We start from the raw sequence: 144,179 nt of genomic DNA, 5'->3' as shown, positions 1-144,179 counted from the left end.
AAAGTAATTAAAAATAATGACGGATTAAAGAATTAAAATGAATCGTATAAAAATGAGTAAATAATTAAAAGTAATGACGTATTAGTTAAAATAATAAAGGAAATAAATGCATAATAAATAAATGAAAATAATAAGTTAAAAGTGATGTCATTTCAAACACGTGGTTCAAGAGCTCGTTGCCACAAACATAAAAAATAGTGTCATTGCCACAAAAATAAAAAAAAACTTTGAAAACATAAAATCGTTGCCACAGAATCAAAACGAAACTCGACATGATTACGTCATTCCATCACGTGATACAAGATGGCGCTGGTGTCATCACTTCGGGAGAAATTTAAAATGGTGGAGGCCACGCCCCCTGTTACGTCACTTCCGCCGCAAGAGTACGGGGGGTTACTACTAGTGTCTTGCGATTTTCTCTATTTTATCAAGGGCTATTCTGTTTTTGAGTATGTTAGACGTCCACATGGCGCAGGTAAAATCCGCTGGTTTCTTCAAGTGCCAGGTTCTTGTATGTAAACAATGGAAGTAGTAATGGTCTGTGTCGCCTTCCTCTCCGCATTCGCAGGAAGGAGTATCCCTAAGTCTGAACCTGTTCAAGTATACTGGGAATGGTCCATGACCTGTCAAGAACTGTGTTAAGCTAACATAGTGGGTCTTTATTTCCCTGTTAACTTTTGGCAGTAAGCAAAATGTCCTCCGTTCTGTCCATCTACTTTGCCAATTTTCTATCAGACTTGTCAAAGTTGTTCCCTTAATATGAGACCAAGGAAGTTTAGTTGGTCTTTCTAATATATCCGTGCTTTAAGTATGCTAAAATCATAAAGTGGTTGGTTTTTCCCATGCAATACTGCCTTGTAGGATACTTTAATGAGCTCCAATCCTGGCATATGAAAAAGACGCAAACCTTTCAAATCTTTTCCAAAGAAACCTGTTATTGTTTTCAAAAAACGCCTTTCAGTGTAACGTCGTTTCAATAAATCAAAAGTATCGAAAGACAAAGTATCGACGTGACGAGATTACAATTTAATGAGGATACATCGTCTTTACAGCACGGTGCATAAAAGGTGCTTTCCCTTCCTGTTTTCATGGTTCCAATGAATCTTTATTTCAATAAACGGAACTACTGAATAATTATGGTATCGGCGGCGAGCAGCGGCCACAAAAAGAAAGAAAGCATCTGACATTTAAGATCAATGCAAGTAAATTCCCTAGACATCCTGGTTTTCCTGAAAGCTCTACTGTATAATAATTTTATTATATTTATTAAGTCAATAAATGTGGTATGACAGTCAACACTACCACAGGAAACTTGAGATTGTTACATTGTGAAAAGCCTGCACTCTCATCCTTAGGGCGACTCATATACACCTAGCACAAAAAAAGGGAGCGGCAGTTCTATAGCTCCCATTCTATGAGGCCGATTGAAGAGATTAAACTTGCGTTTTTCATGTCCCGAAAGAGTAATTAGGATATATATTAAATTTATATATATATAGCACTGTTCTGACACAAAATCGGACTTTTTCCATCTCTTTTTCTTTTATGAAACGTTCAATCCAAATAAAATTCGCAGCTATTACTTCATTTGTTCTTTTAATTTGTAATTTTTATAAATTTTTCGAAAAACATTTTCAATTATTACCTATAAAATTCTTGCCATCATTTTAATGTAGATGTATTTTTAAGCATCTCCTGGAAAAAAATTAGATCTTTTTTATTCAAAATTTCCTAATATATACATAAATTTATATTTTGGCGCGTTTTGAAATTTGGCATAAACGATAATAACGCTAAGTATGGTTTATGCTTTTTGTCAATTCACTTGAAAGAGTAAACAACGCATTCTTACGTTTGTGCATAAAGAAAGGGAAAAGCAAATAGGTTAATAAATTAAGAATTTCGTTAAGTGAATTAATCTTGGTACAAACTGAAAAAAAAATGCGCTAAGGTAAATTTCTTGGTATAGGTTTCTCACCAAATTTTACAAAATTTAATACTTACGCATAATTTGAGTTAGAGAATCGAAATATGGAAAACAATCGGTATGTCATTTCCGAAAAAAAAACGATTTTATGTCAAAATACCTGTTAGAACAATGCTATATATACATAATATGTATCCTAAATCGCACTTTCGAGTTATGAAAAACGCATGTTAAATTTCGTCAACTGGCACAGTAGAAAGTAAAATAGAAAACTGTCCCATCCCTCCTTTTTTGTGTGTGCACCTGGTTTTCATTAGAAGGCCTATTAAGGAAACTTCAATAAATGAAGCTAGTTCTATATATGTAATATTGGCGGCAACATTCAAGAGTACGTGTCGTCTCCAAGTGAACATACGCAAAAATTTTGGAAGATTCCGAAGTTTTTTTAACATTTCGAAAAAAATGTTACTGTTTCCATTTTGCGATTAAATTGAGTTCACGACAAATAAATGGTGCACAAGATCTTTGATTTATCTTTCAATTATAACAGTATATTAATTACTCAATACAGCATTGTCTACTTGGAGTTCTTAACAATATTTTACAAGTATTGTTAAGAACTCCAAGTACTTTTTTTATCTTATATCATGAATATCATAAATAAGGGAAACTTCCAACACCCGTACATATACAGATTGCAAAACTTCGAACTCTGCTTTCACATACTATCGTCCACATCTAAAATACTAAAATCCAGCGGTGATAATGAAATTTTGTTATATAAATTGCCAAGCTCTCATATTTCTTTAATTTTATTTAAATGGTAATAAAGTCTTTTAATAATTTGATATTTTTCTGTTTCCATCATTTTGAGTTCAGAGAAAACTTGCAGAAACAAACACCAGAAGTTGAAATTTTTTCAGAATTTTATTCCTCAGCAAGTTACTTTTAGGTAAGCGAAATATTTGTATAATTTTTCATATTTTTAAATATTTAAAATATTTTAATTTCAAACCTTTCTCCGAGGTGTTAAGCTGTTAACTGATTATTCAGATTGTTCATTTTATTCAATTATAAGACATTAAGATATGAAAAGATTTATTTTTAAGAGAAAATTATAAGATATCTTATTAAAAATTTATTATTCTACAGACAAAAAACTACGTATAACCAAAAAATATGAACTCAAGTTCAATATATAATATAAAAATACTGCCAAAGGTCTCAGAATATGAAACATCTGAAAGTCTTTTTACAGCATTTTTAAAGAAACAGTTTATATTTTCATCGAAGGCCTTCTAATGCATCTTTTAATTCCAACAAATGAAATCAATCCGATACGGAAAAATTTCAGCTACCATTTTGATATAACGTATTCAACTCACCTTTCGAATTCTATAGAACTAAATTTGATATAGGAGTATCACTCTGCATCACTGCTATTCTGGTTTGCATATATTTCATGCACGACGGAGTAAATGCACTCAACTGTATCTTCCAAACTTCCTCCCTACAATTTGCATACCGAATACTGATAAAAAAACACCGATGTTCACAATAAAATAGATAAAATTAGATTACTTTCTCAGCCTTTAAAATACTTTTCTCGTCATTTGCTTCATTTTTAACTTATTCTAAAGAAAATGGTAAAACCAAATAGAGGAACAAATATATTTAGAATGCGGCCATACACCCCATACACCGTGGACTATTCTTCTTTGTTTTTCTTAAATAGAAGATTGTTTTATTTGTACTTGTTATAAATATGAAACATCCAAACTAAAATTCAACATTAACTACAGTCAGGTGCAAGTTTCGAGGTTTGAGACAGTCGAAATATTTATTGATAAAAGCAGTTAACAAACCTATTGTAAGAGAAAAAACATCTGTCACAAAAACAATTTGCTTCTGATGAAAACTAAAACCACATTTACCACATAAAGCTTTTTGCACTAAAATAGAAAAGAGCAATTAATTTTTAAATTTTCTCTGACTTAATGACATTCAATACTTTTTACACAGACTGCACAGTTTTATAAAACCAAGTGGTACTTATATATTATTCCGTCGACCACAAAACTGTCGCCAAGCACAACAATTTAGCATAAATTACAGATAAGCATGACATCACATTACACGCATAACACCTGCGCTGTCGTTGGATGTAATCCCGACTGATTCTTGATAAGGCACATAGAATCACTTTTGTATCTGCACTGCGGCTCATTTACAACTGGACGAAGGAATTAACATCTATTAGATGCCGAAAAGAACAGCTGGATATGGCCGGAAAAACATTAATAGATTGTAACAATTACCTGCAGGAAGTTTCTACTCATAGCCTTCTAAACAGAGCTTCCGATAAAATCAGAAAGCCTAAGTAGTAGAAATCGACGTAAAGAAAGTAGTAGAAATCGACGAAAGCTTTTTTACGAAGCACACAAACGTCGCAGTTGTGTTTAAAAATATGTCGCAGCAATGGCTGTTTGGTGAAGACTGGCAAATGTTTTATTGTAAGAGCTGTAAATATGAATGCGGCTCAGAATTCTGCAGAAAATATTGGTGTTCCGCAATATATTTCCGCCAGCTTTCATAGTTCAATGTAGGCACCTTTCACAATCTGCAGAATAATATATATGTACCAATCCAGTGAAACATAGCCACTGAATCCTAAGTTACATGCATTGTAAAAAAAATTCGAAAATATAAAAGCGTTACATGTAAATTACGTATATAATCCATAATTTCTAACACTTAACTTTAAATGTTCATTAGTCTTCAGAATAAACAAAATTAATTCGTTCAGTATTTTCGTCCAAGACTTGCAGTATATTGCAAACTTGCATATTCTTTAGTAGTAGTGCTCCTAATTCTTATTTGGAGTTCAACTAACAGTGTTTGGCAAGATATTTATTGATTTATTGTAAAGATAATCAAACTTCTATGAGAGTTTTTTACATTTGATCTTCGAATTAAAGGAAGGACATTTTTATTATAAATATTACTTTTTACATATAAATAGTAAAAATGCAAGGATTAGAAAATTTGTCTTAACTAGAAAAAAAAACTGAGCGCATAGAAAATGTTTTAAACTTTCTTACCAAAAATACTGGAAACTATGGCATATCAAGGTTTAATTTTTCACTAACCGTAATATAAAAGTACACTGCGAAGGAAAAAAAAAAAAAAAAAAAAAGAGGACAGTTCTATACCTCCCGTTCTACTGTGCCGATTGACAAAATTTTTCAAGTCACGAAAGCGCGACTTAGGATATATATTCTATTTATATATAACATTGTTCTAACATAAGTATTTTGGCACGAAATCGGAATTTTCTGAAATAACATACCAATTTTCTTTTTTTATATATTTCAATTCTACGACTCAATTTATGCCTACATATTAAATTATGTAAAATTTGGTGCGAAATTTACGGAAAATTTCAAAAATTTATCTTGGCACAATTTTTTTCAGTTTGAGCCAAGAATAATTCACTTGGCGAACTTCTTAATATATGGCAACCAATTTTACTTTCCCTTCCATTATGCCGAAGAGGGAAAAAAAAGGCACCTTGTTCCTATCTTTTTACATTGTGTATGAGCGGAAAAAAAGTCACTTCGTTCATACTTTCAAATAATTTTAGCAAAGTGTCTAAGCCACATTTGATGTTTTATCGCTTTCAACAAATATACCAAATTTCAAAATGCGCCAATATCACGTATATAATCGGAAATTTTGATAAAACAACTGTAATTTTTTGCAGGTATACTTAGAAATACGTCTACTTTAAGGTGATGGTAAAAATTGTATAGATTACAATTAATTCTTTTTGGAAAAATTTATAAAATTACTTTAAAATACAAATTTTAAAAATAAATCATAAAAAATGGGCGAATTTTATTTGGAATGAACCTGAATTTCGAGATGTGAAAAGAAGAATCTAATAAGTTTAATAAAAAAAAGAGTGATTAATAAATAGTATATACCAAACTTAATTAACATTGAGAAGCTAAAATCTTGACAGCTAATTTTTTAAAAACTACTCCTGCGATTTTAACAAAACTTGGTAGTTTAGCGTAATTTGAGTCGTAGAATCGAAATAGGAAAAACAATTGACATGTCATTTCAGAAAAAGTCCGGTTTTTGTGCCAAATTATCTATATTAGAACAATGCTATATATGTATCTAATACCTATCCTAAGTCACGCTTTCGAGACATAAAAAACACAAATTTCGTCAATCGGCTCAGTAGAACGGGAGATGTCTCATTTTTATTCCCAGTAGAACTGTCCCTTTTTTATTTATTTTTTACTTATTTACACTCTTGGACAAAAAAAAAAAAAAAAAAAAAAAAAAACTACGCACCGAGAAGATATAAAGCAAACTGGACACAAACTGATATGCATACAGGTTTCGATGGAAAATGCAAAAGTTTACATTTTGGCTGCTAATGAATGAACGGTTGTCGCTACAGCACATCTGATCTATGTAACTGGCAGGATATTTAAGAGGAGAAATTACGATTCCAGATCATAAATTCTTCAAGAATTTCATTCCGTGTACTCTGGTAGACAGTAAATATGCCTCGCATACGGGTGCGCGAACGATATGCGCAGATGTTAGAATTTGAGAGAGGTCATGAAGTTGGGCTCAAAGAAGCCGGTTGGTCTTATCGGCGAATAGCTCGACATTTAAGCAGGAGCAATGCCACTATTAAACGATGTTGGCAGGAACGGGTGAACCATTGCCGCACACAGCGTCAAGAAGGAAGCGGTAGGCCTAGAGAAACGACAGAACGTGAAGGCTGAGCAATCGTCAGAGCGGCAGTCACAGCCCCAGATGCATCATTATCATCGATTGTACGTGCAGCTAGTGCTTCAGTGACGGAAGGACCATTCATAGACGGCTCACAAAAAGGGGGCTGAGGTCACGGCGACCCTTGCGCCGACTACCGTTGACCTCTGTACAATGTCAAGCCCGTTCGCAGTGGTGTCGGGCTCATTTGCACTAGAATGTCACTGACTGGAGTAGAATAGTCTTCAGTGATGAGCTCCGCTTTGCACTGAGCCCTGATGACCAGCGAAAGCGAGTCTGGAGACTCCCCGGACGCGTATTTCCAAACCCTACCCCACTTTTCGAATTTTTGACGTCACGGAAATATCGACTAGTTTCACCTGGCAAGACGCCTACCCCACTTTTGACTACTACAGCGCGCTTTCGAAAGAATTGTGCTGCTGAATAGTGTATTTAGGTGCTAATTGTGAGATTTTCGCAATTTAAATTATTATGAGTGGTAATTTACGCAAAATCTTTAGTGAATGGTTATTGTTTATCGCCGTAGTGTATTTGAGGAAAGAGAAGAATAATTCACTGCTGATGTATACATTAAGAATATGAAAAATCTGGAAGGTGACACTCGGCAATAAATGTGCTGCATTTCATCGCAAAATTCAGCGACGCCAGTAAAACAAACGAAAGTGTTCGAAAAACTTATCCACATCTGAAGCCACTATACAAAAATTGTATGTGTGCCAATACAGCAATTTAAATAAAAAAAAACAATTGCAGAAAACTTCAGATCAAGGAATAATAAAGAATTGCAGTGCCTCTATGTGCTTAAAAACTACGAAGCATTCTGCAGACTTTCGTGCCAAAATCAAGGTTGACAAATAGATTAATACTTTTTATTGTTTCTTTTAGTGTATGTATTTCAAAATTATTAAAATAACTTGAACAGTTGTTTAATTGCTTAAAACAGCAATAAAGTTCATTTATAAAGATATACAAGGAACTTCATAATTCATTGCTTTGGTGAGCAACTGAAATTTACTAAATTACCTAACTTTATAACATTAAATATCTTCGTAACTGTTGTATTATGCTCTGTTTTATAAAAGCTTAACTACTTTATTCATTTGTTATACATTAAAATATTTTCTGATTTATTTACTAAATGCGTAATCAATTATCAGGATTACTAAATGTATTAAGAATTTCGATACATTCTTGTGCAGTGTGAATGCATTTTTGTGTAATGAACTTTGATTTTCATGAACGAAAAAGAAATACAATCTCCGAATACGTACTTTTTTGTTTTCCAGTTCCTGTGTTTAGCTGTAAAAGTAAATTCACTTCAAGTATGTGTCTGTGCAATTGTGACGATGTAAATGCTGAAATGTATGTATAAGAAAAACTCAACAAAAAAAATATCCGGAAAGCTCTTGAAATTTTGGATAGGCGAGCATATAAAAAATGAAATATTGTAATAAGTGAATGGAAGAATAAACTACTAGTCTGAAATCATAAAAACAGTTCATCTTATTTGTATCAACTTGACTATCAAAAGCCAATATTTAATATTATGCACGATTTTGAAAAAAATGTATGCTGCTGATCTTTGGAATATGATAACGGGTGATTTTTACAATGGTTGTTATGTGGATTAAGACTGCAAGTTGAGACTTTAAATATGAACAATAGTAATCTGAAAATGTGAAATAGTAATTTTATATCCAACAATCTCTGCCAAATAACTTCCATGTTTTAAGTAATTAAAAAATATATTTTAACCACTTATTATTAATTTTATGAAGTACATTCTATAATTTAAATTTTATTTACTTTCATCTATTTTTAATGTTTGCCATTATAAATTTCATACTATGTACTTTTTTAAGATTTCATAGTTGCTAATTAAACTTCCTTTACAATTTATTTAGTTATTCTATACATACATTTATATTTTATGTAAGAAAGGGATTTATGTGCAACAGATATACAGTGAAAATCATTTAACACAAAACTGAGGGGACTGAAATATTTTTTGTGTTAAAGAATATTAAAAATAAAAAAAGCATATATTCAACAAAATTAAGCTTATTAGAATACATTTTATTTACATAGATATGTATATATGCATGTATTTAATAAAAACCAATGAAGCTAAAACATCCACAAAAACTTAATGGAATTTAATACAAAATTTTCAAAAAACATTTATTGAGTTTTGGGAAAATAATCTGATATTTTTCTTTGCATTGTCTTTTTTAGCATCAAATTGTTCAATGTCAAACATTTTGTTATTTATTTCACTATTGGAATGTGCGTCTAAGTAACTGTCCATACTTTTTATGATATTCATCATTTCAGATGACGTGGGAACAGGAACTGCATTCATTTTATTTTCGTCATCAGAATCTGCATCAATGATATCTTTTTAGCTTTGAACAAACTCCAAAATAACTTTGTCTGCCATAATTGGGGCTGTACACACATTATCATAAACTATTGCAACGAATTCTTCCGATAGTACAGTAGGACAGTTCATTAATACAGAAACTTTCTCAAACATTTCATTAAGTGTCAGCTCAGCGTCAATATCCTACTTCTCTATTTCTTTCGGCGCCGAAGAATATGATACTTTTGAGAATCGTATGTAATGAAAATAATTTTCATTCATCCTTGAAGTCGCTGAATTCCATGCAGTGCAACATATGAGCCAAACTCACTAATTTTTACTCACAATGCCATGTACTCATCACTGAATTTCAAAGCTAACTGATGAGAGATGAGATGTTTGTGTGGCGTTTGTAGACGTGGAAGGCGAAAGTACCGTAGATAAACAAAACTAGGTCGTGTCGCAGGTTATTCCGAGGGTATTTCTAAGCCAAATTAGCCTTTTTTGACGATATTTCGCCTTAAGCGTTTTCACGTTAAACGTATTCCACTGTATACAGATGTGTTTGGACTATGTATATACAAATAATTTTTTAAAAGGAAAACTTATAATCCTTCGAAAAATTTTTGTGCATTATGCTGGTAAAAATTGATCAGTAAATATATAAAGAAAGAAATTTAGAACCAATTTTTCAGAAAGAATAAAAATTGAAATTCAAATTAACTTGATAAAATCCTGTTTAGACTAGTAAAATCTTTTTAAATTGGAAGATATTTTTAATGATTTTACTTCCCCCACTCCATTTTCCTTTGCTACTGCTGTTTGATAACAGGTTCTAGTAAAGTTTTGTCTTAAAATTATTTTGAACTTTCAAAGATTTTCCACTGCAGGATTTTAATTTTTTCTACATTTTTAAGGGCATGTTTTCTTTCTTTCTTTCTTTCTTTCTTTTTTTTTTTTTTTTTTTTAGATTCTTTTTAGATTAGAAAAATATTTTTAAATCGGAAGATATTTTCAATGATTTTTCTTCGCTTTGAGGAGGACTAGAATTTTTTGGTGAACTATTAAGATAAAAAATATATTGAAATGCTTCATCAGCTGATTCTGGATACAGAAAAGCAGGGATTTTGTTTTAGAAGGGGAAATGTAATTAAATTAGACATACCTCCTCTTGACGATATTATGTTAAAGAATACCCTCATATGCGGTCAGGTTGTAAATTTACAATCCCTTTTTTCAGAGGGAGAGCTGACAAGGAGCGGGCAATCTCGCTTGGGATCTTGAGAAAATGTGGGGGTTGTTTAAACATCTAACTTCTCTACATTCAGTTTTATACAGTGTGTGTGTGTATTGAGAATACGGCAAAGCACACTAGGGCTATCTGCCTAAGGGGGAGGGATGCCTTCGTGGAAGACTTTCTAAGGGAAACTGGCTCGTATACACGTTACACATGTGGAAAACCACGAAAACGCCCATGCAGCCAGCCCGTTCGCGGGATCCGAACCTCGGGCCGAACTACCAGTGTTCAGCGATTTTACCGCTCGGCCGCTGGTGGGCACCAGTTTTATACAGAGGAAAATACAAATTGAATTCTGTGAATGAATGCAATTTTGTACAATGAAAATATATTACCGATAAACTGTAAGATAAATAACATCTTTTTTTAAAGCAAGACAGATATTTGTTACACGGATGAATTTGTAGTAAATATTGAGTTTTTCATTTCGAATGCTATGTTGCATGTATGCGAAGTAGCTGAGTATGTGAGATAATAGTTATAACCGAATGGCTTTCAACCTTTTCACGGCTAAGGACTGTTTCTCAATTACATTGTGGTCGCTGATTTTTGGTTAATTTTCTAATGGCATAATTTGGTTAATTTTCTATTGGCATAATGATAGATGTCCAGCAAGAAACATCCGGTCTTTAATAGGGGATATGATCTCCCCTGACTGCTAGGCAGGTTTCACAGCGTCTGCCCATGCTGAGAATGAGGGTGTCAATGAGTTGTTGAGGCATTGCTGCCCATTCGTCTTGCAGCGCCAATCGAAGCTCTGGAATCGTTACTGGTGGTAAGGCACGAGCTGCCAAGCGTCTGCCTAGAAAATCCCATACATGCTCGATGGGATTGATATCCGGAGATCGTGCCGGCCAATCCATACGCCCAATATCCTCACTCTCTAAGAGCTGTTCGGCAGCTACTGTGCGATGACATGGTGCATTGTCGTCCATGAAAAGGAACTGCGGACCCATAGCGCCTCTAAAAAGACGCACATATGGAAGAAGAATCTGGTTACAATAACGGGTCCCGTTGACTGAACCTGCGTCGAAGATGTGAAGGTCTGTACGACTACCAAGCAGGATGCCTCCCCAAACGAGAACACCGCCACCTCCATACCTGTCCCTTTCAATGATGTTCGAGGGATGATTGCGGCTTCCTCGCTCTCTCCAGATGAGTATGCGATAAGCATCGCAACTCAGACTGAATCTGCTCTCATCTGTAAAGAGTACTCGTCCCCATTCCCTGTCTCTCCAATTCCGGTGTTCCTGGCACCACAGAGAACGCCTTCTCCGATGGGCAGGCGTTAGAGGTACACACCGTACAGGGCGTCGTGCAAACAGATCACCACCGTGCAGTCTTCTGGCCACGGCAAAACGCGATATCGGTCGTCCAGTCGGCTGTGTCGTGTGTCTAGCGATTTCTCCCGCTGTTTGCCTCCTGTTTCTTCTGGCCTGTAAGGCAATATACCGGTCATCTGCGGGTGTGGTTCCTCGTGGACGACCACTACTAAACCCCCGGATAGCTGTTCCTGTAGTTTGAAATTGTCTCCAAAGTCGTGAAACGATGCTGTGAGCAATTCCGAACTCTGCAGCCACACTTGTCACACTGCGGCCTTCCTCCAACTTCCCAATGATTCGACCTCGGGTAAAAGCATCCAGATGTCGTCTAACAGATTGATTATTCGCCATTTCTCCCTGAGGCAGCAACTGGGTGTGATTTTAACTGCTATACGGCGTGCAATCTCTTTGCCAGAAATATACTGATCTTACACCGACAACATGCTTTATACTACTCAGACACTCCCCCATTACGTCTACCTGCATATCTGCGCATGTGCTACCGTACATCACCTTACTTAATCTCCTGATTGGTCTTTCTGTCCGCTCTGCCTCTTCGTTCAGCTGATATGCTAATTTTTCGACTTCGTCCTTAATTTTTGCACACCAGTGTAAGTAGTTAATTAGGTTTCGTACATATATAATTTATTTTTATATTTTGTATTTTTTGTATTAGATTCAGTATTGTATACGTATCTGAAGTTTAATTTTACTTGTTCTCTTTTTGGGTTACGACTTTAAGTGAGAAAGAATTGTTAGGGCCTTCATAGGGATTACATTATATACAATGAGTTAGGATCCGACTTTTCCTTTCTTTTAATCATTATATATATTTAAATACTACTTGATAAGTATACATAAAATATAGCAGTTTTTTAAGCTACTTATTTATATATCTATTGTTTGGTCTGGTTTGTTTCATTATAGCAAAGCATTCGACGGTTATTTGCCTAAGGGTAAGGGTGCCTCGTGGAGAACTTTCTAAGCGAAACTGACTCTTACGCAAACCTCGAAACCTCGAAAACGCAAATATAGCCATCCCCGTCGATCCGGATTCGAACCCCGGATCGACCTGCCAGAGTTCAACGGCTTTACAGCTCAGCCGCTAGTGAGTCCCGCCCCCACACACATCCACACATATACATTAAATAGTATTTAATGTCGTTTATAAAGTATAATTGAGTGCAATTTAATCATAAAGAGTTAGAAAATATTCTACGGAATTACTTCACTTCGTAGACTTTTTGTTAAGCTTCACCATATTTCTTAAAGGGAATCTCAATGCTAGTTGCATTTCCAAGCTGTTTATGTACCTTATTTTTTATGCTTTGAATTATATTTAGAAAATTATTTCACTTGGTTATAGCTGAAAATGCGTTTTTTTATTGAAGAATTTAAGGATAAGAAGAGAATTATGCCCTTTTCTAATTATTCTTGAAGCATTTAAATTTTTTTAAAAAAAGCGCACATTAATACGGATCACTGAACTAAAGTGCTCGATACAAGACAGATTAATTAGCTACTAAATTTTGATTTCCATTGAGTAAAAATGAATTCATCTGCATTCTATAAGAAAGTAAATATTCAAAAAATGTTTTTTTTTTTTTTTTTTTTTCCTCTCTATTTTCGCAGTCATAATATTTTTCTTAAATATTCAGCTAATTCATATTCAAATATTCCAATCCATTAACAATTAGTAATAAATCGATACAGTAAATAAATAATTAAAATCAATTAAATGGAATTTTAATTGATTTTAATTGCCATTTTCCCTCTGATAAACCCCTCTTTAGAGTTCAATAGCAGTCGATCAGCTTTTGTTGGGGTTCAATTTTCTTTATGGTATTCTTACGTTATATATGTATGTATTATGCATTGCTCATACTCGTCAATTGCAGCTTTTAATATCTTTTGGAAAAAAATCAATATGAGAATCCAGAAAATGATTCTTAGCGACGCTAAAACTATTATTACTAGGCACTGTCATGCCACAGTGTTTAAAAAAAAAATCCCATTGTTTAAAGGTAGATTCTATGCTCATATCCTAGTCTAAAATTAAAAGCTGCGAGTCAAAATTAAGGGGGTTGCTCTTAGAAAGCCTCAATTAGAAGTAGTTATAGGAAATGTTAATCAATACTTATAATCTTACGGATTAAACACTTATTCCCTATTTGATCACGTGTATGGCAAACAGATATTCGTCATTCATAAAGAGAAGAAAGGTGAATCAAAATGAGTTTTCAAGCCCTATTGCATACATTAGCAATACTTATTCTCGTAATATGGTTTTTATATTTACGAAAGATACTTCCCGTTTACTCAGGCTCACTGTATTCAAGTCGATAGGACCAATTGAATGGAAAGATCGATTTGTTAATTCATTTCCAAGTTTCAAATCGGATGAATGGACTCGCGAATAAAATGGTACATTAAAATACGGTCACTGAACTACAGTGAGCTATGAAAATTTTAACAAAGGTTTCGAACTTTATCTTATGAAAACAAAATATCAGAATCTAATTAAGTGTTTCACTTATTAGAAAAATAGAAAATATAAATATTTGTGAATAAAAAGAAATTATCTTTAAAAAAATTAATTTAAATGAAAAAAAATAAAAGAATTACAAAATATTGCAGAAATTACATAAAATAGCAAATAAACTTATTCGGCACAAGCTCGCTAAATGTAAAACAGATTGTACAGTCAGAAAGCTCGCCTTGTCACAGAAATATACTGTTCGTCGGGTTTAAAGGTTATTCAGACTAACGTGCGAAGTTCAGTGAGTAACTTGTATTTTCCTTTGAATGTATATAAAGTAGCCAAAAAAAATTGAGCACTTGACAATTAGATGCAAATTTAACAGATGGATTGAAGGAACCCTACTGCAACGTAACACTTTGTGTAAGCATTTTCGTGGATTTCCTTAAAGTATGTAAATATGAGCCCATTTTCCTTAGAAAATTCTCCATGAAATCATACCTAGCCAACCCTCATTTTTTTGCCATATTCAACACAAAATAATTCTTAAGATGATTAATTAATTTTATGTTAGATGATACGAAGCTTTTCAAAAACTAGGATGCTTTCCGTAAACAATTAGTATTAATAAGCGCTGTTCAACTGGAATTGGGTTGGATTATTTGTTTATAGCAGTGCTTTTCAGCCGACTTACATGTACCTGTATGTATTGCTCAGAGGGGGGTGGAAGGAAATTCCTGAACGAAAACAATGTAATAATGAAATGTTAATAAACAAATAAATATAACTTTTCGTATCTTATGTAATTTGTCTCCATTCTGATACCATGTGCATCATTTATTTCTGATATACTGATACTGAATGAGACCTAAAAACACTTTTTTTAAAATATATCTCCTCTTATGATCCCTGACACAGCCGTTTACATTCCCCTTCCGTAATTAACGTCAGTCTCCTGCTCTTGACCGCATTTGCCAAGCCACCGGATTCCTCACCTTTCTTGTTCTTTTATACTACTTTTTGGTTTTTCTTGTGATGGTTTATTTTAACATGTTGACTGCCGTGGGGGTCACCGGTAACCTGCACTCGACTTGGCTACAACGCCGTGGGTGCACTGGCAACGCGACCAATAGTAAAATACATAATTAGAATAAATATTGATACTGATAAATTTTTAAATAGTACCATTGTTACTATAATGGTTTGAAGAATAATAAATCGTAAAAATCTAAATTATAAATCACAAAAATGGTCTACAGATGTCTGGAGGTCGCTGGTGACCCCCAGCATGAAGCACAATTATATAACATTATGTTCTGTAGATAATATTTCAACATAATATATATCGCATAATAAAAATTTCAAGTTGGCGTCATGCGCAAATCACGTAAATTGGACGCGGCAGTTATCGTGTTAATTTTTACATTCTAAATTATTCTTGTTCCACATTTATAGAATTTTATGAAGATCATTTGAACTTCAATTTTTTAGTCTTTGTGTAAAGTTGTTTCTAAATTTCTTTATATACTATATATAAGAACTCCTACACTCCTAGAAAAAACTAATTTATATACTTATTTATCCCAAATTTTCATTTTGAAACATTTTAGTACATGCTTTTCCTCAATATTTTAAAAGTTGATTTTTTGTTGAACTGAAATATGTAATATGGAAAAATTCTATCCAAAACATAACTCAGAATCAAAACAGGAGATAAATAGAGATAATAATAATGTGGGATATTTGATTCTCTTCCCCTAATAGCCATTTGAAACATTTTAGCGCGTTTTTCCATTCAAAATATAGAAAAATTCCCACAGAAATATAATTCGGCTGAGAAACAAAACAGGCAAAAAAATGGTTTGGCGTCTGGAAACTGATTGATCTAAAACAGGGCTTCTTAAACTTAACGCGAGTGAAACTGTCAATTTTTTCTTTTGTATTGTAAGATAGTATTGCAGTTTTAGGTCATTATCTTTAATTTCTCATTTTAAGACATAGAACAATGTGAACATTTTAATTAATTAACAGACGAAATGACAGCGTCATGTGCAAAGCAAGTAAAATGAACATTTATATCATAAAAAGAATGCGTTGAAACATTTTTGTTTTTCTCTTTGTCTGTATTGTCTTATCTTTATCTATTTTCAGATACATTGTGTAAAAATATTGGGTAATTGTAAAATTATTATATTAAGTTTAAGAAATACCAAAACTACTAAAATTTTTTGCGACCCCCCTGCTGTAGATGGGGGTTGCGATCTAAAGTTTAAGAAAGTCTGGTCTAAAATAACGTTACAATACGTATTTGATTTTGTTGGAACATTGGATAACTGAAGCCACAGCCAGTGCAGTTATGGCAGGTGTGCAAATTTTGGAATTTACAGAAATATCAAGTAGCAAAATTTTTGGAATTTAGGAGTGGAAAAGTTTTTAGAATTTAGGACCCACAGAGATTGCGTAGCACAACAAAATGTACCAGCTGAAGCTGGGACTCCAGTGCATGGTTATATTCTTATAAGGAGTGTATGCCTGAATGCAAAGATGCATTTTGAGTCATCATCGCTAGGTCAGCAGCCTACACAGCATTGTGTGATACATCATTCATGTAAATAAGAAATAAAATTGACTACACTTTAGTTAAATAACCAATTTCATTCCTTGTAAGTATTATGCAAGAGTATTGTAATTGTTGAATAAGAATACAACACTTGCTTTCTGTTCATCTGAAATGGGATAGATATTCTAGCAATTATTCCAGCAGAAGTTTGCAAGAACGGATCATTCTGTATTTAGTTAGATAATCAAAATACACAAGCTATGAACATAACATATTAAACCATAATTCACTTATCACATTGAACAGCCAATGTTTATCAATTTTCACATAAGTCGTACTTTCCCGTAAATTTGAAAATACTCTATTGTATGTTGTTCTGTTGAAGACAAGCCAGAAATCATTTTTTTTAATGCAATTGATAACTTGTTTTTTTACAAAATCTTAACCTGGGAGTCATGAACAAATTTGCGGGGGGTCACCAAATTCAAAGAAATTTATTTGACAATAAAAGGTATACATAATTTGAAGAGAATTTTGGATGTTTTTTAACATTTCCATATTTTAATTTTAATTTTATTGCTTTCCGCTTGATTTGTGTGTTATGTTTGATGATTTCCAAACAGCTCGAATCGAATTTCAAAGCAACTGCACACGCGCAGCTAAGATTTAGTTTTCTTTTGGCTATCTTAGTAGTGTCTTGCATGCAATTTGTAATTGTAATACGCAACATTTATAAACTATGTTTCTTATTTCTAATCAAATTTGTTGTCAAGTAAGCACATAACATTTCCTAAGCATTGGAAAATTCAGTAGTGTCTCAAAGGATAATAAAAACAATTTTGTTTTCGTTTCAATTTTGTTCATGATGGTTAAATGGCCCAAAATCTCTTGTAAGAGAAATGGGATGCATGCACCAACATCAAATAAACGTAGAGAAAAACTATTAATGAAAATGCAAACAAAAATGTAAACATTGGCTCTCTTTTTACTTCTAAAAAAAATTGAGTAAATATCAAGAAGAGTTTATTTTATACTGTTTTACATGTTGCAATATCAATGGAAAAAGAATATCCATTGTGTGTTAAATGCAGTGAAAACTTGGCAAATGGAAAGCATGAAACCTGCGAAATTAAAAATACATTTAGAAAGGTACTTTTCTCGTTTTGCCACCGCAAACAATAAAGTCGCCAACAACGGTACTACTGATGCCAAACGGAATATCTTCGCTGCCAACGTTTTCCGCCTCATTTTCGAAACAAGTCGCAGCCATTTCTTATCAGATTGTTTCTTTCAATACTGGCATACAACTACATAGAATTTTTAAAAGATAATTAAAATTTATGCCCCAAGACCATTCGCGGTAATTAAGACAATTAGACTGCAATCACACCACTCACCCGAAGGCAAAATGAAGGGTTAAATTCATCAATTCTAATGAGAATGCAGTAGCGAAGTAAAGCACTGCGGTTTTACATAATTTCTGAGTAAGCTATTTGTACGAATTGAAATAATTCTTGCATTTAAACTTTTATTCCAAATCAAGATTTAACTTGAAATTAATGTAGATAATTACTGAGACAATTAGATTTTTGTAGCGTAGTTTACGTGAACTGAGATCACGTGGTGTTACATGATACGAACCGGCGAATCAGGATGTTGAACCATGAAAACATAGTAAATTCTTAATGTCTTTTTACAAATTTATTATCTTTATTTATTGGCTTTTTACAAAATTTTAAAAGATATTAAAATGTTTGTGCCTTCAAAATAAAAAATTCTTAGAACTAACGTTTGCTAACATCTTTTATGTGCATATTGTATGTTGTCGTCAACAAAGTCTGCTTGGCGAGATTTGCGCCAGTGAAACTGAAAAGTACCTCAGAAACTAAACATAAAGATTAAGTAAATAAATCTGAAGAATTTTTTTAAGGAATGAGCTGAGAGCATGAAAAATTAAAATGTATTTTTGAAAAAATATACAACAGTTCCTGAGAAGGATTTACAGGCATCCTTAAAAGTTCATATTTAATTGCAAAAAATTTAAAACCTCATACAATTGGCTCATTCTTCCTTCAGCAATTAAAATGACATCATTTATGCATGCAGAAAAATATAATAACGATTTAAAAACAATAGCATTAAAAAAAGATACCGTTTCTCACCAAATTTTTGTCATATCAGACACTATAGAATAGAAAATCCAGTCTTTACTATAAAACTTGATGAAACTACCGACATTACTAAAATGTTTCATTTCATCGTTTATGTGAGATATGTTTTTGAAAACGACGCAGTAGAATATTTTTTATGTTGTAATATTTGGGAAGGAAAAGCAACTGGAGAGAAAATATTTGAAATTATTAACAGACATTTTGAAACAAATAATCTTACCTAGACACACTGTGTTGCAGTTTGTACTAATGTAAGCTTTTAAAACTAAGCCAATACTTTGGCAAGGAAAATTGAACAAACAAAAAAAAAAAAAAAAAAAAACAGAAACATGCTTTTTTTTACAATTTACTAAAAATAATACAGATTTCTTGTTTAAAACAACATATGATAAAATTGACAGAAATTTTTTTGAAAAATTTCCAAATAAGGAATTAGATTGGATCTCTGATCCATTTTGCCTTTGGTATTTTCAATTCCAATGTATCTCTAAATGAAAAAGAACAATTAATTGATATTTTAAGTGACGGAATACTGTGTTAAGTTAAGTCTCTAACTTGCCAAAAATTTTAGTTGATTGGAAACTAAGATGCCGATTTAAAAGGAATGAAAGTAAATTATTACGTTTCTTACATAAAATTGTACAGTAAACCTTTAGCTTATACACTGACTACTAATAAGTATTTAGACACCTGTGATAGAAAAGAAAAACTAACTTTATTCAAAATCAATAGTTGGTAGAGCCTCTACGAGAGGTAATTACAGCGTGGACCCTCCAGGGCATACTTTCCACAAGTCTTTGTATGACAGCTAGTGGTATTTTCTTCCACTCGGCTTAGAGAAGACACAGAAGTTCCCTCCCCGATTCCTTCCCCCCTGAATTCGGCGATGCAACTCGTTCCAGAGGTTCTCGATAGGGTTCAGGTCTGGACTCTGTGCAGGCCAGTCCATTCGATGAACTCCACTATGACCATACCAAGCCTTGGTTAACGTCGAAACATGACAACTGGCATTGTCGTCCTGAAAGTAACAGGGCTCCAATCCGTAAAACTGCCACAACGTAGGAAGCACATTGTCATCCAAAATAGTGCAGTAGGCATCGGAGTATGCCCTGGAGTCCAGACCTGAACCCTATCGAGAACCTCTGGAACGAGTTGCATTGCCGAATTCAGGGGGGAAGGAATCGGGGAGGGAACTTCTGTGTCTTCTCTAAGCCGAGTGGAAGAAAATACCACTAGCTGTCATACAAAGACTTGTGGAAAGTATGCCCTGGAGGGTCCACGCTGTAATTATCTCTCGTAGGGGCTCTACCAACTATTGATTTTGAATAAAGTTAGTTTTTCTTTTCTATCACAGGTGTCCAAATACTTTACCATGAATGGGGACCAAGTGTCCCAGCCCATACCAGGAGAAACACCCCCAGACCATAATTCCACCTCCGCCGAACTTGACTGTTGGCACAATGCATTCTGGCAGGAGACGTTCTCCAGGTAGACGCCAGACCCAGACCCTGCCATCCGAACGGCAAATGTTGAACCTTGATTCGTCAGTCCAAAGAACCCGTTTCCACTGATCCACGGTCCAATTTCGATGTGATTTGCACCACATTAACCGAGCAGCGAAGTTGGACTTTGTGATCAAAGGCTTATGGACAGCAGCACGACCATGAAAAACAAGCAGATGTGCTTCCTTACGAATGGTATTCATTGAAACAATACTCCCGGATGCCTGTTGAAACTCCTCCCGGATGAGGGCCATCGGTTGGGTGCGGTTCTTCCGAATTTCTCTGGACAGCACTCCTTGGTCTCTATCTCCCAGTTTCGTTGGTCTGCCGACTAGAGGCACATTCCGTCAATCACCGCTCACCTTCCATTTCTTAATCACATAGGCCACTGTCGATTTTGGGTACTTCAGCTCGCTAGATACGTCCCTTAAGGATCGGCCACATTTGTGATACCCGATAATTATACCTTTCTCGAAATCAGAGAGCTCCGAACTGCGAGGCATCTTGCATGCAACTAAAGCCGATGCTGTTTCCTACACGATATATACCGGCGGAGTCCGTGATATACCTTAGGACCGCAGATATCGTCATTTGCATAGGTGTCCAAATACTTATTGGTAGTTGGTGTATTTAAAACTTCTAAAATGCTTATGTTACATTTTTCTGTTATATAAGCATTGAAAGTGGATTTCTCACTGAAATAGAAATAATTTTGCTATTGAATTAACATGGAGAACTTTTTTATTGAAATATTTTTTCTCTGTGACATTAGTTGCATCTACTACAAAATAAAGATTAAAGAACTGTTTTTAAAACATTTTGAATTCGTTGTCGTATTGATCTATGAAGCACTAGATTAGTGAGTTTTTATTACATTATTGACAAATATAGTTTTTAAACAATGAAAAAATTTTCAGCGGAGATAATTATTTGTCAAATATGAATGTGTTTTCAAAGAGGAAATAAATAATAAGTGATAAAAAGAAAATTCAGTTAGAACATTCACATCTCTAACAAAGTAATTTGCTTTGATTTAATCTTTATAATACAATATATTTTAAAATGATAAGGCAAAATCCAATGTGAAAGGTTATGCGAAGATTACGATAGTACCTAGAGTATTCAGCATTTCGTATAATCCTATAACCAGATAATAATAATATTAAAATAAATTTTATCTGAATGAAGTTTTCTTATTACAGAAACAGTAAAATTATTAAAATTATGCAATTACATAAACGAATACACTTTCAGACAATATACTTAATACTGTTCACAAGCGCAAGCCAAAGTTCTGTTTATGTTACTTCTCGCCCTTCAGCGCATGCTCAAGAATTACCATCCAGGTGAAACTAGTCGATTTGTCCATGACGTCAAAAATTCGAAAAGTGGGGTAGGGTTTAGAAATACGCTCCCCGGACAGCGGTGTGATACCAACCTGACTGTCTTCCGGCAAACAGGCTGACAACCAGGAGTGATGGTCTGAGGTGCCATTTCATTTCATAGTAGGATCCCTTTGGTTGTCATCCGTCGCAACCTTACAGCACAGCAGTACATCGACGAAGTTCTAAGGCCCGTTGTGTTGCCCTTAATGTCACGCCACACTGAGCTTACATTTCAGCAAGATAATGGCCGCCCCCACACTGCACATGTTTCTACTGCTTACCTCAGTGCTTGCCGAACATTACGTTGGCCAGCAAGGTCGCCGGATCTCTCTCCTACCGAGCACGTTTGGAGCATTATGGGCAGGGCCCTCCAACCAGCTCGGGATGTTGACGATCTAACGGGCCAGTTGGACGGAATTTGGCACAATATCCCTCAGGAGGACATCCGCAACCTCTATCAATCGATGCCAAGCCCAATAACTGCTTGCATAAGGGCCAGAAGTGGGCAAATGCGTTACTGACTTTTTCACTTTGTAAGCTCTATCACTTCAATAAATCATCCAATTTTTCTCAAACTGTAATCATTTGTTTTTCTGTACATGTACATCACTTCTACCGATTTTCGTCCCATTCGAATAACTCCTTCTTGGTGCGTTTTTTTTTTTTTTTTTTTTTTTTTGTGTGTGTGTGTGTGTGTCTAAGAGTGTATTTTTTGCGCAGCTTACATTTTAGAAACATTAAAAAACGCTAATTTAAATAATACAGCACATTGATTGTTAACAGGCACATAAATCCTATTACGTTCTGGCAAAGCTCAAAATTTTATCGAAAAAATTTCAGTATAAATTTTTTGTAGCATACTATACATATCAAGAACAATGATGTATTCTTCTCAATATATCAAAAACATACACAACTATTTTCGCATGGCAACAAAACAATTTAACTAAAATGATAATACCTCAGCATATCAGAGCACAAGTCGAACCTATTACAGCCCAAGTCCTATGACTTAATATCCCGACCATTGCCTCTGGAAACAACTACGAGCCCAGGAACTCTTATCTCGATTGCCACCCAGGTCAAAAAAAAAAAAAAAAAAAAAAAAAAAAAAAAAACTCGCACATCACGTCACCACCAATAAATTTAGCATCTCTACACTCGTATCATTTAGCTTTCATGAATGGTTCTAAAACGAAAGAAAATACAAACTGTGCTTGTGTGCTCAAAAGGCACAAGAAAATTATTATAGCAAGGAAAGGACACCTAGTAAGCAAAAACAGTATATTCCAAGCAGAATGAACTACAGTACAGAAGGTCCTAGTGTATGCAAGAAAAACCAACATCAACAAACACCTCCAACAGATTGCTTCAAGGAGGGACATGCCTAGCGCATTCTATGTATTATGCATTCAGTCATATAAAATGAATCATTTAAATTGTCAGTCTTCAATTTCTGTAGATGCTTGTCCGTGTTATAAGATTAGAAACATTTTTTATATTTTTCATGCTTGCATCGAGAGAAAATAAAGAGAAGATAAGCATGTTAAGAAAAAGACTTCTAGTATCTAATGTAAAATATTCAAATATTGTTTTCATTGGTCTTCCAAAAAGTGAGAATTTCATCACAAACTTCCGGTAAAATACACCCATTACGTGTTAAGACCATGAAGATATTTTTCGTTTTATCGCATTTTTCTGGAATCTCCTAGAATCCTGAGTCTATAGATCTTACCTTCAAATTCTTCTAAACTTTCCACGTTGCAATGTCTAAAACCCGAAAGAAAAATTACCCCTACCAATTCTTTAACAGCAAAAAGCCAGAAATATTTTTGGAAAAAAAAAAAAAAAATATGAGAAGGGGGAAAGTATTAAATTAATTTTAAAGAGAAAAGTGACGCATATTCTGAGAATTCTGAATATTCTAAGAATTCTTTAATTTACGTGGGAAAACTGTTACTATAAAAAAATTTAAATGAAAACATTTTTCATTAATTACATAGCTATTTTTTGTTAAAAATTGTTTCGTAAATTGTGTTTTATAGCATTCATTAATTAATCGTAAATTGTGTTTTATGGCATAATGTAATAAATAATAAGACACCGTAATATTTGGCGCAAGTAGAAATATCACATTACACACTACGCGACACTGAAAATGCGACACCAAGAAGGAGTGGCCAGAAAGCGATAAAGCTTGGCAAACAGAGAGAGGCAGCAACGAACAATAAGAGACCTTTATTTCAAAATGATATGCATAATATAGAGCTAGAAAAAAAACATGTCTAGGTAAAGAGTCAATGAGACTACGGATGGTGTCCTGAAGGTCACAGCCGAAAACATCCCGGAGAAAACAACGCAAGGTGAAAATGGCTTGGTAAAAAACATCGTGGGAGAAAATAAAAGCAAAGAGAAAACATCGCGGTACAAAATGTCGTCGTTGAAAATAAAGCGGTTCAAAAACTTCGCAGTTTAAAAACGCCGTCGTAGAAAATATCATGGTAAAAAATAAAATACCTACGAATCATCGCAGACATGCGTTTTTCAGGACTAATAATTGTAAATCGATATTCGCATAATTGCGAGTGCAAGATGGAAAGAAGGATAATTTTTATTTTCATATTTTTAATAATTAAATTTTCAAAAAATCAGAACAAGAAATTTACACAACACAAGAATTAATTTTCATTATAAAAGTATCAAATTAACAAAAGTGAAGAAAATAATCTCATAATTATCATTTTTTTTTATAGATAAGGTCACGCAAATACTTAACTTCCTTTTTCTAATCTTTTTTAGATTATACTTTTCATGAAAAATTACCAGTAAAACTTTATTAAAAAAATAATTTATTGATGACCTTTGTTAGTTAACTATGTTAGTTTAAAATTCTTATTAAATACTATAAGTTGCGTTAATTCTTTACGCTTAAGTTTCCATTTTACATTTTCAGTAAATATTTAGTAGTTAATAAAACAATATGGAAGTAAAAATTATCCTTCTTTCCATCTTGCACTCACAAACCATTACGCGAGTATACTTTTACAATTATTAAAGCCTGAAAAACACATGTCTGAGATGTTATCGTCATGCGATTATTTTGTAGGCACTTTTATTTTTACCACGATATTTTCGACGACAATATTTTTAAACTGTGAAGCTTTTGAACCGCTTTATTTTCGACAACAACATTTTGTACCACGATGTTTTAGAACTGCGATATTTTGTCTTTGCTTTATTTTCTCCGACGAGGTTTTGTACCACAACGTTTCCACCTTCCTTTGTTTTCTCCGCGACGCTTTCGGCGGATACTGTCCTGAAGAATAGCTTTCCATTCCCTGTCAACCATTTGCAACAGTTCGTCTTCTGAACGCAACAATCAAGGATCAAGGATCAAGGAAGTTCGTGTTACGGAGTTCTTAGGCATAAACGCCTTTACCTCCACATCATCTGAAGAATAAAATGTCATCATCAAAAGAGGGAATATTCTAATAAGGTAAAAATTTTTGTTAAGCCGAAAAAAGCTTTTAAGAATAAGTGCCTTCACACTGAAAACAAATAAAAAACTCAGAAGGTCTAATTTTGCGCCAAAATAAGAGCCAGAATAAATTAGATAGGGGCAGTCATCTTAAACAAAATTTTTGCTAAAGACTAGAAAATAAAAGCAGGTGTTTCCTTGATACTTGATCTTTCTTTGCGAACGTCAACTTCGCGGAGGGGAAAGGACGGGGGGGAACGCTCTTACGCGTCAAAAAAGTTGCTGTGTCAGTTGGTCAGCTGGTGTCTACAAATGGCGTCCAATCACATCCCAAATGTGTCCGATTGGTAAGAAAGACCAGTGGCCAGGGAAGCATCTGTACACTTTGAAGAGCACGTTCGCTGAAGCCAGAAGTGTATGGTCGGGCGTTTCCCTGCGGACAGGGGATTCCGAGTATGGACGCGGACGAGGACGGTCGCTCGCTTTGCGAGCTCCCGCCGACACAGCCTTCATCCATGGAATTTTGTGATTCTTCGCAAACAAATGCTTTACCTTTGGATACTCCAAACGTGCAATCATGTACAGAGAGCAATCCATCTGATGATAATACCCAAGACGACCGATCTAATCTTATCACTGAATTTTACGGACTCAAAACTCAGTTTGAAGCCATTCAACAGCAGAAAATGTTCCTAAAACGAACTGGAGCCCCCCTGGATACTTCTGGATACCAACAACTAGACCTAGCGGGTAAGACACTCTTTAATAAGATCAACGACATTGCAAACCGATTTAATGTACAGATATTCCAACTCCCTGCCACCTTACAAGAATTTCAGCAACTATTAGAAAACGAGAAAATTGCCAAAATGGCCGCCGAAAAAGAAGCTCTTCTCCGCAAGGAGAAACTCAAGGACAATTTGAAACCTGTTTCTCGCACGCATAGCGTAAAGAAGCAAAGAGATAGACCAGTTTCGACTCCCTCGGCCCAAGATACCATTACTGCCTCCAGCAGAAAAAGAAAGACTGCGAGCGTAGATTCGGAGGGCTTTATTACCCCCGCATCACGCAAACAGGGAAAAACTCCAGAAATCATTACAATTGATGATAGTAACCCCACTGAAGTAATTGCAAATTCCAAAAATATTGTTTCTAAAAACAAATATGAAAGAATTAAAGAAAGCCTCTTGGACAGCGGTCGCAGTCCTGCCAAGGGAAGCTCGATAATCACCCCCCCTGTTAACGGGGAAACTTCAGGAGAAGAAACTAGTACGGCGCAGTCACAGAGCGCCCCCCCCCTCCACAGCAACCCTCCATTCCGGTTATTCACGTTAAGAGCAGCAAACAGTGGAGAACGCAGATGACTTTCCTGCGAGAAATTGCCCCTAATATCAAGTGCATTCTCACTGGACCTTTTTTAAAATTATTTGTTCAAACAGAACTAGAATTTAGGGAGGTTACACGATGGATGCGGCAGGCCGGCATCCAATTCAAGACTTTTGATCTAAAGCAGGACAGGCCTATCAAAATTGTTATCAAAGGCCTCCCTAAAGAAACTGAAATCGAGGACGTCAAAAATGAAGTGGAATCATGGGATTTCCAAGTGCATAGGTGCGCCCGGCTGACTAAACCGCGCACTAGACACCCACTTGTTTACATACAAGTCCGACCTCATCCCTTCATAGACCAACTGTACAGTGTCACCGATATGTGGGGCGCTGAGGTCAAATTTGAGGCTTACAGAGGCCGTAAAGGCCCTACTCAATGCTTTAGGTGCCAAGGATTTTTTCATTCCTCTGAAACTTGCACCCTTAACATCCGTTGTGTGAGATGCGCTGGCCCGCACTGGGCAAAAGATTGCACATTAAGCGACGATCAACCTGCTTGCTGCTGCAACTGTGGAGGTAGTCACCCAGCGTCCTTTAAATCTTGTCCTCGTTACCCAGGTAATAACAAAAAGAGCTCAAAAAAGAATGCCCCTAGGGCAGCTGCTCCTGCAGCCCCCCCCTCAGGGAACTACAAACACCCCAGCAAAAGCTGTACAACCAGTAACTGTGACTGCACCTAAAACCACAAGCTCGCTGTCTTATGCAGCGACCCTAGGTAAAGGACCTACAGAGCCCCGACCCAAAAATCAGGGTCCAAATCCGGCGGCTATGGCGAATGTGCCTCAAATAGCTCCCCCGGTTACCCAAGTAGAAAGTGGAGACTCAGAGGATGTTTTCTCCTCTACTTTAAAATGCCTAATTGTAATCTCCCGCGATCCTGCGGTAGATAGGCATATTCTACTACAAGCCTTCCAAAGGGCCCTGCCAAAGCTTAGGCAGGCAGACGCTCTTACGAGGGCCTTCCTAATTTATGAAAGCTATATTATGCTTTCAAATTAGGATTTCTCGGCTATTTTAGACCCGTGTCTTAAGTTTTTCAGAGCTGTAACCTTTTACCACGGCCTTAAATTCAACTGTTTAAGACAAAGTTCAGTTACCAACAGAGAACTTACCATGTGCACATGGAATGCAAACGGCCTCATCAATAAGATCGATGAAGTCAAAGATTTTATTGTAGTGCACGATCTTGACGTGTTATTAGTCCAAGAGACTCATCTCACCCCAGGGAGAACTCCCAAAATTGGGAATTATGACATGTACTCGACTGACAGGGTGTCATTAGCCAGGCGTGCAAGTGGTGGCACCTGTATCTACGTGAAGCGTTCGATTAAGCATCACATGATACCCCCTCCTGATTTAAGTATTTTGGAAGCGACAATTATCAAAATTTTCCTCCAAAATTCTCCCCCACTAACAGTCATCTCGGCGTACCTGCCTCCACTATCAACTGCACGTGGAAGAGGTACTTTTCCTGTCAGTGATTTTGATAAACTTTTATCATTATCAAATCACCTAATTATTGCTGGTGACCTAAATTCACGTCATACCGCATGGTTTTGCCCTAACAGGAACAGGTATGGCATTAGTCTAAATCCATGGTGCCAGAGAAACCATATACAGATCATAGCTCCTACCCTCCCGACTTACTACCCTGTTAGAGGGACCCCTGCAGTTCTTGATCTGGCTGCCTTTTATAATGTCAATTTTAGACACGAAATAAAAGTGATTCAAGACCTTGACTCTGATCACTATCCAGTTTTGATCACCCTAGATATCCAAAATCGTTACTCAAAATTACAGGAGCAAGTCTCTACAAATTGGGACGATTTTAGATTTATTTTGGAACGTACTGCTACCCCCCCTATCAAAATTACCAGCAATTCGGATTTTGACAGGTGTTTACTAAATTTGGAGTCCATTCTCAAAGAAGCGAGAGCTGCGGCTTCAAAACCAATTTTCTATCCGGGTGTCAGACTCCCACCTGAGACTAAATCCAAAATTAAGCAGCGGAACTTTTTGCGAAAACTTTGGCAAAGGTCGCGTGATCCCAATATCCGCGCCCAATTTCGCAAAATACAGAACGAGATAAGGACTGAAACCCGTCTCTTCAAACAGACGGAGTGGAAACACTACATTGAGTCCCTAACGACTGAAGACAATTCGATTTGGCGGGCTGCCGCTCGAATACGCAAACAATCCAGACACATTCCGCCGCTCCAAACGGCCGATGACGCACAGATGGCTTACACAGACACTGAAAAGGCAGAAGTCTTAGCCGACAGCCTTGCTACTCAATTCGCTCCTAATAACGACGCCTACTGTAACCGCCCGGTTACTCAAGGGCGCATACATTCACGTGTTGAAGAGTTTTTAACACAACCTTTCACGCCTGAACTTAGGCCCACTGATCCTAAAGAGGTGATGGAATACATCAATAGACTGAAACCCAACAAGGCTCCAGGCATGGATTCTATTTCTAATCGCATGATTAAAAATTTCCCTGTAATGTTTATTGTTTGGATTACGGTCCTTATTAATTTTATGCTAAGGAGAAGCTACTTCCCCGACCGCTGGAAAATTGCAACGGTCGTCCCCATTCCAAAACCGGGGCAAAATCTAAACTTACCCGTCAACTACAGACCAATTAGTCTGCTTTCCTCACTCTCAAAAGTATATGAATATGTCTTACTTAATCGCTTGAATGAATTCTGTCGAGATCAAAACTTAATCATCCCGGAACAATTCGGCTTCCGACCTAAACACTCCACGGTACACCAGTTACTACGTGTAGTGGAATTCATTCATGAAGGCTTTCGTAAGCGAGAGAATACTGGAATTGTCTATCTTGACATAGCTAAAGCCTTTGACAGGGTTTGGCATGACGGACTTATTTACAAGCTCATGCGACTTGGATTTCCGGCTCACATCATTAAAATTATTAGCTCGTACTTAGCCGGACGAAGCTTCCGCGTACGAGTTAACCACGAACTCTCCTCTCCCCGCCCGATCCATGCTGGATGTCCTCAGGGCAGTCTTGTCTCACCTCTGCTCTTCAATATCTATATCAACGACGTGCCTAAGGCACCTAGTATCGATTTAGCTTTATATGCAGACGATACGGCCATCCTAACTCAACATACCAACATCACCACAGTAATCTCTACATTACAGAGTTACCTTTCAGCCTTAGAACTCTGGCTCGGACTGTATAAAATCAAAATTAATGTCGCTAAATGTGCTGCCACTTTATTCATCCGAAGAAACATCCCTCGTTTAGATAATCTAATTTTCTTCGGTGAACCTATTCCCTGGGTTACTACTTACAAATACCTTGGTGTTCTACTAGACTCAAAATTAACTTGGCAACTCCACATTCAAAAAATTATTGCGAATGCGGAAGCTGTCAAAGCCAACCTGCGCCCCTTTTTCGCTAAAAATAGCGACCTGTCACTTGATAACAAGATCTTGCTTTATAAATCTATCATAAGGCCTATTCTCACTTACGCGAGTCCCATCTGGGGCTCAGCTGCTCTGACTAACCGTAAACACGTCCAAATTTTTCAATCAAAATTTTTACGGCAGATATTAAACGCTCCATGGTTCATAAGGAACGATGACATTCATAACGACCTCAAAATTATGCCCATTAATCGCTTTATACAGCGACTTTCGGAAAGATTTTTCAAAAACATCCATCTTGTTGGAAATCCAGTATTACATACCCTGCCGGTATATGATCCTGCGGTTGCCTCTTCTAAAAAGCGACCCAGAGCAATCTTACAACCTGATTATGCTCAACTACCTTTTAAACGGCGTCGGTATTGGAATACAGATGCCCAAGTGGATGCTTACCTCTCGTTCCTAAACCCCAACCGCCCCCGCGTTAACAATGCGTAAGGGCATTGACCGGAGGAATCCTGTTCTTTAACTCTTTAAGAAGAGCCTTCTAACGTTTCTTTAACAAGGGACAACCTATCTCCGCAGCCGCACGCGACTGCACTTAATTTCTCAATAGCTTCTTTTCCACCCGCTAAACGGGTTGCTTTCGACCCCCTAAGGGGACCTTTTAACGTCGCACTAAATAGCGACCAATAATTTTCTTCTCCTCCACACTGAACTGCTACTACAACCCGCCCAACGGGTTTCGCCCCCAGCCTTTTTTGCCCAACTCTCCGGATTGCTTGTCCTAAGGATTTTATTTTGCTGTTGATATCAAGAATCAAGGAAATGTATTGCACCTTTTTATTCTTTTCAAAACTTTTTGAATGTTGACTCCTCTCTCAAAATTTATTCCTGGCCCTTTTTAAACACAAAATTTAATTTAAAGACTTTCTAAGAGTTTTCCTTTTTTCTCATGCGGAAGGCATTATCTGAAAAGCTTTTATTTTTATAATTAGGCTTCAAAATCTTCCCTTATTAGATGAACCCCTCTTTTGATGTAATTATTCTATCTCTGATGATGTGGAGTTAAAGGCCTAGCCTAGCGCACTCCGTAAATTAACTTCCTTGATCCTTGATCCCTGCGGACAAAGGACATTGGCACATCACCCACGTATCGTTGGGCCGTGAGAATGCCAGAATACGAAGTAGATGTAACCTGGAATCGTACGCAATTGCGCCCCAAATCATGATACCGCGTTGTCGCGTAGTGGGGCATTCCACAACTGCTGCCGGATATCACCTGTCTCCACGTCTACGGCACACTCGTACGCGGCGACTATCATTGGAGGAACAAAAGCGTGACTCATCTGAGAACACGACCCTGTGCCATTCCGTCGTCGACATCGCTCGAGCCCGGCACCATTGCAGACGTTGCGTCTATGATGTGGGGTCAATGTCAGTCTTCTTAACGGACGTCACGAGTGCCGTCCACTAACCACCAATCGATGGCAAATGTTTCTGGTCGATATGGTAACATCCAGTGTGTCTTGAACATGCTGTAGAATGGAGGAAGAAGTGGCTTGTGGGTGCGCCACCGTCGGCGGATGCGTCGATCCACGGGTGCTGATGTCACTCTGACACCCCTCGAACTTACCACATTTCCTTCCACCAACCATCTTGTCACAGCCAGTGCACTGTGGAAGCGTCTATTATTTTATTAGGTGTGTGTCAGCTGAGATTTGCCGTATGGATCAACCTGCTCTTCTCAGTCCGATCATCATGCCCCTCGTAAAATCGTCTGTATGCTCGAACTCCCTCCGTTGATGACGGCCTGACATTCTCTGCTATTACACGCGTCCTCTGAGAAAAGATCAAATTTTCTACGATGATTTTTCTAGCAGAAATAATGGCACGAAAATCGAACATTCTGCAGGTTCTTTCCCTTCTTTCATCTTCAACGTGCGCTGGAGAGCTGCGTATTTCGCATAATTCGGTGACGTGCGTTTACTCGGAAATTTACATAATTTTGCGGACCACTCCTTCTCGGTGTAACATTTTCAATGTCGGTAGTGTAATATGACAGGAAAAAATAAAAATATTTTATTTGGTTATTTATTAAATATAATTCCAATGTATTACCATAACTTTAATGAAATTTATCAAAGTTATAATGTTTAAAAAAATCATCGAAAAATTCCCAGACCTCCAAGTTAAAAATTTTCTACGAAAATTGATCTTAAAATTAGAACCGTTTAATAAAAGAATTTACATCACTAAAAATCGAAAAATTGTTTAAGAGGGAATAAACTAGAAAAAATTAAATAATTTCGAAATGTTTACGTTCCACTTTTTGCCCAGAAACTCGACTATCGCACTGTTTGTGTTAGAAACAGGAACAAATAACCCATTCAAAAGATAACCATATTTTTCAGTGAATTGCCAAAAATATTCCTCTTAAAGGCTTATTCACACTGAATGGCAAAAAATGGCAATCGTAAAAACAGGCAGAAATTTCATATGAATAAAATTAAGAACTTTTAAGGACGATAAATAGATTTAAAAAAAAAAAAAAAAAACCTAAGGACTTTTAAGGACCGTACAAACCCTGTTTATTAGATACAAACATCAGAGAAAAAGTGTTTATAATAAAGCTTACGTTTCTATTTCATTTGTTTCGTTACTAGTGCAACATTTGTTTCGTGGTCATTTCTTTCGTAACGTTGAAAACTGGTTACAGATCTTACATCTGAATTGTTTATTGCTACCTTAAAAATATCCTTTTTTAGACGTGGTAAAAAGAGTAAATTATTAATAATGCTAAAACATTTATTGATGCTCACAATGGAATAAAGATGAATAACATGAAAATAGCGACTTAAGTTATCATTAAGGAAGGTAACATGCAAGTTTGTAGATTGTTACTGAGAAGATTGGCACATGTTTTTCCAGGAAATAACAACAAAAAAAAAAAAAAAAAAAAAAAAAACTGAAATGTTTCAGATTTTAAATTACGTCCAAAGGGGCGTTTTTTAACATTTTGTGTGTTACCTTTCTTTATTAAATATCATGTTCCTCGCACTTAAACCATTAAGATCCAGTGCAACAGCAATATCGCAAAATAGTTTTAAAACGAGCATATCTTTAGAATTTCCGATACAGAGACTCACGCGCTGGAGATAAAAATGTTTTTTCTGCACAACGTTGCCACTGCTCGCTTTGAAATCATTGAGTTTGTTAATCAAAAATTCGTCAAAGTTTTAAAAAATAGGAAATCGATCATAAAACAAATTTCAAATTTCAAATTTGGTCTTCCACATGCTCATATTCGTTGGAGGATTACGTTATTCAAAATTCGATGACTCTATGTACCGTTGTTTTATCACAATACGAGAAATATACATACATTTATGCAGATTTTTCATTATTTAATTTCTTCAAATATAATGCAGGACTCTAACATTTTGTGGCAACAGTTTGAAAAGTGAACCGACATTTATGAGTCCGACGCAAAATGCCAAAACGAAACTAATAGTCCTTCGGGATTCAAATCCCTTTGGACTAAAAAAAAAAAAAAAAAAAAAAAAAAGGAACTAAATGCGACCACAAAACATGCCATGTTAAAAAAAAAAAAAAGGAGGGTTTCAAAGATTTGCATTTCCCTATTTGAGAATAATGCTGGAACATTTCAGTTACAACTGTTGACAGCATACGCTTACATGGAAGATGTAAACTGTGCTGTGATTCATTGTTAACTGACTCCCTTTTCTTTTTATTGAACCTATTAAGTTAAAAGGAGGGTGTATGTTGCGTCTCAAGCAGTGACGTCAGGAGATTTTCTGTTATATGTGGTTGCAAAGAAGTAGTGATTAGTGGGGCGGAGAAAGCTTGCAGTGAAGGAGCACCTGCTAAGAATAACGGCTATTTTGGATCATTGCAGAAAACGGTAGTAGATAGCTTTTAAGAGAAATGAAAAGCTGAGGAAGCTACCCCATATGACCTGGAGTATACTAATAGAAATAAAAGGATTAGAGTTTTCCTCAGTGTGATACAATTTCATTTTTTCGAACTAGCAAACGAGACAACAAAGATGAATGCCAAGACAAAAGCCGGATTTCATACATATGTTGTAATGAATGTATTACAGGTTTTTAAAAAGTGGTTAATACGCAAAAAGTGATCCATATATCAAAATCACAAATACTACCACGTTAAACTTAATGAACAACTTTGCAAAGCAATTAACAGAAAAAGGCTGGGATTTTAATACTTCTGGAGCAGAAATTTCAGAGGTTGAGGGAAACAAATGTTAAAGCTGAAACCTATGCCAAACTACAGATCCGAAAATCTCAACCAGGACATCAATTAAAACACTTCAGTTGGATTTACCAGTATTATAAAAAGATGGTTTTGGAATAATTTTCATCTTGGAGTAACCAAATTTTAAGGAAATAAAAAAATGGTAACTTTTAAGAACTTAGGTGAAACATGTTCTCACACCTCAAATTTTAATGAAATATGTCGCCGATATAATGTATTTCCTTCAGATATTTTTAGGTATAATTGCTCTGCCGTGAGAGATGAATACAGTAAATATTTTCTCGACCGTAAATACAGTAAATATTACAGTAATACAGTAAATATTCAGTCAGTATATAGTAAATATTCCGTCGACCGTTGGTGGAAATTTCGGAAGCGATCGCCAGTCGTTGCTACGGAATTCTAAAAAAAGACAGTCATCCACATTTGGCGCTAAATCTCTGTACTTGGCCGGTCGATTGGAAAATACTTTTTCTTTTATCAAGAGAAGCCGACGATAATCACCATGAAACTTTTATTGATGATTGAGGTACAAAGTTTAACATTTCACAATCACCCGAAATCCCCAAAACAAGGCGTATAAAGTGCACGTGCTCTCGTTATATTTGCAGCCACGAACTGGCAAATATAATAAATGTGCGAATTATGAGATCGGTGGATAATACGCCATATTCCTGGCAACAGGCATGCGTTTCGTACGGTGGTTACTTTTGTTTGAGTAGTGTAATAGAGAGCAAGCAGTATGTTCGACCTACACGCAGTACTGTAGAGTAATGAATATGTTGTATGAATAGCCAGATGTTATGATACAAATACTATCAGCAACGGAGATGACGTAGCAGTACTCAAAAGACGACATGGACGATATTACAAAGCATACTAACAAGTGCTTTGTAAGGCATCTGCATACTCTGTCAAAGCAACTACATTCCTGCAAATTAGCCGAAAAGGCAAGACGACAAATAAAATAAGGCAAACTGTCACAGCTCTTAAGTCAAATAGCACACAAAATGGCACGAATTTGTCGCTATATATTCAACAAATACGAGAAAGCGCATAATATAGATCTCTAAATTCACTATGGCTGGAACACTTGTCAGAAACAGTACATAAGCGACTTTGAAAATGACGTCTGTAATAATTAACAGCAGTGATATTATTATTTGCCATAATATTTAACGCATTAAAATGACAATTTGAAGACTAGAAATAACCAGTCTCTTAACTTCATCACCAACAGTATCTCAACACTAGAATTCCCATAAAAATATGTGTTCAATATCAAAGACACAACAACGAAGTGTTACTCAATATTATTACATTATGACTTTTAATAGATAGATATATAGGATATTAAAATTACCAGTTATTCTACCGAACCAACAGGTGAATAACACACGAAATTAGCATGCATGCCCCCATCTAAAATAATTATTTATTTGTACAATATAACATTTACAAAAAGAATATACTTTCTTTAATATTAACTTCTATGTTTATTGTTCTTTCTTGAGTAATTCAAAGCCAAATATTATTTATATATAATATTCCATACATCACTTTATGACAACAGAATTAAAATTTAATCTCTACATAATTAAAAGTGAAACCAAAATGAGTACAAACAATTAGCACTACACAAAACAAAAGCGCACTCTCTCTAGAAATACACACATTTTTTCTTCACAGTTTCATAATACAGAAATATACTGAATTTTAAAGATTTGATAATGAAAGTATAAATAGAATATATACACTGGAATACATATTTAAATACCTGGAATATAAATTACATCACAGTCGCAGAGAAAGAAAGACTTTACCTCCTACTAGTAGAATATTGATTTTACACTTCCATAACAGATTTCATCAATAAAAAAAATGATTTTTTTAATTTAACAACTACCTATAAATACATATAATCTATGAAGAGCATTAGCAATGAACAAAAATTTTCTTTTAGAAAATCTATTTTAAAAAGAAATTGCAATTACAACCATAATTTTTAAGACTATAATTATATTACTAAGATCCATACGAGCAATCTTAAATGACAGTGATGTGAATATGCAGAATGCACCAGAGATCTATTAAAACATTTATTCACTTAACCAATGGTATGCACACTACAATATTATATCCAATAACTTCTTGGTCATTATATACAGAGACTAGAATGCATTTTAAAAATGTTGCTAAAGAAATCTTAATACTGTATTCATAAAAAGTTTTTTTTTTTTTAAATGTTTCTAAGCAATCGTGATAAATAATAGTTAAAGCAATAAAAATAAAAATTATAAGTTGTTATGTTTCTGAATATATGAAGAAATTATTATAATTTTTAAAAAAAAGTTAAACTGGCATTCCAGTTTATAAAAAAGAGTATATTACAGTTTATGTCAGTAAAGCTCACTAACTGTTCAGAACAACAGGACTGCAAAAAATTCTGTTAATCTTAACGGAATATTTTTGTTCCTGAAGAACAGAGGCATGTATCTGATCGCCCTCGAAATCGATAGAGTTTTATGTATACCATACGCCAATGTAAAGTTACTGTTTGGCCCAATTTTCAAGTTTCATTCTTACAACAGAATTAATTAATAATAGTGATACAGAATAAATCAAAATTCTTCATTCAGAAGTTCTCTTCGGGTTTTAAGAATTTGATATAGTAAATTTTTACGAAAAATAAATAAATAGCTTCTAAGAAAAAGTGCCCTTTTAAGGTTTCAATAAATTTGTAATTTTTTAAAAAAATTTTAATACTTTTAAATTTTTTTGCTCAAAAAGCCAAGATGATCATTGTTAACCTACTAGTGTCAGCAGTTTTAGTCCTTGGAAATTAGCATAAAATAGTTACTTTCTTTCAGAATAAAATAATTTTGCGCATTTATATTACATTTAAAAAACAATATCAATAAAACTTATTACCTTAACTCTAAGTTCACTTAAAACTTCAAAATTTAATCAGAAAAACGCAATTTTTCACGTCCCCATATTCACAGTTCACAGCCACATAAAAATGTAGTAATAATTTTAAAACACCGTGATAAGGAATAGACTATAATCTTGAGAAATAATGCACCGTAAATATACCTAGTATTGTTGTTCCACAGAAATTAATCTTAAAAGAAAAATTATGCATAAAAGTATCTGATCGATGTTTCCTTGCAATTGCAGTAATCTTGATTTAGTTTCTTGAAATTGCATGCGACATTACATACTGTATGTCACATGCAATTTCATTACATACTGTATGTATAGTATTCTTTTATTCCTTACTTTTTTTAGGATTAAGCTAAAATACCAGAATCACTTAATTTTACACAGAAGAGAAAGGAAATATAGCGCGCAAAATATTTTATTATTTTATTTAATTTGGTTAACTGCACGCAATTTATGTGTTAAATTTCACCGTATTTATTTATGCTGGACGAATATCCTATTACATACAGCATTCTTATTACTGGCGGTTCATATAACCAAGGTAATTGCTGATATGTATCACCAGCTGATATAGAGGCACTACTCTTATTTATTACAGCAATAGTAATTCACTATATTTCCATTTCTTAATCTATATTAGCTTACGTGTAATCTATAACTTTCACTGTGTAGTGTACCATTCAATAAATCTCCTTCAGTTCTAGTAAGCATAGTAAAGAAAAAAAGCAATAATTTATGTACCTAAAAAAATACTTTCACAAAAAAAATTATATATTAATTAATTTATGTCTCAAAATACTAGGGATAAATCTTCAAAACGTAAACTAAACTGGTTTTACTTTTTGCAAAAATAAAATCTTTCCTATTACGAAAATAAAACGATTTGAGCCTAATCTGTTTGGTGGAAACATAAACATCACATCCGAAATGGTAAATGCCAAAAACAGGCATCTTTATCAGCCTAGGCTGAAATTTAAACAAAAATGAAAGGCAATGAAAAAAATTGAATGCAAGAGAATTAAGTTCATAATTTAATATAAATGATGAATCAGTATTATTTGTCTAGTCAATCTTCATTCGTTGATTTGTCATTCTGTATATGATGGAGTCTCGACCAGGATCCATATTCCAGAGGGCTAAGCTGATTCCAAGAATAGATAACGTAAGTAAAATGCCGATGAAAGCTAGCATAGCAAAAGTCACAGGAAACATCGGATCCCACTTTGGTGCTAGATTATAGTCGTTAGTAGGTTGTGGTGCCTGCAAAAAAAAATATCAACAGTTTATTATGAGACAAATATATATTACACACACAGAAGAGCCATTACATTAACCCTTCTTCTAGAGCAATGAACTCGCCCGGAGACAAAACCAAAGCGTACGCGTGGCTGGTCCTGAACTGTATAAAGTGTTCATGCACTATTTTTCCATACGCAGAATAATAAGTGATATAATAAGGAAAGACACATCTTTATCGAAATCTGATAAATGATTTCGATAAAGGTCAAAACGTCATGGGTCGGCGCCTGGGAACATCAATCTCAAACTACAAAACAAAACATGCCGATTTTGGTGATTTATGACAGGAAAAACAGCATTCATCGGCTCATTAATACCATAAAAATATTAATTACGAATATATCGATGAATTTTTCATGTCAAGCTAAGAAACTATCAGTATTATACTTATTACATAATGAATATTTTACTAAATAGAATTTTTACTCTAAATTTTCAGAGTTAACAGAATTCTATGATCCATAGTGTTTTCTATTTATCCACAAATTGTTTTCATAAAATACTTTTCTTTATTTTGGGAAACACAGTTATTAAAAGTACACATCTAAGATCAATATTTAAGAAAACAAAACCTGTAGTAATCTTTCTCCACCTCTTTGTAAAATCAAAATGCATTATACAGAGTACAATATCACAAAAAGCAGAATTTAGATTTAAACTGAAGACTTTATTTTCCGATGAATTTACACTTTCGAATCACTGAAAAACATAAAAGAGAAACTCTACAGCAATAATACTAATAAATGATGGTAACCTTGCCGCAGCTAGCCTTCTTTATTTTGCATCACAAAATATTACTAACTTGTCATATTTACTCGCGTATTTTTCAGCTTTTTCTTAATTTTATCGTGCGAAAATTGAGAGGGGAAAATTATGCATATAATTTAATTCCGAATGGTAAGGGTACCATAAGACCACAACAAATGAAAAGTAGTCATATATAAACTATAGCTAACTATCACAATATTATTTCTTTAAAGAAAAACTACGTTCCAAGGGAAAGAATCAACGCCACCTTCCAGTAGTTTGCAATGGTCTATCCTTGTTAGTAAGCGAAATCAATCACTACGTGGACATGTCCATTTTAAATTTTAGAGCAGCCCGTTCTCAAAACGCACTGAAGAAGGGGAAAAATAAGCAAACACTTTAAAATTTTCAGGACCTGGCGCTAAAAAGTTAAGAGGGGAATACGTGTGGAAATAAAGTACATAAAAATAATAAAATACAAATTGCTTGCTTGATTAATTATAAATCAAGCAAACAATTTCAAAGGAAATTGCAACAATGACAAAGAACAATTCGTTTTAAGAAAACAACGTAAATTCGCAAAGACTTCAGATATACAGCATAACAGAAAGTTTTACTTTATGGGAGGCTGAGAAAAGAGAAAAAGCTGAATCACTTCTGTTACCGGCACATCGCAAACAATATAATAATAGCAATAAAAAGATGCGCTTCACTGTCCATTATGAAAATGGAACGACAGGCACTCGGCAGGGGGATTGACATCATTCGCGACGTCCGAGGCGTCACCTCTCGTGACATCCACAGATTTCCCCCGAGGAATCTCTGCGCAAAGCAAGTTGCCTCTCTCTCCTTCCTACTCGTTGGTTTTCGAAAATCAGAAAGCATATCAACAGCGATCGCGCCTGTAAAAGCATCTTTTCCGCAACACCTATGATTCCTCTCCCCCTTGGACATCCATCATGTCCCATCCTCATCCCATCATTTGTCCTCCAGAGACTTCCTTCACACCCCTCTACCGCACAAAGCACGTACGGCGCACGTCCAGTAGCATCCTCCCCAAAGGCCCTCTTCAAGACTCTCCACGGAGACAGTGATAGATAGCGAAGTGGCAATAGGGAAGCGAGCGATTGTTTTGAGTGTCCCTCTTTCCTCCTCTCATAATTACTCGCCAAAAATCACGCCAATCGAATTACGCGGTTGGCACCCCCCTCCGAAAACGTATCACTCACTTTGGGGTCATCCATTTTGCGAGAGATGCTGGATGTTTTTATGGCTCATTGGCGTTTAAGTGGGGGGGGAGGGGGAATAACATTATAATGCTCCGCCATTTCAGTAAGTGGTGTGGTGATGAGTATGTTGCAACACATATTTGATTCTGGCAGCTGAAACCGAATGCAATATTAACGCGAGATTGCTAGATCCATGCGGAGAAGAGTAAATCATATAAAAGAGAGAATTTTGTTCATAAAAAAAGAAAGAGATTTCCTTCCAAAATATGGATAAATATCCATCTTTCTTTCAACTGACGAAAAAGGAATTAGAGAATCATCACCTCGGCATTGATAACAACTTTAAATAAATCAAATCATTTCACTTCAGTTAATATCTATTGGAGGCAGATGAATCAACTATATACACTATATACACTGAATTGAGGGATTTAATTGTCGACAAAATGTTGTTGAACTTTAAAAGAAATTTATATGAAAACGTCTTTTTTTAAGCATAAATAATAAAATTATTCACTATAAAATGCATAAATGTATCAGAAAATTCTTTCTTAAATCAAAGATTTCAGACATAATAAATAAAATAAAGCAATGAGAAAATAAACAATATAAGAAAAAAAAATATCTCACACTAACATATATTACACATATTCTATATGTGTAATATATATGTGTATATGTATGTGTCTATATATATGTGTATATATATGTGTCTATATATTATGATACCTACAAAGTCACTTACAGGCTATTATGTACCAAAATACACATATAGTTATTTGACATGAAGTAACGATCACAATCGTATGAAAACATGACCCAGTAGCTTTAAAAACCACAGGAAAAGTTGAGACAAAAGGGAGGAACTGAAATGAGGCGGAAAATTAAAATATAACAAATTAAACATTTAAATATTAGTGTTAAAGTGATAAAATATATTTAAGGACGAATCATGACATTTGGCCCAGGTTATAGAAACCTCTCGGCATTATTCAATCACGAAATTCTTGGTACAATTCTATTATTGAGATCGTATGAAACCCCGCCGAAATTATGTGCGCAAAAGCGCTACATCTACACTGACGAACCAAAACATTATAATCACTATTCAATAACGCATTGCCGAACTTTGGCCTACAAAACAGCTGCAGCTCGCCTTGACATGTATGCCACAAGTTCTTGATAGACGACTGGAGACAGGTTGTACCAAATGTCTAAACTTCTATCACGTAAAGTTGAGATATTCCGACGTGGTGGTGTTTGAGTTCTGAGCTGCCTATCTATGACATCCCAAATGTGCTCTACAGGGTTCACATCTGGCGAGTTAGGTGGCCAGGAAATTAATTGGAATCCACCATTATGCTCCTCGAAACACCCCAACACAGTTCGAACCTCGTGGCATGGGGCTTTGTTCTGCCGGAATGACAGAAGATTCCAACTTCCAGCTGGGAAAACAGACGCCATGTAAGAGTGAAACTGATCCGCAATTATGTTCAAATAGTCCGCAGCGTTCATGGTCTGTTCTACCACAACTAAGCCGCCCATGAGAACGTCCCCGAAAACAAAATACAGTTACCACCAGCCTGCGCATGATCTGCTGTACCGGAGGAGAACAATTGTCCGCCTGTAACACGGCCATCGACATGATGATTGAGAAATCGTGATTCATCCGACCAAGCAGGACAGGAACAAGTACAGGGGACACCACGCCATCTCCATTGACAAAAATGGTATAGCCCCTATGCACTACCTCTCTAGCGTACCGCCACTCCCACAGGGGACCTGAGCGCCCTTTTGGGGCATTTATTGAAGATAATTAAACAATTACATCCGACCAGGCAACCGTCTTCCACTTATCCATGGTCCAGATTCGATGTACGCGGCCCCACTGTAATTAAAAATAACGCTTCGTCAACAGAGGCACATGAGTGGGACTTCTGCTGCGCCGTCCCATATCCAACAGTGTCCGCATCTGTTCCGAAACACTCACAGTTGGACCTGCATTGTATTGGGCTGTCAGCTGAGACAGCTGATTTTGCTGTACCAAGCAGGATAGTCTCCGAAGTCTTTTTTCTTAGATGACGCGTGAATGTCCAACACCTTGGCGTCTATTGCTGGTTTCACCATCACTTATCAACTTTGCATAAATACTAACAACGGCAGATCGTAAAAACGTACCAGTCGTGCAGTTTCGATGATAATACGTTCCGAGTCTTCGGGCCATTATAATCTGCCCTCTATCAAATTCGATTAGATCAGCAGCCTATCCCATCACTCGAAGTGCAAAATGATTCCTTACCTTCTCCAAAAGTGATTTAATACCCTTCCAATTAATCTCATGTCCTCCACGTCATCCAGACAGGTTTATTGCGAAATTCGGGAATGGTTATAATGTTTTGGCTCGTCAGTATAGCAAACGTGCCCATTTAATCGCAAACTGTGCGTAAATTTAGATTTTTCTAAATGCATGTAAATTTCGATATTTCTAGAATTTTAAGTCGCCATTGAAATGCTACTTTAGTTTTTGGATTCTTTGAAAACTCTGTGGATCTAACAATTTGGGAACTGCCCAAGGACGCAAATACCCTCACAAGCGAAATGGCGCTGCAGTAAAGAATCCTGTAATGAGAAGAAAGAATTAAGAGCCTAAATTTAGTTCGAAGGATCGAAAATCGCCTTCCTTACAGCCGTGAGGTTCATTTATTTTCGGTGTCAGGAGATGACATCTATTGAATTTCGTGAACTCCAGCTGAAGATGAACTACAATACAACTGTAGACAGGGACAGTTACATGCGCGAGGTGTGTGCTACAACTTTACTCGGCTTAAGTTAAAAATCGGAGGATGTGACAAGATTATTGAAGTAGACACGAAAGGCTTTCAATTCGAGGAAAGAACAACGTTGAACGTTTTCTTCCGCCATAATGGGTTTTCGGTAAATTGTGCAGAGAAACAAATGAATGTTTTTTAGTTTTTGCTCCAGATTGATAGGTGATAACTTTATTGAATGTCACAAAGGAAAATATCGCAGAAAGAAATATTATTGGCCCTGACTGCCGGAAAGCATTTAAGTCGGATGAGTTGCGAGATGCCGGCTTTGAACATTTTACTCTCAACCACAAATATAATTTCGTAGCCACTGCTCAACAGCATCTTGATTCTTGTTTGACCGAATAGATGTAAAGGCAAAAGAAGTGGAAGACATCAATAATTTTATGCCTTCCGTTTCATTTCAATTATATTTTAGCTTTTTTTTAATAAACTGTAATATATAAAATTAACCTTCCTTCTAAACTAAAATAATATTCTTATATAGTTAGTTACTATTATGCTTCCTTCCTTGCGTTAGGGTTACCATAATTATTTTTGGCATTGTTGCCATCAACAATAGTTTGACGATTTTTTACGCTCTCTATAAATAGAAGTGTACTAAAATATTAAACTACAGTCTCATATTTATCATATTTATGGAATTTAAAAAATAAATAAAACAAAAAGAAAATCTGAAAGGTTTCATATTTTAAATTATGTCCAAAGGGGCTTTTTTTAACATTCTGTCTGTTGCCTTTATTTATTAAATATTACGTTCTTCGCACTTAAACCATAAAATTCAGTTCAAAAGCAATATCGCAAAATAGTTTTAAATTGAAGCATATCTTTAGTCTAGCACGCTGGAGATAAAAATGTTTTTTCTATACAACGTTGCCATTGCTCGCTTTGAAATTCTTGAGTTTGTTAATCAAAAATTCGTTAAAGTTTTACAAAATATGAAATCGATAATAAAACAAATTCCAAATTTAGGCTTCCACATGCCCATATTCGCAGTAGGATTACGTCATTCAAAATTTGATGGCTCTAGGTACCGCTGTTTTATCACAATGCGAGAAACATACGTACATTTATGCAAATTCTTCATTATTTAATTTTTTCAAATATAATGCAGGACTCTAACATTTGGTGGCAACAGTTTGAAAAGCGAAAGGGACATTTATAGTCCAAAATCGTAAAACGAAAACAATAGTCCTTCAGGGACAAATCCCCTTTGGACTAATAAAACTTAATCCAATAATAATGGTGATTTTGAATTAAAAATTTACACGATAATTTCACTATGTTATACAACGCTCCAGTCCAAAGCCATTCATTATAAAGCAAACAACTAGTTCAGCGAAGAACAGAAAGCAAAATTATAATATTATTTATTGACCTTACACATCCTGTTACTGATGCGTTCATATTACTCGTATATAGAAAGCAGGAAAATTAGCTAATTCATTGTATTTGTTAAACAAGGTCGTAAAAAGATCAACTATGAGTATGAAATTTAATGCGTACCAGTACAGTTGTAAATCATACTGGATATGAAAAAACTAAATCACACTACAGAACAAAATGTTAAAAGAATAGGTATGTAATTTACTACGGTAAAGCAAATGTGCTCTTCACTGACGGGGAAAAATGTCACTTGGAAATCTGACAAAACGTCACTTTGAAATTACATGTTGAGGCCGCGCGAATTCCACGCCAATAACTCATTTAGCCTTCAAGAGTCAAGCGCATGACAAACTTAACATGTTCAGTAACTTATTTCTCTGGATCTAAGGGGGGTCATGGACATTGTTTATCGACATTACGACAAAGCACACTACGGCTATCTGCCTAAGGGGGAGCGATGCCTTCATGGAGGACCTTTCTAAGGAAAACTGACTCACATACACATTGGGAAAACGCCCACGCAGCCATACCATTCGCCTGGAATCGAACCCAGGTTGGAAGTACCAGTATTCAGCGACTTTATCGCTCAGCCGCTGGTGGGCCCTGGATCATGAATAAGACGTGAATATAGCGTATGAGAGGAATGGGTCTTTTCCCTACATGGTATATTCAATGCATTCGCTTTAAAAACTAATCAATGAAATATATTGGGATATGTTTTTAGAATATTTAAGCAGCAAAAAACTTTAAAAAATTTATCCTCTACTCTCTGCACAGCATTTCTCTTCCCTTTAGTATCAATAATATTTTAATGCTTATTTTTTATAATATTAAAGATAGAAAATGCTATTTATCTCAGTAGTGTTATAACCGGTTATAGTTAATCTACTGATGGTCCACAAAATTCTAACTACAACACTTATATTCCTGTTTCCTGCGATTCAGAATATTAGCAACCTAAAATTCCACCCCCCCCCTCGTGATATGCCCATAAGCAACGGAAATGCTTAAAGTTAAGAAACAATAGTAATTTGCCCCGTTTTATTCCGACAAAAGAGATTTTCAAGTTTTCCCGTGAGTAATGCATAAAAGGGGCACTTTATTTTAGAAATTATCCATAAACGTATTTTCTCCCCTCAGGCAAGCAGCCCTAATATGCTTCGCTATAATTAAATAATCCAAACTTTGCGTATAACATTAGCAGGATACAGAATACCTCAGAAAGTCTTCAATGAAAGTAAGTTTCTTTAAATCTACCATCTCTGAATGCTTTTCCGTAATAACCATTCATCATTTAACGTTCAATATGAAATACACGCATGATGCCGACAGATTAATTATAATAGCAATAACAACACTATAATGAGCAATCAAAATAAATAACTAGTATTGTTTACGAATAAATTCTTTTTGAATAAGAAATTCTCACACGAATTTCACATAAACCTAAATAAATTTAGTATTTTGCAAAATAAGAAAGAATTAATAAAAGAAAATGGAGAAAGATGGCTGGAACGAAATGAAGAACATTACTGAGAAATTCCAAGCTGGAATATCATACTTCATGAATCTTTTTGCTCGGTAGTCGAAAAATAAAATATGTCGCCCATTTTCTTTTTGAGAGGAGTGACTTGAAAGTGGAGCTAAACTGAATCGAAGACAAAGGATACTTTCCTTAATGGACGAATGAAGCTTTTAATCCTTCAAAACAGCCACTTCCTCTGACAAGATAACAGATACAGTGTCGAGCGAGCTAAACGGACATTCTAAAAGGATCCTTCTGTGACAAAGACGATTGAACGAATACTTATTTTGTCGCAATGGGGACCGATTTCAAATTATCTGCCAACATGTGTTCTCCGAAACAGACAAAATTCCTAAGAATTACTCTGGCATGGCAAGATGTTTCACAAAATATGAAGAGCAATCTATAGTGAGGACCACGATGCATTGCACCAAAGGTGCTAATAGCTATTGGTTTTATATGCTGATGAAACAGTAAGATAGTCACTAATCATTTACGCAGTAAAACTTTACCTTTCCAGATACCTCAAATATCAAAATTGTAAATTTTGATAGGAACATTTATAAAAAGAAAAATGTACTGCTTGTTAAAAAAAAAGCATTAAATATTTAAGTTTTTTCCATTTTGAACTCACTGCTGGCAGAATTTTAATTTCACTTACATAATTTCGAATTTGGTCGCCGATCGGTGGCCGAGCACAACTAAAAAACCGGTTGTTCGTCCAGGGTTCATTCTCGATGATTGAAAAGAAATGGCCGTAAGGGATTTCTGTTTCATCATAAGGTAAGGAGCTTATCAGATTCACGAACAGTTTAGGCACCTCCGAATAAGCCGCAACAATTCCTACACACGAATTCGTGTACAACCAGCTCGAAAAACTAATTCCTAAACGCAACATTTTACACGCAGATTAAAAATGCTATTCTTAGTCTGATACCACATGCTACTCAAACCGGAAAGAAAGATGGCACAGCTGAGCGGAGCCCTCTTTCATCAATGACAGGAATAATGGATATCTACTCAGAATACGAGTCAAACCAGAGTTGCCGGTATTGAAATATGAAAAACCGAGAGTTTCCGAGAAGTTTCAAAAGAACTCTGAATTGACTTAATTCGCTTTGTACGCATAATTCAGATTATTGTTGCTAATTGTAAACTAAAGGTAGTAATTAACCTATATTACTAAACAGAATTGCTGGAAATGTTGCGGCTGGTTTTGAGTTTCCTCAGCTATTTCACAAGGGGCAGATCCAACAACAACAAACAAACAAACAAAAAACTTTTATATAAAAATATTGATGTAAGGTACATCTTTATGAAAAAAAAAAAAAAAAAAAAATTCAATCAATATATACGCCGTACAGAAAATAATTAGCATGTTCTTGAACAAACTTATGCAGAGACAATCAGGAACTTTTGTAAAAGTCATCTCTATGTTAGGCACGGCTTATTTATTCTTAATTTTTGAGCTTATTCTCTTGCATTAACTGGTGAATATTATGTAAAAGACAAGTATTTTAAAACAAAAATGACTGATAGTGTTGATTATTAAAATGATAGTGGAAATTATATTAGACTTGAAACAAATTCTTACTGATAATAGCAATAAGGACAACTCGAAGAAGATTTAGAATAGTATGCCACAAAGAATTTACTTTCCGGGACGGCTTCAAGAGCTTACTGTGTAAGTATCCAACTTTAGTCATCAGTATCAATTAAATATCGAGTTGTCTTAGGATAAATGTGAGTGTAACTATGCAACAAATGACTTATACATTTCTTGCAAATTAATATTCCCCTCCCGAGATAAAAAAGAAGTTCAGATGCATTTGTTTTTACTTCCTTGTACGAAGTAAAAAGGAAGTATTGTAATCGCGAAAAGTTTCAGGCAGCATATTTCAACGAAAATATCCATTTTGACCGCTATCGAATGCAATTTAACGATGTTTTTGCGTGATATCTGTACGTAAGGACAGAATAAAATATTCTTTTCCTTCAAAAAAAATTATAAAACTGCTTTAAAATGAATTCTGAAGAGAATTTTTCGTGGCGTCTGTACGAACGCATGTGCGTACGTACGTATCTCGCATAACTCAAACACGAGTAGCCTCAGAACGTTGAAATTTTGTATATAGGACTGCTATAACATGTAGATGTGCACCTCGTATTTTGGTTGCAATCGGCCGCAACAAATATATTTATATATATATATCCACTCTGTTACCCGGCTCAGTGATTTCAGTTTCTTTACTCTTATATGTTTGTAAATTGTACATTTTTTGCTTTAAAAATGATTGAATTATGGTGTTTTTATCATCCGGTTAAGGGTTTTATGCCTTTAGTAAATCTGTATGCAATATTTTTAGAATTATCAACAATTTAAAAGTTGTTTAAGTGCCGCTAAGTCTATTTTGATGGCGGCCATTACTTGTTTATATTTGAAACAGCTGAGTAGTGAATTTGTTGCCAATCTAGAGAAACGTAGCTTCGCAACAACAAAAATAAACGCCTTCATTTATTATTTAAATCATGCTTAATCCTTTCAGGAATTTTTTCGAGGAAATAAGCGTTTAATATTTACTTCGTAATTTTTAATATAGATATTTTGAGTTTTTATGTATTTTTGCCTTTTTGCGAAGTGAGAACTGAATTAATTAAATGAGAAATACTCAATCGTGTGTGAAAAACTGTTTCTTTTTTGTTTTGTTTGCTTAATTTCTTTTATACATCATTCTAGCTTTATTATAGTATTTGAATAGAACATGTGGCAACGATTAGATAATTCTATTCTTTAAATTATATAAATTTTGTGCATAATGAGTTATAATATGAACAAAATATAGACGTTAACTGTTATATAATTATTGGATTATATAACAGTTAACTTAGTTTCCGTTACATAATTATTATATAAGTTAACTGTTATATAATTATTAATACTGTTAAATGAATCTAGCGCCAGAGTGTCGCTATGGTAAACAAATACTAGAGTGAATTTTAAAGAATGCATTTATTCTATTATGGTTTATGCGCTGTTGGCGAAGTAGATTTAATTCAATCCAATAAGTTTAAATGAAATGCAAGAAAAAATGCGTATAATTTAATATTCCAATTTAATATTCCAATACAAGGAAGTCATGTGGTGTACACATCAGATTTTTTCATTTTCCTATCAAGACTTGTAACTTGATGATCTATTCAAAGATTCCATTTCCATGTTTTATAACAGTGAATGCAAGAGGGGGAATACATTAAATGACAAAAGAAAGGCTACTTTTACCTAACATCATTCCGATATTTATGAATCCTTTTATTAACACACTAAGATATACTAAGATATCTAAACTTTTATTTACAAGTTATGTTTCATTACCTCTTTCTCCTTTTGATTAGACCATATTTATGTAAATACAAGTATTCGCCAGTTGTCTCCTACAGATTGCGCTGTAGACAGATTGCGCTACAGATTGCTATACACCTCAAACTTTTGGTTTCCTACCCTACTAGGAAGTTAAGTTTCCACGGCCATGAAGCTAAAGCAAAGCATTGCCTTTTCCCGCTTACTTTCTAAGCAATCAAATCTCCTTTGCCATTTCAATGAATTTCCCTCCCCCCTTTACGCTAAGGCAACCACTCACTGAAACAAGATCACCGAATGCATCATTCTAAGCGAGAAAAGACTAAGATAATAAAATTTGTCTAAATAATAATCAGCATATAAAAAGAAAAATATAACCACCTTGCTCTTTGGCAGTGAGTAAATGATTTTTCAGTAATCGAGGATGAAAGACATTAGGAAAAGTCTTTAATTAATTACATAAATGGTACAAAGATTTATAAAAATCCTCTGTTTTATATATACATTATATGAAGTACATATGTTATTCAAAAATAAAAACAGAGATAACAATTTTAAGAATAACTTTTTTTTTAATTAAATCTTTTATATAAATCCCAACTTCCCGTACTGCTGTGACAGATACTTTACGATCTAGAGATAAATAAAAAAATCCTTGCCCACAAGAGTGACAATACTCTCAGAATTGGCAATTTGCCAATACGCGTAACTGAAGATCCTCCATACGACTGGCAAATTCTTAGATGTGACACTAATACCAGTACGCCTAGTTGCTGTGACTGGACTGAATTACTCATTTTAAGCAGCGTGCATGAGGGCTATCTGCTTAAGATTCGTCCTAATTTTAGCTGCAAGTACCCAGGTGATGACAATATTGTATACAGTCATTAGGTTTATTTTGGAGAGGAAGCATGAAAAATCAATGATACCCTCGCTGGAATTCGAACTCCGGATCTTCCGACTAATAGCTGGACGTGCTTTCCAATTACACCATGAAGGCACGTGATAAGGATGGAGAAAACTCCTTACATTCTCTCTCACATAAAAGGCAACTGAGGAGGAGGGGGCCCGAGTGCCAGATGTTGGTTTGGTTTGGTTTCGTTTATTTAATTATGGCAAAGCACACTAGGGCTATCTGCCTAAGGGGAGGGACGCCTTCATGGAGGACTTTCTAAGGGTAACTGGCTCGTATACACGTTACACATGAGGAAAACCACGAAAACACCCATGCAGCCAACCCGTTCACGGGATTCGAACCTCGGACCGAACTACCAGTGTTCAGTGACTTTACCGCTCGGCCGCTAGTGGGCCTGCCAGATGTTGGTGATAACGAATTATCGTCCACCGCCTTTCCAAGTTTGGGCACCACTTTTTGAAACAACTAAAATTTTTCGAGCAGGAAACATGAAAAATCAGCAAAGGTCTTGCCGAGATTCGAATCCGAGCCGTGGATGTGCTTCTAATTACACCACGAAGGCACGCGGTAAGTAAGAATATTTCTAATAGCTAAAGCAATTTAATGTAACAGACCATGAAAAAGAAAAGATTGCATAAAAGATTTATCTATTATCAAAAATCTAATTAAAGTAGCTTTAGATAAACAGAAAAAGGAATCTTTTTTAAAAAATAGTAAATAAATTAAATAAAAAAAGAATAATAAAAATTAAATAATTAATTAAAAAAGAAGAATAAAAATTGTTAACCTACACTAATTTGTAGAATCATTTGACTTTATCGGTGCAAGAAACATGAAAAATGAGGTACGCCCTCACAGAAATTCGAACTTTGGAACTTCCGATTGCCAGCCGGATATACTTCCCAATTACACCACGTTAGCATGCAGTAATGAGTGAGTTAATATTCTGCAATCTCCCTTCCTTAAAGGCCCACCAGCGGCCGAGCGGTAAAGTCGCTGAACACTGGTAGTTCGGTCCGAGTTCGAATCCCGCGAACGGGCTGGCTGCATGGGCGTTTTCGTGGTTTTCCCCATGTGTAACGTGTATACGAGCCAGTTTCTCTTAGAAAGTCCTCCACGAAGGTATCTCTCCCCTTAGGCAGATAGCCCTTGTGTGCTTTGCGATAATTAAATACACCACACACTTCCTTAAATAACTGGGGAGTAGGGGATTTAGTCGCGAAATGTGGTGGACGCGGCCGCCACTTATAGAGTCTATTTAGAATTTTTTTAAAGCCGTGAACATGAAAATTGAGCAGTGCTCTCGCGGAGATTCGAATTCCGGCCCTTCCGATTGTTAATTGGAAGTTCTTCCAATTACACTACGAAAGCACGCGGAAAGGAGAGAAAGAATATTGTACAATTTTTTTAAGAAAATATGCAATGCATGAGTAATCCTTACTTAATTATTGATCTAGATATTATATCCAGTTTTACAGACAAATCCAGAAATTTTTCTTACGCGAATAACAACAAATAAAATAGCTTTCAACTCTTAAATATTTAATTCTATAAAATATTATTATTCAATCCCGGAAAATAAATATGAATTTTTCTTATAAATATGACTCGCTTTCCAATACGATAAACTAATTACTAATTTCTTTCCACTACATATTACATAAGAGAAATGCCTCAACTTTTTAATTATGCGCGAAAATATTGCTCGACAAAAAGATAAAAAATAAAATTCTAATTTGCATTTTTCTTGTTTTGTTAAATTTAAATAACAGTGTAAATTTTTAAACCCGAGATTAAATGTCATCTTAGCGAATGGGCATCGTGTTTCGGAGAACAATTGCTAAGACTGGCCTTAGAACACTACCCAAAATCGGACACCTATCATTCTGTTAAAATACTATGGCAAAAACAGTCAATGGGTTTTAAAAACTATACCGAATGATCGTTTTGGGGGTGATCAAAAAGTACGTCACAATTTACTGAAGGATGTTGCGTGTGTAGCTCAATAAAATCATTTCTGATACCTGTTACATTATACTGCGTAACGCAATTTAATTTTCTTTTACTTTCTATTTTCCTTAAAATAGTCAATGATCATATTACATATAACGATATTTTGCTCTTTATACACAAAATAAAAAATACTAAAATACATAGCATTTCACAAACATGAAAAATTACTAGAAACAGTATTTCATACAAGTACGTTTATGGCATATTTTGCAGACACACATTCCTATTTGCAACTTTATCATTTCATTATTATACCAAGAAATCAACGCTGAATTTATTCAACATTACATGTAAATAAATGCATTAATAATATTACTTCCGAGTATGTGTTGCTCTGTTATATCTGCTTTTTAAAAAAATAGGGAAAAAAATAGTAATGCTCTTGCAATTATATCCAAGTAACTGAGAATACAACTATTTTATACTTGAATACTGCGCACTTCTAAAATTGAAAATTGGATTAATAAGAAACACGTATGTTATATAAACTTATTGCAAGGCAGGCTCGATTATTATTTGAGCAAAACTTAAGAATTGAATTGATTCGTATAAAACTTGATTTTTATCAAATTCATTTGCCAAAAAATCGAACAAATTTATTGTTTCGAAAAGAATGTCCCAGTGTTCCGAACTTATAAAACTATGCATTAATTGCATCTGGGCTTTATATAAGAAAAAGCTAACAGTAAAAGTTTAATATGTTTTCACTTGAAGGTCTTCTCTTCTATATAAAACCAACAAGTAAAAGCTTGATTGTTTTAATAAAATAATTAAAGGATTTAAATTAAATATTTCGTCGTAAAACTGAGAAAATGTGTTTCCTTTTCTTTTTGTTAAAATAAGTTATGGTACTTTTCCGTTTTGCCGGCGCAAGCGATAAAGTCGCCAATAATGGTACAACCGATGCCAAACGGAATATTCTCGCTGGTAACCTTTTACGCCTCATTTTCAAAACAAGTCGCAGCTTTTTCTTATCAGATTGATTGTTTCTTTCAATACTGGCATATAATTACATAGAATTTTTATCAGATAGTTCAGTTTTATGTCTAAGGCCATTTTCGGTAATTAGGTCAATTAGGATGCTATCACAGCTCTTACCCAAAGCCGAAAATATAGAAAAGGAAAGTCAAGGGTTAAATTCGTCAATTCTAATGAGAATGCATTAGTGAAGTAAAGCACTGCAGTTTTACATAATTTCTGAGTAAGCTATTCGTACGCATTGAAATATTTCTTGCATTTAAACTTGTGTTTCAAATTAAGATTTAACTTGAAATTAATGTAGATAATTACTGAGAGCATTAGATTTTTGTAGAGTTGTTTACGTGAGATGAGACAGTACCTCCTATATACGAAGCCAAGCCTCTAGGGTTGCTTGAACGGTCTGACGTCATCTAAGTCGTCATTCCTACCATCTTCCTCGCGACAAAGAATGAAAGAATATACTTCGATGTCGTAGCGTAGTGAACTGACTGTTGTTTGAAAGTGTAGTGTGCTCTAATAGAACATTTTTCATTTAAATTACTTTATTTTTTATTATGCCACATAAATGCTGTGTTGCAACATGCAAAGGAAATTATAAGAATGGCCCGAAGGTGGCTGTATTTAGTTTTCCTACGGAAGAACAACTGAGAAAACAATGGATTTGGAACTGCAAACGAAAAGATGAATTCAAGCCTACGAAACATTTAAAGGTAAGCATGCATTTCATTTTTAAATTAGAAAATTCCTGAAAGATTAATGTCATTGAAAGAAGCATGACTTGAAACTGTGAAAACAAAAAATTCTGATTACAAGGGAAATAATTTACTAAAGTTCCATTGCATTCAACCATAGAAAATAAAACGAAGTTTTAATTATTTTCTATACAAGCATAGTTATATATTTATTTACTAGGCAGAAATTTCTCTTATTATGAATGAGTATTATTAATGAATTCTTTCAGTAATTTATATTTTCGGCGTCGGGATCTTTATAACACGCACATTGATTTGGGATTGATTAATCTTTCAGGAATTTATGTTATACAGAGCTTATACTGAATTTTAAAGTGATTATAAAATGGACCCTTTTCTCAATAACTAGTCAATAGAAAATCCACCAACCTTATAATGTTCATATTATAACTTTAAGTAGATAAATATAAAATGCTTCAAGTCGTAATTTTAAAGCCGTTAATTTAAAGTTGTTTTAGATATAAGTATTTAACTGTTTGGGTATACTATTTCTTTTGATTTAGATAAGTCTCGTTCCACCTATTTTATTTTTATTTTTTTTCTTTTTAAAATTGAATGTATGCAATGCCCATTTATTATATGCTAGGAGCATTTGAGAATGCATTTTGCTCGTAACTCATGTGAACAGGAAATTAATGCTAATTATGCAATGTTCTAAACTTTATTAATTCTAAAATCCTTAAAAAAATTATGAAATATATGTAAAAGAAAACAATCGTATAAATGGACTAGTTTTGACAGTAATTATTTTAATTTCTGGAATAAGTTACAAGGTGTTTAAATTAATCTGTCTTGTTCAAATAATATTGCCTAAGATTGTAAGCTTACTAGTTTTCACTACATGTTAGCATAAATCCTAATTAGCCTATTAAATTGTTTCATGCACACACACATTTATAAAAGTACGAGTTTCTTATGCCAATATCACCTACCTTGTTACAGTGGTTCACTTGCTACTGGCGGCAAGTTCTTGTGGGCTTGAAATTTACATTAATTTCCTATCTAAAAACACTTATATAAGGGGTTTTGTTTATTTATACTTGTTGCAGTGGAATATGAAAATGTTTCATTGTATTAATAAGTTATATAACTTTTAAAATTTTTGAAAAAAGTTAAGAAAATTATATGGAAAATAAGCAATCTAGTGAGCCTTCCACAGTAATATAATGTCAAACACGATTCATGAATGTGAATATTTCACTCCAAAATTACATAAGAATAGCCTAAAATATTTAATTACTGCAAATAAACTGTTAAATATACAAATTCTTGTTTTTTTTTCTTTGTGTATCATATTTTAGCACTTATACTTGTTTTCAATAATTCAAGAAAAATGAATTTTTTTTAACGACTAATGATGTTTTATGCTCTTAAATATAAACATTCATAGGCACACAAGTAAATTTGTACTTCTGGTTGTGAACATATCATTTGTAAAAATGTTTAGAAAAAGAGCAAGTAACTTTATATTTGAATGGTACGAATGAATGTGGTTAATCTTATTCTTATCCATCAACTGATGGTTAATCTTATTCTTTTTATAACTGTATTATCACCATTTTGAATGTAATTCCATAACCAAGTGTTGTTTTCAAATAATTGAAGAAAGAAATATTTAGGATGTAGCAATTATATATTACATGAGCAATTGTATGTTACCTGAGGATGTATCAATTAAATATTACTTATGTTATATGCATTTGACATATGACAACAAACATGTGCTAATTATTTGCACTTTTCAAAACTTTATGACAGCATCCATGGCTCTTTTTAGCCCAAAAGAGTTAATAGTTTTGTTTTAAGATTTTGCATTATTCACTCTAAATGGCTGCATCACTTTTTTGCATTGTGCACTTTAAATGGCTATATCTCTTCAAATTGTTACCATCCAAACATTATCGCCCTGTATTATTTTTAAAGAAATTAAATGATGAACGTTTTCCACAACGGTAACCCTTCCCTTAAGCAGATAGCTCTTGAGTGCTTTGCCATGATTAAATAAAAATACAATAAAACCCTTATTAGACTGTGCATGTATTTAAAGGATGGCGAATACTTACGATTTTATAATTGTTTAACCTTTTGATGCATGTTTATTTATTTGCTCTTTTTCATATTAAAAGGTGTGTGAACTTCACTTCAAGCAAGAGGATGTTCTGAGGCAAACTGAATTCTTTGATGAGAAAACTGGAAAGAAGATCATTATACCATTGTCATATCCTCGTTTAAAGAATGGTGCAATTCCAAGTCTGTTTCCTGATGGTCCGAGTCATCTTAGTTCCAGTGTTTCATCAAGGGAATCACCAGAGCATAAAAGACTCAAAAGAGAACAAGATGCACTCGAAAAAGCCTTAGCCTGTAGCTTAGCTGAAAAGGAAGAGTATGAACGAAAACAAATGTTTTATAATTTAGATGAACTAAAAATTTGTTTTAATACTGTGAATTTACCAGATAACTGGATAGTTATACACAGGCCTATACATACTATGATTCTTAATATTTCTAATGACAATCATCCAAGAATTCTAAAATCATTTTTTATTGATTGTAATTTGAATATATCTGTAGCAATTAGAAATATACCTATTAAATCACTGAAGCAATATGTAATCCCATCAAAAATTAACAACCTTAAAGATATTTTAAGTATTTTAGAGAAATTAGACCTATTTGCCTCAAATGATTCATCTGAAGACAGTATTCAAAATTATTTACAAATTGTAAATGAATTAATGACAATTTTAAAAGAGAAAATTCCACATAAAAACAATGAAATAAATTTTCTCCTTGAGCAACTATCGAACTTGAATTCAGAAAAACAGCAATATAGATATTCTGCAGACTTTCTAATATTTTCCACTTTACTTCACACAATTTCACCATATGCATATAATTTTATTCGAAATTCAGAAAATATTATTATGCCTCATTCACGGACCATTCAGAAAATTTTTTCAGATTTTAATATATATCCAATAAATGAACAATACAACCAAAAGTTCCTAAGCTACATAAAATTTAAATTTCAAGAGCTATCAGTAAAAGATCTGCTTGTTATTTTAATGATTGATGAAATTCATCTAAATCAAGCATTTGATTATAAAGGTGGTAATTTGTGTGGAATGGCATATAATTGCAAAAATGCTGCGTCTAGTGCATATGTTTTCATGATTCACAGCCTATTATCTGTTTATAAGGATGTTGTACATATTTTGCCAGTGAAAACACTTAGTGCAGATAATTTGTATATTTATATTAAAAAAATTGTTGTGGGATTAGAAAATATTGGGTTTAAAATTATTGCTATTGTCACTGACAATAATTCGATTAATAAAAAGGCTATGTCTGTTTTCAGAACCACCTAAAGTTAGTATTGTTTATCAAAACCCTGTTGACAAATCTAGGCCAATGTTTTTTATTATTGATACAGTGCATATTTTAAAATGCATTAGAAATAACTGGATAAATCAAAAAAATAATAATCAGAGTATGTTTTTCCCAAGTTTTGATGATGCTTCACATATTGAAACTGCATCTTTTTCTTGTATTAAAAAATTACATGAATCTGAAACTGGTAAGTTATTAAAGTATGCTTATGGTCTGACAATAAAAGCTCTATATCCAACTAACTTAGAAAAACAAAGTGTAAAGCTTGCATTGCAGATTTTTAATGATAATGTTGTTGAAGCATTATTTTCTTTTGGGCAGCAGAAAGAAATAATAAATTCCCAAGAAACTGGAAACTTTATTAAAATAATAAACACATGGTGGTCAATTGTAAATGTGAAATCTATTTTTAAAGGGGTTCATAAAAATAATGTATTTGAAACACCTTTCACTGTGGCAGAAAATGATGAAAAATATGTTTTTATGAATAACTTTTTGAATTGGCTAGATAGTTGGAAAAATTTGAATTTAACCTCTGGTTGCCTAACCAAAGAAACTCACTTTGCAGTATACCATACAACGTATGCTTTAATTGAGATATCAAGGTATTGTATAAATGAGTTGGGTTTTAAATACCTTTTACTTGGAAAAATACAAACAGATATGTTAGAGGCTAGATTTGGTAAGTACAGGCAACTGGCTGGAGCTCACCATAATATTTCTATCAGACAGGTTTATGAAATAGAGGGTAAATTAAGACTTCAGAGTACATTACCAACCCTAATAAATTCTTCAAAATTTGGAAATATTCCTCTTCATGTATCTGATTTTAAAGACATCGAAGAACAAACTTTTGATGACACTGATGTACAAACATTCATAGATGAAATAACAGTTGAAGATAGTGATATACACGACATAAAATTGGATGTACCTATTTTGACTTATATAGCTGGATATTGCTGTTATAGTATGCTAAAAAAGTTAAAATGTGATGTATGTAAATCCAATATTACTATTGATAAGGAGTTAGCTTTAGAAAACGATGAAAATATTCATTCATGGATTAAGGTTTTTGATAGAGGTCTTATGTATCCTCATCCTGATATTTTACATGCTGTTATATACAATTTTATTGTTGTTAAGAAACTTATTTCAGATGAATATGAGCAAAAATTTTTATTTTCGGCAAATCCACGAGTTACAGTGTGTAAAATTACTCTAAATTTACTTCATGAAAATTTTTTTTTAGAGTTGAATGACTGTCCTAAACGTCATGACCCTCAAATTATTTTGAAAAACATCATACAAGCATCAACGAATATTTTTCTAAATAATTACTGCAAAAAGTTGAATGATAATCTTTTAAGTAACAATTTAAATAAGCAACGGAAATTGAAAACATTAAAAAAATAATTTATGCATACAGCAGAAATGACATATACTATGTTTATAAGTTAGTAAACTTTATAAAATAAGATAGTGACACTAATCTATTGTTTCTTATTATCTTCAGACTTAACTTGTAATTCATTTTATTTAAATGAATATTTTTTGCAGAATGTGGATAGTATGTTAAATAAAAAAATAGTGCTTTTTCTATTTGTGTTGTGAAATCTTTACCAACTCTTTCAAAATGCATGCACACACACACACACACACAAAAAGCATTTGTAATAGTTAACTAATTATGACAGTAAAGTGCTAAAGTTGTTAAGTCTCTTATATAATATCATTTTGTGCAAAATAGGTGTATTTATTGTAAACTAGAGAAATATTGATTTTTGAAGATAAAATACTTTGCCAATTAATATTATTATTGTTTAGATTTTGAAATCAGTATCTTGCAATTTTTTAGTATTATTTTAATTGAAGCAGACATGTTTATTACATTAATTTTACACTGTAAGAAGAAAATAAATATAATTTGTTTTTACCTACAATTTCATATGAGTTATTTTTATAGATATTCATGCATTTTTATGGAGGAAATTCACTGTATTCTTATACAATATTTCATTGTAATACATGCTAGATTCTGTCAAAACTAAAATGAAATACTTTGGAATTAAAATTTCTAATGATGTGGTTGTACATATACAGGGGAAAACTTATCAAAAATAAATTGAGTAAAAAAATATTTTTAATCCTTCCCAGCTGTAAGGCTTCATGCAGTTATACTAAACTATTTTGATATTAAAGAGACTTAACTGTAATAAAAAATAAGTAGCATCAAGTTACATAAATAAATAGTCATCCCACCCTTTTTCCCACTGTAGTATGCAATGCCATTTCCTGTTACTTCCAGTTATAAATTTACTAGTACAAAAAATTCAGGCCAAAAAAATAAATAAATAAAATCCTTTTTATATGTTTTGAATCCTAATTGTGTTGCTTTCCTTTAATAAAAATCTGAATTATTTTGAAAATTTTAAATCTTACTTTACATCTTAACAATCAGGCTATATTTATTTTCATTTATAATAGGAAAATACATAAAACTTGTTATTCTTTCAATTCTAAGAATTGAGGACATTTGATCTATTTAGATGTTTTAAAAGTTCCTACTGATTACCCTGATAAAAATTCCAGTAAGTACATATATAAACTTCATATTTATCATTTGCTAAAGAATTCTCAAATAAGTTACAATGAAATGCTTTCAGGAACAAAAATTTACAAGTTACAAAAAAAAAAAAAAAAAAAATTATATGTACATAATTAGACAAAAGGGATGTTACAAACATTTAACAATAAGAATGAAACATAAGAATTTTGAATTCCTAGCAAGTGTCAAGTTTGTTGAATTTTTACAATTTTTCTTTTTTTTATTATTGGGGAAGATGCAGTTATGTATTCTCAAATAATGATCTAATTTAAAATGCCTAAATATATGAAATGTTTTGCTACCGTATTTTAAAACTACCAATGAATAAATATTGATAGATGCTAAAAAATAGTATTTTTCAAATCATTCTCCAGGTTTCTCATCTGTTAAGAAATTCAGTCCCACACTGAAGTGAAAAAAAAAAAAAAAGCGGAAAATGACTAAACAATTATGTGTAAATTTGTATTTATGAGAAACAGAAAATGCCGTTAAAAATTGATTAAAATTAATTTAAGGATTTTTAGTGTTAATCAACTGTAAACTTGCTTAATTATGCATTATCCTCTTTGTTAAGGAAGAAAATATTTAATAAAATATATATTCTTCAGAAAGCAAACCAGCATCAGCCAGATATTCAGTATATATTTATTACTACTAATCTGAAGTATGTTGAATTAATTTCTTTACTATACTGTTATTATTTTAAGCGTAAAAATATATATGGAAATTAAGGTTAGGTATTTGAAATTAGAAAATGCAGTCGATGAAATCAAATCGGAATATATATATTTGCACACACACACACACATATATATATATTTAAAACCAAACGATATAGTAAGCCTTATGCAAGGAAATAAAAACTACTTTTCATTTTCTCTCCTCTTAAAGGAATAACAGCAATAAGTGGTTTCATGTGGCAACCATGCTTTCTGTACATAAGGACGACTTTAGTGACGTAGTGTGCGGCGTGCCGTGGCTTCGTTTATAGGAGGTACTGGATGAGATCGCTTGGAGTCACGTGATATGAACCGGCGAATTAGGATGTTGAACCATGAAAGCATAGTAAATTCTTAAATTAATGTCTTTTTACAAATTTATTGTCTTTATTTATTGGCTTTTAATAAAGTTTTAAGCGATATTAAAATGTTTATGCCTTTAAAAAAAAAAAAAAAAAAAAAGAATTCTTAGAACTAAAATTTTTTATGCGTATACTGTATGTTGTCGCCAATAAAGTCTGCTTGGCGAGATTTGCGCCGGCGAAACGGAAAAGTACCTAAGTTATAAATTGTCTTAATATAATTTTTTAAATGTCCGGCCGCACATATTCGACGAAAGTATTTTTCAGGACTGAACTCTTTACTTACGATAAAGCACATCGAAACTATCTGCTTACAAGAAAGAGTTCCTTCGCGGGAGACTTTCTGAGTGAAATTGGCTCGTTTCACATTCAGAAACGCAGTGCAGGCAGCCTGTTGGACGGGATATGATTTAAATTGCCAGTGTTTATTTATCCACACGGGCACTGATCGATTTGGTATGTTTTTCAAGAAAGCATTTTGAAGTGTGAAAAATCATATATTCGAAACAGTATGCTTCTCGAAAATTTATTCGTTTTCGTGCATTTTAATGCCGTTACTGAAAAATCTTAAATGATTCATTTCTTTGTAAAAAGAATTTTTCTTATTAAAAAAAAATCGCAACAAAAATTTACAAAGTTGATCGTACTGATGAGTATGATTTTCAATAAATATAAACCACTTCCAAATTTCTAATAATTTAAGGGAGAAAGAATACGTCAAAAAGCTACAGTTAATGGAAAAGTAAATATATGAGACACAAAAGGAAAATTTTTACAATTACAGTTTTTATTCATGCCACAATAACAGGCACAAGACGTGCTCAGCAGAAAAATTTTATTCTATACTTGACCGCAAATTAAGAAGTTGGTAAGAAACTTAGAGGTAGAAATGAATATGCGACCCCTTTCTTGTTCTCATTTTCCTTTGAAGCAAACGATACTGCCACCGATAAAAAGAAGGAAAATCCTCTAAAGAGTGGGTGGGTGTAGCAAAAGGAGACCAAAAGAAAAAAATCTCAGAAGTATCTACGAAATACGCGTTGATCTGTAAATGTCAAGAACTGGCCTCAGCACTTAAGGGTACATGCAATCCCGACTGCTAGCGAGATTGCCAGAGTAATCTTGAAATATATTTTCCTAAAGGGTTCCGGCAACGTCGACACAACAAAATGCTACACTGCATTTGGACGTGGCTGCTATGACATAAGGAGAAAAGGGTCATCCGTTACACATGTCACGTATGCACAGAAGCTGTATTCGCTAAGACAACTGGGTTTCTTTCCTCCTATTCCCCCGTTTTTCGGGGGGAAGGGGACAGTCTCTTTCGTTCCAATCTTTCTGATGCTCCGGAAGAGCAAAAGGGATAAACACGGAAAGGGGGGGAGGGAAAAAAAGACAGACAAAGCTATTACTTTAACATTAGTGATGAATATCTAAAAAAAAATAGTTCGAGACCTCTTTTTCATTCAATTAGAATATATTCCTGCATACGATAAATGACAGAAAAAGTCCATGGAATAGAAATATCGTCACTTTTCACTGCGAAAATATCGTGTTTTAAAATATCTAGTTCGCAAGCTAAGTATATAGTTTTTGTTGCAGTGACATAACCATTGAAAAAACGAGCAATAAAAATCGCAAGTTAGGCTTAATTCAAGTTAGGCGCAAACATTTTTTATTAAATTTTACTTACTTTCATTATTATTTTTTTATTTATTTTTTTAATTTTATCTGATCTAAACGCAAATATTTCATGCACTGAAAAGCATGTTAATTTCGTCTAATTACTTTTGAACTCGTCAATAAAGTGGTTTATTTTTCTGCTTCATAAATAAAAAAGAAATATTAATATAATTCCTACATCACCATCTGTCCTACAAGTCGTATTGCATCAGCCGTGAGAGGCGCGACTAGGTTATTTGGAATCATCTCTGGACGCGGTCGGCTGTTTGTCAGGGTTGTGCAACTGGGCTAGTAAGGATGAAAATATAGCATAGGGCATTGTTGATTTTTCACGTTCCCCACAATACAAAACCTAACAGGCTTTAAAACAGATTCAGAATAAAATACAATGAGTAATAACCCGTCCCCTTCCGAATTTCATTGAATCATTTTTCGAAATTCTTCCTACTCGTATTTAGCGGAGGAGTAGGTGAGGAATTCTTGCATTTTCCCGAGGGCTCTGTTTACGTTGGAAATAGTGAGTTCATTCAGCTGAAGTCTGTTACTTTAAAATGGGCATTCAAAGTCGATCCGCTCATTGACGAACGTAACGTGTGTCCTCATCAACGAACACCAGGAGATTAACGAAATTTAGAGAATTTGAGGACTCGACAATCTGCTGCACCAGTCGTTTCCATGGTTACTACGCAAATATGAAGGAGAAATGAAATTGAAATTTCTATTTTAAAGTAACTGATTATAGCATTGGAAGATTCGTGGTTTGAATGCAGACATGGCAGCAGCAGCTTTTTTATGTTTCTCGCTTCGAAAGAAAGCCTAATAATCCCAACAATATAAATACCTAATTTGTTATTTGGTTTATAAGGACCTATATTTCTTTATTTAAAAAATATTACGGGAATAAAATGAAATAAATTTTTTTAATTTTTTTTTAAATTTTGAAATACAAAAAAAATTATAAAAAAAGATTTTATTTAAAATTTATAAAATAATTAATAAATTAGAAGGAGAAAATGTTTTATAACATTTGAAAATTCCAAGTCTTTATACAGACATACTTTTGGATGTTAGAATTTTAAAGACTCATAAAATAATATAATGTTACGTACCATAATAAAATTAAGAAAATCAATTTTTAAAATGAAATATTAAGAAAATGTGTATAAACTTATGAAATGGAAAAAAATTTAAATAAGGCAGTAGATTTCAGGGTAAATAATTTTGAACGCTAATCAAATCCTGCTGTTTTTGAAACAGCAAAGCAAGAAAAATTACATGACGTCATGACATCACAAACTTGAAACTGAAGAACCGAAACGCCTGCTTCTGTATCGTTTTATAGCATAGTTTTACAAAAATGTAGAAAATAGTCTAATTAAATCTTTTTATCATTCGTATTTTGAAAGAGGCTGAAGCATTTGTTTTATAATCTATGAAGATTTCAAATTTTTGCAGCTGATACACTTCTAAATGTTCAAATTTTAAAGTCATTGAAGTCAAATAGTCGAAACAAAGCAAGCGATTTTTGAAAATTAGGTAAAAAATTAGGAATTGTGTTGAAAATTTCATACAAATATTATTTTTAAATGTTTTTTGTTCCTCCCCTCGCTTTCTATTCAATTTTATAAACATTAAATTTCTGAGATTTACAGTTTGTTCCTTAAACAAATATATGTACAAAAAATTCATTACATTATATATTTAAAAAAATCTAAATAGAATTTTGAAAACATCGTTTCACTTTATTGCATTGTCATCCACAAGCATTGTGTACAAAATTTGAGCTCGATAACATATCAAGAAGCACCGTATTTTCCGGTGTATAAGACGTACTTTTCCTTTAAAAATTTCATTTCTAAAAACTGGGTGTGTCCTATACAACAAACCAAAGACCAAGGCCTATGGTTAGGAAGTAGCTTTGAAAAACATTACAATAATCTCCACATCTTGAAATAAAATTGAAATAAATAAGGGAGAAGTGTAGCTGAAGGACGAGGGGTTAAAGAAATGGTTAGATAAGAAGTATTATAAACGGTGGCGCCGGCGCCAAAGGTGGAGTTGCGGCGAACGAAACAAAGGGTGAAAGACTGTCCACGTCGCATACGTCCGTGCATGTTAGCCCTTATTAGAATACCGAGGCCTTCATTCAACTGTTTCTTTAAACAGGATAAACAGGTGAACGTCCGAAACTCCATTTCAAAGTCACAAAAATGTCTTCCTCCCTCATCCGTAAACAAACGAAGTGGTGCGAAGGTTCCAAATGATACCGTTTGTAGTCCCTAACAAAAGAGCTTCCGCCGAGTGTATACCAAGTCCTTTTTAATCTAAAGATTGGAACCACAAAAGTATATCCTTTTAGAACAAGACTATCTACAATAAAGATGAACTGATATAATGCATTTGGAGAAACTGTACCTTAGGCTCTTGTGATGTACTTTCGGACACAATAGCCTCCGCTGGCTTACGGAGTACCTTAGCTTAATTAAGCAATTACGTCCACATCACCGGGTGGAGACATCATCATCGTCATCATTGTGTACTTTCGGGCGTACACATGAGGTCCAGCAAATGGATGGAAGATTTGATAGTGATGACGAGTTGTACACTGTATTCATTGGTTTTAAACATTTTATGTAATTCCCCCCCCCCTACTAAACTGTAGTCTAACATATTAATAAAAACCAAGACCGTCAACCAAATAATTCTTTATTTTTTTCAATTTTGGGGTCCAAAATCAAGATGCGTAATATATATGACAGCATCTTATTTAAGAGAAAATACGGTAGTTTAACAATCGATGACAAACTTTTGACTATAACGACAAACAAAATGCGTGAGCTAAATAAATGCTGATAAAAAATTAACTGAAAGCACTAGGAAAGCACTTATAGTAATTCAGTGAAATCAAAGGGCTCGAAAATTGTTTCAGGTAATCAATCTTTATAGTTACAAAAGAAAAGAAGAGAGAGGGAGAGAAGGAAGAGGATGAAAATTTTAAATAAATGCTTATTCTTGCAATATTTATTTTAATAAAATGAAAGTTTATTTTTTGTATTTTATTCTACGTATTTTATTTTGACACGACATTACAATTTGCGGCAACATGACCCACGCAGGGGCATAGCTAGAGGGGGCATCTGTCCCCGGGCGCAGAATCCAAGGGGCGCCAAACTGATGTTACGACATTTTAGAATTAAATGTTTTCCATCCTTGGCAAGCAGTAGGGGGCGCGAAATCTTCAGTTGTCCCTGGGCGCTGAAAACCCTAGCTACGACTCGAGACCCACGAGAGGGGAAGGAATACGCGTAACAAATATCCCTAACTGTTGATTTTTCCACATTACAATTTACATTTAGCACATTTTCCTCGTCATCGTTTTCAATGGGGAGTTAACTAATCATAAATTAAAAGCACATGAGTTTTCCTTTTAAATGACATAACTAAAAATGATAAGTTCACGTTTTTGTCCACGCCCGATGACTAGAAAAATAACAAATCTAGAACAAGAAAGGCATTCTAGGACATCTAAATTCAGAATTAGTGTTACAAAACAGTTAATAAATCCAAGAATGAAATGATGGATTAAAGCAAAGACGTTCGGAAAATACAGAAGAAATATATTCACTATACCCAATATTTCCGAAATTGTCAAAGAATCTTCGAAGACATTTATCCAAACAAGTGTTGAGTTCAATTAATTAAATGATCGTTTGAATAACCTAAACATCATTCTCCTACACATTCGAAAACACAGAGAGTTTAAGAATGATGGGTTGGGTTAAGCTAGGTTATTTGAATATGGCAAAACAGATGAAGGCTCCTTCGCAGAGGAGGACTTTCTAAGGGAAACTGGCTCGTGTTCACATTACACATGGTTTGGTTTATTGGTTTATTGAGATTACGGCAAAGCATACTAGGGCTATCTGCCTATGAGGAATGCCTTCGTGGAGGACTTTATAAGAGAAACTAGCTCGTATCTACGTTACACACGGGGAAAACTACGAAATTTCCCATGGATCGAACTGCCAGTGTTTAGTAATTTCACCGTTCGGCCGCTGGTGAGCTATTGCACGGAAGAAAAATATGCGTTTTTAAATAATATAATGCTACATGATAGGAAAAGACATAATGGATAGATAGGATTTGTGTGTTTATTTATTGGATTATGATAAAGAACAAGCATGTGAGCTATCTGCCTAAGAAAACGGATCCTCCGAGAAAGACTTTTTAACGGAAACTCGATCGAAATTATGTTACACATGAAGAAAAACAATAAAACACTTAAGCAATCAACCCACTCGCCAAGAAGCTCTGACCGAACTACCGTTGATTGGAGGTTTTATTCACACGGCCACTGATGAATGATGCAATGGAGAAAGCGACGCATTCATTGATAGGGACGCTTACGTGCTTAAGTCTACGAATAAATTAAAATAATATAAAAATTAAAATATCTATAAAACTACTGCTATTGAAGACGCTTTAAACGCAAAGCGATATAGTCTAATAAAACAGTCGAAATCACTCCAAAATATTCTCTGATAAATGCATGGTTCAAAGCAAATTATGAAACATTCCTGTTAGCGACCATTCGACCTAGACGGATACTTAAGTTCCTCTCCTCCCCCCCAAAAAAAAAGGCAAGATTGTGGGGGGAATTCGACTAGGATGAAGCAAAACTGCTCAACTTATTCGTTTAAGACACTACAAAAAACAGTGCGTTAAAAAACACTTGCTTTCCCTGGCACAACGAGAGGGATGGGAAAGGAGGAAAATCTGCAATACAACCTCATAAGCCAGAGGTAAAGATCAGATCTCTTATTAAATAGAAACGTGGAAAATCAAAAATGCAAAAAAACCTAATGAAATAAGTGACTTCCTCCCAGCGACAATGGAGATGAGCGGGCAAGGAGAAAAGAAGGCACTCTTATTGAATAAACCATTTTACAAAATCTCTGTTTAGTCTAGTTTAAAAAGCGAAATCGAATTTTAAGCAATCAAATTAAGCATACGGCGGCAAACAAGAACACAACGCCATGTTTAAAACCTTGGCGGCAGAGAAGGGGGAGGCGCGGAATGCACATATGCAAGAACAATAGAAAAAATAATAATAATAGCTGTTTATCGAATTTGATAACGTTAATTCGACAGATTATGACTCATTTAATAACAGCTTGTTCAGCATCGACGGGGAGAAATTTAACAATAAACGGTCGTAAATGATCCCAATTCGAAGAAATTAATTCGAATAGAAAAGGAATTTCCGAATGTGAAATTTAATAAAAACATACATGCAGAACAATTTAGGGGGTAAGGAGAGGGGGAAAAGGGCACTGCTAGCTAAATGAGACGAAAGAAAAAATACAGGAAGTCGTGTTTACAAATCAAATCACCTTTTACTAAGAGCTTCGAGCTTTTAAAAAATTTCCCTCTTTTGTTAAATTATTGTTTATTACTTAAAGGTCATCAACGGACATTTGCAATCTTCGTTCGTCATTAGACATTATACACACAAAATTAAATAATAATTCAGACAAATCAACCTTACTCGTGATTGGTGAAAAGGATAAGTCTATTTTTACATAAATTTTAATAGAGGTATTATATACTCTATTTACTATTATTCCTGCAGAGTTGCAATTGAAATTTTAAAGAAGAATTTTAAGGCAAATCAAGGTATCGCCATTATTCTCAACAGCAACAACTGTCACGAACTAGCATGCATGCATTTAGCTACACTGTGAATTAAATCACATAAGATTTACTCAACTCAATTAATCAAAGGGCTTGCAAATACCAGAGAAACGATTAGGTGTGCTTCATTTTCAGCGTATTACGACATCTTAAATATAAATGAATAATAAAGTATACAATACAAATCCAATCGAATAATATTCTTCATTTTCAAATCATTCATCGATCAGATAGAATCGCTCACTTTAATAATGTCAACAGTTCGAACGAACTCAACAGCTACAAATTTCTTTAAAACTTCCACCCACCGGCGGCCGAGTGGTAAAGTCAACACTGGGAGTTCGGTCTGAGGTTCGAATTCCGCGAACGCACTGGCTGCATAGGCGTTTTCGTATTTTTCCCCATGTGTAACGTGTAGACGAGTAATGTAATGTGTAATGTTCCTGGAGGATTCCCTTAGGAAATCCTCCAGGAAGGCACTTCTCCTCTTAGGCAGATAGCCCTCGAGCGCTCCTTTAAAACTTCTTACTTGTATGTGCGAGACGTTATCTATCAAGCGTTGTACAAAATAATGAAAACACCACATTTAAAAAATTGGTTTTATTTCTGTTGATTAAGGAACGAAAAGTAAAAATATCTATTGCAATTTCGTATAATTATTTTTGCTTACATTCTTATACAGTACTCAAGTAAGACTCCAATCAGACAAAATATCCCGAGTAAGACATCTAACCAAGTAAATCTTTTACAATAGATAAGTCTTAATTCGAGTATTCCTTTATTTCGGGAATATGATTGCCTTTCTAACCACGTAAATCCACACAAGCTGCACTGAGTATCTTCTTAAACTCCGTTCTAAAACATTTCTAGTTCACTAACTGATAATACACTACTAACAGAATTGTCCACATACTCTGCCGGGGGGGGAAAGGGAAAGCTCTTACATTTTTCGTTCTACTGGGCCGATTGACGAAATTCAAATTCCGTTTTTCATGTCTCGAAAGCGCAACTTAGAATATATATTAGATTTATACATAGCATTGTTCTAATATAGGTATTTTTACATAAAATCGGACTTTTTCTAAAATGACATGCCAATAATTTTTCCATATTCCGATTCTTTGACGCAAATTATGCCTAAATATTAATTTTGTAAAATTTGGTGCGAAATTTACGGAGAAATTCAAAACTTTATCTCGGCGCATTTTTTCAGTTTGCGCCAAGCATAATTCACTTGGCGAACGTGTTAATATATGGCAGCCTATTTTCCTTTCCCTTTTTTACATTGTGCATGAGCGGGAAAAAATCACATCGTTCCTACTATCACATAAAATAGATTTAACAAAGTGCCTAAACCACATTTGATGTTATTATTGCTTTCAACAAATATGCCTAATTTCAAAACTAGCCAACATATAAATTCGCGCATATCTTCAGACACTTTGAATAAAAAATACTAACTTTTTGCAGGTATGCTTAGAAATACATTTACTTTTAAGATGATGGTAAAAATTTTATAGACCATGTTTCAAAATTTTTTTCGAAAGATTTATTAAAAATTATTTTTAAATACAAATTTTAAAAATAAAGCATAAAATATGGGAATTTTATTTGGAATGAACCTAAATTGCGAAATGTGAAAGGAAGAATCATATAAGTTTAATAAGAAAAAAAAAGAGAGATTGATAAATATATATCAAATTCAATTAACATTGAGGAACTAAAATTTAGAAAGCTAATTTTTTTAAAAACTATTTGTGCGATTGTTATAAAACTTGGCAGTTTCGTTGTAGAATGGAAATACAGAAAAAAATTGGCATGTTATTTCAGAAAAGGTGCGATTTTGTGTCAAAATACCTAAATTAGAACAATGCTTTAAATCTAATACATTACCTAAGTCGCGCTTTCGAGACATGAAAAACGCAAGTTGAATTTCGTCAATCGGCTCAGCAGAACGAGAGATATAGAACTGTCCCCCCTTTTTCCCCCGCAGTGTCATTGGAATCTTCAATTTTCTGAGCAAAAGGTTTTTCAACATGGTCCAAAACATGGTTTAAGACTGCAGCAAGAAGAAAGGGACTGCAATTAATGCCGAAAACTACTCTGCAATGTCTACACATAATTACATTATCAGGATTACCTCCTTTCCAGCAGATTAAATGTAAATAATGTCTGTCACATTTATGTAAAGCTATCTGTAAACACGTTTTGCAGATATCAACAATAACTCCTATTGCCCTATCTAAAACTATTAAGAATAGACGGTATGATCTCGATTAAATTCGGCGCCTTTTCTAAGCATTCATTCAATGATACACTTTTTCTAGTTTTCGCAGAGCCATCGAAAACTGGTCTTGCTTTAAAACTGCTTTGTGTGGCAAATACTGTTGAAACGACTTTTTACATTAGTTTCATCTTGGTTTGGATTAATGCGTTCTAAGATACCTTCCTTTTCCCATTCATAAAATTCATTTTGATAATTTTCAATTTATTTGCAGCATTAAAGGACTTTAAAGTCTTTTTGAGTCTTCAGTAGGCTAAATCTTTGTTACTAGATAAAGGACGATGGTCGTCCAACCAGGGCAAGTAAATTTCATATCTTTTAGAGTTATTTCTACTTACAGTACATTTAAAATGTTTCAATGCAAGTTCTTGAATTTCTATTTTAGTACTTTTGTCATTTACATCTTTGATCCCTAATGTATCAAAATTTCACAGATCTGATCTTTTTGTGTTATTTCTATGAAGAGATAACATTAAGAACGAGCTATTCTCACTTTGCTTATCAGATTTTCCCATAACTGTCCAATCCAAAAAGTGTGTAAACAACTACCAATCCTTTAGAAAGGTTCCTTTATTCCCAGTGAGCAGTTTTCTGCATAAATCTACTCCACCGAGTAAATGAATTTCATTAGAATGTCTTATAAATAAACAAGCTTTTCCGTTCATGGCTATATCATTTACAAAGATGCCAATTGTTTGAGAATCGCCAATTTTTGGAATGGAGGTATAAATTTTTGTTTGATCCATCACTTCAAACTAGGGTTTGCAATACCGGTATTTTGAGCCATTTGTACAGTTTTTCAATACCGGTGTTCACAAGGTTAAATACCGTTTTTTCGGTATTCACTAGAAATTTTTTAAATCGTCTCCACTATATGTTCAGTGGTCACCAAGACAGAAATAGTACATGTTCTTGTTTTTATGTCTCCCTAATGGAGACTGTGAATACAAAGTTACATCGTACAGTCTACAGAAGTGATACAATATGTGAATCCTCCAAGCAGGTGGGTCAAAACTGTTCTGTCCTATTACAGCTCAAAGCGATACTGCACATGGGCAAGATTCGTAGTCTGATATTCGAATCTGTAAAAACAAGGTTGTAGTTGCGAAGAAAGTGCGTAATATTTCGAAAAATTTCGATATTTTTTTAAGTTAATGAGTTTGTAATTCACATTGTATTTGCATATCATACTTTAGGGTTCAAAATATTTTTCAGATTTATTATATACTCATAATTAATAAACCCATACTAATGAATTAGAATAACTTTAAAGAACATAAAAAATATGTTCATAATACTTTGGTTTAGTTTCATTATTTATATGATGAAAAGAACATGGTGGCACAATGTAAAAAATTTTCAAGAGTTATTAAAGTGAATGGAGCAAGTACAAGCGGACTCCATACACATTTAAAAACAAAACATGATACAAATTTGTTCAAGAAGAAAGAATCTAATTGTGATGAAGATACAAATTTAAGCACAGTTTCTGAGCCCACGCGATCAGGGATTTTAGGTTATTTTGAAACAAAAAAAAAAAAAAAAAAAGATAATTTGGATGGAATTATACGTAAAATGACAGCATTCGATGGTTTGCCATTTCGAGTGTTTTGCACTTCTACTGAAATAAAAAAATCACTATACGCCAGAGGTTGGACAAGTGTAAGAAATAGATGCTATTTAAATATAAATATTTATTCAAGAAAAAAATTTTTGGAATATAAGACTTACACCTGACTCAAGAAGTATGCCAGCTGAAAAATGTGTAGAAGCATTTAAATCTAAATTAGGGAAACATAGATTATCCCTGAAAGAAGATAAGTGTCCATAACGACTGATGGAGCAACGGTTAATTGATGCAAATCAGCAATTGTGCTATGTTCATGGAATTCAATTAGGGGTAATAGAAGTATTATACCCAAAAACTAAAGAACAGAAGAACCCAAATATTGTGAATATAGAAACTTCCGATTCCGACTTTGAAAAGAGGTTGAGAGTAATACTGACAATGAAGATAATGACAATATAATTGTTGAAGAAGATATTGCTACGGATGAAACATTAGCTCATCAAGAATTGCTTCCTATAATTAAGAAAGTTCGAAAAATTGTTAAGATATTTAAATGTCCCCCTACAAAAAATGCCTTATTCAAAAATACATACTAACTGAAAATAACACAGAACATATATTAATATTAGATTCTAAAACACATTGGAACAGCTTACTCCTAATGATGGAATGATTTTTTTTAACTGAAAAATCCAATCCAAAAAGCAATAATCGACTTAAACCTGCAAATAAATTTTCCTGATAGTGAATTTGACTTAATATGCAGAACTGTATCATCAGCTTTACTTCTAATAAAACTGGCTGTGGAGTCATTATGTGGGAGAGATTCTAATTTATTAACAGCTAATGCAACAATAAATTTTATGTTCCAGTCACTGAAAGAACAGCACACATCACTATCTGAAGAATTATATATTACACTGAAAAATCACACGGAAAAAAAGGCATACCGAAATAGAAAATCTCTTACAGTATTTACATAATTATAATGATTTTAAAAATGAAAATGAAAAAGAAGAAAAGAGACTGATGAAATCAAATGTGATCAAGTTTAGAGTAAGTTTTCTTAAAATTTCAGCAGAATACGTCATCATTATTGTTCGCTCGTGCAAGTTCAAAACTTTGGAAATCTTTTTCATTACTTCATTAACATCAGAACAAACAATTTCATTTTTGCTTTTATTCACTTCGATTAGAATATCCTGCGGCAAGGCCTTTAAAATAGTAGTGCATAAAGCAGTAGTTCTGTAGATAAACCAAGACTTTTCAATTAAATTGAAACTATCACAAAATTTTCTGAAAGCGCAAATGTCAGATGAACATTTTAACTGTTTTACATTAAAAATATTACTCGCATGGGTATGAATCAGTAACTCAGGATTTGCATATGCAGAAGCCAATAGAGAAAATCTTTCTACAGTATTTAAAGCTGAACCACCCAAATATGCCTTTGTATAATTAAATTTATCTACTTTATCTAGAATGAGGAAAACTGAGGATTCAAAACTGCTCCAAAATGTTAACCATCTGTTAATACTACTGTAGAATTTAGAAATACTCGTTTTTGGTAGTTTAGCACGCATAAGTTCTATTTGTTTTGAATTCGTATTTGGTAGAACTATATTATTATTTCCACTATGCGTATTATGATACAACACATTTTTACTTAACTAATGAATTTTTTTATTGGTGTGAAATTTCCCAACAATTACTTTATCAGTATGTTCTTCAGCTGCTGTCATTTCGGTTTTTAGTTCATTTAAATCCAACAACTCTAACTCTTCATCAGCAGATTGGAGTGAATCAAATTTACCTGTCAAAATTGTAACGAATTCTTCTAAATTATCGGATGTTACTTCTTCCATTTTCACCAATTCACTTTCAGACTTATCCAATGTTTTAGTAACAGACGCATGCAATATTGCGTTTTTGCTTTAATTTATCTAGCTTCTCAGTAGACATGTTTTCTTACATGTAAAATATGTTCTAATCATGTTCAACAATAATCGACTGCCAGTCCTGGCAAGGGATGCCTTGTTAAATTAAAATTAAACCTATAGAAATTCACATTTAAAAGTAGCAAGAGAAACTTATCAGTTCATCTTATATCTCCAGAGATTTTTGTATTTCTAAAAATTACCGGTAGTAGACAAAATATTTCCATAAATTGAATTTTCAGACTTTTTTATTATTTCATTTGCATATTTACCTATGAAAATATACTGGAAACAGAATAAAAACACAACATCCATGCTAAACAGCATCTGAGAGGTACAAATATGGAAATGAACTGCTGTGATGGAGACAGGCTTGGTTTAGTTTATTTGATTATGGCAAAGCATGCGAGGGCTATCTGCCTAAGTGGAGGGATGCCTTCATGCATGAATTTTTAAGCAAAACTGACTCATATCCATGTTACGCATTCAACCAGCCCATTTGCCTGGAAACAAACCCAGATCAAGTTACCAGTATTCAACAACTTTACCGCACAGCTGCTGGTGAGCCTGATCAAGACAGCAAAACAATAAACAAAAACTATTACCTCAAAGAGAATGAGCACTGCGCTCTTAGCATGCTGGTACAGAAGTAAACTGCTTTAACCTTGGGCTGCTGTTTGAATCTCAAAGACAGCATGGATGTTTGTAAGTGTATAGTGTCTATGCAACATGAAGGCACTTAAAATACTCTCAAGCCGAAAGTCCTCTCAAGATGTTAATGGTAGCTCCCCCTGGGAATTCTCCAGCAAATTTAGGCCTTATTAAACAAATTTACATCGCACCTATCGGCGGCTCAAAGTTTAAATAACAACGAGTGCATCCCTTGGCACTGGCCACAAGAAAATAGATCATAGATCCGATCTAGTTATATGTTTAGATCAATATGATTAGAACAATAGAGAAAACAAAATACAAAATGACTACTCAGATAAACATGGCTGTTGAACTTAGGTATTTACTGCTCTAGCATTCACCCAAATAGCACAATAACTCCAAAAGCAAAATGCTTGTGCATAGCTGCTTTTGCTAAACATCCTGTTTCACTGATGAATGGAGAATAGGATTCCATTCATAGCAGTTGTGCTACGGACAAAAATGTGTAAAGCTGATCTTTGATGTAATGGGCTCCGAGGAATCAATCCTTACACAATTTCCCAGCTCATGGCAGGACTACATGTTGTTGCATTTTTATTTTCTGACACCAGTTGTTACGTTATTTTCTTCCTTCACGTTCATACGGGGTTCGTGTGGATTTGGAGTGAATAACGACACTTGATGCAGTATCGAAACACACTTTATTTAGCAATATTAATCAGGACAGCACCAAAGTCACTTTACAGTCATCGAAGGTCTACTGTAAATACGCTGGAACAATCAGCGACACAGCCTTCAGGCTATCACGGTGGAGACAGCTTCACTGCTAAGCACCAGAGTACAGCTCCTGACTCTGCTCGGTCGTTCTCGGAACTTCACGTACTCTTGAGACTCTCCACGCTACAACTCACAATGCACTCGACGACGACTCGATGAGCACAGCTCCCGACTCTTCGGTTTAATTGTTCCTGGAGTTCAAAACGCTCTCTTGACGATTCACTAACCGCGATACACTAATACACTACGAGACTCTTTCGGTGCACTCGACGACCCACTCAGCACTCGCTGCCCGGCTGTCAACTCGATTGACTTCGCAGGGATTGACTCGCTAAACGAGACACCAACTCGATACTAACTAACTCTTCGCATACCAGCAGGGTTTATATAGCTTTTGGCTGGTGTTCGAGAACATTCTGGGCTAAACCAGTAGGAATTCGTTCCAGAAGGTTCTCCATCTGCTTATGGCATATCGGCAATTTTGTCGCCAAATGGGCGATTTCTTGCCAAATGTGGCAACTTTGCCTTATCTTGCCATTTTATGGAAGCCCTAAAACTGCTTTGTGGAGAAGCTATCTCACCTTACCTGTACATTTCGTAACAATATGAAGAACAATATATGGTTGTGAACTTTCTAAAGTAAAGTAAGTAAAATTATGTTCTAAAGTTATAAAGTAAGTAAAAGTATGTTCTAAAGTAAGTACAGTATGATGGAGGTTCTTTAATGGTTTGCCCGCTATATCACATTAAGAAAGGACGATTAGTAGAGATTATGTGGCTATTTTGTGTAGGATGATGTCATTTCTTGCAGAAGACTGCAACTTCCTAGATGATAAATCCTTAGTTCATAGAAATAATTTCTAAACACGTTCTGAGGAATATAAGGATAATGTTACACATCTCCTTTGATCTCCACAATCACTAAACAGAACCACCGCAGTCTATGCTAGAAAACACACTGTGATGCTTTTATGATCCTCTATCATCTCTCTGCCATCTGGAATAACTTTTGAAAAAGTACGGAGTAACGTATTACTCCTCTATCTACAGAATCAGTGTGCATCCACCATAACTCCACATCATTAATGCATCTTAATTAAAAATTGATTCCACATCATATCAAGAATGTAATACTTACTTTTTCAGGGTATTTCCATCATTCTGTACAACACCTGTAACTAGCAGCCACTTCATTTTCATTGAAAATACAAAGACAGTTACGGCCATTTATCATGATTCCTCAAACAAACCATCTTCATAAAATAAGTCTTTGATTAACAGTTTTAAACAGATGTGCAGTTCTCTCCAGATAAAAGTTCAAAGAAATCAGTATTTATGCTCATAACTCATTAGTGTAAAGAACTTGAGCCAAGTTTTTTTTTTTTTTTTTTTTTGTCCACAATGTTTTTGGCGGACATTGTAAGTATCTAACTAAAAGTAGGTTTGAATTACTCAGCTTTTAGATAATGAAGATAAGTCAAAAGATTAGTTGCACTTGGAAGAAAGAAATAACTTATGAAGACATGTATGATAGTTTTTATTTTTATTTTGTTTTATTAACACGAAACTGTATTACGAAAACAACGTTTCTGCATAATCACCAATTATGATCAAGCATTTATCGCAATACTGCATGATGTTCTCTTTAGCCATAGACTTTTTTTATAAGCTTAATTATTCCATTGAACATCATCTCAAGTTTACGGAGTTTTTGACATCCAAAGGTTAAAAATTATGATCATCTTCTGTCTATTGCTGGCGAGAAGAAAGTGTCATCATGTAATAATGGCAATTCATATATGAACTCGCTACTATCATAAGAATGAACATGTTCATAGTCCGTAGGAAAAGTAGTGTACAAACATGAATCAAAACAAAGTTACAAACATCAGCATTTGAAAAGTAATTATTGTGGAGATAATACTTTATCCCCAGAGCGTAGACAGACGGCACTAGTTGTCTAACAGCAGTTGTGTGGGTACATAGAGTAAGTTTGTAGACATGTCAGAGAGACAGAAATGGTTCAGAATACAGTCAAAAGTCGTTAATTCGGACACCCATAATCCGGACCTCAAAGCTACAAACTTTCTGCGCATGCGTCGCGTTCACGCATGCGCACAGGCGTTTACGAGAGCGCGTAAGACCCTTACGGCTGCGAATATGTTTGTGCGCATGCATGTTTAATGTGTAACGGAGTTATACGCTAAGCTAAAGTTATCTAATTCAGTTAATGTTGCAGATTGCATTGTTCCTTAATCTTCGAAATGGATCCGGCTTATTATTTTTTGCAGACTGTTAGAGCAATTTTATAAAAGTAAGCTTGAACTTTCGATTATGTCAAATAGAATTTCCGATATATATTTACTACAAAGCGAAAGTATGTTTTGAAATCCGAAATCTGTTTATCAATTTCACGCTGCTCTGCGGCAGATGGGGGGGGGGCAGAAACGTCATTATTAGATTATGATAGATTAGAAAGATTATGTCAAATAGAATTTCCGATATATATTTACTAATATGTAATTTGTATCTACAAAGCGAAAGTATGTTTTGAAATCCGAAATCTGTTTATCAATTTCACACCACTGATTGGAAGTTGATCTGTCAGCACTATCCTTATCTTCAGGGCAGATGATTTTATTTTATTTGGTTTATAATTCCAACTAAGTGTAGTATTTCATTTCGATGTACTCCGCCTTTGATATGATTTAAATCAAGTTCCTCCTCATTATAATTCGCTTCCGATAGTGAAGAAAGTGACCCAGAGGTTATTGAAAACGAAAACATTTCGATTGACAAATTAGTCGGTATTCTCAACACAGCAATTATAGGACTTGAACAGCAGAACTTTGTAACTAAACAAGAAATTATGTCTTTTTAATAGAATTAAAGAGAAAGTATTATCACATGAAATGAAGCAACTTACATTGAAAGAAATGTTTAATAAAGTAAACAAATAAATATTAAGCTTTTTCTTTTTGTAAATTTTGATACCCTTTAGATCATAATTGTTCTTTATTTCATAAATTACGGTTTCATATTTTTAATTTTGTAATTTCTGCATGCCATCTTACCAGATTTAAACTGATGATCTATAATCCAGAAAAATCGATAATCCGGAATCGCCGAAGTCCCGACGAGTCCGGATTAACGACTTTTGACTGTATATACATTTAGAAACGAAGTCTCGCTTGGAGGTGCGAGCAGTTATTCCTTATCTAGTATATGCAGTTTAGCCATACTATTACTGCCAATCATTATTGTGCCACTTTGACAAGGTTACGAAGCCATCTGATGCAAGTGCTCTGGCATATTTGAGTGAAGGTGTCATCCTCCTGTATGACAATGACCAGCCCATACTGCTCACCAAACTCAAACATAGCTACAAAAGTGGGAAAGTCTGGAATCAGCACCCAGTGACTATTTCTTTTTTCCAAAATTGAAGGAACACTTATCTGGAATGAGAATTTTTTCAGATAGTGATATGAAAATAGCTACCAAGAACTGTCTCAGTGGGCAGAGATGCGATTTCTACCAAGCCGAGTTAAACACATTGGTCTTGCATTCAGGTAAATGAAAAAATAGATTTGGTGATTATATGGAAAAATGATAGGCAATTATGCTTCTTAATTCTCTCTTGTACTTTTTGTCTATTGTTAATATATAATTTTTTATTACTCTTGTAATTTTTTTTTCGGGGGGGGGGGGATCCAAACTTTTATATGCAAGACAACCGATGTGATGTGTGCCTGTCCTTTTTCTCTTTTAATGAGGTATGCTGGATCCACCTCACTAGTGAAGTTGTTTGCTGTCTCACTGCAACAGGAAAATGTCATTCTACAAAACATCGTGGAAGAAAAGAAACCAAGGAGAAAATATCGCAGTTCTAAAAATCTTAGTAGAAAATAAAGTAGTAGAAAACCTTCACAGTTTTGAAACATAAGTACAAAATACCATGGTAAAAAATAAAGCACCTACAAATCATTGCACAGTACCATGGCAAATAAGTTATCAGACTGAAAACATTTTTATGCGAATGCTCGTGCAATTCTTTGGGAACACAAGAAGTAGGTAAAATGTTTACCTCTGCATTTTACATATTTTTTACTAAATAATACATTTGTACTGCAAAAAACAAGATAAAAATTAAAGCATCAAAAATATGGAAATTAGTAAAATTAATGCTGCATATAGCAGTTAACAGAATTCTAAAGTTGCATATCTTCCTTTTTCTAATATTTTTTTATACTATATTTTTTTCATGAAAATCTAGTAACATGCCTTTAACAGGTAGTTTTAATAGTCAACAACATAAGTAAACTCCATTCCCATGCACATATCATCACCACCACTACATTAGTAAACATTAAATATGTTGCTACATTAAGTAAACTAAGGTAAAGAAGATAATTTGAGCCTACAATACCCCTAAGAAGCATATCCAATAGAATACAAGGGCTATACCAAAAGTAATGCAATGGTCGACCTTTACTGTCTGACATAAATTTTCCAATCTCCATATCGACGATATTAATCTTTTTTTCATTGCAAATAATTAATGGATAGAAAGTACAAGTAACATGCAACAAATGTGAATTTCTGACAAAAAGAGGGATTCAAGCAGTCTGACATCCACAAAAGGTTAGGCAGGAATGTTCTATCAAATAAGGAAATTACAAAATGATAAAAAATTACAAGGTGTCACGTCATATGTTGAAAGCCAAATTCATCATTCATATAATCATAATTAGTTCTCTTCAAACCCAATTTTTATTGCTAAAATTAATAACTGCACATAAAAACTAGAAAAAATTTCATGAAAAAGAGAGCCACATATTTTAGAATAAAAATAAAAAATCTGATCTGGACACCACAGAACTTCCTTGTAAAGCCTATTAAATTATATACATTTTTTGCTTCATTTAAACTTATATCTTATTATTCTAACTTATTTAACCAATCTTCAAGGCAAGTTGAAAATGACATAAAAAATGTAAATTTTGAAATCAAATACCCCAGTTAATTTTTATCATTTGCAGATAAACTTGTGTTTTAACTTTTTAATAACAATGTACAATTTTCCTAAATATTAGTGTAGGAACAAGGGGACTGCATTAAAAGTTAAATTTCATTATTTGTCATTTTCATTTCATTTTATTCATTTTTTTTATTTGACACCGAGAAAATATGAATATTTTCATCGTTTAAAACAATTCTGTACTTAAAAGTATATAACTGTGAGCAACAATTGTGAAAAAAAACTTTTGAGCTAGGTAAGGAGGTGAGTAGATAGAGAAAGATACATTTGGCACTGTCGATTGAAATAAAAAAGGCAGCTGCACAACTATCTTCAAAACACTCTTTGGTCAGTGAGGAGCTGGTGGTGTTCTGTAGGGAATTTAATTTAATTAAGTGATTCATAAAAATCAAAATTTTAATTTGTAATTATTCAAAATTTGAGCTACACAAGTTTGGTTATATTCTTTTTTGGCCTATTAATTCTAGTGTAATATATTTTGGCTTTCCGAGTTTACGCGAACTGCGTCGTCAATCTTGTACACGCAAACAATGGATAGGTGATTTTTTTCACATAATAAATTCAGTGTTTCATGTCAAAAATTAATTTGATTTCTTAGTAATTAATTTGACATAACTGACGTATTTTTCTAACTTTAATTGCATTTCAGTTATGAGCTTTAATTAGTAAATTTTTCTTCGTTTGCTTGTGATTTAGTTAAAGGGGGATGAAATGTCCTCTTTCCGGTTGAAAAGTCACTTTTTGCGAGTTTCAGCGTTCTTTCATTGGGACCCCTTGCAGGGTTGTTGAAATTCCTAATTTTCCCCTGCCACAAGTGGTGTTTATTTGGCGAGGGTTTGGCGACATAGAATTTCCGTTGAGGTTTCAAAGTAGTGGATTTGGCGAGTTTGATAACATGAGAGTATGCTGTTGTTGCAACTATTTTAACTTTTGGCGAAGAGTGGGTTGTGCCAAATTGGCAGTCAGCGTCCTCCCTTTTAACGGGATGTTTTGAGGGACAAGGGACTTTTTTGCACTTTTGACTTACCATCGGACGCTGTACTCGCCGGCAGATGATTTTTTTTTCGAAAGATGCATTTTTCCACCTTTGGATTTACGGGCTTCTTGCCCTGGAGTTTTGAACGAGGGACTTAGTTTGATGCATCATGTCCTCAACCAAATTATAGTCTCATCAGTTTTTTTTTTTTTTTTTTTTTTTTTTTTTTGTGTGTGTGTGTGTGTGTGTGAATATTTAAGTTACTCAAAAGATAAATAATATAGAAAATGCAACGAAAGGTGATGCCTGGTATTTGTGCCGTTAAGAAGAAAATTTCAGTTTCTCCTCCACAAATAGAGTCTTCATCTGTCTCGATGTTAATACCGCGCCTTTAAGAATTATTTTCCACTATGCAAGAAATTCCTTCACTGCTAGCTCCAAGGTCGCTACAACAGAATGCATCACTTGGCTTGAGTCTACTCCTCGTTGCATCTACGACCTGTGAGGATGGATTCGTCGATTCCACTAACTGATTTCCTGATGTAACTTCAGAATTCTTTTCTTTGCTGAACGACTCGTCACTTCAGTATTGGATTGTAAATCAACTATCATAAGGACTTGGAACCTCCATAGTGCATCCTAAATCAACTAGAAACTTCTCGGCTCCATTGAAAATTCATCTACATATGAACTCTTCTCCCTTTCCACCACGCTTGGCAGCCGTCCTCCTTGGCATCAATGATAATTCTTTTCCATATGAGGGTTTTCTCCTCCTCCTATTCACTTGCCTCCTCTGATTACTCAGATAAGTTTTTTTTTTTTTTTTTGTTTCTTTTCTTTTATTTGTTAGTCTGATGTTAAAAAAATTCTGCAGTTAATAGTGATTGAAATAACTTAATTAGTTGAATTAAAATATTGTAGTTGAGTAAATTAACCTAATTCTAATGAAATCATTTTGTTTGTCCATAAAGTAAATTATTAGATTGGCTAAGGAAATCTATCCTTATTTAAATTATTTAATTGAAACAGTGAATGTAACTTAGTTAGATTGGTTAAGGAAATATATTCTTCATTAAATTATTTAATTGAACTTGTGAATTTCTTTCATGGTGAAGATTGATTGGTAAAGATGTCATTATTTGAGCTTCTTTGCTCCTCGTAGGGATTAAATTGCTTGTAGGATGTAATAGCCTGCTTTTAATTAACATTTTACCCGGTTAAATCATTCTTTTTGAAAATAGAAAGTTACTATGTGCAATAACCTGAATTACATTGGTATTGATTATTCTGTGTGAAATGCTTCTTTTTTTTGGGGGGGAAAGTGTAACTTGTTAATTATTCTTTTTTCTCCCCAGGGAGGGTATTGTTAATTTATCCAAAGTTTTATCTGATTTTGTTTACCTGAATGTAATAGAAATAATAGTTTGATATTATTGAGTCTAAGATAAAAGTAATATTACTCTGTAGGGATATGCACATTAGTAGAAAGCAATATTTTACAGTTCAGCTTGAATATAATTTGCTTACTAAGTTAATTATGCATTGGGTAATCATCAATATGTTACAGTTCTGATTGAATATAAATTGCTTTCAAATTAATGGATTAAGTAATTCTTGAAGAATTTAATAAATAGGCTCACTTTTCTAGATCAGTCAATGTTTTTTTTTTTTTTTTTTTTTTTGTGTGTGTGTGTGCGCTCATGATTTTCACCAGTCTCTTTCTCAAATTGATTTCAGGGTTAATCCGAAAACACAACGCAAATGTACAGGTCTTATTGATATTAGTATATTACTGTTGTTAGAGAATTTTAAGTGTTTTGTCAACTGAGTAGGAAACCTTTTAGGTACTTACCTTACTTTTAAAACACATAACAATTTTTGGTGCCGTGACCCTTCGAACCAAATTTTAGCACTTAACAATTTTTGTTGTGCTGTTTATTTTTGCATCACTTTTGGCTTGCGCTTATAATGGAACTTAATTTTGACTTGAGACTGGTGATTGTCATGTGTACTATTGCATATTTATGTGAAAGTTTTCTTCCACATGTCTAGGCTTTTTGCTGCAACCCTACTCGTTAGTTAGTTACAGTGACAGGCCTATACAGTGGTCGTATTACTGTGCTTATTTTATACTTATTGTTTGAGGTTGCATACCAGATATGTACTACTGATACACATTTGGACTTTAAAACTATTGTATCCAAAATTTAATTTAATTAAGTGATTCATAAAAATCAAAATTTTAATTTGTAATTATTCAAAATTTGAGCTACACAAGTTTGGTTATATTCTTTTTTGGCCTATTAATTCTAGTGTAATATATTTTGGCTTTCCGAGTTTACGCGAACTGCGTCGTCAATCTTGTACACGCAAACAATGGATAGGTGATTTTTTTCACATAATAAATTCAGTGTTTCATGTCAAAAATTAATTTGATTTCTTAGTATTTAATATCATTAGTTGCAGAAAAATTAGCTCTTTAATTAGACATAACTTTCGTTTTTCTAACTTTAATTGCATTTCAGTTATGAGCTTTAATTAGTAAATTTTTCTTCGTTTGCTAGTGATTTAGTTAAAGGGGGATGAACTGCCCTCTTTCCGGTTGAAAAGTTATTTTTTGCGAGTTTCAGCGTTCTTTCGTTGGGATCCCTTGCAGGGTTGTTGAAATTCCTAATTTTCCCCTGCCACAGGTGGTGTTTATTTGGCGAGGGTTTGGCGACATAGAATTTCCATTGAGGTTTCAAAGTAGTGGATTTCGCGAGTTTGATAACATGAGGGAATGCTGTTGTTCAACTATTTTAACTTTTGGCGAAGAGTGGGTTGTGCCAACTTGCCAGTCCGGCGTCCTCCCTTTTAACGGGATGTTTTGAGGGACAAGGGACTTTTTTGCACTTTTGACTTACCATCGGACGCTGTACTCGCCGGCAGATGATTTTTTTTCGGAAAATGCATTTTCCACCTTTGGATCTACGGGCTTCTTGCCCTTGAGTTTTGAACGAGGGACTTAGTTTGATGCATCATGTCCTCAACCAAATTATAGTCTCATCAGTTTTTTTTTTTTTTTTGAATATTTAAGTTACTCAAAAGATAAATAATATAGAAAATGCAACGAAAGGTGATGCCTGGTATTTGTGCCGTTAAGAAGAAAATTTCAGTTTCTCCTCCACGAATAGTCTTCATCTGTCTCGATGTTTCTACCGCACCTTTAAGAATTGTTTTCCACTATGCAAAAAATTCCTTCACTGCTAGCTCCGGGGTCGCTACAACAGAATGCATCACTTGGCTTGAGTCTACTCCTCATTGCATCTACGACCTGTGAGGATGGATTCGTCGATTCCACTAACCGATTTCCTGATGTAACTTCAGAATTTTTCTCTTTGCTGAATGACTCGTCACTTCAATATTGGATTGTAAATCAACTATCATAAGGACTTGGAACCTCCATAGTGCATCCTAAATCAACTAGAAACTTCTTGGCTCCATTGAAAATTCATCTACATACGAACTCTTCTCCCTTTCAACCACACTTGGCAGCCGTCCTCCTTGGCATCAATGATAATTCATTTCCATATGAGGGTTTTCTCCTCCTCCTATTCACTTGCCTCCTGTGATTACTCAGAAAAGTTTTTTTTTTTTTTTCTTTTATTTGTTAGTCTGATGTTAAAAAAATTCTGCAGTTAATAGTGATTGAAATAACTTAATTAGTTGAATTAAAATATTGTAGTTGAGTAAATTAACCTAATTCTAATGAAATCATTTTGTTTGTCCATAAAATAAATTATTAGATTGGCTAAGGAAATCTATCCTTATTTAAATTATTTAATTGAAACAGTGAATGTAACTTAGTTAGATTGATTAAGGAAATATATTCTTCATTAAATTATTTAATTGAACTTGTGAATTTCTTTCATGGTGAAGATTGATTGGTAAAGGTGTCATTATTTGAGCTTCTTTGCTCCTCTTAGGGACTAAATTGCTTGTAGGATGTAATAGCCTGATTTTAATTAACATTTTACCCGGTTAAATCATTCTTTTTGAAAATAGAAAGTTACTATGTGCAATAACCTGAATTACATTGGTATTGATTATTCTGTGTGAAATGCTTCTTTTTTTTTTGGGGGGGGGGAAGTGTAACTTGTTAATTATTCTTTTTTCTCCCCAGGGAGGGTATTGTTAATTTATCCAAAGTTTTATCTGATTTTGTTTACCTGAATGTAATAGAAATAATAGTTTGATATTATTGAGTATAAAATAAAAGTAATATTACTCTGTAGGGGTATGCATTTGTAGAAAGCAATATTTTACAGTTCAGCTTAATATAATTTGCTTACTAAGTTAATTATGCATTGTGTAATCATCAATATCTTACAGTTCTGATTGAATATAAATTGCTTTCAAATTAATGGATTAAGTAATTCTTGAAGAATTTAATAAATAGGCTCACTTTTCTAGATCAGTCAATGTTTTTTTTTTTTTTTTTTTTTTTTTTTTTGTGTGTGTGTGTGTGTGCTCATGATTTTGACCAGTCTCTTTCTCAAATTGATTTCAGGGTTAATCCGAAAACACAACGCAAATGTACAGGTCTTATTGATATTAGTATATTACTGTTGTTAGAAAATTTTAAGTGTTTTGTCAACTGAGTAGGAAACCTTTTAGGTACCTACCTTACCTTATAAAACCATAACAGTGGTAAAAAAAATAAAGGTACTGATAAAGTCAAACTCATGCTACATGGCACAAGAGACTAAACATATATCCTTCAAGCATTCTAGAAAGAAGATTAATTTTCTCACCAATTTTATTTTTTTATGAAATCTTATACCACAATTTATTTTCCAACATAACTTTTGCCAATATTAAGATACTTACTGTATCATACAATCAGTTTGCAGCTGCACTTTAGGGAAACGTGTTCATAAGATTGCAGCAGACTTTAATTAAAATCCCGTTAACCAAAAGCCTACCGAAAAACTCCAGGAGCTCGCCACAGAAGTTGAAAGGCTGTCACATCACGCCTTTTCAGAGTGCCCGACACCAACAAGAGAAATCCTGTCCCTGCAGTACTTCATCGGACGGCATCCGGGATCCAATCCTGAAATACAGAAAGCTCTTCGAATGGTAGATGTGAGGGACATAAAAAGTGCTCCGTTGTATGCCATGAAGTTCGAGGCAGCCCAGTAAGCAACTAGTATAGATCGCTACCCAGTCAGAGCTGTGCGAGTCCACGAGCCAAGGGACCAATTGATGGCTCGTTTAGAAGATTTATCCAGACAAGTCGACGCTTTGATACGGAGTAGCAGTGAGAACAAAGTGGCTCGAAGGTGTTGGAGATGTGGTTCTGAAGGTCACCTACGACGGCATTGCAGAACACCCCTGGGTACGGATAATAAAACAGATGAGTTGACAAGACCAGTGAATGCCTTGAGACGGAATAGTGGTGAAAAGAAACCGACCATAAAGTGCTGGAACTGTGGTGTTGAAGGCCACATACGTAGGAACTGCAGAACACTCCAGAGCACAGAAAATAAGAGAGGCGGGTTAAACAGACAATTAAATGCCATGGGACAGAAAAGGATTGACAAGAAACTAAAGTGCTGGGACTGTAGAGCTGAAGGCCACGTACGAAAGAATTGCAGAACACCCCAGGGTACGAAAATTGAGACCATTTCTCAGCAACGACGCAGGAAACAAATGAATGACCATATCAAGGAACGGAGGTTTCTAGATAATGAAAAACCATGTTTTAAAGCGCTCAAGATTTCTACAGTGAATGGCAACAGTAACGGACTGTCCATCAATGGACATATCGATGGAGTTCCTTGCAATATGATCATTGACACAGGAGCTAATGTCACCTTCATTAGGAAAGATTTAGCTGAACAGTTTAAAGATAAACTTATTTGGATGCCATCCTGTGTTACTCTTCAGACTGCGTCTGGTGACAAGATCGACATAGCTGGGAAGTTAAGCCTAAACATCACGTTTGGAAGTGCCGCCTACCATCACATGGCATATGTCGCGGATATTACAGATCCATGCATACTCGGACTGGACAGCTCTGACTGGGTAGCGATCTATACTAGTTGCTTGCTGGGCTGCCTCGAACTTCATGGCGTACAACATAGAGCTTTTTATGTCCCTCACATCTACCATTCGAAGAGCTTTCTGTATTTCAGGATTGGATCCCGGATGCCGTCGATGAAGTACTGCAGGGACAGGATGTCTCTTGTTGGTGTCGGGCACTCTGAAAAGGCATGATATGACAGCCTTTCAACATCTCTGGCGAGCTCCTGGAGTTTTTCGGTAGGCTTCTGTTGACGGGATTTTAATTGAAGTCTGCTGCAGTCTTTTGAACACTTTTTCCCAAAGCGCAGCTGCAAAGCACCGGATAGAGCTTCAAAATCTAGTCTCTGATTTTTGGGAAGCGTCTGCAGGATATCCACTGTGTCTGTTCTCAGAGAAGCGGCAAGATGACTGGCCTTAGCTTGGAAATCCCATCCATTCGCATCCGCAACTATAGAAAATTGGGTTTTATACACCTGCCAGGATGTCTTCCCATCATATATGGATAGCTTCAGAGATGTACGAGCAAGCATCAGTAGAAATTTAAAACCATCCGGATTGCTCCCTGCCGTCACTACAAATTTCTTTAAATCAACTTCTTTGGTGACCGCAGAAACTCTATCATTAATACAATTTTTCCTTAGACTTCAAAAACAATAAACTGCTTTCAGGATCTGAAGACATGACTACCCATATCTGACTATATTTGTTGTGATAATAATAAATTTTGTGCATTTTTCATCGGACTTGTGCATTCATTTCGTAACAAACCCGTACGCAAGCAACAATATGCATGGGAAAAACTACAAAAACCAACCAAGAAGCCTTTTTGGGCGATCGAACTAGATGCAGTCAACGGTCTTAATCTCATGGCCACAATGGGGCCATAATATAAATTACACATAATTATATTAATTAGTGGCACAAAAACAATAAAACAACTTGTCAGCTTTTTCACATTAGTAACTTGAAAATTCTCTTTACTCATTTCAATACAAAATGACATATACAGTCAAAAGTCGTTAATTCGGACACCCATAATCCGGATTGATATATAATCCGGACCTCAAAGCTAAAATCTTTCTGCGCATGCACCGCGTTGATGCATGTGCATAGGCGTTTACGCGTGCGCACATACGACTGTGCATATGCGTCTGTGCAAGCGCAGAATACATTTTCGCGTGCGCGTTTAATGTATAATGAACGGCATAAGCTAAAATTATCTAGTTATCTATTTCAGTTAATGTTGATGATTGCGTTGTTCCTTAATCTTCGAATTGGATCCGGCTTATTATTTTTTGCAGACTGTAAGAGCAATTTTATAAAAGTAAGCTTGAACTTTCGATTATGTCAAATAGAATTTCCGATGCTGGAGCTCCCAAAGGATCTACAAAACGAAAGTATGTTTCGATGTCTATCAAACAAAAAGTGGAATTGCTGCAAGAAATGGATATAGGCATATCCTTTGTTTATCTAACCGTTCCGAAATCTGTTTATCAATTTCACGCTGCTCTGTGCGGGGGGGGGGGGGGACGGCGCGGCGCGCAATGAACTGGTAGTTGATCTGTCAGCACTATCGTTATCTTCAGGGCAGATGTTTTTATTTTATTTGGCTTATAATTCCTTATTAAATGTAGTATTTCATCTCGATGTACTTCGTCTTTGATATGATTTAAATCAAATTCCTCGTCATTATAAATATCACGAATACAAATCAAATAGTTTTCTGGTTGCAATTTTCTAATTTCGGCTATGCATAATGTATGCTTTACGCATGCACGCATTGAAAGAAATGTTTAATAAAGTAAATAAATATTAAGCTTCTTTTTTTGTAAATTTTGATACCCTTTAGATCATAATTGCTCATTATTTTATAAATTACGGTTTCATATTTTTAATTTTATAATTTCTGCATGCCATCTTACCAGATTTAAACTGATGATCTATAATACGGAAAAATCGATAATCCGGAATCGCCAAAGTCCCGACGAGTACGGATTAAAGACTTTTGACTGTATACTAGCAAATTATACACACGCACACTATATTTACCCGACCTCCAAAAAAAAAAAAATCTTGCAGTTAAATCTTCTTAATAAATACAAATAAACAATCAAAGTAAATATAGCCAAAGCACTGGCATTTCTATCGGTAATCGGAGCAACTTTTTCAAAACACTTTATCACATTATATCTGCATTAGTGCCATCTGCATTCAGTCTTTTAAACCATGCCATTTCAGCCTCTAAAGGATTTTTCAGCTTGTTGGGCATAAATCTGAAAGCATACAACATTCTTTCAGTCCTTTCAACTTTTGACTAAATATTCTTGTCAATTACATGCATATTCTATTTCATAATCTGCATGAAAAGTGGGCAGTTCCTTATACAGCTTTCAAGGAAGCCAGATACTGAGTTCCATCATATTTCAAATAGCATATTTAAATCAGCTCCAGGAAGCAGAATTTGGCTCCAACAAGCCAATAATTTTGAAAATACTTTATCACTTTAATAACATGCTCAATTAAGGTCTGGTGCATTTAAATTTTAAGACAATATATTAAGTATATATTCTGAACCAACAGCAGATATAAAATGAAAACTATTTTCTAATTCCTTTCTCATTTTTGCCATATTTGCTGCATTACCCATTATGAAACTAAGAATTTTAAATTTGTTTTCAACATTTTAATAGTATCAATATCTGAATATTCTTAATAAAAGCCTAACTCAAATTAAAATCATTAATCATATTGTCATAGTATTTATGATGTTGTTTACAAATCTTACTCACCTCTGTACTTTCTAAAAGTCTTCGGCCTCTATGTCCTAGAGATAAGGGAATAGTGTTTGCTTTGATGACAGCAACAACCACATTATCATTATAGATGTTACGTACTGTTCCTTCAACCTAAAAAATATGTTACAAACTTATGGATGATAAATACACCAAATTAAATAGTTCATACTTAAATATTTCTACTTAAAAAAATATTTTGCTTTTTAAAAAAAGAAAAAATATGAAATATTGCTCAGAAAGATACTAAGCGTTTTGATAAACAGAACAGTGAGAGAACAGCATCTAATTTCAAGTTATGATTTTGAATATTATTCGGCAAATGGAAAATTTGTTTCATGTGATTGATAAATTCAACACAATTTAGATACTGAAGAACTCAGTTGATTTCGATACCACAGATTTTGGATCATACTCTGTTTTATTCAGGCAAACTTCTCAATGACTCCCCCCCCACTCTGTAATAACTTTATCTAACACAATTTTTAGTACATTTTGAAAAATGTCAATTGCTTGCAATATCATAAATTGCATGGTTGCTGCAAATGCAGGTCATCTTCCTTCATATTTATTGGGTTATATGGAAAGTTTTGTAGTTTGCTGATGATATATACAAATGAAGCAGTGGAAAAACATGAGAAAATGTTATTGAATCACATAAGCCCTCTTTCTTCTTCAGCAGTTGGAAAATTCCTTTTTTGGAAAAGTAATTAGGTTTATTTGTAAAACTAAATTGCTGTTTGACAGTCCGAAATGATGTAAACTTCAAACCGGAGAATTTTGAATTGACCTAAAGAGATGAAAATACGAGCATGTGGAGTATAACAAAACATTATAGCTTTACCCAACAAGTATTTATCTGACACTGATCAAAATAGAAGCATTGTATGATGGAAGACAACACCTTGATGGTTGATCAGCTATGGGTGCTTCACTTTTAAAATTGCCATTTGGAAACAGTAATTTTTTTAGTTAAGCATTTGTTTTGTGACAATAATTCATGCATATACAATACTTTATACTATTACAATATATAAAGCAATACTTTTTCGGGGATGCAGCCCACTTCTAAATGTTACTGAAAGAGGTTCATTCGGCTTACCTCATGATGTGTTTGTTGTAACATTATTGTAAATTATCTACTTCTCATTTTCAGTAATTAGCTATTTCAAAACAGGAGTTTCTTTATTTCATTTCAGTAAAGAAACACATGCTGAAATTCAAGCAAGCATAATCTGCTCTGTTAAAGTATGGGGTACTTATACACTGTAGGGGCTTACATACTCAACCTTCTTCAAATGATCATGCACTGCATTTTTCAAAATATTTAGTTTGTCTGACAGTTCCTGAACTGTATAACATGGATTTTCAGAAATAGCTTTTAGCAAGTTTTCGTTTACAGATCACATTTGTCCACAGTTTAAACTTCTCGAACCACCTTCAGAATATGCAATCAGAACCAGCACTTTGTCTATAACAGCACAAATTTTATGAGCAGTCTGACTAGTATTTTTTCATTTTTTTAAATAAAAGAGCATAACATGATGAAAATTAACTTTGGGTTTCCTAATTCTTAGAATGCACTGGGGACAAAAACACACTAGAAACACATACTAGTATTATGCAACATGAGTAGAAAAACCATATATATGTTTCAGTTAAGGCAACTTCTTTTCAGCAGTTCCAAATTAATTAGAAAAAAATGCGATTTGATTTAAAAACCACTGAATTTTTCAGATGACCCAATATTTGTTCTCTGCTTTCTTTACAGCATGTTTACAGTTTTCAATGTATCACTGCCACAATACTTTTTTAGTGATGTATAATTTCATTAAGGTAACCACAGCATCTATTTTTTAGCAATACTTACCAAATCTGTAAAAAGCTGAGAGATTCAGTTTATTTCTCAGAAAATCGACCAAAAAATAAATAAATAACAAATGCAAAACATGTCAAAGGATAGAACACATTAAAGTTAACCCTCTCGCTGTGCATCACACGATTTCCACGAGCAACGTAGAAGTAGCAAAATTTGCGCAACCCACGATTTCCGTGGGGATGAATTTTTGCCATCTATCTAACTGTGCAACCTGCTCTTTCCCCGTTCAAGGTTTCCTTTTGGCTTTTTTGTGATATTTAATTGTTTATTTAGATGTAGACTAACAGATAGCGTTAGTTGTCCACATTTCTGCCAAATATATAAGAATACGTAATGTAGCATTTTGCGCACGCTTTTCAGAGTTCAAAGATGTCTGGCAGGAGGCATATCGCGAGTGATATAACCTATATTCCTGACAATATTTCCGACACTGATAGTAGTTCTGATTCTGATTTAAGTATATTGAAGATAGTTATAGCGAAACCGATGAAAATTTCTCGGATTCCTCTGCAGATAGTGATGAATCTGAAAATTCAGTTTCTATTGAAAACATTCAACAGTGGTGCAAAATTGATATACAAAATATTACATTATGCAAATATTTTCATTAGTATCTATGTTTTACCTTTGTATTTTATAATAGCTTCTTTTAGCAGATATTTAGTTTCTGAAATCTAGTGCTATTAATATAATGAAAATAATTTACATGAAAAAAATTTCTTACTTCCGATATCATTTGTCTCAGTAACCTCAACGCTTCTCGAAACTGAAAGGAGTCAGGGCCGTAAGTTGAAACAATGGGTTCCAGCCCTCCAATTTTCAACCAATATATATCAGGCACTCCATCACGAATTTCAGCTTTATGTGCAGAAAGCTAAACAAAAATCAATTTAGATATAAAATTTTCAATCCAAAAGCATCATCAAAATTTAGCTAGAATGCAAGTCTCTAGAAATAAAATTCATAAAAAAATGGATAACATAGTTTACCATAATTATTACTGGCAATATATAATTTTTTAAGGAATGTTCAGTTCATAACAGTATCTAAAAATTATCTTTCAGCATAATACAACTATGTAACTGATAAACTGAATTTAGATTTAATTCTGCATGGATATAAAGCATTACATAATACTCATAATACTAGGCACACACACACAAAAAGAGTACTATTTCAAACAATAATAAACAGATATTTCTTTTTAGCCTTCCAGAGGCACAATTCCCATCATCAGCAATGATAATTATCCCTATTTTTCTGCTGCTAGCTGTGTGCTTCTCTTACTAAGTGGCTACTGGGCCTGTTTTCAAAGTGACAAGAAAAGGCTTTCAGTATACTCCATTTTAGGACGTCCAGATTTGTGATTACATAGTAATGTAGGTTCAGTGTACATTTTAAAAGATACAGGGGAATACTAACTCACCAAAAATCAAAGCTTTCTACGTGTATACTGCAAGAAAATGTCATTTTCCCCCTAAAGCAATTGTGGTTTGTTATTCATTTCAGAACATGTTGCAAAACTGGTAGTTACCCCAAATACTGACCAAAAATCTGCATTTTCATCATTCAAGTAGTGGCAACTGCCATTGGTATAAAAAAAACTCTAATTTCAGCAGCGGCATGATGGATTAGGAAGAGATGGTAAAAAAAGTAGCTTGCGAGCAGCATCAGAGGCTACATACTGTCTAGAAGCTGGAGCACTAATCCCCAAAAGACAAACTGCAATATATTCCAGAGTGGCCGAGTGATGTCTTTTCCAAAGAGCAAAATAGGGCAAGGCCGAAGTGTTCAAGGATTTTGATGAGTGGCTGACATTAGTTTCAATTAATTTTTTTATGCTTACTGAGATCCAATTTGATTTGGGGAATAAAACCATGTGTAACTGAAGCAGCTGTGTTTTCTATAAATCTAAAAATTCAGAGTAAAATAAACTCAAGTATTGCATTTAAGTGAGAACTATAGCTAAAGCCCAAGTTCAACGAATACCAACTGTGGCAATTACATTCTTACATTCTACAGCTGGATGGAGCTTTCTCATTTTCACAGGAATGTGCAAATAATTGTCTTCTTCCACAGTACTGGACCAGATGTACTATAGAAGAAAATAAGTTTTTTCCCTGGCTACCATCTGTCAAATTAATTATATGATAGTTTTCTTGATAAAAGCTTGCTACAGCATTTATTTAGCATGCTTGCCTATATCAATGCAGGAATTTTGCAATTGAATAATGCATACAATGAAGGCCATGCCAATCGACATGATACGCTGAATTTAGAATTAATTTAATAATCACATGAAAGTGTGTCATGTGACCCAAGGTGGATACAAAAGTATTGTAATCAATATATGAGGGAAAATCTTGGATAGTTACCACTGCTGATGGCATACGATGAAATTTTTCAAGTGGAAAAACAAATAACCCTTTTTTAATTAACTTTTGAAATTGCCACCTTTCTTTTGTACATGGCTGTATAACTGCTTGAATAATATTTATTTAATCCCCTCATGAGCTCTATCATCACCAGATATTTATTACCTTACTGGTTAACACATTTTCTTTAATGATCGAAATACCATTCTATTAAATGGGTAGTTATAAAGACAAAGTAAAATAGGCAATTTTACGAATCCAACCAATAAATGCAGCTTAAATACAGCTTTTCATAAGCAGATCCAGGAAGCCAAACTACTAGGGTTAACTCATGTGTGATTTTTATGACAGATAGTTAATATATTGTAATTTCTGTCAAGGGAAAATATTCCAATGGTTACCAGTTTTCCTACTCTGTTTTCTAATGAAGTCCTTGTATAACAAAAATTAGTTCAAACTTCATGAAAGCATAACTAATATTACAAAGAAAATTGTAACAATGAAGAGACAAGAAATCATACAATGTTGTAAACTAAAAAGTTTATATAAATAAGGACAGATACTACTCAGTTTTTCATGGAAAAAACATACTTCATAAACTTTCAGTTAAAAATTAAGCTGAATAGAAGGTAATTTATAACCATTGTAATGGGTGCAAGTCTCTTAACACTTTGCGGGCTGCTCTCACGCTGGTGTGACTTTTGTTCGCCAATGGTTATCGGCCACTGTCACATACGCACGACTTATTTTCGGCAACGACGATGCTTCACATCGATGTTTGTATAGATAGACATACTATAGCAAAATATTTGACGATCAGGAAACATTGGTTTCAACTTTTTTCCTCACCCAATTCACCAGACTGTCTATTATTGAATTTTTTTTTCATGGACGCTCGTTTTGTTAGTTTGGGACTGTCTTTCGCTGCCTTCAAATATCGGAAACTTATGTTAGATTTAGAGATATCCTTCAAAATGCTCTCCGATGAGGAAATATATGCTGATCTGTTATCAGAAGAGGATAATTGCTCTGATAGTAAAAGTGATTCGGACAGTGGGAGCGATATAATTGTGAGACGATTCAAAAATAAGGGAAGACCAATAATTAGTGAATCTGAAAGTGATGAAGAGAATTCTGTGGCGAATGATTGATCAGAAGTTGATTTTAAATCTAACTTTCATGCTTGCCTGGAACAGTTTGGGTTACAGGTACCATACACACCAGATATATTATCAACTGTGCAATTGTTCATTGGGACGATTTATTTAATTTGTTTGCCACACAAACAAACTTATATCATAATCAGCAGAATAATGATAACAACAATGCATCAACGAAGAATAAAACTTGGATTGATACAAATGTTGTAGAAATGAAAAAACTTTTGGGGCTTGTTATCCTAATGGGAATAGTAAGAAAACCAGAACAAGACGAAAAAACTTTTGGGGCTTGTTATCCTAATGGGAACAGTAAGAAAACCAGAACAACACGATTATTGGTCTACTCACCCTGGATTACATACACCTATTTTTGGGAATACTATGCCAAGGAACCAATTTCGGCAGCTATGGACGTATTGGCACTTCAGTAATAATGAGCACTGCCAAGAAAGGCTTGATAAAATAAAATCAGTTTACTTGTACCTGGTAGAAAAGTTTCAACAAAATTATAAACCCGAGATAGAATTATCACTGGATGAAGGTATTCCAAGGAGGGGCAGGCTATCTTTTCGTACATATAATCCTGCAAAAATTATAAAATATGGAATTTCAGACCATATGGTGTGTGAGGCGACATCTGGTTATATATGCAATTTAGAAATATATTGCACGCAAGGAAAATCGCTAATTGAGACAATATTGTCCGTGCTATCGCTATATTTAAATTTATGGCACGATGCATATATAGACAACTATTACAATAGTGTAAAGGTTGCAGAGGAATTACTAAAGCATAAAACAAACATCTGTGGCACAATTAGAGTAAACAGAGGAGTGCCAAATTGTTTAAAATCTGCTACATTGAAAAAAAAGTCAATGGAATTTCGTAGAAAAAGGAAAATTATGGTACAAAAATGGAATTCGGCCAAAAAATTGATAATGATGATTTCTACGATACATTCAGCAGACATGGTCGAATGTGTGAGTAAAAGAACCAAAAAGAAGTGCATTAAACCAATTTGCATACAAGAGTATAATAAATTTATGAAAGGTGCTGATCACGCCGATCAATACCTATCGTGTTATTCCATACTTCGCAAAACAAAAAAATGGACAAAAAAAATGGTTTTATATCTCATAAACTATGCATTACTCAACTCGTTCCAGATATACATCAAAAATTCTGAAAATCCCAATAGATTCAAACAATTTTTACTAAACCTTGCACTAGCATGGATTAATGGGAATGAAGAGGAGCAACAATCAAGATCGGCTGCTCAATGTGATAAAAGATCGCCGAGGTTTGATCCACCAGGCAGACTTACTACGGACATGTGCAAACATAGAATAACACATATTAGTAGTAATGGGAGAATTCAAAACCCACGAAGGGCCTGTAAAGTCTGCACTGCCGCCAAGAAAAGAAGTTCCACTGCATGCATGTTTTCTTCCTGCAACGTTTCTCTGCATGTTGGAAAATGTTTTGAGAATTATCATACTAAAAAGAACTATGGGATCCTAGAAGTTAAATTTTTTAAATAAAATGCTTTAGTACAAATTAAAAAATACAATTGGAATAAAATGGAATAAAAATAGTGTAACAGTTATTTTAGTGCTTTCTTTAATAATAATTATATACCAACTACTTATGTTTCGAAAAATTGCATAAATATCACCGTTGGCAAGCAGTAGAACCTGCGTGAACCGGCGGCAGATTAACGGCGCTTCGATAAATACGCGGCCCGCAAAGTGTTAATGAATGTTTGAATCTTGGGCCACCGTCAAATCCCAGAATTTTAGATGTAATCTTACAATTTCGCAAATATGAATATGCATTCAGCAGTGATATTCAGGAAGCATTTCTGACCATATGAATACATGAAGAGGACAGAGACTACTTATGATTTTTCAGGCTTCCAGATGAAAATGATTCCAAAACTTACAAAATTTTACAAATGACTTGCACGCCCTCTGGCATGACATTAAGGCTATTTATCATTGCTGCAACTATTAAATACTTCATTTGAAAATATAAATCTGAACAAAGCGAAACTTCTAAAATGCTTAACTGGGCACTTTATGTGAAGGATCTTTTTTGTGGTGCAAATACAATAGAGAAAGCTTTAGAACTTTCACAGAGCACTGTAAAAATTCTTAAGGATGCAAACATGAATTTAAGAATGTTTAAAATGAACTCAGATGAGTTGAGAAATTTATGGTGCAGATGAGGTACATCTGATGTGAGGGAAGCTAACAAACGTCCTTTGAAGGTTTTAGGCATAATATGGAATACAGAAGAAGATACATTTAAATTAAATGTGGAACCCCTTCTCAACATGATTGATGTTTTAAAGAATTCAAAACGTAGTGTACTTCAAATGACATCAAAGTTATTTGATCCTTTTGAAATTGCTTTACTGTTTTTATAAAAGTGTTAATACAAGAAACATGGAAAATTTGATTAGGATGGGAACGATGAACTATCAACTGCATTAAAGAAAAAATGGGAAAAATAGATTCATCTTTTGAAAGATTTGACAAATGAAAAAAGAAAATAATTCTCCTTTCCATTGAGTTAAAGAAAGAAATAGAACTGCACGAAGCCATTCCATACTTTTATTATATGTTAAGTGATGATTGTACTTACATCAGATTTATCACTGTGAAATCTAGAGTTGCACCACTGAAAAGGCTTACTGCCTCTAGATTTTTCCAATATTTGCAAACAAATTTAAAATTTCCTGTTTCTAACATATATTTATGCAGTGATTCCTTAATCACTATTCGCTAAATTATAAAGGGAAGGCTCCAAAATGAAAACCTTTCATATCGGTGTCCAGCGAAAACATCGCAGATGAAAACATCACGTAGAAAACAACACAAGGCGAAAACATTGTGGGAGAAAAGAAACCAAAGAAAAAACATAGCAGTTCTAAAACATCGTGGTACAAAATATTGTTATCGAAAATACCAACCGTGGTTACAAAACTTTGCAGTTTAAAAACATCCATCTTAAAAAATATCAAGATAAAAATAAAGTACCTACAAATCATCGCATGATGATACATCGCACACATGCGTTTTTCAGGTTTTAAAAGCTGTAAATGCATTTTCACATAATGAATTGGGAGCACAAGAAGGATATTTTTACTTTTATATTTTGAAAGAACTAATAAATTTTTATTGAAAAAGTAAGAAGGAAACTTAAGCATTTAAAAATTGAAAATGAGTAGAAAATTAATATTTAAAAATTGAAAATGAGTAGAAATTTAATGCAACTTACAGCACTTAATAGAATTTTAAATTTACATAGTTAATTTATAAAGGTCATTAACAAATTAATCTTTTGTATAAAATTTTATTCTTAATGTTTCATGAAAAATAAAGCCTAAAAATGTCTTGAAAAAGAAGATAAATAACTGCATGAGGTTACCTCTGTAAAAATTCCTTAGTTAATTATCAAATTACTTTCTTTCATGTTAGTTAATCTGATATTATTGTGGCGAAAATTATATCTTCTTTTGTTTCCAGTTATTTCTTAAAGTGTCATTAACATTTCTTGTGCATCTAAATCTTTATGCAAATATGCATTTACAACTTTTAATACCTGAAAAAAAACATGTGTGCGATGTTATCGCCATGTGATGATTTGTAGGTGCTTTAATTTTACCCATGATATTTTCCACGACGGTATTTTTAAACCACTTTATTTTCAACGATAATATTTTGTACCACAATATTCTATAAACTGTGATGTTATCTCTTTGCTTTCTTTTCTTTCACGATTTTTTGGCCTTGTGTTGTTTTCTCCAAGACGTTTTATTCCGCGATGTTTTTGACTGTAACCTTTGTATCTAGCCACTCTAGAATTAATCCTGCTGATTAGAGTTGCTATAAATGGAAAGATAATCACACTGATTACATATCTCAAGGAATGACTGTAGAAAAGTTTATGTCCAGTCCGATTTGGCTACAAGGTCCTGAATGGCTTTGGTGAATGAAAGGGAGTAACCAAAGGGCTCTAATTATGAAATCTGTCCAGAGATTTCTCCAGAAGTACATTGAAAAAAAAAAAAGAACTAAATTAGATGAAATATTATCTTTTGTGTGCAAAGTTCAGTCAAATGTGACATCTTTACTGGATTTGAATAAATATAGTACAGTCAAAAGTCTTTAATCCGGACTCGTCGGGACTTCGGCGATTCCGGATTATCGATTTTTCCAGATTATAGATCATCAGTTTAAATCTGGTAAGATGGCATGCAGAAGTTATAAAATTAAAAATATGAAACCGTAATTTATGAAATAAAGAACAATTATGATCTAAAGGGTATCAAATATTTACAAAAAAAAAAAGCTTAATATTTATTTGTTTACTTTATTAAACATTTCTTTCAATGTAAGTTGTTTAAGTTGCTTCGTTTTATGTGATAATACTTTCTCTTTAATTCTATAAACAGGCATAATTTCTTCTTCAGTTACAAAGCTCCGCTGTTCAAGTTCTATAATTGCTGTGTCGAGAATAACGACTAATTTGTCAATCGAAATTTTTTCGTTTTCAATAACCTCTGCGTCACTTTCTTCACTATCGGAAGCGAATTATAATGACGAGGAATTTGATTTAAATCATATCAAAGACGGAGTACATCGAGATGAAATACTACATTTAGTAAGGAATTATAAGACAAATAAAATAAAAACATCTGCCCTGAAGATAAGCATAGTGCTGACAGATCAACTTCCAATTCATTGCGCGCCGTGTCGTCTCCCTTACCCCGCAGAGCAGCGTGAAATTGATAAACATATTTCAGTATGATTAGATAATCAAAGGATATGCCTTTATCCATTTTTTGCAGCAATTCCACTTTTGGTTTAATGGACTTCAAAACATACTTTCGCTTTGTAGATCCTTTACATATTAGTAAATATATATCGGAAATTCTATTTGACATAATCGAAAGTTCAAGCTTACTTTTATAAAATTGCTGTAACAGTCTGCAAAAAATAATAAGCCGGATCCAATTCGAAGATTAAGGAACAACGCAATCTGCAACATTACCTGAATTAGATAATTTCAGCTTAGCTTATACCGTCCGTTATACATTAAACGCGCTTGCGTAAACGTATTATGCGCATGCGCACACGCATATTCGCAGCTGTAAAGGTCTTATGCGCATGCGTCAAACCGATGCATGCGCAGAAAGTTTGTAGATTTGAGGTCCGGATTATGGGTGTCCGAATTAATGACTTTTGACCGTAGTTTGAAAAAATTATGTCGTGTTACCAGTGGGTACTCAGATTCGCTTACAACATTAGAAATAAAAATAAACAAAAGCACTTAAGAACTTAAAGGTGCTGAAATAATTAGGATAAAAATTGTTCAAAGAGAAGTTTTTGCTGAAGAGCTGTCCTGTTTAACACAGAGCAAAACAATTTCAAAGACTCTGTTTTCGATTTTTGAACAGAATCCCTTTCTTAATGAGGATGGGATAATGCATGTTGGTTGAAGACTCCAGATGTCAAAACTCATTTACCTGCTAAAACATCTGATTATTTTTGCCTTCAAAACATCCCTTCCTGAATTTTTTGTTGTGAGATGCACACAGCAAAGTGTTTCACTGTGGAATTTCTGAAACTTTGATAGAAATATGCAAAAGATACTGGATAATTAAAGGAAGACCATCTGTTAAAAATATCCTAAGAAAATGTATTCTGTGCAGCTGATTCAATTCTTCTCATGCTGTGCAAATTACTGCTCCTTTACTAGCAAATTAAATAGTGACAAGAAAAACTAAATCATGACATTTACTTGTGGTACTACATGAGCTCTTCATTTGGAGTTTATTAGCAGCATTACCACAGAAACATGTCTTCTTACATTTCTATGATTCCTTGTTCATTGAGTACTATGTTCTCAAGTTGTGATGAACAATGCCAAAGCTTTCAAGCAATCAGAACTTGAACTCAAAATCTTATGAACTGACGTAAGTCACACAACAGTAAGAGACTTTTTATGCCTCCCACAAAATCCATCGATGCTACATAGCTGAGAAAGCTGTATCATGAGGTGGTCTCTACAAAAGACTAATCAAATCCATAAAACTTGCTTTAAGAAAAACTACTTTATCTCAAGACAAGTTAAAAACTCTAAGCATTAAAAATTAAGGTGTTCTTAATTCTTATCCTTTAACTTATGTTTATTCTGAATGACAAGATCCTATGCCACTAACTCCAGTTCATATGCTATTGGGATGCAAAGCAAATAGTTTGCATCCTACCAGGCTTAATTTCGATTCTAATTTAGTAAATACGAAAATGCTAATTAAAAGACTTAATTATCGAGAAAGATTTGTAAGTATGTTTTGGAATTAATAGAAAAAAGAATATCTTTTAATCCTAAGATCTCTTCATTGTGTCAAGCCTACCACTAAAATAACTGAATTTAATGATATTGTATTAATTAATGATGATAAACTACCTAGACATTTCGTGGCAGAGATGGAAAAGTAAGGTCTTGTGAAATTAAAACTGATACATCAGTCCTCAAACTACTTGTGCAACTTTTATATAATCTCGAAATCACTGAATAAATTTAATTGTTTAATAATTTATACTATTGTTACAGGATTATTCCAGATCTGTGATAAACGTGCTAACGTATGAAAATTACAAATTGTCAATTTACTATGTTATTGCTCAATCCGGGTAATTCGGAAAATTGAAGGTGAATGATTCTCTTTTTATAGTTAATAAGTGTAATTTCTTTTATATATTTTAATAGTTTGAACTGAACATTGTAAGAGCGTCTTTTGTTTAAAATTGTGTTAGTGTCAATGTATGAATGAACCCCTGATCATTCGGGGATGGGCATGTAGAAACTATAATTACAGGGCGCAGAAGGTGTTGTGCATCTGAGTTCCTTCGAGTTGATTTAATACCTTTAAGATTGCGAATAATGTTTAAAGATAATTTTTGTATATGTAAATCATAACTGCATTTATACCTGTTTTCTTCATTATCATATATTGTTTGTGTCATCAATAAAACTGGATAAAATGTCATTGACTAAATTGATCTCAAGTGACAGGTAAGGGGCTTTAATTATTTTATTTGTTTTGAATATTGAACTGAATCTAAAGCGAAACTAAATTAGATGTAATTCTTAGTTACATCAGTATTTAGCTATGAATAAAGAAAGTTAATTGAAAAACCAGAATGAAGTCATGTCACTTGTATTTACAGCTGTTCAATACAGAAACAATCACTAAAGGACCAATATTAAAATAATTCTACACCTGCACCATGATTGAGATTATTATTTTTTCCATCATGCAGTTTACAACAAGTTCTTCTTTACAGTAATGGATAAATCCCTGTTAAATATTTTCATAGACAACACATCCTAATTATTCATTATACTAAGTTGCCTTTTAATCCTAAGCTCTTCTATCTAGATGAAACAATGGCCCACCAGCGGCCGAGCGGTAAAGTCGCTGAACACTGGTAGTTCGGTCCGAGGTTCGAATCCCGCGAACGGGCTGGCTGCATGGGTGTTTTCGTGGTTTTCCCCATGTGTAACGTGTATACGAGCCAGTTTCCCTTAGAAAGTCCTCCACGAAAGGCATCCCTCCTCTTAGGCAGATAGCCCTAGTGTGCTTTGCCATAATTAAATACACCACACCACTAGATGAAACAATCCCTTGCCCATATAATCTTTATTTATTTATTTATATATTTATTGAAACTGAGTTTCTGTCAAAATGGAATTTACATATTCTGAGTAACAACTCATATGGTGTAACTATTATTAGTAACTCATCATAATATCGGTCAATTAGCCCGTTCTTTCAACATCATAATATCAGCCAATCTGTATTATTGCAGCTTTCTTGAATGTAACATTTAATTAATACTTTTATTCAATTAAGATCACTTTAAATCAATTATATTAAAAATTTCATCACAAGTAAAAATGCTATTACTTTATATAACTTCTATGGTATTACCTTATATATTAGGATAAAATGAGTGGCATAACATAAAATATTAATTTATGAATAATTTGTCAGAACTCTAAAGATATAATTTTCTCCTAATATTTATTTATAATTATGCTGATGGATCCAGACACGCAAAACAATTCTGTTAACATTTAGATTATAAATATATGTATATAGGGTAAGGATCTAATGAAAAATATAAAAATACTTACAGCTTTTAAAAATTCTTTTATGGTAGCTAACTCAGTAAGCAGTTGCACATCACTTGGAAATGAAACATTAAATGTTGATTCTTTAATAAGCTGTCCAAGTTCAGGATCACTCAAAGCTAATTCCAAACGTTTTTTAGGATCAGCAGGAAGAGATTTTAGTAAAACTGGTTGTGCAATCTTGGAATCATGAAGCTGAAAATTTAATATTTTTTTAATGTTTTTAATGAACTTAAACATCGACTAAAACTGCAACAGTACACACTCATTGCAGGATTTACGTATAAACTACAGAAGCTATAGCTTAGAATTCCAACTTTCTTGGGGGTCCCTCAAAAATTTAAAATACAGTATTAAAATATTGTATAACAGACTTATAAAGGGCCCCATGTTTCAAATAGCTTAGGGCAAAAAAAATCAGCAAAGTCAAAAAATAGGGAGCTGTTTTTTTTTTTTTTTTTTTTGTTTTAGTCTATGTGTTTTATGTTTGATCAGATAGCCTGGCTCAGTAAAAGTAGACAGCCAGTGTAACTCTGATTCAAAATCCCGTTACGACTACGTGCAGTGCTGATAACAACCACATGTTTCTGAGTTTGAAACATGCAGAAACACATGGTTGCCTTTATTTTTCTTCTTTTTTTGCCTTTCTAGTAATTTCATTCTCCTGATGAGGAGGGACCTTTAGCTGCCCTCGAAATCAATTGAGTGTTTTAATATATGTATGCTAAATACAAGGTTGTTATTGTGATTTTGATTGTTATCATGAAGTTTACATAGAAGAATAAGTGAAAGTTGAAAGTCTCAGAAAATAAATGATTTACATAATATTCCCGCCAAGAAATTTTCATTGAAATTTTTTAATAAAAAGTACCTCAGTTTGACTTTATTCAAAATGCTTAAGTGTTAATTCATTAAAGTCCGTTAAAACATTCTTTTATTCATGAAACAGAAACCAACTACACAGCATTAATTATATTTACATATTAATAATGCTCAAACTGCTCACATCTTCTATTCTGGCTTGAACTAAAAATAAATGAATAGATACTGAACACTTTTTATGGGTATTTTCTACTGAGTCGTTAGGCAATTTATAATAAGTAGAACTCTCGAGACATTAATGATATTAGATTAAATTTACTCAATTAACATTAATGATATTAGATTTGGGATAAAATCTCATATTAATTTTGATAATCTCCTAAATGCAGAACTGGGCATTCTAGAGATCAGAGAATTTTATAATGTCTTTCTGAGTTTTATTTACATTTTTCCCCTTCTAATTTTTTTATTACGTCTGGATTGTTTGCACATTAACACATGTATATCATAAGAATTATGTAATTTCTTAAGGTAATAGTAATTAAATTAAGATTTATTGAATATACATCTATTACATACAAAGAAAATGTCAATAAAAGGGAAGATTGTAGTGTAATTTGTTTTAAGAAGAAAAGAACTTTAAAAAATTGCCAAAACAATTGGAAAAATTGTATAGCCATGAGTGAAAATACTTTCTATGTACATTTTACATTCTTAAATGGAAACAAACATAAATCAAATAAGTACACTGTCTACAGAACCACAATAGTCAAGACTTCCCATAGCTGAATTTGTATGGTGAATCTGCCATTATATGCCATACATGCAAATTAGTTTAATAATGCTGCAAAAAGGTGCTAAAATTGAAATTTTTGATTTATTGAAAAAAGTTTCAGTTCTTTACCACGTTTTCTATTTTTAATACAAATAAGAATAATAATTTTAAGGGCTAGTTCCAAGAATCTACCCCATTTGTTGCTGATAGCGTGCTTGTTGTACAGATGTAAACAAATACCAGTTGCAAAGAGCATTTAATTTTGAATGTAATGCCTGAAAATTTGTCAACATATAAATCCTCGACACATTCATATCAAGTAATGACACAACAAGCAATTTATTTAAAGAAAAATATTAGCTGACATTTACAAGCTTTATTTTTCTTTATAATGATACATGCCAGTAAAGATTAAATAATTTCATTAAGAAAATTGATGTTTTTTTTTTTTTTTTTTTTTTTTTTTGTAAAACTACAAATATATTTTATTTTCTTTTTTTAAAATATATATATAAGTAAAAATGTCATTAAATTTCGCATGCTGATATTTTGAAAAATCTAGATTTTGTTTGTTCACATTCCAAACTAATTACAGGTACTTCTGGCAGATTACAGGTATTTCTGGATTAAGCCATCGTGGATTATAAGAACTGTACTTTACTACAAAAGTAACTGCCAGAAATTATATATACATCTTTTAAAATTTCAAGCGTTCAGGATTGACAGAACAAAACAAAATTCTGTTATATAATAAAGACAAAAAACATTAACAAAAAAATGAATTTTGACAATCTGAATATTAAAGATTTCATGAGTATATGATTGCAACATACGTTAATAAACAATAAAAGTTCCAAACAAAAGATTATGAAAAGTGTAATATGAATTAATAATTCTACTAGGTTTGAAGGCAAAGATGAATTGAAATTAGAGTCGTTAACTAAGAACAGAAAGATTTTTTGTATTGTTGGTCCGAAAATTACACTTTCTATTTTTCTGCAGCCAAAATTATTCAAAAAACATCTTTCACTGGGGAAATTAGATTTTCTAGAGGCATTTCAGATTTAAACCCTTAACTGCCGCGGGCGTATATATACGCCTTGCTCAGCCGATGCGTTAACTGCCCCAGGCGTATATATACGTCCTTCCAAACTGCTATCATTTGCTTTGCGCTGCTACACCTAAAATTATTCGCAAAGTTAACGCATCGGCTGCGCATCTGGGGCAGTTAACGCATCGGCTGAGCAAGGCGTATATATACGCCCGCGGCAGCTAAGGGGTTAAAAATCTTTCTGTTCTAGTTAACGACACTAATTTCAATCCATCTTTACCCTTAGTATTTAAGGAAATTATGTTTTAGTTTTCTTGTTTCGTCAATAGATGGCTCCAGTTGCTTAATTCCTGTACAGCCATTCTTATCATTATATCTTATAAAAGTATGAACTAATCAAAAATTCAAAATATTCCACATATGCTAGTAAATTATAATTTTCTTATGAGCTTACTTGATTACAAGTCAAGCAAGCAAAAAGATACTAGAGCATACTAAACAATACATTTTGTGTTAAAATATGAGAGGTACACAAAAGCGTTTTACCTCATCTCCAAAGTCCATGTGAAGCATAATAGGACTCTTCCCAAAAAACCTCTCATTAGTTCGATGAGCTGGCAAATCATACTGCCCACTAAGATCTCCTACCTATTTTTAAAAAGTACTTATATGAAGGCTTTTAAATGTTAGCATGATAGTAACATAAAATGTGTCAATAACATATTAATTTCAGTATCAGTTCCCTAAAATGCTGTTAAGATAATTACTGTTAATTCAGAAAAATATAATAGTAATATTGTAAATAACAATTATAAAAAATGCAACACTTGACTAAGTTGAACCAACATTATTAAAGCATAGAACAATGAAAACCTAGAGCATTATCATAAGAAGATAGAAATCTATCTAAATTTATTTCTTCTAGAATCGCAACATATTGCACAACAAAATTTCAGAGCCCAACAAACCTTCAGTCATATCAAAATTTGTCAAAGTAGAAACTCAATATTTTCTACAGACAAAATGAATAAATTTTTCTCAATTAATCAAGAAAACCTCTTTTATTTTAAATATGTACCAAGTCAAACTTTTTTCAAACATGACTGAAGCTATTTTCTCCCTTTTTCTTTCACTGAGTTATCGACAAGCCATAAAAAGGTAATTTCATTAACCTCTTTATATAGCATTCTAAAATAATGTGCACTCCCATGGCTGTTTTTTTAATCATTTAACCACACCCACAGGTAACGAGCTCTTACTTGTGTCAGCCTTTAGGTAGTCCCTCCTCCCAAATACAATTTGTGTTTTTATTTAAATATGACTTGCTTGATATTCTACATTTTTCATCTATGTTTTAAATTATTTTATATATTTCCTTTAAAAAAATCAAAAGATAGCATCTTTAAACCATTGTATTTTTTACACTATTTACACTAATGCTTTTACAACAGGTGAAACTTAATTGTGATCACATTTATCCACAGCTATTTTGATAACTGTAATTGAATGATAACATTAAGCAATGAGAAATAAATATGCTTCTAATTTAATATAAATACAACAAAGATATAAATAAATATTTTAATTAGGCAAATGAAAAAATGTGTTTACATTTATTTTTTTGTTCCTAACATCTTCAAAGCAATAGTTCATTTAAGAACGGTTTATAATATTTCTGGGAAATACCTGCCCAAGGCTATGTCCCTAATTTTAATACCCGAAAGGCATCCCTCATTCACCAAGAGAGAACATGAAGATGTAAAATTTAAAATTAGGCCAAAAAACATCCGAAGTTAAATCAGGCATATATTTTGGTTAAAGTAGATTTAAGCGTGGCCCTTGGATTGTTGTAAGTTATTGTTTCATTTATGGTAACTTGAGTAGTTGAATGTTATGGAAACCCTATTATGACATAATTGGTTATGTGATTGTGGTGAATTTTGAATGATGGGAAAAAATTTATAAGGGCTTGTGGTGTGTGTTGGTTAGGAAGTTCTTTGCTTTTTCTGTGGTTTAGACAGTAAAATGGCTGAATGTGATAAGACTAATTTGAAGTTTCTGTACGATTTGGAATGAAAGGAGAAAAGAGCATTAATTGACTGGTGTGTAAATGAAGGTTTACTTAGTCGCCATTATAAGTGTCCTGTTTGTAGGAAGGAAATGTATGTGGTCGAATGTCGGAGGATATTGGCACTACGGAGGATATTTTTTACTCTTATCTTTGAGAATTTATGTGGCAACAATTTATTTTATTTAATTTTAATTTACGAGAATTTATGTGGCAACGCCAGTATACAGATTCTAGTTCAAATAATTTTAGGAAGTTTTTGGATGCTGTTAAGGAATTTAGTTTGACTGAAGGCAGGCAAATTTCTAAATAAGGTAAGTGGATATTTCCTTTGTGTAGTGCCAAGATGAATTTCCTTTCATATGTTATTTGATTGTTTGATTCAAAATGTAGTTTATTGACATTATATATATGAATATATGCATATAGAAATAATCTGAAACTTACATTTTCTAGTAAAAATTTGCTTCCATCAAGAGGTAGATCAATTTTGTTATCAAATCCTAGGAGTTCGAGAATTACCAGAGCTTCTGGCCTTTTCCAAGGTGTAACTGCTGCTAAACTGTGCCATTCTATATTCTTAGAAAAGAAGGAAATAATAAAATTACTCAACTAACAAAGAAATGATAAAAAATAAATGTATGATATTTTATAATTAAGTTTTGCGAACTTTTTCTTATTGTAGATATATTTTAATTCTATAAAGAACAGACTTCTGATTTTCAAATATTAATTAACAATATATATACATAAACAAAATATAAGTGCAAGAACTAGGCATGCATATAAACCTATTAGCTTTGAAATAAGAAAGCCTCATTCAAGTAAGTCAATACAAAAAAAAAAAACACCAATACTTAAAAAATTATATTATGATAAACTGTATTTTTAAAATAAAATTTGCAAATATAATTTTAAAAAATACATCATTATCAATAGAATGCATTATACCTAATTTGAAACAAGGTGTTATAGTGTAAAAAACTTATGAAGTATAGTAACTGAATTGGTTGAGTTACAGTGTAAAAGACCCATGAAAAATATCTTTGTTAAATGTAGATACATACAGATAAAACAATTTATTGAAAAAAAGAAACAAAAACATTTTGTAAATACTAAGAATTTTTAAGGAAAATATCTGAAGAGATGACAGTAGTCATAAGCAAAAAATTATTAGTAATCAGGTTAAAAGTAAATATACTGGCAATACTAAAAAGAATGAATCTAATGGAGATAATAACAGTATTTCTGATATTTCTCAGATATTTAAAATAATGACAGAGGTACAGAATATTTTTGGTTACGGCCTAGGCAGAGTTATAAAAATTTATAAAAGCAAGCTTCCTGAGTTAAGGAAATGTAATAATTTACTTGATAAGATGCAAGTTTTGCACCTTATTTTCGAAGAAATTCACGGGCTAACAAATTGATTAAGTTATGGTCTGTAACTTCCGAGTGATAACACGGAACACAAATGGCTTAACCCACAAAATTGATGAATTACGAATTTTTGTAAATGAGTATAATCCTGATGTATTACTCCTACAGGAACACAAGCTTGGTCCTACAGTTACCTTTGAAATTGCAAATTATGTGCTCTATCGGCTTGACCGCAGATGAACTACCACTCATCCAGGCGGGGGCCTGATATTACTTGTCAAGCGCTCCATTTCCCACTACCACAGCTTTTAGGCCTAGAGGCCCTAGCTATCACAATCACACCACTCACTGCACGCCCAGTCACTTTTATCTCCGCCTATGTGCCATCCAACAGACGTTCACATGTAAATATTATGCAGGATTTTGATGCATTAACCTAACTCAACACTAAAGTCATTCTAGGCGGAGATTTCAACGCACACCACAGCGAGTGGAACTGCAACAATAACTCATTCCTAGGAAATGTAATTCATCGTTTCGCCAAAAAGGCCGGAATTACAATTGCAGCTCCACAAACCCCAACACATTATGACGGAAGACCTGCTACAGTCATTGACTTTTTTCTGGTCAAGGGCTGTGCCGTTAAATCTGTTGACAGCCTAGACAAGCTGTCATCGGATCACAATCCAGTTCTAATGGACCTTGATCTCTCTGTTCATAATGCACCATACAAAACGGCCTTCATCACTAACTGGTCTGGATATACCAAAGCCTTAGACAACACATCAATACACATCCCAACAGCACATACAGGCAATGAGTTAGATGCTATTGTCAGTAATTTCACTATTGAGCTGCAAACAGCTCTTAAAAACAACAGCAAACATACTACTGCAAGACTGAATGAAAAACCTACCAGTGAAATTAAACGACTGATCAAAGAAAGGAATACAGCAAGGAGAGCATGGCAGTGGTCAAGATACCCCCCCCCCCGATAGAGCACTCCTCAATCAACTGAATCGCCAAGTCAGGGTCCTTACACGTAAACAAACAGACCACGACTGGGCCATCTATCTGACCTCACTCTCATCAGATGAGGATAGTATCTGGAAAGCCACGAGTAAACTTACGAGATGCTACACTAACATTCTGCCCCTAACTGGCCCTCAAGGAATTGCCTACACCGACACCGAGAAAGCTGAGTCACTTGCTGAACACTATGCTACTCAGTTATGCACTAACAACATATCCCTCCCACATACAGAAAACCTTGTCTCTCATACACTTACAAATTTCCTTACAAAACCACACACAGACAACATCCCTCCTGTCAGGCCTTCAGAGGTCTATGACTATATCTGTCGACTAAAAACCAAAAAAAGTCCTGGATTCGATACCATCAGTAACAAGATGCTTAAGTGTATGGGTGTGCTGATGATACTCAAACTCGCCAGAATCAACAATGACATGCTTCATCTCAGCCATTTCCCGACACCCTGGAAAACAGCTGCGATCTCACCTATCCTAAAACCCAATAAACCAGCCTCGGAGCCAGCATCCTATCGACCTATCAGTTTACTGTCATCTACGAGCAAAGTGGCAGAGCATTTCATGCAACAACGGTTGATGGATCATCTACAAGTCAACAATCTCCTCATTGCTGACCAGCATGGGTTTAGAAAAAAGCATTTCACTACTCACCAGTTGTACCGGGTCACGGAGATGATAGCCCAGAGCCTTCAAGAGAAATCGATCACAGGAGCCATACTCCTTGACGTTGCAAAGGCCTTTGATAGAGTCTGGCTGGAGGGCCTCATGCACAAAATCATAAACTTGGGCTTCCCAGACTACATCACACGTATCACCTATTCTTATCTCATGGATCGACACTTTGTTGTTCGTGTCAACAACAAAATTTCGTCCCCCAGGCCCATCAGGGTAGGGGTGCCACAAGGGTCAATTTTAGGCCCGCTTTACTTCAATATTTACACGAACGACATACCACATACCCAAGACACTACACTAGCAATGTACGCTGACGACACGGCAATTCTATCAAAAAACGCATCTCATGGCTGTCATTCAAGCACTACAAAACCACATACATGCACTGGAGTCCTGGCTACTGGCATGGAAAATTAAAATCAACGTGGAAAATTCAGACACCACCCTGTTTACAAGGAAAAAATGTATTGATTACAACATACAGGTCACCATGTATGGTACTCCCATCCCCTGGACCAAGCAGGCCCTTTACCTAGGCGTTACCCTAGACCAATGTCTCACCTGGACCCCACACATTACACAGCTCATTAATAAGTTCCGAGCGCGTAAACGTACACTTTCCCCCTTAATTGCTCGGAACAGCGTTCTCTCTACTGACAACAAATTACTCTTTCGTTCAACATTGCTTGAATTATTTAATATTTTAGATGATATGCCAAATTCACCTTAGAAACCACATGCATTCGAAAATCTTCCACAGTTCAACAAGGGTAGCGCTTCTCGCGCGGGAACCTTTCTACAAATGCATATTTACCTGATCCGAAGAGATGATTGTTTAAAATAAGCTTAGAAGGACAAAAAAGGGGAGAAATAATCAAGGTATTCTGCGTTTGCTCATTTAATAAATTTTAATCACACAATTTTGGTTATTATTTACCAAATGTCATTAGGAGGTTTTTTTTTTTTTTTTTTTTTTTTTTTTTTTTTTTTTTTTTTTGATATTAATGATGCATTTGTATGTACTTATGTTTTGCATTTTGTGGGAAATAAAGAAACTGCACTTAAAGCCACCAAATTTTTAATACACATAGTTATCCATCCAAACAAGGGTACTTTGAAGCCCGAAATCTGAACTTGCTTTTGATTTATTTCATATTTTACACAAATTCAAGGAACTTTTATTTAACAAACTTGGTGATTTGAAAGCAATAAGTAGCAACACTGTTTGAAATAAAACATTTTTATCTCCAGCCTGCCATTCAGCAAAATGTAAAATATTTATTTTTCATATTTCATCCACAAATTCAGCCATTTCAAAGCAGTCTGTTGGCACTGCCCTAAATATGATACTTATTTTCTCCACACACCAGTATGCTGCCATTAAGCAAAACATAAGATATTTAACTTTCAAATTTTATCTCTCTTTTACTGAGTAGCAAACCAACTGATTGAAAAACCATAAATGTTATCCTTAAAAATACTTTTTCTGGTTATTAATCTGATCAATAAAAATGCACATAAATCATGAAATGCCTAATAGGAATATTAAATATTTGTTTTTAAAATGGCACTAGCTGGACTTTTTAAAATCATTATATACTTTTTAATAACTCTTTTAAAAAGCAGGCAGCTCAAGTGACTAGTTTTCAAAGAAATAGTATAGTAAATATAAAAATATATATTGCTATACCTAACATTCCATTACGAATTCTAAAGATATTCTGCTTTAAAATATTTTGTTCTTGAATTTTATGTGGCATAACTGTGAAGTAGTGCTTAATAATAAAGATAAAAGATTTTTAAAAAAATTGCATTAACATGGCTGAAGTACAAAAACAGATTGATAACCTGTCATGCTTAGCAAGAGTATATAAGACTGACAAACTCTCTAGTAAGACAAATCTGAATTCTTTCCGATTTTCTTTCTTTTTTAATTAAATTTATTATTCACTTCTTTTGGTAGATGCGGCAATGCTAATCAGTTTCTTTTTTTTTTTTTTTTTTTTTTATATGCATCATTTAATTTTTGCAATCTGAGATAATCCATTTTTTTTAATTGGATCAAATACAGCAAACCAAACTTCCAATCCCTTGAAATCTGTTATAATGGGATTCAACTGCATGCATATAGTATTACATATATAGAGACATAGAACTAAATATTTAATTAAAAATTATTAAATTTAAAAACTTTGAATTTTAATCAATTCAAAGATGGTTAACTATGTAACATGAAGAAAGCAAAAACAACATTAGGTTGATCTTTGGATTATGGTAACTTGGCGATTTTTTGGCGAAAATTTGGCAACCCTCAATTTTTTTTTTCCCGCCGCCATTTTGTCTTCACGAAGTAAACACGTTTCTTTTGGTACTTTTCCGTTTCGCCGGCGCAAATATCGCCAAGCAGACTTTATTGGCAACAACATACAGTATACACATAAAAAATATTAGTCCTAAGAATTCTTTTTTTGAAGGCATAAACATTTTAATATCGCTTAAAATTTTATAAGAAGCCAATAAATAAAGACAATAAATTTGTAAAAAGACATTAATTTAAGAATTTACTATGCTTTCATGGTTCAACATCGTGATTCGCCGGTTTATATCACGTGACCCCAAGCGATCTCATCTCACGTAAACTACTCTACAAAAATCTAATGCTCTCAATAATTATCTATATTAATTTCACGTTAAATCTTAATTTGGAACACAAGTTTAAATGCAAGAAATATTTCAATTCGTACGAATAGCTTACTCAGAAATTATGTAAAACTGCAGTGCTTTACTTAGCTAATGCATTCTCGTTAGAATTGATGAATTTAACCCTTGACTTTACCTTTTCTATATTTTCGGGTTAAGCGCTGTGATTGCATCCTGATTTACTTAATAAAAATAGCCTTAGACATAAAACTGAACTATCTGATAAAAATTCTATGTAATTTTATGCCAGTATTGAAAGAAACAATCAATCTGATAAGAAAAAGCTGTGACTTGTTTTGAAAATGAGGCTTAAAAGGTTACCAGCGAGAATATTCAGTTTGGCATCGGCTGTACCATTATTGGCGACTTTATCGCTTGCGCCGGCAAAACGGAAAAGTACCTTTCTTTTCTTTTTATTTACTCAACACTTTTTCCAACAATCTACCGAATTACACTTATGCTAGAAATTTTATCTAACAAAACTGCTTAATCATGACAAATATTCACTGCAAAATTGGGAAAAAGTGCACAATAACAAACTCCTTGCGTGTTTTTCAGAATAACACATACACATAAACCATGTACATGTCGACTTATTTTTACTTAAAAAAACATCCCAGAATTGCACAAAAATGGCATTGCGCACACTGCTTTTTTCTCATAAATTAGAAAAATTTCACGAAAATGCATGACAATTTTCTGAATCTTTAAACCCGGTAAAAAGAACATATATGAAATTACCTGATAGCGAAAAAGTATATACCCTTTCCAAATATGAACATTTCCACGTATAAAATAAATAAAATATCCAAAAACTTTTACCTCTAAATTATCTATTATATTATAAACGTTACCAACGAATTCATACCGCAAACATTACAAATGGTTACAAATACTTAGTGTCAAATATTTAAATTATTTCCATACACGTTTACTTCAACTGAAACGTATACCAAATTCCTACAAACATAAAATTCACAAAATAACTATCATTTGATTAAAATATCACTAAACCATGTACACGTCGACTTATTTTTACTTAAAAAAAATCCCAGAATTGCACAAAAATGGCATTGTGCACACTCTTCACTTTATCCATGTACACTGCTTTTTTCTCATAAATTAGAAAAATTTCACGAAAATGCATGACAATTTTCTGAATCTTTAAACCCGGTAAAAAGAACATGTATGAAATTACCTGATAGCGAAAAAGTATATACCCTTTCCAAATATGAACATTTCCACGTATAAATTAAATAAAATATCCAAAAACTTTTACCTCTAAATTATCTATTATATTACAAACGTCACCAACTAATTCATACTGCAAACATTACAAATGGTTACAAATACTTAGTGTCAAATATTTAAATTATTTCCATGCACATTTACTTCCACTCTAACGTATACCAAATTCTACAAACATATAATTCACAAAATAACTAGCATTTAATTAAAATATAATTAAATTCAAAAACACTACTTAAAATATAAATAAGCACATACATTAAATTAATAAAAATTAGCTTACAATCCTAATTACTTTAAACTAAATCATTGCTAATAACAATTTTCCAATAATACCAAATTACTTTACTTCCACCTTACATATAGAACAATGCATAAAAATAATATCCTCAAATAATTAAAAATACTAACTTACCTAATCTTCTTCAGAATCTTGCTTACATGGTGGATACACTTTTATTACTGATTCAATAAAATTATTGAACGATTTTTTCTGCGAATTTTTCCTCCACACTTCCTCCACTAAATAAAAATCAAAATTCTCTTTATCACAATGCCTCGGAATGGCGCTTTTTATAGCACTCCACGTGCCCTCTATTATATTGGTATGTGCACCTGTTTCCGGATCTTTAAAATAATATTAGACAGTGCCATACAATCCGAAAATTATTCAACACTACTTCACACAACACACAATGAAGCTTAATACAAAATAATATACTGCCACAGATATTTTTCCAAATTTCCCCCCTTTTCTGATTAAAGAACTGTAATTCGTCCATTAATATCACATGACATATCTCGTGATCTCTCATTTCCCTCACACAAAATAATGCGTAATCGGAACCGAGTTCTGCTCACATTATTACCAAAGTCCTAGGTAGTAACCTTTATCGCCTCCAAAATGTCGCCAAACTACCAGTTACCATATTCCAAAGATCAGCCCAACATTAAACAAAAAACCTGAAAACAATCCTGAAACTAAACTCAAATTAAAACGAACCAAAAATTTAATAAAATTGATAATCCTTTTGTTCTTTTCCAAGAAGCCACTTTGCTTTTCAGTGCTTGGATCTAGATGAACTGCTAAAACTTAATTATTGTGAACTAATATTTATTTTGAGGATAAATTCCAATATTCCTTAATGTTCTTTCAAAACTAAAAACAATAAAATGCACATATAGTACAAAGGTAGAAATATATTTTAATAAACAATTAATACTGATGTAAAATTTTTAAATCATTTATCAGGATACATTCTACCCTACTGCGATGTTTAATAAAATCAGTCTTTTAAATATTACAATTTGTATATAAAAACTGAATCTCTGTCATGCACAGGACTATCAGTTTCGCTCATTCTCAAATTTAATACCTACTATTAAGATGGCTCCACTAATATCCAGATACCAAAAATTTAAATAAGCCAGAAACAATAATGAAAATTCAACATTGTCAGAAATAATGAGCCTGTAAACTATTGTGTTGACATACATTTTAATCACACTTTTTACTATTATTATGAAATATGATTATTTTTACAACATGTGTTAAAAAATTACGACTTTTTTCTTAAATGTTAAATACAAAGTATCCCAATACTGGTGACACCAACAAACACAAAATATTAATCAAAGGTAGCAGAATGCAGTACACAGAAAAAGGAATGAAACTTATTAATTTCGTTCAAAGAACAGAATAAGAAATTAGTAATTTGAGTATTTTTTCATATACAATTAAAGATATAGATCCAGCTTGTCAATATTTTCACAACTGATGAAAAACCTTTCAGCTGGTTTCCATATATATTTGCAAATTCTAAGAGATATACAATTACAAGTGGTATACTGCATAAGTCACTTGATGACATTTTCCATTATTGACAAAAATTTATAATTTCAACACACTATACTATAATTTGCTTAAATATTTTCCAAAATCTGTTTAGTGTATGATGAGGAATAAATAAAACTCATTCTGCATTAATAAGGTAATAAAGAGTTTTATTTATATTCTGTATCATAATTACTTAACATTTCAAAATAATACAGTTTTATAAATTAAAATTTCAACAAACTACACACATACATGCTCCTGAATATTAGATAATAACTACTTTTTCCTGGCTTTCAACAGAAATAAAAAATACTTACTATAAGATACATGCTAGAAAATTAAATTATTTGTAAACAACAAGCTGTTTTAACCAATTACAACAAATGCCCCAAACACAGCAATGAAGCACTATTAAATAACCAATATCTTATAGATGAAATTAATAATAAATGATTATTTACACTTCGAATGGTATAAGATAACATTGCAGAGAATATATCCCCCAAATAGCTTGAGCGTACTGGTTCACTGGATAAGAATTTCACTGATTCTGGAGCATGAATTACAACAACTTCTTCAACTGCTGATGTAAGGTAAAAAGCACCTAAAAATACAGTTGATGCAAATCAATCTTTTATTTAAAAATACAAATATATTTCTATAACATTCCAAATCCATTAAGTTCATGCATATAATATTGTACATTATACACATACATTAAATGTTATGACTGCACTGTTACTTAAATATTGATAAAATACGTATCTAGTAATTTAATTCATTTACGAATTATTATTTGATTGATTAAACTATAAATAAAAATATCATTAAACATAAAATTACATAATTCGGTGTATATAAAATAATGTTACTTTATTCAAATTAGGTCACTATGTAAAACGCAATACAGAACTTTAAACAGCATGAGTTAATATGATATAAAACATGAAACTCACTTAAGAAGGCAGAAAAAAGCAAAATAACGTGCTTTTCTTTCAGACCCGCCATGTTTACAAATTTCTCGTGACTTAATGCACGGTTATTCAAGCCACCACAGTTAAACTCAAACGCTTGGTTAGTGCTGCTATCTAGTGACATCAAATAGAAACAAAATATTCAATCCTGAAAATATCTAATTTAATGACAAGCTTCACTTCAAAGAAAATTTTAATTCAAGATTCATTTACTCTAAACTCCTATGTATAAAATAATAAATTCAATAAAAGGTTTTTAGTTAATACGTGTGAAAACTCTTCGATACAGATGTACAGATTTTATACAGAGTTTCTACAGCAGTTGTAGTAACTGAAAGTAACACTGTAAAACTGAAGTTGGGCCTGGTGATTGAAAACTCTTCAATCAATGCAAACAATGCCGGGATGTCGCTGTGAGCACGCGACATATCGAACTCAGTGATACTTATGCTGCGGGGGCACATGACAGTGAAGATTGACATCTCTCTCTATATATATGTGCTGTGCACCGAACAAGACAAACAAGTGAGATAGATGTCTTATTTTGCATTCGCTAAGTCTTTTTGCACCGATGGGCGAAAAATCAAGCTTAGATGAGAAATAAAGGTAAGGAAGCAAGCAACTTCGTATTTCAGAGGAAAGTAAAAAAGAACTTCGTACATTTTATACGAGTTCGAAGACCAGGAAGAATTGATGGTACAAAATAAAATTAAAATAATGGCCCAAAAATAATAGAGGGTGAAAAAAAGAGGACCTATAAAAAGAAAAGGGAAAGAAGGAGAAAATTTGTTAAAATACGATTGTGTCCATGAGTGTAGTCGAAAGGAGGAGGAAGCTATGTTCATTTACAACAAATAGTGTCTCCCAGGCGCGTGTAGTGAGAGTCTTTGGTAAAGCTGTCACAGTGGCGTAGCTAGGATGGGGCAAGAGGGGACATCTGTCCCCGGGCGCAGCATCCAAGGGGCGCCAAACTGATGTGATGAAATTTCAGACTGAAATGTTTTCCATTCTTGGCACAGAGAAAGAGCCACAAAATCTTCAGTTGTCCTCGGACGCTGAAAACCCTAGCTACGCCTTTAAGCTGTCTAGATGTGATGATGAGGGGGAAAAATAAAAATTAAAAAATAATAAAATAAAGATTGAGAGTCCAGTTACATAACAGTATAAGCCTACCTATGAAGTTAACTTTAGCTAAGACAAGAAAGTAAAAATTAAAATATTTAAAGGTTAAAAAAGTATGTCCTAGCATGGAAAACACGATAATATGTTAGACCTTGAGACCTAACAAAAAGACTTAGCGGGTGCAAAATAAGACATCTGTCAGACTTGTTTGTCTTGTTCGGCGCACAGCATATATATATAGATAGATAGATGTCAATCTTCACTGTCATGTGCCCTCGCTGCATAAGTATCACTGAGTTCGATACGTCGCGTGCTCACAGCGACATCCCGGCATTGTTTGCATTGATTGAAGAGTTTTCAATCACCAGGCCCAACTTCAGTTTTACAGTGTTACTTTCAGTTACTGCAACTGCTGTAGAAACTCTGTATAAAATCTGTACATCTGTATCAAAGAGTTTTCACACGTATTAACTAAAAACCTTTTATTGAATTTATTATTTTATACATAGGAGTTTAGAGTAAATGAATCTTGAATTAAAATTTTCTTTGTAGTGAAGCTTGTCATTAAATTAGCTATTTTCGGGATTGAATATTTTGTTTCTATTTGATGTCACTAGATAGCAGCACTAACCAAGCGTTTGAGTTTAACTGTGGCGGCTTGAATAATCGTGCATTAATTCACGAGAAATGACAACAACCAACAACTTGATATCTTGAGACGTAACAACAAAAAGACACATAGCATCAGACAAAAGTATATACTATTTTAACTAAACATTTATCATTACTGTTCCCAACATATTCATACATTTGTCTGAAAATAGCATCAGACAAGGTCAAAAAGGCCATACACAATGAGAGCACATCAGCAGAAATAGATAAAAAATTAAATAAATAAATTACAGAGTTTATTTTTATTTTAATATTAAGTAATTTTTTATTAATTAAACATATTATTTATTTTTAATCATGTTAGTACTAGTTTAACAAACTGAGGCACACTGTATTTATTTTAGCTCATAATTCTGAGAGATATATTCAAGGAAAGGTTTTACCACCCGCGGCTACATCTTATAACGAAACTGTACTTGACATCCCCCTTTTTTTCGCCGCCGCTAGTGCGGACCTCACTCTCTTTCATCCGCCTCCCACACTCCTTTCACCCTTCTCTTTCTACCCCCATCCGATCTTTATCAGAAGTCGAGTAAAAAGATGTTTCTACATCTTGACACTCGAGAATAAAATACGATCTGTGTGTGTGTGTGTGTGAAATATAGAATAATCTATATCTGTCATTCGCGAACTGAAAAAAAAAGTCTGAGATGGAAGAAGTAAATCGCGCAATCTAATACATAATTCGCTGCCCAGAATCAACATTTTCCTTCTCCAGAAATTCCTCAAAGCATGTAAGGTGGTGCGCAAAAGGGAAAGTGCTGACTGACGGAAGCTGATAAGGGGATAGCGTCAGTACGGATAAGTTACGAGAAAAGAACCATATAATTATACTATTGTTTAATGTTAGAAGCTTATGAAAATAATAAATGAATAAATTAAAGCCACTTTAGTAACAGAGATATGAATCAGTTTTGAGAAAAGAAGGACACGTATCTAAATGTTCCCTATCAGGCTTTGTCTTGGTAAACCTTCAGTTTCACGGACCAGACAAACCTTCAGTTTTAGTAATCTTTATTTTCATGGGCGAGACAAATCTTCAGTTTCATGGACGAGACACTAGAGGAAAAGCGAAAAAACTTATTTAGGGACTTGAACTTATTTATTTAAACTTATTTAAGAAGATAACGATTATTGCAACACACATTTAAAAATTTCGGAGCTCTGCTAAAATGCTGTCTCATTCGCTCGTGATCGCAGCACCCCTCCCGCGAGTTGACATTTTGCAAATAAATAAATAACAAATAAAAAACTGAAAGCTTTCAGATTTTAAATTACGTCCAAAGGGTTTTTTTTTAACGTTTTGTGAGTTACTTTTATTTATTAAATATCATGTTCTGCGTACTCAAACTATAAAATTCAATTCAACAGCAATATCGCAAATTAATTTTAAAATGAGCATATCTTGAATTAGATATCGCAAATTATCTAATCAGAATTGTTGATACACAATCTCGCGCGCTGGAGATAAAAATGGTTTTTCGTACAGTGTTGCCATTGTTCGCTTCGAAATCGTTTAGTTTTTTAATCGAAAATTCGTTGAAGTGTTACAAAATCTGAAATCGATAATAAAACAAATTTCAAATTTAAATTAGGGCTTCCACATGCCCATATTCTATGGAAGATTACGTTATTCAAATTTTGATGGCTATAGATATCGTTGTTTTATCACAATGCGAGAAATATACATACATTTACGCAGATTCTTCATTATTTAATTTCTTTAAATATAAGACAGGACGATAATATATGGGGGCAACGATTTGAAAAGTGATACAGCCTTTTAAAGTTTTAGACTCAAAATGTTAAAACGAAATTAATAGTCCTTCAGGGCAAATTGCCTTTTGGACTAAAAATCTCAAACAAGACAAAAATTAAAGCTAAGAAAAACATTTAGCTTAGGTCCCAGCCAGGGCTTAATTTTTGAAATGGCAGAGCCTTATGGAAAATCCAAAAAAAGCTAAACCAAGATGTATACATAAACAAAGAAAAATAATAATCAAAATTAAATAAACGGCAAAGAGATAAATTTAAAAAATAATGAATTAATAGCAAATAGTTAAATGACAAATTAAAATGCCAGAACTAATTTTATTTGGGCTTCAAAACAAGAATTAAAAGCTATAAAATACAAGAGTTGGTCTCTTTTGTTTTCCAGCTGAATTTAAGCTATTTTATAAGCGTTCAAACTTTTAAATTTTTAGCAATAAACGTAAATTAGATAAACTGATTGTGTTGCACCTGTGTAGTTACACTATGCAAACTCTTTAAATCCCTTAGTTCATGTTCAAACATATTACATGCATTCCAAAAATCTTGTCCTTGATTTGAAAACCGAACTGAAGTGAATTAAAATGATTGTGTAACATAATTTTAACCAGATCTACAGAAGTTGTAACCTTGTCACTTTACAGCCATTGGCGTACCCGCGGAAGGAAATGTGGGTAAAAAAGATACTAGTCACATTTTGTTAAAAGCCCGCTCTAGGAAATTATGAGGTGTGTCAACCAAATAATTCAAACTTAGAGATCACAGACTTTTACCGTGTACCCACTACCTGTACGTCTTTGTGAGCGTGATGTTAAATGTACTGCAAAGATCTGCTCAAGACACCCGCAGCGTGGCAGCTGGCCGTTCGCCGCTTCCCTTTGGGGAACTTCGCTGCCTCTCCATCGTGCAGAAGGAGATCCTCGGAGGGTGGTACCGTAATATATAGACCAGTCCGAATTAACCAGTCCCATGGCATCCGTAGCCCTTTCACCGGCTGTAATACTCACGCCTAACGTGCCCCGATAAGATGACTCCATTAGAAGCATTAATAATAAGCAAAATAATTAATATTTCGTTTTAATTGTTTATTGATATCAATTTATTAACACAATAAGGGGCTAAGACACTTAGGAATTTTTAAAAATTTCAAAAAAATTCTTTTGGCTTAACTAACTAAAAGTACTAACCTGAAAGGACAACTATATGGCACAGAAATTGGCTGAGAAATGGCAAAAGGTGCGGTTTTGCATTGCATTTTCGATTTAAAATGTTGAAAAACTTAAAACAAGTTTTTCTGGAAACAATGCATCTCGTGTTGACATACATTGTATTGTTGTAAAACATTTTTATAGCCTCGAAATTTCACAACAAATTAATAAAAGTAGAGAGCAAATTGATTCCTCTTACCGTGTATCCAGCGCAGTTTCAAGCGAGATCATACCTAATTAACTTGTAATCCAAAAAAAGTTGTAGACGGAAATTGTAAGAGAAACACATTTTTTTTTAATATGAAAATAGATTAAGAATTGTTAGTATCACAGATATATATCAAAAAGGGAGTTGTATAAAAGAGAGTGTCATATCACTAGGAGTGAAAAAAGTAAGTGTACAGAATAAGCGAGTTACACAGGTAACTCCTTTGCAGTGTTTCCAGTTCATGCCCCTACTGCTTGTCTATATTCTGTGTTAACCTCTAGAAGATCATCTTCAGTTTCTAGTTTGCAGTAGTTTGTTTCCATTAGCGTATGTGTTGGTTTTTCGATTTGGAATACAAATGTTTGAACTATTTCTTCGATTTTATTCTTTTGGTTTATGTCAAACGTTCCATCTTTAAATCTGTTTTATACCGAGGTAGTAGGTGACTTCTCCTAGGTTTTTGATTTCCAATTTAGCGTTCAGTTGTTGAATTTTTTCCATTATATCTTCCTCTCCTTCATTTCCTATAAGCATATCATCTACATATAATATTATATACGTGAATTTTCCATTGATGTTTTTGGAAAACAAGCATGGGTCTGCTTTACTTTGTTGAAATGACATGTTTAGAAGTATTTTTCCTATTTTTAGATTCCAAGCTCTAGCGGCTTGTTTTAAACCCTATATAGATTTCTTCAGCCTGCAAACTTTATTTTCATTTCCTGATTTTGAGTAACCTTCGGGTTGAGTCATGTAAATTTCTTCTTCTAGTTCTCCATGAAGAAAAGCTGTTTTGACATCGATATGTCTGATAGACATGTTTTTATACGAAGCTGCAACATAGGAAGGCTAGTAGAGTTGTGTATTTTACTACAGGAGCAAAGGTTTCATCATAGTCAGAACCAAACTTCTGGCTAAATCCTTTTGCGACTAATCTGGCTTTCTATCTTTCAATTTTTCCTTCTGCAATGAGCTTCGTTTTGAAAGACCATTTACATCCTATTGGTTTTGTTCCTTTTGGTAAATGAACTAACTCCCAAGTATTGTTTTCTTCTAGTGAATTAATTTCTTCTTGATCAGCTGTTAGCTTTTTTTTTTTTTTTTTTTTTTTTTTCCATTTTCATCCAAAGTTTGAATTTCCTTCCAGGTTTTGGGTTCGGGAGAGATTGGATATTTTGCATGGAATCCGTAGCGATCAGGAGATTTACCTTTTGTGACTATGTTCGATCTTCTGATTGCCAAAAGTTCTTCTTCGGATTCTGATATTTCTTCCTTTTCAGGTTCTTCTATTTTTATTTCTTCCTGTTCTGAGCTTTCTTCCTTAGGATTTTCTTCATCCTGGTTTAAAGAGATGCTTACAGGCTCGTTAGTTTCAGTGTCTTCAATAAATCGGACAGATCGACTTATTATAATTTTGTCTCCAGGGATTAAAATTCTATAGGCCTTACTTCTACTGTCGTAGCCAAAGAGTGTTCCTTCTATAGCACATCGAGTTTACTCCCTTTAGATTTATGGATGTAAGCAGGTCTTGCACCCGAAAGTCCTCAGATGAGAGAGGTTGGGTTTCTTGTTATTTCATAATTCGTATGGCGTTTTTGCATTTGGATTCGTAGGCATACGATTCTGTAAATAATTTGCAGTCAGCACTGCTTCTGCCCAGTATCTGTGAGTCAACTAAATTGCGTCATCGTTTCTGTGGCCAAGGCGTCTATGCCAAAGTTGAACACAGCTCTCATTTTTGCACTGAAATGCTACATGAGCTAATGGTTCATTATTCCTGTCGATTGGTTTAATTTAGTAAAGATTGCTAGTTGCATGACATTCTAGAATAATCTGATCGCCCTTCGTGATAATACATTTATTTCCTTCAAATAGAACCGAAAGTCTTTTTTCCGTTATTTTTTTAATTTAGATTAAATTCGCTTCTAATTCAGGAGCGTATAAAACTTCCGATAACAGAACTTCAGTTATTTTTTGTTTAGCATTTAATGTCTTAAAACGGAGAGTTCCTATCGCCGTTGATTTAATACATTGCCCATTTGCAGTTATAATATGTGACGGATTTAGGGTTATAAAGGCTGTGAAATATTTCTTATTATTTACCAGGTGATTACTTGCTCCGCTATCAAAAATAAAACTCTCGGATGTATGATTTTGTCAGCAGACACAAACTTCTAGAAACCAGACTTCGCGAATTTCATTTCTCTTGCATCGAAATTGATGAGCTAATTTCTCTCACTCAACTCTGTTTGAAACAAACACATTTTGTTTTCCAAAATAAATATTACAAGCAAACTGAGGGATTAGCCATGGGAAGCCCCCTCAGTCCCATCCTGGCTGATATCTACATGCATTATTATGAATCAAAATTGTTTGAAACTTTAAACTTCCCGGCATGGTTCCGCTACGTAGACGATACTTTTACTCTGTTTGAAGGTAATAAAGATGATTTAAATAAAGTTCTTTCAACAATGAATTCTATTGATCCTGCTATTCAGTTCACTTTTGAACTTGAGACTTGCAATTCTCTTCCGTTTCTCGACATTCTGGTCACACGTAACACATCCAACTTCAGTACTACGGTTTACCGTAAAGCTTCATCGGTTTGCCTTCCACCACACTTTAAATCATGTCATCCGACTAAACAAAAGTTAGCTTCATTTTATTCCTATGTTTTCCGTGCTCTTCAAGTTTGCTCCTCCAAACTAGCCCTTGATGAAGAACTAAATTATTTAAAAGCAATAGCTATTGACAGGGGCTTTCCACCCAGCATTATTAATCAAGCAGTTAAAAAATTCTCATCTCAACACACTAAAAGGCACAATCTTGTTTTAGGAGATTATAAAAATTCTGTTGTCATTCCCTTCTTTCCATCAATTAGCTATAAAGTTGCACATATTTTGCAGAAATTTAACTTTCGGGTTGTTTATTCTCCCATCAATAAAATTCCGAGTTCCATAATCAAGGACCCCATTCCGGATATGAATTCCTGGGGTATTTACAGGATTCCTTGCCAGTGTGGTTTAATTTACATTGGCCAAACTAGGAGAGCCTTAAAATTTCGCGTCAAGGAACATGAGGCATATGTTAGAAAAAAGGAAACACAGAAGTCTTCTGTTGCTCAACATTGTTGGTCCGAAAACCACACTTTCAGTTTTTCTGCTGCCAAAATTATTCAAAAAACATCTTCCATTGGAGAACTGGATTTTCTAGAGGCATTTCACATTCATAAAAATCTTTCTGTTCTAGTTAACGATCCTAATTCCAATCCAAATTTGCCTTCGGCCTTTAAAGAAATTATGTTTTAGTTCTGGTTTCACCAACAGATGGCGCCACTTGCTTATTCTTGTCCAGGCTTTCTTATCTTATCTAATCATTATTTCCTATCTGGTTCATTTGCGGTTTTGCAGCTGAAGATGGTGGTTCGGTAAAACCATCGAAACTAGTCCTGTGAAAATTTGGTAAATATAACGCTGATTTTTGTTGTTTGACTTCTGAATTAGTATTTATTCGGCGTGTTATGACGTCACATTACTTTAAAAGTAATTGGTTTTAATATCTATAAATTTAATCTAATATTTTATACATTATTTATGGCTGTTAAATATTAAAATACAATTTAATTTTGCATTTTTTTAAATGATCTTATTATCTATGATTATTTAAAAGATTTTAATTCTATTCGAGCTGTAATCAGCTTCCTGATTGGTTACTGAATATTTGTGCATTACCGCGCCATTTTAAATTTTATTATTCATCTCTTCGAATTCCTTAGATTACATTTTTAAGATTTTTTTACAAATGTTTTCAAATTTTTTTCATTGATATCTAAATTATGATTCCGATTTTTTTTTTTTGTGCGATATACGACAGATTAAATACTCAAAAAAAGTGTAAGTACATATTTTTCTTTTACTTTATAATTGTATACTTCAATTTTTATTAAAAAAATTAATACACTGTTTTCAAAAATTGCCGAGATATTTATTGCCACATATGTTTAAATAATTATATCCTATAAAACTTATTGGTTGAAATGCGGTTTAGCCTACTGCTTGGCGATTGTTTTTCAGTGGGCAATAAACGCGCCAACATGGCTAACCCGATGTTTTGAAGCTGAGATGTTATTCTGTTACCACTAAATGTTATCGCCCTGTGTTTTTTTTAAATAAATTAAATATTGAAAAATCTGCATAAATGATTCTCGCATTGTGAGAAAACAACGGTACCTAGCATGGAGGTAGGAAAGGGAGGAGGGGCCATTCCGCGCTAGAAGTGAAGCACTGCTTTGAAGCTTGGGTCACCAGACGGGGTGTTCTTTGTTTACATTCAGAAGCTCGCTTGACAAGATTCTGATAGTATTTCGACACACAACAGTTCCATAGAAATCGAAAAAGGGACACTCTCGCATGAAAGAAACATTCATAGTGTAATGGATAATAGCAATTTGTATAGTTTACTGACATTTATGCAAAAATCACATCTCGGTTATTTTTCGATAACTAACAACAGCGATTTTGATTATGAATTTGTTTTATAAAATTCTAAGCTGTTGCACTACAAAAATATAGATTTTAAGAAAATTGCTAAAAGAGATCTGCCAAAATTTATTTTCTAGATGATTTGAAAAGTTTGAAACTTGATGGCTAAATGTAAATATAAAATTATGTATGTTAAAATATTTGTAATTAGGCACATAGGTCAGATTAAGTTTTTATTAAATAGAGTAACGCATGCAAGGGCTATCTTCCTAAAGAGAGAGATGCCATCGTGGAGGAATTTTGAAGAAAAACTGACCTTTGAGTGGGTATTAAAAATAATACTTATAATTTTCATTCAAATTATATTCATATATATTTTTTATGTAAAACTTTCGGGTGTATGCTAAATTAGTGTAAATTACTTTACACGAAAAATATAGTGAATGCACAGAAATTAAAGATTTGCACATGCCGGAAATGATAAATAGGAAATATGTATGGGTATTTATGGATGTGCTTGCAAAAAGCATGTATCTGCCTTTGACAAAATACTTAAATATTCATTAAATTATTTATAAATGTATTTGAAATGAAGAATTTATTCACTTATAAACAACTGTGAAAGTACTGTGAAGAAATCTAATGATTAAATGTATCTAATTTATAATGATTATAAATGTTATCTAAATATATAATAACCTTAATATTGAATTGTAAACATAAATTGAAATCCTGTTGACAAATACGTTATAAAACTATTTAAGCAAGAATTGTTCGTATTGGAAAGCAATCTGTTAAAAGGTATTGTAAAGCAAATGCTATGAGATGCGCACTTAAGAACGTAATAAAGAATTTTGGAATATGTATTGTTGAAATTAAAGGTAAAAAAAAAAAAAAAAAAAAAATCTGATAAGTATAATTAAAAGAATTATTCCCTTTACATTTTATAATAACTCAGTTACAAGTTTTAAATAATACTTAAAACTTATTTTATTCCCTTTCAGAAATGTTCAGAGAAAGTCAAATACTATTTAATACCTATTTAATTATTAGGAATTAGCGAAATACTTTAAATAAGTATTTATTCTCTAATTTAAAATGAACCGAATAGAGCATTAATTATAAATTGACTTACATTTTTCGATTTAAAAGAAGCCAAAAAATCATGTCATATTTAAGAAAGTATTTTAGGAAGAAGCTCTATAAATAGAAAAGAAATAATGCATAATTTTAATATTAATAATACAATAAACTTTGATCTTAATTTTTGTACCTTAACCGAATTAAATCGAATTACCTTAATTTTTTTTTCTAATGTAATTAACGAAAACTTATGAAAATATTTCATTCATATTAAACCATTCTGAGAAAACTGTCCTGTGAAAAGTATAGCATTTAATTCCGTTCAGAATGAAATGTTGTTTAAAAATATGTTGTTTTCACATACTTAGGACTCTGAAGTGTTGTAGAAAAAGAAAATATGTACATTTATATGTATATTTGCGACGTAATTACAAAATATTTACACCCGAACGCGTCAAATCCCATAGAACTCAATGGTAAATGACCCAATGTTTTGGTCACCACGTAGGGATCGCCGGTGCTTCAGAGCAGGGTACGGAGAAACTTGTTTAGGGCGACTCCATCTTACTTCCTACCTCCATGGTACCTAGAGCCATCAAATTTTGAATAACGTACGTTTCCAACCTAATATGGGCATCTGGAAGCCCAAACTTGGAATTTGGAATTTTTTTTTTTTTTTTTTTTTTTTTTTTTTTTTATTATCTGATTCATATTTTGTAAAACTTGAACGAATTTTTGATTAACAAACTCAAAGACTTCAAAACGAGCAACGGCAACACAGTACGGGGAAAAAAATTTTTTTTTTTTTTTTTATGTGCAGAGCGCAAAACTGTGTATCGGAAATTTAAAGCTATGCTCATTTTAAAATTATTTTGCAATATTGCTGTTGAACTGAATTTTGTGATTTAAGTGTAAATACCATGATATTTGATAAAGAAAGGTAACACACAAAACGTTAAAAAAAAAAAAAAAAAAAAACGCCTCTTTGGGCGTAATGTAAAATCTGAAAGCTTTCATTTTTTTTTAAATTTTTAACTGTTAATTTGAGCAGTTAATTCTGTTGCGGTTTAAATGTTCTTATGTGGTGGTTCTTTTTTTTAATCGAGTGTTTTTCCCCCGCTGTGGGTTTTTGCCATTTTTCTGCATATATTACGGAAACGGCGTATAAAACGTTAGTAAATTTATTTAAAGATGAAGGGGGTCTAAAAGGGTTTCCCCTGAGATAAATTCAATATACATATATAAAAACCCCTCAAAAAGACTTTACATTTTTCCTGAAAAGGGTAAGTGAAAAATTTTTTCTTGCATGCTTCGTTTTAAAGTTGCTTATTTTTAATATTTTGTATTTCTTTTTGGCTCAATCATAGAAGATTGGAAAAGTTGAGGTTGTGCAATTCTCTGATGTTTTTTAAATGTACATAGATCGATGTGTACATGTGCAAAGCCAATGCAGTGCGCAATGCCGAGGTTGTGCAATTCTCTGATGTTTTTTTAAGTGAAAATAGATCGATGTGTACATGGGCAAGGCCAATGCAATGCGCAATGCCGAGGTTGTGCGCGATGCCGAGTTTGTGCAATTCTCTGATGTTTTTTTTAAGTAAAAATAGATCGATGTGTACGTGGGGGCAAAGCCAATGCAGTGCGCAATTCCGAGGTTGTGCGCGATGCCGAGTTTGTGAAATTCACTGATGCTTTTTTGAGTGAAAATAGATCGATGTGCACGTGGGAAAAGCCAATGAAGCGCGCAATGCCGAGTTTGTGCAATTCTCTAATGATTTTTAAAGTAAAAATAGATGGACTTGCACATGGACAAAGAGAAGGCAGTGCGCAATGCCAAGTTTGTGCAATTCTCTGTTTTTTTTTTTTTTTTTTTAGTGAAAATAGATGGATGTGTACATCAACACTAAGCTTTTGCAATTGTTTGAAGTTTTTCGAGCGAATACAGATCGTTGTGCGCATGGACAAAGCGAGGCTGTATGCTATCCTGAGCTGTAATGTAACGTATTTTACATGCAATGTTTAATGTGTCGTTTGTGTATTTTAAATTTGCATTGTTGTTTTAATCGCAAGTTATACTTTAGACATCTTTTTTATTGTATTTTTAATTGTTTGGTTTTGATATGTTGATAATGCTTTCCGAAAAATATCGATAATCCGACGATCTACTCAATAGTAGCAAAACAGTTAACTTTGATCCTATAAATAACTTATACTTTTTGTTATTTTATTACGTAGTATTTGCTATCGCAAATGCACTTGATAATATGAGTTCATTGATATATTGTTGCGTGAGTACGGGTTCGTTTGAATTGAATGCACAAGTCCGATGAAAAAATGGACAAAATTTTATTAATATCACAATAAAAATGCTTAAATTCCCTCAGATATTCTTTCAGTCTTAGAATATCTCACAGCAGTTATCTTTCAACTACTCAAAAGTTAATTCAAAACAGCTAAAAGAAAGCTAATCCGCGAATTCGCTACAGTCAACAAGAGCAGTTTTCTAAACAACAATAAACTAAGTAACTAACTACGAACTGAGAGGTTTTCCTCCTTTTATAAGAGTTTAAAATCACGCGCGAGAATTTTCTAGTACTTTCTCGAAATCAAAAAGAGATATTTATTAAATGTTACATGCACGCGCTCTTGTATTTTCAATTTTCCGGCTTAGCTTTCTTTTAATATTCGTCACGCGCTGCACTGCGCGTGAAATAAAACCATTTAATTTATAATTGAACTATCATTAGCTTTATAAATACCAAATCCGTAACACTGCCCCCTTCCCAAGGACTGCACGTCCCGGGCGCGTATTTTTACTTCCTCCATAGGAAACGCAACCCGCGATTAAATTTGGCGATTTATCGGATCTTGGCGAAATTGTGACACCAAGCGCATGCGCAAAAGGAAATAACGCTGTCGGTTTATGTTTCAAATTTGTGATGGCCGCGAGTATCTCAAACGGAGTGTGAAGTGAACTTTATAAAATATTATTTGATGAATATTCCTACGAAGTAGTGTCTTCCCCGTGTGTCAACATGCAAGACTAAATAAGAAATAGGCTAGTTTCAGAAATAAAGAATGTTTAGCTGCTTTGCATGTCAGAATTTTGAAAAATAATAAGTATACAAGATGTCGTGATGAGTATGTAAAAAAGAATCTGTGCACTTCGATTAAAATTTCATTTCGGCATACACATCGATGTGATGTTGCTGAAGCGTGGAATTGCTTGCGCCCAATTGATTCGGTGAAAGAAGTGTTCATCAACTACTTTCGTGCCGGTAAAATAACAATTAATAATATAATATTTTTATTCTGCTATACATCCACAGAATTCACTGTTAGTAAATACCGTCAAAATGGTGACGATAAAGGCAGTCTCATAAACATGTATCTGAACATAGAATTGTTCTACCTAATGAGCAATATGTTTATTACTTTTCGTGATATTCAGTATCTCATATTTCGTACAATGAATTTTACTTAAGATATCGGCATTATTTTAATTGTCCTAGTTAAGAAGCTTTGAAGGCATTTTTTGCAACAGCTGAAAGCACATTAGATTGCAATTGGTTAAATCTTTGAATTATGGTAACTTGGCGATTTTTTGGCGAAAATTTGGCGACGAACCCTGCTACAGCAACCTGCTAGTTTGTTTGAACGCCATTTTGTTTTCACAAAGTAAAGGCATTTTTTTTCCAACAATCTGCTAACCGAATTACGCTTATGCTAGAACTTTTATGGAACAAAAGTGCTTAATCATGACGAAGATTAAGTGCGAAATTGGGAGTAAGTGCAGAATCGCAAACTGCTTGCCGGGTTTTTAAGAATTGCACATACACGGTATCCATGTACACGTCGACCTATTTTCACTTAAAAAAACATCCCAGAATTGCACAAAAATGGCATTGCGCACACTCTTGACTTTATCCATGTTCACTGCTAAAGTCCTAGCTAGTAAACTTTATCGCCTTACCAAAATGTCGCCAAACTACCTGTTACCATATTCCAAAGATTAGCCTGCAATTGCTTAGAATTATCCATTACATTATGGAATAATGAATAAATTTATAATTTCTATATGTATATTGAAATGACAGCTTCAGAATATAAAATTATTCAGACATGATAGAAGGAGAAATCACTTAACTATTTGATTATTTAATAATAAATTAATTGAATGTTGAAGCAATTAATAACACATAGTAACTTTTGATTTAGTTAAATTCTAAATATAATCACAGACTCCTCTGACAGTAACATCAAAAACGTCTACGAAATTATTGGCCAAGAGTGCACTTGATTATGTCTGTCATTAGTTTAAACCTTGGATACATTATAGGTGACGATATGAATTTGCCCAGCTCCATCTCATTTTGAAACAATGACGAGGAGATAGATCCAAAGATCATCTACCTCTCATCCGTTCCCATTAATTCTTGAGGACTTATTTTTCCATGCTATATACCAGGGTTTAATTTATAAAATTAGAACTGCTGAAGCCCTATGAAACACTGTGACGAAGGAAAGAAAAAAAAAATAATTAAAATAGCTAATAATTAGATAATAAATTTAAATTAATTAATTTGATTAAATCAACTAATTTCATTAATTAAATTAAGAAAAATGTAAAGATAAAGAGAAATTTAATAAATTATTAAATTAATTTTGAATAGTTAAATGGGAAAAAAGTATCGGACCTCGTCTTATGTGAGGCATTGTCCGGAATTACAATTCCACTTAAATGCTAAGAAGCAGCTCAGCTAATCTCCGTCTGAGTTAACCCTGATTATACATTAAAATGTACTGTTCCAAGGGGATGACAAGTATCACTCTTTTTTTGCAGCACCCCAAGGAAAAAAGATAAAACGATTAAAGCTCCACTAAGAAAAGGGAGAATTCTAGAAAGATTTATGAGGGTATGGAAAGCAATTTAACTGAAAAGTGTAGCTTTGAAGTAAAGAGGGAAGAGTTCAAGACTACCTGATCGCGATGCCCTGTCGATATAATTCTAGCCTTCAAGCAGAAATTTTCCGTGATTACTTTTCCTGAATACAACGTGAGAATAAATATATAACTTCTCGGTAAAGTGGCAGCCCCCCGTTTGGTTACGTCATTCAGAAAGTCTACAGCTCTGCAGAAAGAAGTCACTAGCATGGAACGTCTACGACCAGGGTGTCACTTTTAGCTCTTTGACGGAATACAAAATTTACCCGCTCTTATAAATTCATTGCATAGCCTGGAGAATAAGCCTATAATTGGAGGCTTTTCTTTCTTCAAAAGTCTCAATCTCTGTGCAAGGCTTGAGTGCGATGGAAAGACAGGCTTGCATTCAGAAGTTAGAATGATTTTTAAGACATGTTTACTATTAAAACAAAATTTCTGTGTTAAAATTGTAGTTCACTTGCATAAAAAAAAGTGCCTGAGCCCTTTTATTTAGGGCTCCGGCTGAAATTATAATTTATTTCTAAAACTGAGAAGTACCGACGCAATTTAAGCTCTGCTATATACACAAATGCCACAAAGTGAAGTGAAATTTAAATGCCACCAACTTGCACCCCTTTAATTCTCATTCTAAAATTTTCAAAATAAGTACAGATTAATCATATGAATACAGTGCATCAAAACAAAAATATATGTGGTACTCAATTTTTTTTTTTTTTTTTTTTTTTTTCTGTTCATTCTTCAAAAATCTCTTATGTGACCTCAATAATTTGAAAGAAAAAGTGAAATTATATCTGAACAATGGCAAGTTCTGTATTTTTAGTAGAAAGCCCACTCAATCTCTAAATATTAAAAATAAATACATAGGATTAATAAATATTTTTAATATTTAGAAATTTATTATACCCAAATTATATGACTATAATAACTATATCCTTTCTGCAACTTCTCTTTTACAAAGGTCCTAAATTTACTCTCAGAAAGAACTAATGGTACTAAAAGCATGGATTTTCATTTTTCTAGAATGAAAAAGTGAAATTATTATTTAATATTTTTATTTAATGTAATGACTGCCAAAATGTATGCCTTAATTTTAAGAAAGTATACTGATCTAACACAGTTTTTTCAAAATGCTTTGATCATGTATGAAAACAAATTTTTGTTTATTGAATATATTAGTTTTAATATTTTATGCTAACCATAACACAATATAAACCTGAATTGCGAGTGCTGTGAGCAAACAGGTATAACAGTACACACACAAGCAATGATTAAGATACTACTAAATGATCCTCATTCTTCTTTCTGCATAAAAAAATTGCATATCTTACTATCAGATCTTTGACAACTTAGGATACCAAACATAATCATTACTCAACCACCTGTAATTATAATGCACTTGTTGGCCTTTTAAATGCTAACTAATAATATATATATTATTAATTAAACTACAGTCAAAAGTCGTTAATCCAGACTCGTCGGGACTTCGGCGTTTCCGGATTATCGATTTTTCCGGATTAAAGATCATCAGTTTAAATCTGGTAAGATGGCATGCAGAAATTATAAAATTAAAAATATGAAACTGTAATTTATGAAATAAAGAACAATTATGATCTAAAGGGTATCAAAATTTACAAAAAAAAAAAAAAAGCTTAATATTTATTTGTTTACTTTATTAAACATTTCTTTCAATGTAAGTTGTTTAAGTTGCTGCATTTTATGTGATAATACTTTCTCTTTAATTCTATAAACAGACATAATTTCTTGTTCAGTTACAAAGTTCCGCTGTTCAAGTCCTATAATTGCTGTGTCGAGAATACCGACTAATTTGTCAATCGAAAGTTTTTCGTTTTCAATAACCTCTGTGTCATTTTCTTCACTATCGGTAGCGAATTATAATGACGAGGAATATGATTTAGCCTTTTCAGGACGGGCGTCCCATATACGCATTCCCTAAGAACGTCTCTTACAGCCGGGCGTTCCATCCACGCATCAGTAAAGATCGCATTCAGAGGACGGGTGATGCGTAAACGCATTTTAAGGTGGAACGTTTTTCTGAAGGCCACTAGATGGCATCCTGTGTCCATTACTTTTGAAATGAACACAGTTTTATGTTCCTGACCTTGAGTTTGATATATTCTGCTTGACTTTGGTATTTTACTCATCAGCTGCTCGAGGGTGGAGGGGCGGAGGGAAAGCGTATACAGAGGCTGGCTCTTTAAATCGCTGCGTGCTAATGAAAACATTCTCGTATTTGATTTCCAATTCCTTTTTTAATTCAATAATGATATCCAATTCCTTTTTTAATTCTATTTTTTTCCTCTACTATGTACGGTTTTTTAGGGTTACTGTGCGGAGTTTTTTACGTTTTGCATTGCCTTCAGATATATTTCCGTTCCTTCTTTTTTTTATTTAAGAAAGCCTCACCTCCAGTCTATTATGGCGGGAAGGCGCTTTTTATCAGAGGAAGAATAATATATATGGTTAGTGAACCTAATATGGTTAGTGAACCATTTAAATAACGCAAATGAGAGTACTGATTCATTTTCTAAAGAGTTAAAAAGTGATACTTTTTCTAAGAGTTACAAAGTGATACTTCTCTGTGCTTCGAGATTTACCACACTCGTTTTCATTTTAAATTTTGTTACTTCTTACTGTAGTCTTTATTGTGTTCTTTTTATTAATTTTAAACTTTATTGATGGATTATATCAATTAAAACTTTGGAATAATTTGAATAGCGCTTCCGAAAATTATTTTAGAAGATAAACAATTTTTAAAGCATATTTTAGAATTACGATGCTAGAAGCGAAACTTTTGTTTTTCTGATTTTTGTTATAAAATTAGGCTAATTGATGCAAAACCTCCGTCCTGTACGGTGACTGCCTTCGATTCTCTTCCGTCCCGCACGAGCGTCTTAAACAAAGTTGCGCCGTCACGAAAAGGTTAAATCATATCAAAGACGGAGAACATCGAGATAAAATACTACATTTAGTAAGGAATTATAAGCCAAATAAAATAAAAACATATGCCCTGAAGATAAGGATATTTCTGACAGATTGTAAGGATCTTAAGTTTTACTAACGTTTATTTTATTTTAAATCTTTACTATCACTTCTTATTTTCTACTTCCGGCCAGAATTAAAAGCGTTAACTTATTTATGCAAAATTTGTCTGGCGAACGCCAAGTACTTAAGTTGTGGCTTTTTGCCAAGCGAGAGAGAGGAAGGAGTTAGTCGAAGCAGGCCGCTTACCTTAGAAGTTTTACTCAGTTGCTAGTTGCCTTCCAGGCCAGAGGTTTAATCCTCGTGATAATTTTAAACGTATTGTAGTGTTAACAGTTCTCTGTACTACATACGGCTTCCTGTTAATATAAGGCCAATCTTCCACGTTTATTATTCCAAATTTAAGTTAGAGTTATATTTTTATATTCTTACGTTCAGACCACAAGTAGTTGGTCTCTGTATTCCGAAGTACGGAAATTATTGTAAAGATGGAAAAATAAAGGGTTTTGTATACCCTTCCTGTGTATCTTGTCTACTTCCCACAGTTATTGAACATAGCTTTAGTAAGCTCCCTGTTCCGAGTCAGGTCTGTGCATGTTCCCAAAGAAAGTAAGACGGAACATTGAACCTGATAAGATCAACTTCCAATTCATTGCGCGCCGCGGCGTCCCCCCCCCCAGAGCAGCGTGAAATTGATAAACAAATTTCGGAATAGTTAGAGAAATAAAGGATATGCCTTTATCCATTTTTTGCAGCAATTCCACTTTATGTTTGATGGACATCGAAACATACTTTCATTTGTTTAAATATAATCTGAAAGTTTTTTTTCTCTAATACGAGAACCTTTTTCCATTTAAATCAATGGTAAATAGTCCTTTGATATATAGCAATTTGTTTATAAAAATGTTCAATGAAAGATTGCTTTCATTATGTATTAAAAAATCTGATTTTAATTAAAATTTGGAAATTGTTCTGTAATTATATCAACACTATTAATTAAAATAGCTGCCATCATTTTTAAACTTTAAATTAGTGCATATTAATAGCACATAACCTAAAATAGTAACAATATGCCAAATTTATGGTGCATATAATCCTTGCTGTATAATAAGAGAGGAAAAATATTAAAAACAAGTCTTAAAATATTTTCATGCTTTTAAAATGAGATATATTTCTTGCAAGAGAGGTAGCACATAAAATTGTCATTTTGCCAATGTAATTAATATTTAAACGCTACAATTGTCAAATTACTTAGCTGACACATTAGAAATAATTTTTCTCTTGCAGTAAATGCTTCTATATTGTAAATCTTATGTCGATTAAGAATTCTCTTAACCTGTTCAATGTCCATACGATTACCATTAACTCCAATTTGCTGGCATGATAAATGCTTCTATATATTTTTTAACAATTTTCATAAAAATTAAAATTTGTAAGAAATAATTTCCAACATTTAGGATTGTGCAGTGTTGTAGTTTAAATGAGAAATTAACTAGGATTTGATAAAATAACATTTATTAACCCACTTCAGAAACAAGCATGAGACATACCTAGATATAAAATGGTTAAAAAAATTCTGCATATAATTGTTCCAATCAACAACTGTATTGCATATTACAAAACTCAACTGAGGTCAGTCCATGGTACCAATGGTACATAAATTTTACAGCTCCAAGGAAATTTAGATGCGATCCTTCAAACCAAGTCCGAGATCCGAGACTTTTTTCTGAGCAAGCTCTAAGATTGAAACGTTATTTTGTGTATCGTAATTGCTAAAACACATCATTTCAGGATTATTTTTATAAAATTTTCAGCTATGAGGAATCCCTTTTCTCTGTAGTAATTTCACTACTTACACCTCTTTTTTTTTTTTTTTTTTTTTTTTTTTTTTTTAAATCCCAGGCAATTTAGCTATTGAACAAGAATTTCTACCTATAGAATTAAAGAGAAAGTGTTTTCACAAAAAATTAAACAAGTTACATTGAAATAAATGCTTAATGAAGCAAACAAATAAATATTGAGCTTTTCTTTTTTTGTATATTTTGATTCCCTATAAGGTCATACATACTTTGTTATTTCATAAATCACCATTTCATATTTTTAATTTTATAATTAACATCTTACTGGATATAAACTTAAGATCTAATATGCAGCAAAATCCAAAATCTGAAATTGCCAATGTCATGAATATTCTAGATCTTTGACTTTGTACTATATCTCTAACAGCAGTCAGTATAAAGCCATGCTATACAGGATATAAAAAATTGCAGTGACAGTTTCTTTTTCAAGGATGTTCATGGTCTGAACAACATTTTGTTTAGGAAATGCTGCTTAGCACAGCCAAAAACAAGTTCACCAAAAATTAAATTAAATCGATGGAACATCGTGCATAATTTTTTTAATTTCTGTGGCATATGCTTAGAATGAGAATGTAGGGACATATATCTTTCATAGAGGACTGGGAAATAAAATACATCTTCTGTTTTGAAATGACATCAAAAAGAACAATTTCTAGATTTCATTACAAATGCTTTATATATTGCAGGCCAATGCACGAAGACTATGGTTAGTATTGGAAAAATGCACACCCATGCTGTACGGCATGTAAATTATATTTATTTAATGAGAATAAGAAAGTGTAATAAACAAATAAATAACACATGAATATTTTGCTCAGTTCACTCATAAAACCAAGATGACTTAGCTGATCACATTGTTGCTATCTTCAACAAGTTATCACATATTTACCACTGTTTTTTGCAGTGCCCATATAGCAGAAAAAGTACCTACATTTCTAATAACAGTTTTTAAATGGAACATAGTATATAAAATGTACTTTTTATGTCTTATTAGGGCAAGTTATTAAATTATGAATTATAGAATTTTTTAAAGTTTGAAAACTAACAGTCTCTTAATGAAGAAAAAGTTACAGAAATGATAATTACTTATGTCAAAGTAAGAAAAGATATATTTATAATTTATTTAAATCTAATAAATAAATTATTAACACTTATACATTCACTTGATATTTTATAAGAAACAATACATATCTTAACAGAATTATTTAATAGGTAAATATATACATGTTATAGTTACAGAGTTATTAATACCAAACTATATAGGCTAAACTTAACTAACTAGTCATTAAATTAGAGAGAATTATTATTATTTTATTGTTCCCTTTCAACCAAATATCATCATTATTAAATATCATGGTTTACTAAATCCCACCTAATATATATGTTTCCTATACCTAATATTTATGTTTACTGTAATGCGACCACGCTAAGCATACGCAGTGTTAGTAACTGCCAATAGCTCGACACGTAGTCATGCCATAAAAAAAAGCACCATAAGTACACTCTTGAAAAATGAACCGCCATTTTTCTTTATTTAATACCTCCACTAATCACATATAATGTTTGCTGCTTCAGTAATTATGTTTGACACATGCACAATTACATATAAGCCGCCATTAAGAAAAACCGGCGATCAAGTATCACGCTACTAAATACGACATATCATCACGATAGTTAGTCCATCTCTGCGCATGCGATAGCCACACGATTTCGCCAAGACCTGATAAATCGCCAAATTTTGTCACCGTTTGCGTTTCCTACGGAGGAAGTAAAAATACGCGTCCCGGGCAGTACAATCCCTGGACAGGAAGCCAAACTTACAACTATGGCATAAATGCAATTAAGGCATAAACATTACATTACAATATCAAACATCATGAACAATAAATGCAATAACTAACTTAAACAATTCAAATACTATCAAATACTAAATACAAATCAAATATTAAATGCAAATCAAATCAAATACACATTTAAAAACAAAAATGACCATGGTCTTATACTACTTACAATTATTTACATTACGTACTATGGCCATAGTAATGAGCTAACCTGTCGTAATGAACGACTTTAGGTTTAGAGTTCGAAGACTCACGGATCCGAACCACGACGTTGTTGCACGTGGTTGCGGCTGTGTGCAACAACAAACTATACGTATTGGAATTTGCCAGTGCTTTTAAGGATGAATTCATAACATGCCATAAGAGCCAGTTTTTTTATAACAAAAACATTTAATCACATCACAATATTAAAACTTAATTACTACAGTTGACAGACAATCACGTTGGAGGAAAGCGAGCGACCAACCGCACCGACGACGAGACGTGACTGTGTGTCGCCGAAATCACCTTCGGTTACAGTTAGTGATAACGGCGCACGGTTGGCGAGTACAACACATGTTTACAGAGTCGCCACACTACTCCCCCTCCAGTGGCAACGAATTAAAGGTACCGAGGGTTAAATCGGACTCTACGTCCGGAACGTGTATACTGAGGAGCACTTGTTTTCTGGGATCCAGCCACAGGAACTGACGTAGTAGCAGATGTTGGTGTAGACCCAATAGATGAAGGTGCCTTCGAAGGAAGTGGGACTGATGTACCAGTCTCGACAGTTTGTGGTGCTAAGATAAAGGCTGGTTTGAGACGATCAAGGCTCACCACTGTCTCTTTGTCGCCGATTAGTATCCGATAGTTCTTGGATGTGCGACTTAGAACTAGGTGTGGGCCTGTATAGGTAGGCTCCAAGGACTTTTTTGATGCATCACACCGTAAGAACACATGTGAGGATGTAGCGAGTTCTTTAGGAACAAACACAGGTCTTGAAGAATGTATGCTTGTGGGCTTAGGGTATAATGCAGCATGGTTTCACGCAATTGTTTAGGGAATGCATGGGGCTGGACATTGGGTGAGTTTTCTATGGGATTTATAAAATCTCCCGGTAAATGTAAACTGGTACCATAAACCATTTCAGCACTTGAAGAACCCAGGTCCTCTTTGATAGCCGTTCTGAGTCCTAACAACACAGTAAGGAGGACATCAACCCAGTGAATAGCAGTATGGCATCTAATGGCCTGTTTAAGAGAGCGATGGATCCTCTCTACAAATCTATTGGAATTCGGGTAGTACGGTGATGTACGGATCTTTTTAGTTCCAAAGAATTTTGTTAATGCAGTAAATAATTGAGATTCGAACTGCCGTCCTTGGTCCGTGATAACGTACTCGGGTACCCCAAACCGTGAAATCCATACAGAAAAAAAGTTTTTTGCCACAGTGTCAGCTGACATATCTACAATAGGGATAGCCTCTGGCCAACGTGTGTATCTGTCGACACACGTAAGAAGATATGTATAACCTAGTGATGGGGGTAAGGGTCCAACCAAATCGATATGTACGTGGCTAAAGCGAGCAGATGGTAACTCAAAGCGTTGACATGGAGTTCGAGTGTGCCTGTGAATTTTTGATTTTTGACAGTCTGTACATGACCTCGCCCATGCAGCGATGTCCTTCTGCATACCAGGCCATACAAAACGCTGTTGGATTAACGTGCGAGAAGGACGGATGCCAGGATGGGATAAATTATGGAGGCCGCTAAAAATACCATGCCGGAATTTCAGTGGAATGTATGGCCGCACCATATTACCTTGCACATCGCAGTACAGTGAAAGATCTGGTTCTAACTGCATAGGTACTAAATTAAGTCCATGAGAAGACTTGTCAGACAAAAGATGTTGCAATTCTGGGTCCTGTTTCTGACATTCTGCAATGGCGGAGAAATCTGTTGTTGATAGCAACTGAACCTCTTCAATTCTGGACAGAGCATCAGCAACTGTATTTTGAGGGCCTTCTACATGCCTAAAATCGGCTGTAAACTGCGCTATGTAATCAAGATGACGCATTTGCCTGGGAGAAGCCTTTTCAGGCCTTTGTCGAAAAGCGAAAATTAGCGGCCTGTGGTCGGTATGGATAGAAAACACACGACCTTCTACCATATGACGAAAATGTTTAACAGCCTCATACTCACTAAGAAGCTCGCGGTCGTACGTGCTGTATTTTGATTGCGCTGCAAAAAATTTTTTCCAGAAGAAAGCCAGAGGCTTCCATGCTCCGTCTACCAGTTGCTGCAAAACCGCACCCATGGCCGTATTAGACGCGTCAACCATTAATGCTAAAGGGTGCTTAGAAGGATAGCTAAGAGCTGTTGCCGACGCTAAGTCATTCTTACATTGTACAAAGGCTGTACGGGCATCATCAGACCAAATAATTGGCCGCGTATCTTTATTTTTACTCCCAACCAAATATGTGTGCAAAGGTGCCTGCTTTTCAGCGGCATGAGGAAGAAAGCGACGGTAAAAATTTAACATGACCAGAAAACGACGCAGCTCCTGAACAGTTTTTCGCTCTGGGAAATTTTGAATTGCAGTGACTCTGTCACTAAGTGGGCGTACGCCCTACGAAGAAACTTCGTGACCAAGAAATGACACTTTAGATTTCCCGAAAACGCATTTTGATGGATTAATGACTACACCATAAGACTGAAATCGGCCAAGGACTATGCAAAGGTGTTCAAGGTGCTGGTTTTCAGTTGTCTAGGCTACCAGAATGTCATCGAAATATGGGACACAAAAATCTAAATCTCGAATGACTTCATTAATGAAGCGCTGAAACGTTTGCGCAGCGTTACATAACCCGAAAGTCATGACAGGAAATTCGAATAAA

At 33.7% G+C, this 144,179-nt stretch overlaps 1 protein-coding gene across 3 annotated transcripts; it reads right to left on the bottom strand.

The window, feature by feature from the left end:
• Positions 1 to 35,801: 35,801 nt before the first annotated feature.
• On the bottom strand, positions 35,802 to 119,247 carry ATP6AP2 (ATPase H(+)-transporting accessory protein 2). Of its 3 annotated transcripts, none has more exons than XM_035374238.2 (8): positions 119,100 to 119,247; positions 118,605 to 118,747; positions 109,701 to 109,832; positions 107,732 to 107,833; positions 104,541 to 104,732; positions 93,518 to 93,667; positions 90,912 to 91,028; positions 35,802 to 38,590 (listed from the first exon to the last, which is right to left on the bottom strand). In XM_035374238.2, the coding sequence occupies exons 1-8, from the start codon at positions 119,239 to 119,241 to the stop codon at positions 38,393 to 38,395; spliced, it is 1,176 nt and encodes a 391-aa protein (XP_035230129.1). In that variant the 5' UTR covers positions 119,242 to 119,247; the 3' UTR covers positions 35,802 to 38,392. The 3 variants fall into 3 exon arrangements, with proteins under 3 accessions (XP_035230129.1, XP_035230130.1, XP_035230131.1); XM_035374239.2 differs by lacking the exon at positions 35,802 to 38,590 and adding an exon at positions 56,474 to 56,734; XM_035374240.2 differs by lacking the exon at positions 35,802 to 38,590 and adding an exon at positions 89,083 to 90,395.
• Positions 119,248 to 144,179: the final 24,932 nt, after the last annotated feature.

This window comes from Stegodyphus dumicola, chromosome 4 (assembly GCF_044657685.1).
Source record: "Stegodyphus dumicola isolate Sdum_Otavi_A_Nest chromosome 4, ASM4465768v1".
In the NCBI taxonomy this organism is placed as follows: domain Eukaryota; kingdom Metazoa; phylum Arthropoda; class Arachnida; order Araneae; family Eresidae; genus Stegodyphus; species Stegodyphus dumicola.
The sequence above is the reverse complement of the archived record's forward strand: the minus strand, read 5'-3'. Positions and strand labels throughout refer to the sequence as shown.

Excerpts from the sequence above, each read along its gene's own strand:
- ATP6AP2 (XM_035374238.2), bottom strand. The coding sequence starts at position 119,241 with ATGTCACTAGATAGCAGCACTAACCAAGCGTTTGAGTTTAACTGTGGT. Across the intron at positions 118,748-119,099 it reads GCTTTTTTCTGCCTTCTTAA|GTGCTTTTTACCTTACATCA; the intron begins GTGAGTTTCATG and ends CTGTATTTTTAG. Across the intron at positions 91,029-93,517 it reads TGAGACAAATGATATCGGAA|GTTGAAGGAACAGTACGTAA; the intron begins GTAAGAAATTTT and ends CATATTTTTTAG.